Source organism: Sphaerodactylus townsendi, linkage group LG09 (assembly GCF_021028975.2).
Source record: "Sphaerodactylus townsendi isolate TG3544 linkage group LG09, MPM_Stown_v2.3, whole genome shotgun sequence".
NCBI classification, from domain to species: domain Eukaryota; kingdom Metazoa; phylum Chordata; class Lepidosauria; order Squamata; family Sphaerodactylidae; genus Sphaerodactylus; species Sphaerodactylus townsendi.
In genome coordinates this window covers 50,362,678-50,484,573 of record NC_059433.1, presented here as the reverse complement: position 1 = coordinate 50,484,573, position 121,896 = coordinate 50,362,678, and the positions used below count along the sequence as shown (strand labels likewise).

Below are 121,896 nucleotides of genomic sequence, written 5' to 3'. Positions count from 1 at the left end.
ATCCTACAAACACTTGTGTTAATCCAGATAGAGCAGTTTAGCTAGCAAGATTGGACAAGCTTGGAAATCTTGCTATGCAGCAGAAGAGTTGCAGTTCCAAACCTTTTGTGGAGTAATGGGTCTTCATGGTGGTCAAAATAATTCTAGCATGATGAATTGCTAGGGTTGCCAACCTCCAGGTAGGCCTGGAGACCTCCTGGAATTACAAGTAATCTCTGAACAGAGATAAGTTCTTCTGGAGAAAATGGCTGCTTTGGAGGGTGGACTGTTTGCTGAAGTCCCTCCCTTGGCCCACCCCACCTCTCCCAGACGCCACCCTTTAATCTCTAGAAATTTTCCCAACACAGAGTTATGAGGTGGAGAGCTGTGCTTCCTCCCAACCATGCTCCATGCAACAACTTTATTCCAAAATTCTATTTTGCATTCAGTAACAATGTCTGTTCTATGTATTGGCGAAGGCTTTCACGGCCGGATTTAACTGGTTCTGGTGGGTTTTCTGGGCTGTGTGGCCGTGGTCTGGTGGATCTTGTTCCTAACGTTTCACCTGCATCTGTAGCTGGCATCTTCAGAGATGTATCACAGACTTCCATCAGAACCAAATGTCTATTCTCACTAACATTTTAGCAGCATCTAACACAGTGAATATGTAACCCCATACTTGCCTTTTGCCAAAGGCTTCAGAATCACTAAGGTTACCTCCAGAGTCATGCATTAATCAACTTCAACAGATGTTTAAATTTATTACAAACAGTGTGTGTGGGGGGGAGGGCTGGCGCTCATAAATAAGGTCACACAGACTTCTATAAATTCCCCCCATGAGACTTGAGAGAGCCCCCTCCCACGGAGCATGGAAACTTAAGGAGTCTCTCTCTCTGGCTGAATTTTAGCAAGTCAGTGCTTAGTGGGAAGTGAATTCTTCCTCTGGAAATAATTCACCGCTTTCCAGAGCCTACTCCTCTGACTTTAAGAGAAAAAATTTAAGTTTATTCCAGGTCCTATGTGAAAATCTTGCTTTTCCCAGCCAAAAAATGCACAATATTCTTGTTAAAAGGTTTGTAATCTAACTAAATGTGAACCAAAGATACACAAACCATACTGGCATAAGTAAAAGCTATCAAAAATAAATAAGTACATAAGATGTTCCTGTTATATCTAAGATATATATAAAGATGAAACCAGATTCTAAGTCTCTTATCCAAGTGTGTGCAAAAAGAGTGTACCCTCAGTGAATTCAGATCTGAGAAGTTTATATGTCACAAGGCACTGGGAGCTCACATAGTACATGTAGTTGAACTGTCTTATTCATGATGTTCCTCTAGGTATACAAATGATACTGAAGGATTAATGTAGATGCTAAAGATAAATTGCCAATTACAGTGTCAATATTCTGTTCCCTTGGATTTATGTTGGCAAACCAATGAGTATTTAGAAAAAGTTACTTCATAACTGTTTGGAGTTAGCAGAAAAGAGTTCTCAGGGACTCTAACTGTTCATGAAAATGAAAAATCCCTGTTTGGATTTATTACAGGAAGTGTAAGCAGGTTCAGTGAGCCATTACTAATGCCGACTAACTTGCACTGACTGATGAAGCAAAACCTAAAAAATACATTCTACATACCATACATGATTTAAATTCCACAACACTGGGGATAAACAATCACATCTGTCAACACACAATACATTGCCTTTATGTAGTAACCAACTTTGATTTGGAAGTGACCTGCCCCACAAAACCTTTTGCAGTAAAAGAGCCCCATGACTTACTGAAGAACAATTTTCTGGATAGGGATAACTCTTATAAGTTTGATTCTGGGATCCAAGGACAGCACAGCAGAATCTGCTTGGGGTCTTAGGTTGAAAGGCAGGGGGAGTGCTGTGTTGGCTCCCATCCCTCTCTCTGGTGTGCAGCACTGTTTGCCTGTAAGCCAGCATACACAAGTAAATCATTTGCTCTGTAAGGCTACTGGAAGCTGCCTTGTTGCCCAGGGGGAAGGGTCAGAGGATTACAACATTTACCAGTGAGCTAGCAACATGGTGGGTGAAAACCACATAGCCCTAGTTATTGGCAAGATCTGTATGTAACTCTGATTGGTAAACATCCCTGTCAGTTCCAGCTATGCTCTCGCCCTTCCGGGAACTTTAAATGTGGATCTACACTTTACAAGCAATCACTTCACACTTAATTCCATTATAAGACTTTTTCTGTTTCAAATTCAGCTGCTGGGGCTGCTTTTTGGAGGGTGAGAACATCATGGAAGAGGTGTTTCTTTCCTCCCATGCTACTGAAAGTACCACCCTTGAGTTACTTCTTTTTACTCCAAAAAGCATTCCCCAGAAATTGCATCTGGAAAAGGGAAAAAAAGTATTTTAAATTTATCTTGGAACAAAATGTAAGTTATACATTTAGCTATAAACCAGGCAGGTTGGTGGTCATAACGATATTATCCAATAGAGTACTTCCAGTTGAAGTAATGGCCATTTATCCACTTGTGGTCTCCCTCACAGGGAGTGCCCATTATCTCTGAGTTGGATTTTCCGTTACGTACACATTTGCCCCGCTTCAAAATTCATTGCACCTCAAGTCAGACACTCGTCACGGTTTCTGAGACTGGTTAAACGGTGACTTTTTAGGGAAGAGCAGAGAATGATCGTGTGCTTGGAGTTACTTCAGATTTGCTCACTCCTCTCCGATTTCCACACCAACACAAAGGCAATTCCTCCCAGTCAGCCACAACTAGGAAGTGGCTGCTCAGTTGGGCTGTGGACACTTTGCAGGGGGATTTCTTGTTCAAACTAAAAACCACAGGAAAAACCCACTGTGAAGTACACAACCCTGAGATAAGCAGTGCATGCATAAAAGCCTTATGATTGAAACCCAGTACACATCCCTAAGTTTCAGAACCTTCAGAGCTATTTAGGCCTTCTCAATCCACTAAGTTTCGAACAACCTTAAAATAGAGGCTTGAAGTATCCCATGAAAGAAGAATAAATACAGAGGAAAGGCAATGTAATTCTAAGTGAATTCCAAAATTACCTGTTTCCAACACACTAGATTGTTTGAAGTGGTCTCTGAAGATAAAGCATCTTAAATAACATATTTATTTATTTACATTTTTATGCTTCCTCGTGACACCTTGAATCCAAACCTATTTTAAATCTAATACTTAAACAGTGTTGATTTATTATGACTACAGTCATGACATCAGAATAATCCTTGTCTCCAAAACAAGTAGTATTTCTGCAGTTCCAGATATGTACTGCAAGTAATAACTTCTAATTATTATAAAGTCTATCTAGTCTTCCAAAACGATAATAATTTTTTATTCACCTAAAGCATTAATATGGACAACACAGGAATTAGGTAATGGAGTAGAATAAAAGCAATTACACATACACCAGGAAGTCAAAATTACTTTCCCCCCATACTCGCCCAATGCAATTATACAAAGACTGTATAAAGTAGACACTTTCTTCTCATTTTCTGAATTCCAATTTCAGCTCTCATTCCAATGTAATTAAAAATATTTCCTAGAGTATATCATATCAAAGCTTTTAAAAAACAAAAAAGAAACAACTCCAAACAGCTCAATTATCAAAGGCAGTAAGGTTCTCCCCACAAAATATTCACACTATTTCTGCCATTACTGTAAGAGAAAATATTCCGTGCTCAAATATAACATTACAATGCCTATAGTGAGTTTGTTTAAATTAAAAAAAGCATTCTTCAAATGAACTGAAGTTAAAAGAAAATAATAACCATAGTTCAATGGGATCCAAGCTCCCTTTTATTAACATTGTGAGATCACTAAAGCAGCTCCCCTCCAGCAGACAGCAGTGTTGTGAAACTTCAAACTGGAAACTTCAAAGGTTCACTTGACTAGATTCTTCAACAGTATTTTGGAACCGAGTTTCCTCATCCAGCTGAAGATTCTAAGCACAACAAAATATTTAGTTAGAAATAACACTTACAAAATTAAAATGGTATCACTGAGCTTGATGTGTTTATTGCATTGTTAAATAAATGGACTCCAGTGAAATAATTTACATTAACTGTCTTGGCACATGGATAAGCTTCTGTAAGTCATTTTTGCATGCCTAGCAAAACTCTCTTCTATGTCAATTTCTTTTGAGATCTTCTCTTTGGTCCCCAGTCTTTGGTCGTTTGGGAAAAAAACCATTTGGCAACTAGTAACTTCACAACAGAAGTTGAAAGAAAGTGGGAGGTGGGGAAGGTTGGAGAGTAGGTGGGAGAGGTTTGGTATGCCATGGAAAAACCAGAGAATACTGGTGTACTGCCCAGGCAGACACAGGGAGTCAAATGTCCCCAGGCGGTGGCCATTTAGTGACATGGAGGGGCAGAAAATCATTCCTACACTCCTCCTCCTTCCCTGATGTCTGGAGCTGGGAGCAGCCATCCCACACTGGCCCTCACCCAGGGCCCCTACAAGGCCGCACAGGACTTACCCAAGGCCAAGGGGCCTGCCGCCGGAGGAGGAGAGGAGCCAGAGACATCTGCTCCCATGAGAAGCGACCCAGCCCGCCCTGGAGAGAACAGAGGGCCCAGGAAAGAGGAGGGAAAGGCGCCAGAGAAGCATACGAACTCAAGACAGCAGTGCCACAAGGCCGGGAGGGGCAAGAGCTCCTTACCCAGGAAGCCCTCGAGCGCGCTAAGCCAAGAAAAGAGATTGAGGCCAGCAATGGCGTATTATGGGCAAAGAGGGAACGGAGAGGTGGTGGAGCAATGACTGGAGGGCGGGCCTGATCTCTGGAAGCCAAGTAGTGGAGGTAAGGTGGCTTGGGGATAAAGGAGGACAGTTAGGAAGCATGCTGGTGAATTATGGATAGAAGTGGAAGGGAAAGAAGAAGAAGGAGAGATGGTGGAAAGAAAGAGCCAAGTAGAGAGAAAAGAGAAGAGAGAGGAGGAAGACAGCAAAGTAGGAACCAGCAACACAGGGAGAGATTTGGGAGGTGGGGAAGACATTGAGGAAGAGGTGAAAAGGGCGAGGGGATAGGGACAGCTAGCTTATCACACCAAGCTGTGGGTCAAGAAGATTCTCCCCTCTGAAAGCTCCCCCAAAACTGGGAACAGAAACAGGTCGAACAACACCCAGGAAAAGAGCAGAGGGGTGGAACCGGACCTTCCCAAGGAGGCCAAGGAGGCTGATGGTCACAAAGGATGACCTGGTGCAAAAAAAGTTGTTTGGTTGTGGGGGGGAGGATGGCTGTCCATGTAGAAGGGGTAGAGCGGCAATTAAGCCTAGATTTTTGCATTTGGGCTACATTTTTTTCCCTATGGATACATCGCCTCTACAGGGTGTGTGTGAGTATGTGGGCTCTGTCTTGATGCTGCTCCTCTTGTAGCTAAAGCTCTTGCCCACTTTCTTGCAGTGCCCCATTGCCCTCTATCTGCTGTGGGAGATATACTGAAAAGGAAAAAAATCTGTCTGGCTCTAGTGCAATGTTAAAAACTCTATTTTTAGTGTAAATAATTACAACATTCATATAACAAACCAACTCTTAATCAACTACAAAGTATACATATTATGGATACCACCACAAAAACAATAAACAATTCACACACAGGGGATCCCAAAGACAATACTGGATATCAAGTCTCGGTAATCAAGGTATCACTTTCAAAGAGATCCACGAATGGTGTAGATGTGAAGGATACCAAGTATCTGATGTCAGTAAGTACTCAACTACAGTGGATGAGCTTCATATACTCATAGGTGGAAGCACAAAACATCAGGATGATGATGATAAAATTCTTGGTTGGTCAATAAAAGGTATTGACTTTTGACTGTTAAGTCTTCCTCAGCCACTTTAGTCACAGTCATTAAATATAAAGAACCATAGTAATCCCACTCACACAAAAAAGGCATCCTCCTCCTCCTGATATTTTGTGCTTCCACCTATGAGTATAGGAAGCTCAAGAACAGAATGTTTCTTACCATAAAACCTCCATAGTCAACTTGATGTCTTTGATTTAAGTGATTAGCAAAATCTCTCGTGACCTGAGTAGGATCTCCCCATGGAAGAGAAACACAAATAGGACAGATCTAAAAATAAAAGGGAAAATCAAATTCCAACATATGGAAGCTACGTGAAATCCTGATTTCACTATTTGACTCACTGCTATCAAGTAACAGAGATGATTTCTCAGATAAGTTACAAAATAATTCAATGATGTGTTAATGTTACAATGTCCCAGAAAATAAACCTGAGCAGAAATGCAGTTCAACTGAAGAAGGGCTGATGGAAGACAAGGCGTTTACAAAGCAATTAGATATTAATTAAATTCAGCTTTCTCTATATAAGCTTGAATTCTTGCTGATGTTTTTGTAGGCACAAGTATATGATTCTCCTGCCTCCCTTCTTCCAGAGTGGCCCCAAATACCCCCCCCCCCCCCATTGCTGTCCTCTTTTTCCTAGGAACAGAATATCAGGGGCACTTTTGGCTACAACAAACAGCAGCAAATTGGGAAATTGCACTCTGCTGATGCCAGGGTTTTTACCTGTGGAAATGCTAGTGTGGATCCAGCTATGTTTTACAGAACTTCATATTTATTATTTCAGTTTCCAAACAAACTATTACTGCCCACTTTAAGCAGTCTTTTAGGCAATAAAGTAAAAACAAAATGAAAGGGATTTCTCCCTTTAAATATATTTTAGAAAATTGGGATGTTGCTGTAAAAAAAAAGGTCATAGACAATGACTGCAGAACTGTTGAATGACAGGTGTTTGATTCATGGCTTAATGCCTGGAGGCCACTGATTCTTTTTGCTGATATAATGGCAACCAAAAACACAGTCTTCATGGTGAATAGGCAGAGGAAACACGTATCCGTGAGTTCAAATTGTTTGCCCACTAACAAGAGAGAATAAGGGACAGACTCCATGATGGAAATCGAGAACTATTGTTGAAATGGAAAATTGGAAAATGGAAAATAATGGAAAATTGTGGATAGGAAAGTCCAGTTTAGCTGCCATTTGTGGGACAATAGTGGATTGTGACTGAGGAAGTCTGTTGTGAATACTGGCTATGTTGTAAATACTGGCTATGTGTAGGCCTGGATTTTGACATTATTATTGATGACGAACTCCCCTATCAGTGCAGTGAGGTGGCAGAGTATTAGTAAAAATGTGCTACCCTGTTTAGGTAAAAACATGGCTGTAGGATTGTTTGTGGCTATTTGGATACTCTTGCCCAACACATGGGACCAAAGAGCCACAAGGCCATTCCCTGTGGTTCTGAGTTCCAGCACACTGATGTGATAGCATTTTTCTAAGTTTGACCATATCCCACTGGCTGATATTTGGCAGGTACAGACACCCCAGCCTAGCAAACAAACAGTGATTCTAATTTCCAGTAGGAAGGAATGAAAGGGGACCCCTGATGTTTTGAGTCCACCATAGAAGGGACAACAGAATTTGCCTTGGTTAACATCTTTGATTAGTGATGGTACAGGGGATTGAAAATCCTAACAAACAATAATTGCAAGGATGCACACAGAGGCTTTCCTGCAACACCACCAATGTGATGGAGGCCATTAGCCCCAGCAACCTCTGAATTATTATGGATGGTTGCAAGCACATTCTTTGACAGTATATGTGTGCATGCTGATCGCCAGAATCTTTCCTGCTGGTGCACCAGGTTGGAATCCATTATGGCCCCTATGAAGGATCCCATCTGTGAGTATTCTAGCTTGGATTTCTTTGCACTGATCTGAACATTCAATGCCCTGAGCATTTGCAACGTTTCGGTTTGGTGTCTGCTGTGATCAGCCAGTTGTTGTGGTACAGAACAATCTCAACCCCCCCAGCCTACCACTACCACTGCTACCACTTTGGTCAATATTCTGGACACTGTATCTAACCCTAATGGAAATAATTTGTATTGGAAATGGTGGGAACTGCACTGAAAGTAATTTCTAGTAGTCCAGTCTTATCTGAATGTAGAAATATTAATCCAGCAAATCTGCTGTTATGAACCATGCACCTGAGTGCAAGAATGGAAAGACATCAGGAACCCATTGCATTCTGAACCTTTTTATTAACAGGAACTATTTTAGGCCTCTCAGGTCTAGTATGGGCCTCACCCCCCCTTTTTTGGGGGGGCCCCAGAAAATATCTGGAGTAGAACTTATAGCATCTTTTGCCAACAGTTCTACAATTGCTTTCTTTTTAAGGAGTTCTGAAGATAGGGCAGGGGGAATTGAATGATGGGGAAAGTATGTTGGAAGAGAAGAAAATCTATTGCATGACCTTTTGTCATGATCTTATTGGTCTTGAGAGATGTCTTGTCAGGTGAGCCAGCTGTGTGTCATGTTCTCTGTAGGATGCTACACCGAAAACCAGCTATGATTGTGAAAAATCTTGTCATAAAGTTTGGTTAGGTTTCGGTGATTGAAGTCTTGCTTTGCTTCTGGAGGTGAGAAATCTTTTTCTCTGCTGAGCAAGTGGTTGAACTGCAGGCATCTGTATAGGCCTCTGAAAATGGCTGGGAGTGTGTGAAGGAAGTCCTCTCCCTCAGGATGAGTAGTATGGTCTGTTTAGTCTTGGGTAGGGAAATGTAGAAGGTTAGCAGTGAGTTTATCTTTCCTCATATTGTCGAGCATTTCATCTGTACTGGTGCTGAAAAGGTCTCTGCTGTTGAATGATAGGTCTTTGATTCTGGCATGCAATTCATGAGGGAGTTCAGTGGCTCTTAACTAGGAGTGGTGAGATAGCGCAATGATGAGGTTGTGAGCTGTCTCAACAACTATTGCACTGTGCCCACTGGTATATATCCAAAACAATTAAGTAAACAATACAGGTGATTTTTATGTAGAAAAGTGCAAAGTACAGCACTAACATAGCAGAACAACACAGAGAACAGAACAAAACAAGCACTTGAGACACAATACCCTAATCCCTAATCCCCAGAGCCCCTCGGGGATGGGGTGGTATAAAAATCGAATAAATAAATAAATAAATAAATAATCTTACGAATAATACCTAATATTAATTAATTCCTATATAGTTGTATATTGTCCATTTGAAGTTCCTGTACCTCTATAATTTGCTGTCCAGTATCGTGGAAGTGGTGAAATGTCAGAGGAGAGAGCTATATTAGAAGCAACCTCCTTTGATTTTTTTTTTTTAAAGTATCACCAATTTTAGAAATTTTTAATATCTTTCTATGTATATTATTTTATTATGATTTATGGTTTGTATAATTAGACCTTCCTAAATTGAGCCAGGGGCACATATATATTGTTGGCTGATGAAGAATCTGCAAAATGTGTATATAAGCTGCAGAACACGCCCTGTTGATCCAGTTACTGATTAGATGAGAGTTTTGAATGGGAGAGATCCTAAGTCATTTATCTTATCATTGGACAGTTGGAAGTCATCATATAGACCAGTGGTTCTCAACCTTCCTAATGCTGCAGCCCTTTAATACAGTTCTTCATGTTGTGGTGACCCCCAACCCTAACATTTATCCATTTTACAGAGGGAGAACACTGATGCAGAGAGTCTTAGGCGACCCCTGTGAAAGGGTCATTCGACCCCCAAAGGGGTCCCGACCCCCAGGTTGAGAACCACTGATATAGACACTGACTGCCAAGAAAAGAGACTGCTTTGAGGAAGGTATGAACTTGGACTGTGAGCTTACCTCATTTATTCTCTATCTTGATGTTTGAAACGTCAAATGGACAATATACAACTATATTGGAATTAAGTAATATTAGGTATTGTTCATAGGAATAGAGAATTGTCTCTCTAGTGCTTGTGTTTTATTCTCTTCTGTGTTGTTCTATGTTGGCGTTTCTCTTTGCACTTTTCTACATTAAAATCATCTGTATTGTTTACTTCCCAGTTTCTGCGAGCAAAAACTTCTCACCAATCCTCAACCTGTCATTTTTCCTATGACAGGAAGTTGAAAGGGGGCTGTTTCAGAAGGCCACAGTACAGGGGTAAGTTGATGAGGAGTCTACACATCACAAAGTCTTCATGTTTGTTGGGGAACAACCCCAGGATTGGATCACATGTGCAATGGGAGGGTTTTTTTTTTGTCAAATCCTCCAAGCCCTTAGGAGTGGATCCAATCTTTCCAGCTGCTCCTTCAACAGTCCCAGTCATTTCTTTTCCTGACTCATGTGTTAAGGAGGGAAACATGTGTCAAGGAGGGATGGAGTGAGCCCTGGAATCTATTTTGAGGAAATATTATTCATTACTCAAGTATTTGCTTCAAGGTCTGAACATTTCAAAAGTTGGTACTGCCTTCAGCTGAGGGTAGTTGCCTTCAACTCTAAAACTGTTCCTCCTATAAATTCAGATATGTCTGATGAGAATAATTGAGCTGAAACTACCATTCACCAGAGGTTTGAAACTTCAATATTTTGACCTGACTGTTCAAATACTGTATTCACAGGATACTGGAGTTAATGATACCATCCATGTAGAGGTCTGTTGAACCAGGACTACACCAAACCCTTGGGACAGCACCTTTTATTTATTTTTATTTATTTTATTGGATTTTTATACCGCCCCATCCCCGGAGGGCTCTGGCCCTATTTGTTTCTTTCAAGCTTTGGAAAAGAGTCCCTGCTGCTCCTTTGTCCCAGGGCTTAAGGGAGCATGATGTCATAGCTTCTATGAATCTACCTATGCCTGAGGGTATTCTGATCCATTCAGTGAGGAGAACAGCAGCATCCCCTGCAAATGTCCTCTTGCTCAAAGAGGAAAAATGAAGATTACATGATGAATTCATTTTTGGTAGGAGGACATCTGAACCACCTATTGATCAGATGCTATTTTTCATATTTACATCCAGAGGCATGGCTTTTTGCTGTCCATCTTTTAGTAAAGTTAAAATTCACTATCATGTGTCTGATGTGGAAACTGCAAGCCACTATTGTTGTCTGCAGTAACTTTGTTTCAGAGTTTGGTCTCTTGGTATGGAAAATTGGTTGGAAAGTCCTGCCTTCCAGGACAAGGCTTTTAGACCTGCCTTCCCAATCCCAGAAAAGGCCCCTAACCCAATTAAGAACATCCACTTGCTTATGAAAACAACAGAAGTCATCAGGGAAGAGCCTTTCTCCCCCTCAGCATAATTGAATTAAGGCAGTTTTGAACAGCAAGCTCCTACAATAGAGAATTGCTATAGTAAAACATTTACAAACACTAAAGTTGTATACACATATACTCACTACAGCATCTATTTGGTAAAGATGGCTGTTGTTGCAATGATCCAATAAGCACTGTCTTGTAAAATTGCTTTCTTGACACAAAGGGCATTTAAATGTGGGCTGTCCACTGGGGGGAAAACCAGCAAAAAAGAGTCAAATAGATGAAAAAACAAGGGATTGGATTTATGCTCTTTTTAAAATAAAATTGCAAAAGAGTTAAGTAGTTTACAAATTTACTGAGAGAAATTGTAAAATAAGATTATCACCTTCCATAGTCCATGAACAGTACAAACCTAGGCTTGGATCTGGCAATCAGCAAATGGAAAAAAAAAACAGATCTCATGCACCATCTACTTTATCCATCCCTATATATTATAGCAGAAATTTGTTGAAGATCTTGCTGTAGCGGAAATGCATGAAGGGACACAATAAGTCTGACTTAGCACAAATGACTAATCATAGTCTTTTTCTTTCAAACAGAAATTTTGCACTGAATCCAACCCTTTGCCTCTGACACACTGTGCTCATCAGAATCATAGACTTGGTACAGTTAGACTTTATTAGACGTTCCTCCCACACCCCAATTTACTCTTCATCTATTCTAGACATTCTATGTTTTGACCTGCTACATTTTCATCCAGTATTTTGACAGCTTTCTTAAGTATTGTATCCTTTGTTATGGATGAGGACAGGGGAAACATTTTCATCTTAGAATGGGCTGAAATTTACAGATATGAACCAGTGTTGACAGAAACACCAAGGCAGGAAAATCCCATCACTCGAAGTCAAGATGTTTTTACATCTTGTGGGGAAAAGAATTCCTCTGGTAAGAGTAACACCTTGACTGCCATTTTCTGGCAGGCTCCAGAAGTGAGGATTTCAGAACATACATTGGTCAGAACCTTCAATGCACTGGGCGGGGCTTGGGAGAAGAACTGCAAAGACACCAATCTCCCTTTGTTTCTGTGTATGTGTGCATCCATGTGAGATGGCTGGACAGCATCTTTTATGCACAGCCCCATTTGCTACAGTGGGATGGGGGGAGCGAATGAAAAAGAAGAGGTGGGGGGCTGGTAAAATGCTTTATTTTTCATGAAAAAAGAAAAACAATAAAAACAGTACAAACAGTACAAAAGAAGATGGATGTTTTCTTGAGTATAATTCTATGCACTAAGAGAGGATAAGAATTGGTTTTAATATCCTGCTTTTCTCTACCTTAAGGAGTCTACAAGCAGCTTACAAATCACAATCCATCTTTCCACAACAGGTACTTGTGAAGCAGATGGGACTGAGAGAGTTCTAGAAGAACTGTAACTGGCCCAAGGTCATCCAGCATAAATAAGTGGGAAATCAAACCACAGATTAGAGTCCATCATTCCTAACTATTACACTATGCTGGTTCTCTAGGTAATTGTATGTTAGAAATCTGTTTTTATTTCCTTTTTAGACCCTGCACCCTCTTTTCTGCATACCTTCTAGAAATGTTGATAGTGGAATAAAGTTTTTATTGATTAAGAGACTGCCTTGATTCCTGTGTGGGTGCTGTGCCCACATTACTAAACAGCCCTTCTGGCATCAAACTGAAGGGAGTGAGTTTTCAGGGGACAGTGGTGGCTGCCAGTGGGAAGGCGCCCCAAAATGCTTCAGGGAGTTTGGAAGCAGTGGGAGACCTCCACAAGAAAGGCTGGGTTTCTTCAGACAAAACAAATTTGCGTGCACACACCTCCCTTCTGGGCAGGGTTGCACATACCTCTTCTGCTTGGCTGGCTGGTTGCACAAGTCAGAAGTGTTACCTGACAGACACTGGGGTGGAAAACATTAAGCTCTTGAGATTTTTCCATTCAGAATAAGGTCAGCCAATAGCCCACCTTTAAAATGTACGCAAGAAAACAACTGCTCAAATGTGTTACAGATTTGAGGTTAGAGGAATGGATAACATTGCTCCGTTAGAGTCCCTGAAAAAAAACTTCTTAAGAAGGCATATATCACTATCTACTGGAACTGTGAGCTATTTTGAGAACAGAGACAGGTCTCCTCTACTGAGCCTAGAGTAAATATAAGGATGATTTAGCGCTGGTACAGTGTAAATTGTAACTTGGATTCTAGATTACCAAAGAAATGCTGGGTTGAGCAATTGTGGGGCGGGGGCTGGACCCAATCCAGATTTGCAAAGATAAAATGAGTCTTTAGTCAGTATCCCCACAAGAGGCAATTACTTATTGGTTTCAATACAGTTTTCATACACACAGCAATACATTTCTTTTTTATTCTTCGAGAGAGAGAGGTAATAAATAATAACTAGTATTCTTATTAGTATTCATGTAAGGAAAAGGTTATTATTTTTCTAGTCATTTACAGAATACCTCTTTTACAATCTTATGGAAATCATTTACATAACTCAGACTTCACCAGATGTCTACACAATATCTGGAGGGCAGCTATTTGTGTATCTATATTAAAGATGGACTGTATATGTCAAATTAGTTGCACTGAAGATTAAGTCCACTACCCACTGGATGATTCCCTAGGAGGGACATTTTTGTTTTTGTATCTTTCTCAGTATATTGGTTGGTCATCAAAGGATATAACTATTTATCTGCTGTCCAATAAAGTTAAAAGTATATCTTATAAGGTTGAATGAGTTGAAATGGAATTTTAAAAGTTCAAGGAAGATATAGGGGAAAGAGGTTTAAAAAGCAGTTTTTATTTTAACATACCTTTGACTAATGCCTATGTATATATGTGACAAATGTCTCCTGGATTCTGCTAATGAATTTAACTTGTTTGAGTGTGAAGTGTGATATTGTTCTACCTGCAAAGGTCAGAACTGGAGTTACAAAAGTGAGGCAAAAGGTAGCAGAGAACCAAAGCTGTAGTTAGACTGCATTCTTTACTGTTCTGCTGGTCTTAACTACAATTTCCTTGCTTTTTGGAGGGTGACTGAATTTGTTTCTTGGAAAGTTATGGAATTGCATCAGTGCTCTGGAATGAGGAAATGGGATTTTTTAAAAACTCTTTTTCTTGTCTTTTCACTAAAACACAACAGCACTTCCTATGAAACACAAAACCCCCACACTCCCTGAAAAATGTTTTCTGACTATGTTATGTGATGCTTTCAAGTTAGGCTGAGATACTTTCAAATAGGCTGAGAACAATTATTTTACAAATATTTTGGACACTGAAATACATCTTTCCTGTTCCTGAAATACACAGTAATGTGAGAAAGATTTGCAGAGAGATGAAGCCAGTCACTGAAGCTAGGACAAGCGTAAGGGTGGGAAAGGATGAAAGAAAGGCCTTTATTCACAAGAGATTTCCTACCTATAAGAAACTCCCCTTCTTGCTGAGGTAAATCAAGAATTATCTGCCCATGTACAGCTGTGTGTGTACATATCAGAGGAATTGCACACCTATCAGAGCCAAGAGACCATTTATGTTCTCAACACTAAACATTTCCCTTTCCCATTAATCTTCTCTCCAAACACAGAACTAATATCTCAATCCGCATAATTAGGGGCTACAAAGATCACCCTACCTTGTATCTTCTTCAGAAACTTGTAGGTTAGAATTTTCTCCAATTTCCGAAATAGAAGACTCACTTCTAAAACTTCACACAAAAGTTGCAAGTTTATTAATACAGAAATGGCTACAATCCTACAAAGTGTTATAAACAGAATCCTGTGGGACTCAATTTTTAAAAAGCACAGTTGGGATCAGGTCGCAGGTGGGAGTTATGTGAATGATAACCAAAAGCCCTGTATAAAAAAATTTCAATAATACCTACAGATTGTTGGTACTTCCTGTGTTACAGGGAACTGGGAAATCAATTGATTTTGTGAGATGGTTTCCAAGACATCCTGAGCTTGTGACCACATAAACAAATAGGGCTGTAAACAGGGCTGGATACAGCTGGGAACAACTGCTGCAATCCCAGCAGCATTTTTCCAGATGCGATAACCTTAGGAATCTATGCCTGGTACCAACCATTCACATTTTCATTTCTCTGTGTATTTGTACGTGCAATCATAGATTGGGGCTATTTGATTGCATAGGAAAGTATTTGTGCAAAGCCACAAAAAATCTGGAATAACAAACACCAGATGTGGAAACAAAAAAACATTTTTAATAACTTGTATAATGGGCGTGGGAGAAGAACCAGCATCCAAGTTGCAGAAACCTAAACGATTTCACTTTCTCCAACACTTAATGTTTAATGTAAGCTAGAGGCATTTGAATGAATACTAATTTAATTATTTAAGTTATCATTTCTATGCTACTTTAGTGTGTTTAGCCTCAAGAAAAGGAAGCATTAAATTGGATCAGCCAGTTTTTCACTCAATTTCACATAATCCTCCTTTACCCCATAGTTCCCAGGCTTTTGTACAGGTAGGTCCTATGACTCTCAGAATAGCCTTTTTGAGTGGTCCAACAGGATGCCTGTTTTCTTTTTCGCCAGCAAAAAGGTTGGTTAGATACAACCCATTCTCATTTGTTTCATGAAGAAGAAGAAGAAGAAGAAGAAGAAGAAGAGTTGGATTTATATCCCCCCTTTTTCTTCGTAAGGAGATTCAAAGGTGCTGACAATTTTCTTTCACAACAAACACCCTGTGCGGTAGGTGGGGCTGAGAATGCTCAGAAGAACTGTGACTAGCCCAAGGTCACCCAACTGGCGTGTGTTGGAGTGTACAGGTTAATCTGAATTCCTCAGATAAGCCTCCACAGATCAAGTGGCAAAGCGTGGAATCAAACTTGGTTCCTCCAGATTAGAATATACCTGCTCTTAACCACTATGCCATGCTGCTGCTACCCTCCTCAGAGCATTGAACATCCCTTTTTACACAGGGTCAAGATTTGAATAAAACTATTTCCTTTGAGATTTACCACAAAGGGAGAGGAAGAATGGAACCCCTCACAACTCTCATGGGTTGTCACTTGTGTACACAAGTTCAGGATTTTTTTTTATGACACAGATTTATAAAGATACTTGCAAACATGATTTACCTGTTTCCAGTTGAATCTTGTGATATTTCTAAGTTTGGAATCGATGAAGGAACTCCATATTCATCTTGATATTTCTTACATGACTTATAATGCTGTCTCATACGAGATAATCTAACCTGTAAACAAAGTTCTCAATGAAATCTTAAAAGTCAAATGGGAGGGGCCACAGTTCAGAATTCACAATTTTAAAAAGCTCAGGTACACATTTCTCTGCTTAAGACCTGGAAGAGCTGCTGCCGGTATAAACATTGATATTTTTTTCCTGCTAATTCTAACAGTTTGGTGCTTTAAATGAATACACTATTGACATAGGTAAACCAATGATCTGACTTGATGTAAAATAAATGTATATGTTAATCTGGAAAAAAATCCCAATTAACAGAAAAAAACAGACAAGAAAATAAAAAAATATAGTATCATGTCATTTCATTTATGTAAGTTTCTACAAAATGTTCTGTGTTACATCACAAAATGATATCCTAGCTAGCCTGTAGCTCACAAATGCTCTTGTTATTCTTAACTGTATTCTTGCTGAGCTCATTGCATAGACTGGATGAAAAACTACAGTATGTTATGGCTTGACCTTTGCATAACACAAGGAAGATAGATAAAATTAAAGTATGTAAGATCAGGTTTCTGTTTGTATAGTAGTGCATGGTCACTTCAGCTGTAGTCAAGTCATTCAAAATATATAACGGAAAAATAGATCTGGATATGAAAAAAATGGCTGCTAGACTATTTCAACCCCAGAAGTCATTCAAAAGACACCGTAAGGAGGTCTTCATACATCTACACAGTACAGCAGTTGTTACATAGAGTCAGAGTCTGCAGTTTCTTCAAGTAAGGCAAAAAAAGCATGATTACATACAATGATACAACACCACTTGTCTGCCCAGAAAAATTATTTTATGTACTTAAAACTATTTAACCACTCTACCTGTTTGTCACAGCACCTACAGCTCCCCAACAATTTCTTCATGTCGTTTTCAACTTCTAAGGCTCTGCTGGGACGTCCTTTTTCTTTTCTGGTTACAATTCCCCGGCATAATGGGCAGTGTGTTCCACCTTCCTTCATAGCCATTAGGAAACATTTCCTGCAAAACCTGACCCCAAATATAAATTGGCATACAAAAAAATGTAGTTCTTTACCAACAAATAGCTATTCTAGTCCTAAAATTATAGTGTGTTTCAATTATGCCATCCTGTCACAATTCATATAACCACATACATCTAAAATCACTCAGGTTCCAATAAGCAACAGTCAAAGTTTAGGCCAATTTCTTCGTGAGCAGTTTTCACTTTTTTACACTAACTTTCTAATAAAATTAGATATAGTAAACCTGCCATAACTTAATGTTGCACAACATAAATATGGCAAATTATACTGTTTAGAAAGTGGCCAGAATTCATTACACTATTTTACTATAACCAGAGGCTTTAAAAATAATTATACATATTTTCTGTGCATGTATATAAGTGTACAGGTGAATTTGGGATCATGGGACCTGAATGGACAAGAGACTGTAATGAGGAGAGGAATTGGATGAGATTCCCAAATAGCTGATGAATTGAACCCAAAATGTATTTACCATATTGCATCAGGATATTTTGAGGTATGACATAAAAATAAATATGCATTAAGTTCTTGCCATTGCTTCTTTGTATGTGAACTTAACTTTACACCAGTGATACTCACTGTGGTTCATGAGTGGCTCTTCAACATACTGTCTGTGGATCATCTGAGCAGTGTGGGCCTACCCCATATTTCAAGGAAAGCGGGCAAAGGACTTCTAGGTGGCAGATGGTTCCCACCTTGAAACAGGCACAGCCAGAGGAATGGCTAAGCTGTGAGCCCAGGCCAAAGCTGAAAACAAATGTACCTGTTCTGATTGATGGTAATTGGGAATGTGAGCTGACCACTGTTTTATGCCATTCAGTGGCAGTAGATGAATTCATTTCTTGACCAGTTGCCTTCTATGTTGATTCCAATATTCAATTAAATGGAGCTTTTGAAAACAATAATAAATTTTTGAATAACTGAGGAAAGGTTCATCCAGGACTGGACGTTAGTTTTTTGTTTGACTGAGGACAACCAAGACCACTCCTGTATTTATTTGTATATTACACTGTCCTAGCTTTAATGAGTTTTAAGAAACCAAATAGTTTAGGATTCGGATTCAGGGTAGCAGTAATTAGAAAATATTATTATCAATATGAAGGGTGAAAAATAAGTCTGTCATACATTTTTGATCTGGCTGCCAGAGTTAAAGGAGATTCAGCCTTCTACTCTGGATCTCAGCAAAGCCAAGCATAACATTTATCAAACATTTTCAACAGTTAATAATAGCCCAAGAAAAATCAATATGATATTAAAACATTCATACCTCACTACAGAAGATATCTGAACTTATATATTAAGATATTTGAAAAAGGCAGGAAACATATTTTCACCAATAAGTAAAACCCCATTAAAAGCATCTGTAGTGATTATTCGAGAACTATTTTGTATCAGTATAGCTCACATACAGAAATACACAAGCACCTCATAAGTTTACAAATGTTTTTATGAACAGTTACATTTAGCAAACTTCACATCATTTTCATTATCACTGAACAAAAAAGCGTTCTTGCAAATAATGTTTAAAGATGGGGGAGGAGAGAGTAAAACTATAATCCTCAAAAGAAAGGGAAATCATGAGAAGGGGTGACAGGGTAGATACCTACACATGCTGACAAATAGAAATTCTCACTGGTGTTTTGAACACATCTTGACAGACAGGGCAGTAATAATCATCTTCATTGAAACAGATGGTGGCAGTTTCCTCTTTCATGGCGGCAAACAGTGTTTCTGAAAGAACAATGGGAGAAAAATACATAATCATGCTAAGTGCTAAAGAAAAAGGTGCATGTGTGTATTAATTCAATTTGTAATTGTTTAATGTTTCATTTTGTTGCCTTTCTTTTTTATTATAACTTAGACCGCAAGAGTCCTAAGAAAGAGTTGTACATTACTATGACAGAAAAGCTTTTAAAAGAATTTTGGTCCCATTGGTCCTATTCTTTGAAAAACTGCAGTTTCGCTTAAGATTTTACATATTGAGTGTGATGATCCTAAGAATAAAATTAAAAGAATTGCTGGAAGTGGCCGGGGTATGTTTAATTATCACATCATTTAAAAACTGGATGCTGATAATCTTTCCCCATTTGCCCCAACATCTCTCCCTTGATAAAAATCTGCCAATGAAATTGCTCTGGATTCTGCACATTTTCAACAATGATTATTTTCTATAAAGTGCAGGCAGGCCTTTTTCTATTTAGAACTGTAACTGTGGAATAAAAAATAAAACTGTAGCGCCAAGACACATTACAGACTATCAATAGTTCATTCTAGCATGTTTGTCAGACACACCAAGGCTATGAAGATAATAACTTGTTAACAGGCCTACCTTTCCACAATTACCTATATCTCAGTGTTTCTCATAAAGATATTTTAAAATGTTTGTCAGGCCTTTGTAGGCAATGCATTTCACACACGAATTTCCTGTTACTTGCAAACAGGTTTCTCATTTCGTGTATTTCTATGTTTAGTTTTCATATCTTTTCAGAGATTTTCATAGTTAACATTGCTTTCTTTTCTAAACTGAAAGGCCGTACATCAGCAAACTGACAACGTAATTCCATTATGAAACTGGCAAGGCAGCAGTACCAGAACCTGTGCAAAACCTACCATGAAGGAAAAAGCGTGGGAAGGGCAGAGAAACCGCTCTCAGAGAAACAGTGCTATCCAAAGCAGAGTTACACCTTCTAACCCGTTGAAGTCAATGGCCCGGTGTTAAACACGCTTTAGAACAGCATTGTTATCGTTTCTGTCATGAATAACTCGCCTGGTGCCTTTATGTGCGGGCGCCCCAGGCAAGCTGAGATATTCCCGCTTTCCACTGTAGAGGGCGCTAAGAGGCATGGCTACCTGTTGAAAGAAAGGGGGCGTTTCCCGCAAGAGGGGCGGGATCTTCAGGGGGGCTCGACACGCCCCCTCCATTTTCCATGCGGCTCCCAGGTCGCCGCCGCCGCCGCCGCCGCCGCCACGGCGGCCTTCCTCCTGCAGGCGGCGGCAGGTTGCCATAGTAACAGCGCCACCTCGCCTCGGCGGGAATTGTTGAACAAGAGTGACGCCCCCTGCCCAAATCCGCTTCTCACCCTGCCTCTCACAGCCTCGTCCATATATAGTGGCGTGGGTTAGGGCTCCCAGTTATCCAGTATTTGCTTCATAGGCGGGGCTACTTAGTTCTTATGGGACCCTACGGCGATTTCATGGCTCTGTGGAAACTTTCACACACATGCAACCATTTTGTTTATGGGATTCTTCTCACTGATCTCTGCCCTAAAGCCAGTTGTCCTCTAGAGTGAAGGAGGAGGATCTATATAAAATAATCCCGATGCTGGGCAAACCAGAATTAATCGCGAAGGGGACAGTTTCTCAGAGCCGTTTGGCTATTTTCTGTGAACCTCGTTTTATCGGGTGGGCCCTGTAGCCAGTGAAGGCGTCTGTCGTCTACGCGCTGAAAGCAATAGACGGGTTTATTTTTAAGTTTGTTTACTGAAAGCGGTCCTACAGTATTGGGGTTTTGACAAAGCGACGCCCAGACCCTTGGGGGAAAAAAACCATTCGTCTCGTTATCCTTTGGATCCCTTCACCCCAATGATTCTTCACATTAACCAGTCGCTTCCCCCCATCTTTACCTCGGGGATTTGTTCTTGAGCAGCTCTACATCAGTGTCAAAGGAGAGGTCGTGCTGAGGAGAAGCGAAACTGATGTGAAAAATCCGGTTCGCTGCTCGGCAACACAAGCTGTGGGGGGTGGGCTGTCAGTAGCCCCCCCCCCCCCCCAGTAATTTCTGAACGTGGCGGGTAGCATTGTGACTGCCCTCTAGTGGCTGCTTGCACGACACAACAAAATGTTAATTTGCAAAACTACTGTATATGAGCTGTATAAAACTTGGAGGAGGCTGGGAGGTTGTTAAACTGAAGAATTCTTGGCCGTACTTTGAGTGCTGAAACGAGCCTCAAAGAATACACACTGCCTTCACTGATAAAGACATTTGCGACCTACACGGCCAGTAACATCTGGAGAAAGGTGATATGTAGATTTAATTCTGAGTTTTATCATTAGCTTCGAGTTTGGAAAAGACAAGCTGTCTCTTAGTTAGATATGGGATACCCGCAGGGTCAGATTAAGACCTTTAGAGGCCCTAAACACTGAAAAGATTATGGTGTCCCCATATACTGTACATGTAATTCAAAATAAAAATAATAGTAAACTGTATATTCTAATGAATAATATAATTATATATATTAAATTAAACATCTATTATTCCATTGCTTCCTTCACTTGAAGAAACATAGCATTTTAACTTACACAAATCAAAGATGCAAAATGTTTATTGTTGCTTACTTAGAACGTTATTTATGGTACAAAGTTTTTTGCTGCATTTTAATTGCAAAGTCTTTGCTCATTTCTTCAAAATTAATCTGATGTAAAAAATCTGTTTCAATACTTAGCAGAAATAAAGATGAAAAAACTCTATGGGGCTGTCCTTACTTGAGGCCCTAAACATGTACTTATTTTACTTAATAGTTAATCCAGGGCTGGATATCTGCATTCCCTTCTGGACTGCTTACCTAATGTTCCTATAAGTGTACATTGTACAACATGAGTAACGTACTGCTGCTGAGGACCTGTAGTAAGTCCAATTAGCAAGTGGGAATCTACTATATCCATTTCAACAAGAATGAAGTAACTTCACACCGCCATGTGCTGGACCAGCTTTGTTTTAGAATGCTCTGCTTGTGTCGGGATCCTGCCTTTGTACTGATGTAACCAGTGTGGGATTCAGCAGGTTCGCACCACTTCAGCAGAACTGGTTGTTAAAATGGTGCTTGTAATCAACCAGTTGTTAAATTATTTGAATCCCACCACTGGATGTAACCAATGCTGTTTGATCTGTATTCTGCTTGTTACTATCCTGACTTGGGCTAATGGCTGCTTTTTCAGCTTCTAGATAACTAGGCCTCCCCTGGCTGGAGTCTGGCATGCCAGTATCCTGAGAAACTACAGTTGTTATCTGGTCTCTGGACTGGCAGCCAGGTGGCTAATTGTAACTATCAGCACAGATAGAGGAACCTTGGCACTGAGCATAACCAAAAGTAACTTTTGCCAGATGTTCTGCTCTAGAAAAGCGGGAGTGGGGATTTGACTGTAATAAATGTGTGTTCCATGGCCAGTCCCCCAGAACTGGCTTTTCACATGTATACTCAATCTGTGTATCCAAAATAAAGACTGCTGAGCAGTATGCCAGAGTCTGGTTATTGGAACAAGATTCAGAGATCTAACAGCTTGGGTCCTAGTGCCTGCCAAACTAATAGAACTAGGTAGCCACTAGGACCCAAGAGGAGCATTAAGTGGAGCATTCTAAAACAATGATGGCCTAGCACATAGCAGATGAAGTTACAGTTCTACTTAGTTCTTTTTCCTGAAAAAGGTAAAAGTCCGATTAGAGGGAAATGTATTATCTATTTTACACAAAGTTACCTGTGTGATAGAACAGGACTACTCAGATTATGGGAAGGAGACTCAGAATGAATTATAACGAAATCATACTTTTCCCAATAGCCTTTTTCTTCTTTTTGCCATCAAGTGATGGCTGCCTTATGGCAACCCTATAGGGTTTTCAAGGCAAGAGACGTTCAGAGGTGGTTTGCCACTGCCTTCCTCTGCATCACGACCTTAATAGTCCTTGGAGGTTGTCCATCCAAATTCTAACCAGGGCCAACCCTGCTTGGCTTCTCCAGAGGAACTTATTGTTGTGGTCTGGAGATCAGTTGTAATTATGGAGAATAGCAAGCTCCACCCAGACATTGGAAATCCAATCACAACCCTTTGTGGCAAAGTAGCCACAATGGAATGGACAGTGCAAAATTACTATCTACCTACTTATTCACCTGCACATACTAGTAAATGAAACTTTTAATTCTGCAAGTCACTCATGTTTCCGACTGCTGCTGGATGTTTCCCTTCCTCAAATCCAACTATGATGAGATAATAAAACGACCATATCTAACATCCCATCTCTTATGCAGTTGGCTCATTTTGTGCAGAAACGTTATTCTGTAAAGTAAGCTTCAAGACCCTAATATTGAATATTAGGTACAAAAACTTCCAGTGTTCAGACTTTTCTAAATGATCTAACCACATAGGTCTTTTCCATTAAATCAGTACTATCCCTTGACGCTCTGTCAGTGGTCAAGAACCAAGTGATTGACCCTGCCCCTGTAGTTTGGTTGTTCAAAGATTTTCTTAGCTATGCAGAAACAACTTATGAAAAAAATCCCATCTTTGCTTACCTGTGACAGTTGGCCTTTTCTTCATTATGTTTCCAGGATGACAATAAAACATTTCCTCTATGGACTTCCGCACTGTTTTACCCATTTGGTTGTGGTTTCCAGCCACCTTTTTCTCCATTGTTTATGAAAGCACTTTACAGTGCTGTTTCCAAAACATTTGCAAGCCTCACAGTACAATCAGTGGTGGGATCCAAAAAGTTTAGTAACAGGTTCCCATGGTGGTGGGATTCAAACTGTGGCGTAGCGCCAATGGGGAACGACGGGGGCATGGCTGGGCATTCCAGGGGCGAGGCATTCCGGGGGGGGGGCGGGCTGTGGCAAGGACCACTGCACCGGTCCTTGGGCGGGAAATGAATGCATGCAGGTGCAGGCTGCCACGCACGCCGGTGCACCTCCTGCTAGACTGCTTCAAGTTCTGTGCGCTACTGCTGAGAGGAGGGGCATAACTAAGGCAAAAATCACGTGGCAAAATCACCAATTAGTAACCCCCTCTCGGCACTACTCTCGGGAACCTGTGAGAACCTGCTGGATCCCACCTCTGAGTACAATCATACTGAGGGTTCTTTCTTTCCTGCCAAAACGGTGGGCCATTTTTCACATTCTCTGTGCAGTTACCACACCTCCCCTTCAGCATTTGCTGTCATTTTTTGACCCTCAACCTCAGTCTGATTTTTCCCCATGTTTGTGTATTTGCCCCTTTTATGGACCATTTAATCAGCAAACCTATGTAGCATCACTGCAGTGAAAAAAAACTGCATGGGAAAAGAGGGGGAAAAATTGCTGGCCAGAGAACACTTTGAGGTGGGGAGTGCAGACAAACATCAAGATAAACAATGGGATCAAAAACACTTTCGAAATGGGGTAAGTGCTATGTGTGGAAAAGGCTGTATTTTGAATGATCATCTCACACTGATAGATTTTCCTGAACTATAGGATTTTGCTATGAACTGGCTCATAAGTACCATCACAGAGACTCAGGGCTTTTTCACCATAGAAATGATTGTTTCGTTGGATTTCACTACAGGAGTCTACCCCTGAAACTATGCAAAGCAGTTTCCTGGGCCCATCAATTTTCCTTTGTCAACATTATAAACTTGATCTCTGACCTAGACCTGGTACATCATTAGAGCTATATAGCAAGGCTTAAACTATGCCCTCCCAGAGACATAAAGACTGTGCATGCCTGCAGGGGGAAGGGACTTATCCCTTCCAACTAAGTTGCTCTAAAAAATGTAGAATACACTGCAACTTAAAAGCATCCTGTTGCACAGAAAGTAGCTGGGTCATGTGAATACACAAATGATCATGGGAACCTCTCCCCACCCGCACAGTTAAAAGTAATTTGTATTTACTTGTAAACAACTTGTCTTTACTTCTTGGGCTCTGTGCATCACACTGATGGATAACTATTAGCAAGCTAAGAAGTGGGAAGCTTGTTATTGTTGTTGAAGAGATAGTAAAGAACAGTAAGTCCAGAAATAAATACCTAGACTGAAATAGTCACACTGAATAGTTCTGGAAACTGAATTCTGCTACTACTGCCCTTTGGACTGAGCCCAGAGCCTCCATAGAGACTACTCATAACAGTGTATTTGATTTAGAGCTGTGTTTAATATAGAGTCCACAAAAAAGTAGAAGTGGCTTCCATACCACTAGGCTAATATTTAAAGGAGATTAACCACATGAAACAGATTTCATGTGTCTATGTTATTTGCAAGTACCCAAACCATTTTGTTCCCCCACATGTGAATGAGTCAGCCAGACAGACTCAAGCATCTTATAAAATATATTTTCACCATTTCAAACATTTGTATACAAATGTGCACTTTCTTACGAAATATATTTACAGTCACTGGTATTTTGAAAAACAGTGTAAAATAACATGTCACATTAGCCAACTGCCCTACAATTATGTAGGATTGTGATTACTGATAGACCTGGATCTGACAGACCTAGATTCAAACCTCAACGCATCCATGAAGCTCTTTGGGTGACCTTAGGCCAGTTATTCTCTCTCAGCCTCATCTACCAAACAGGGTTGTAAGGACCAGATGTGGAAAGGAGAACAACGTATGCTCCTGCCCTTTTTCAAGAAAAAGGATGGAAGAAATGTTCTAAGTGACATTTTACAGCCTAGAACAAGGTAAATCTCATGCTAGCTCTGGGTGATCTGGGTATTATTTTAACTGCTTTAATCATAGTTTTTCCTTACTGACAATGTAGACCAGGTCTTCCAAATACCACCAACATAAAATATGAAACCATACATTATTTTACTGAATTCACCAGGACTATACAAATATTCAGTTGTGTCCTCTCCCCATTCTGGTCAGTGACATGTGTTGCGTGGTCTGACTTTGGTATTGCAACATTTTCATGATTATGAAGACTCTTCCTTGTTCTTGAAAAATGTGGTCACAGAATGCTTTGAGCTTTGGTCATGGTTGTAAATTTAAATGTAGAGCGTTGCTACAAAATAAACCTGCTAGACTCATTTTTCTGAATGGCTTCAGGGAATTTCTCTCAAAATAACATTTATCAATGCAAGGCAAAATTACTTCCAATTTTGATTGTTACCTTGAACATTCTTTGAGGGCACATCTTTTTGATGGGTAAAGTTCCAGCTACTTGAAAAATAATCTAAACCTTCTTCACTGTGGAAAAACTGGGAATGGGTTAGTTTCATAATTACAGCAGAGGATATTTGTAAACTATAATTTGCATCATAAATCACCAGAACAGCATCAAATGTCAAAATATACATATTAAATGTGTAACTAAACTGTAGCAGCAACAGAACTCTATAAATACATACTATACAACATTATTAACTGACTTTTTATGGAATTGATGGATCATTATTGTCATTAGTGACTGTGGTAACCAATCTTCACAGACAGCTTGTTCATTTTAGCCTTTGCTTAGACATCACGTGAGAATACTGACATCCCAGCTAAGATACTCTAAAGAGTGTTAATGACAAATGTTATCCACAAGTGAAATGAATGAATTCATGGCTGGATGCACCTGGGTAGTTTTCATGCAGTGATATTTCAATAGTTGATGTGGAGAAGTTGTGTCATTTGTTTTCACTCTGGAAGTATGCTAAAGCTACTTCTTAGCAGTTCATCACTGTGAGAAGGACCTTCCGCCTGTCAAGATCCTAACAATATAATCTCTACCTTGTTTATGAATAAAAAAACCAAAAACAATTATGCCATGTCTAAATCTAATTTGTTAATTCGGAAACTGAAGGATATTTCTAAAGGACAGTAGTATTGAACAACCAGGATTCTAATTCACAGTGTAATCCATTTGGCATGTCTTCCCATCGTTTCATTCAGATGATGCAGTATTTGGATTATTCACATGTACATACTCTGAAAAGGTCTGGTTTAGAACTCTACCAATGAGGGCTTCTTCCACTATATTTATATCCTGAAAGAAGAAAAAAATAAATCATACATAATGGAAAACAAATTATTAAAATCCTGCCAAAGCTGTAAAAGTAGTCCTATTAGTAGGTGGTAATAACTGCCCCTATTACCCAGCAGCACTTGTCCACCACAAACATCAGATATTCCCCACTCAACTCTCTTAAATCTTTTAAACATTTCTAATCCCTGAAGTATGACATCCTCATGTAAAAGCTCTCATGTAAGTTTCAGGAGATATGGAGATGGAAAAGAGACTTAGCAGCAGCACAGGAAAAGCAATGATACAATTTACTCACAATATAGTCTTCATAATAAAATGTGTGTCTGAGCTCAAGGTGCCTTATAAAATTACTGCTGTAATAACTTTGGTCACCATCTGGTAGTAAACGACAAACTGGGCAGTACTGTAAACCAAAAAAAAGTAAATATGCCAAGTAAGCATTCAATATTAAGATGGAAAAATAATTATTAATGTAACAGAAAGAGAAATGTGAGATATTTGGGCCCCCTCCTCTTCTTGCCCCATGAAAGTAGCCAGCTTCTCCCACTGCTTGCCTGGCCACACTGGGCCAGTAGAAGAGTGGCTGGTGGCATTGGCCCACATGCACTCAGGTACCCTTGGTGGGCTTGGCCAGGCAGCTGCTCTACCAGGGCTCAGGTGGGCTTGTTCACAGCATGGAGGCCAACCCATGAGGGGGCATCTCCTGTGGCAGCCTAGGCACAGGTGAAGCAGGTGGGAGCTGTTGAGGCAGCACCCATAGCCGTGCTGCTGGTGTGGTTGTGCGGCTGCCTCAGCCCCTTTTCAGCCTGTTCTGTGTCTTTATCTTCCTCACCACCACCTTCCTGGCCCGCAAGGGGGGCGGGGAGCAGGAGAACCCATGTGACATGCACAAGTGGCACCTGGGGCCCATGACTTCTAGATCCGTGTCTGCTTAGAAGCTAAGCAGTGTTGACTCTGGCTAGTACTTGGATAGGAGACCTCCAAGGAATACCAGAATTGTAACACAGAGGCAGGCAATGGCAAATACCTCTGAACATCTGCTGCAGTTTGTGCAGTCCAATTATTTTTACTTTCTCCTCAAATAATTGGACTGCACAAACTGATGAATTAAGGGCTTAACATTCCCCAATTTCTACATCTTTAATGGTTTTTCATATGTTCAATTGTATGTGTAATTGTATGTGAATATGTTATAAGAGTTGGGTGTATGGTAATAAGGATTTGTTATGTGTTGAAATTAGGCATTAGAATAAATAGTGGTAATCCGTTAGGTATAGTTAAAAGTGGATGTTTGAAAATCACACTAATAAACGCACTGTGAACTTTATATTGAGGCTTGTGTATTAGCGGGACATATCTTTGTGTTTTGATGCTAGTGTGCCCTCCCTGACATAAAAGTTGGGAATTACTTCTTTTAAATCCTGAAAAGAAGGAAAAATACTAACTAGACCAGGGGTAGGGAACCTGCGGCTCTCCAGATGTTCAGGAACTACAATTCCCATCAGCCCCTACCAGCATGGCCAATTGGCCATGCTGGTAGGGGCTGATGGGAATTGTAGTTCCTGAACATCTGGAGAGCCGCAGGTTCCCTACCCCTGAACTAGACAGTTGGAAACTGAATGTGAGATGCTTTTTGGACACAACTAAATGGAAATCATTCAGAAGGTATCTATGTTGGTATGATGTGGAACAGATATACTCAAGTCCAGTAGCACCTTAGACACCAACAAGATTTTAGGGGTACAAGATTTCAAGAGTCAAAGCTCCCCCTCATATACCATTTTACATGGATTCATGGCACTCTACTTAGTCTGCAAAACAAAATGCTCACTATGAGTGATCTGAACAATAAAATAAGGAGTCCAGCAGCACAGTGTGATAAGCTGAAATACTGCAGTTGGAAATTCGATCCTGAAGGAAATTGGTTTCAGGTAGCCAGCTCAAGGCTGATTCAGCCTTCCATCCTTTCAAGTTTATTAAAATGAGCACCTTGTTTGCTGGGAGCAAAGTGCAGACAAACAGAGAAGGCAATAGCAAATGACCCCATAAACATAGTCTGCATCATAACCAATGAGATGTGACATCACCCCATGGGTCAGTAATGATGCAGTGCTTGTACAGGGAACTACGTTTATCTTCAAACAATAACATGTATGCATGCATAGATGTAAGTATAAGACAATTACCACTGCTCTACTTTCAGATCTGTGATAAGTGAGATAATGGTCCAGGAGATCATTTTCATCCAGTTCGTTCTCGCAGAAAGGACACGGATATCTGAAAACAAGGGATATTATTTAATGAATACTAATTACATTTTTCATTATTTGATCTTCACTACTTACTTTGGCTGACAGTTAAAGTGGATGGTGAGTCAGTAAAACTACTGATAATGGCTTTCTGCACCCAGCCTCACTATAGTAGAGTATGGAGATGGAAGCATGAGTGTAGAGGCATATAAAAAAGGATATACTAGGGAGGGATTCTGTTGTGCTCACTGTGTTCCCCTTACCCATACTAGTCTAACAGATGCTATATAATTTCTTTTGGTTTCATGATCAAGAGTTCCAATGGGTTCTTCAAAACTGATATGCCTAATACTGAAAGAGAAATACAACAGCAATGAATTTTCTACCTGTATTTCAATGGACATCCTTAAATCCTTCCCCACAACTCCAAATCACCACCTCTAGGCTACGTAACTATCATATTCTATACACTCAGCTAACTTTGATGAATATTCAGAGGGTTCAGCTGGTGGACTGGCTCTATTTCTAACAAGGAGGGGACAGCAGCACATTATAGCAGGATTTCTGCCGTCAGATTGATCCTCTGTTTGTGGGCACAATTCAAGGTAATTTTTTGCCCTTAAAATCTGAGCCCAACAGAGGATATTTTTTACAAACTATCTTCCTCTATCCTTAGCACTTCCTTGCCCTTGAGACTTGCCTACAGACTAATGTCTGAGCATCTTGCCAAACTGTTATATAACTTTTCTATTTGAGTACTGTTCTGTGTCTGGGATTAAAATATATTTGCATGACACTGCTTGGTTTCTTTTAAAAAACAATTTTATTTCAGTTCGAATGTATATCTTCTCGCCAAAAAAAGGGAAAAATAAAAAAAATACATTTTCAAAGTTCTGAAATTTTCAGCAGAATACCATTAACTACAATTAACCATTCAGACTGTATTTCATCAAACTACTAATTTCTTTGAAAAGCTGTGAATTTTATCATTAAATAGACCTCCTTATTTTATCTAGCCACTTGCTAAGCTGTCAGTGCTTTCTTTGGGATTTCCTGAAAGTGATGATAATGTATTCTATGAAGTATTTTTGCCACTCTTTCCAAACAAGACAATACTGCTATTATTTTTCAATATAGAACCACTCTTGGGCAGAAGCATCATAAGTGGATCAAATCAGCTGATTCTGAATTAAAAAACAGCATTGACTTGAACAAGAATTGTAAATGTTTGGAATCTGGTTCAGAGTTAAATAAAACTGATGTATCATTTTACATAAGTTATTTCTAAAATTCAAACAAACAGTAAACACTGATCCTGTCAGTAATGTAAACTCCCTTACTTGTGTTGAAATTTCATGCCCTAATGCTAAATTCCCTTCATACTAGTATTTTGGTGCCAATGTTAATTCCTGATTAATTATCTATCTACATAGTTCAGAAAACAAATGCTTTGGATGCCAAGTTACATTTTAAAAAAATTATTGCCTTAAATTAAAGCCATTATTTAATTTGTCAAATAACTCTCCATTTGAAGATAACTGAACTATAAGAGCTGACCATTACATAGTAACAATTTCATAGTAACAACTCCAGGGGGCCGGAGTGTGTGCATTTCACCGAGCATGCACTGGGGGGTGGGGGGGATCATACACACCCGCAGAGCCCCCCCCCCCCACTTACCTTCGTGAAACAGTGCAGGCTGGAAAAGCGGCCTGTTTCCTTCAGGCTGAAAACAGCCTGGTGGGAACTACACTTTCCAAAAGACCTTGCGAGCCCTAGGGACTGACTCATGGGAAGTATAGCTCCCACCAGGCCGTTTCAGCATGAAGGGAACAGGCCGCTTCTCCAGCCTGCACTAAGGTGGGGGGGGCAAGGCGAGGGATGGGAAGGATGGGCAGCTGGAAAACAGAGAGTGTGTACCGGGCGCACTCTGTCCCACCTATGCCTCTGTATATGTAATAATATTGCCAGAGACCACTGTGTTAATTTACAAAATTCCCATTTAGTCAACAATGTTAGCCTGAAATTTTGAAGCAAATCAAAATCTCTAGCTGCAGGTGCTAATAGTGATATCACCACAGGCCCGTTCCGCACATGCAGAACAATGTACTTTCAATCCACTTTTTGCAAGTGGATTTTGCTATTCCACACAGCTTCAAAGTGCACTGGAAGTGCATTATTCTTCATGTGCGGAAAGGGCCAGAGAGAGTTTCTTCCTATATTTATCCTAAATTATCAATACGTTGTTTATTATTGGCCTCCTACCTTTACAAACTCTTCTTCTAATTTCTGGAGCAGCCTATAAGAAGGTTCTATGTGGTATTGTACTTCAATTTGCTTGATTACTTGGATTGTTGTTCTCCACATTCATCCAACTTGATAATCAAGTTAGCGTAGCTGCAGCATGGTAAGCTTTAAGATATGGAATACCAAGACCACTAACAGACCAGTTGGATCAATCTATTTGCCAATTAATCTTAAGCCTTAGACCTTTCCAAATGAACTCATTAGAGATACTTTGCCACTCCTTCACTTTTTTCTCAGCAATTATTAGCAAAATCTTCAGTAAGAAATAGTTTAGGAGTTATCATTTTAATAGTACTGAACCATCTTCAGATAGAAAGATTAGAATTTTCCATAGTGAGTTTATTCATTTGCTATCAAGTCACAGCTGACTTATAGTGACCCCATTAGATTTTCAAGGCAAGAGACATTCAGAGGTGGTTTGCCATTGCCTACCTCCATGTCACAACCCTGGTATTTTTTTGAGATCTCTCATCCAAATACTAGCCAAGGCCAACTCTGCTTAGATTCATAAGTATGACAAGTTCAGGCTAGCCTGAGGCTATTCTGGTCAGGGCTGTAAGTTTATATCTTGATTTTAAGCTCTATCTTTATATACCCCAAGCCAAGAGGACAGAGCAAAATAAATAATGTACATACACTCATCAGGCTGAGAGTAGATTTTACTGAGGCATACTTTACCTTGTTATGGGGTGTTGAACTTCTTGTAAAGGTCCATATTTCTCTATATAGTGGACACAGGTCCTGAGGTGGGCTCTCATTTCACTGAGACACACCTAGATAATGTTAAGAATTGTTAGGCTTTTATTTAGAGTACACGTTTGCTGTAAAAAAAATCATTCAAGCTGTGAATGACTTCACAACAAAGTATGAAGGACTGCCTCTTCCCATACTGTTCAGTCCACCAGATCCTCTTCAGAGACAGAGACACCAGATCCTCTTCAGATCCTCTTCAGTATTGGTGCCTCAGTGACCAGAGACAATGCTTTTTCAGTATTGGTACCTCACCCACAAAATGCACTCCCTCATGAGGCTTGCCTAGCACATACTTTACTTTGTTTTAGGTGCCAGACTAACATATTCCTTTTTACCCAGGCTTTTAACTAATGTGTTTTAACCATTTTATGATTGCTTCTGGCCTCAGAATCATTTTATCTGCATTATTTTAGGTTGCTCAGAGTGTATTTTTCTGTTATGCCTTGGCTTATTTTAACGGCATCAGGTTTTTTTAGTTGACCTTAGTCACATTTACTAACATCCCAGTTCTGAATGTGAAGAATGAAACTTTCCTGTAAGTGTGTCTAGTATTTTACCTTAAATTATATTCCATGGGAAATCTAACGCTTAGTGATTAAGGAAAATTATAGTTGCTAGTTTTCATAAAAGTAACTCATACAAATGCAATATAGGAACAGTTCCCATATCTTAGTGTGCACTGACTTCAGTTACAGCTGCTCCTGTGCATACGTACTCAAAAGTAATGTCAACTCAGTTCAATGGGACTTGCTCCCAGGAAAGTATGGATATTGGTATCTTTAAAATTCCTTAAATTTCAGACTGCATAAATTTATAGAAGACAGTAAAGAATATCTGTGGTCACTTACCTCTGTATCACATTCTGTACAGTTTTGATATATATTTGCCATCATCTTAGTAACATCCGTTGCTGGAATTCCTTCAGAATGAAGATGGGCTCGGCAATAAGGACATGTCCATGTATTATTCCTTAAACTTGTGGCAATACAGGAATGGCAAAATCTGATAGAAAAATAAAAATAATTCACATGATGTTCCCATAAAATTCCACTTCAAAGAAAATGATTTAAAATTGGCACAGTTCTAGTCACTGGTGGATATGACCTTATTTATTTATTTATTTCATTAGATTTATAAGAGGCCCTCCCCCAGTGAACTCGGGGTGTTGTACAACATTCCATAAGATCACAATAAAATACATAAAATACATATAGGATGATAGTTCTCTTTTGTTTGCTTGGACATCCAATCTATGGGATCACAGATAAAGTGAGGTTACAGAAGATATACTGCGTTTTTTTGATGGGGCTATATGTGCATTAGCAAAAGTTACTCATTAGCATCCAGGTACCTTTTGGCAGAAAGTGCCAAGATTACAGCTGAACATCAAGAAGACAAAATTAATGACTACTGAGGAATTACACAATGTTAAAGTTGAAGAGAAATTGGAAATTGTGAAAGAAATTGTAAAAGAAATATTCCTTGGCTCGAACATCAACCAAAACTGAGACTACAACCAAGAAATCAGAAGGAGATGGAGGCTAGGAAAGGCAACTGTGAAGCAGCTAGAAAAGATTCTTAAGTGTAAGGGTTGCTACTGGTGACCAAGATCAAGATAACTCATACTGTAGTATTCATCATTATTATTTAGGGGTGTGAAAGTTGGGTAGTGAAGAAAGAGGACAGAAAGCAAGTGTGACTTTGAGCCAGTCGTTCTTTCAGCCTAATCGATCTCAGAGTTGTTGCAAAGATAAAATGGAGGATGAGAACAATAGATGTTACCCTACACACCATGAAAGAAAGTCAACATTAAAATATGATAGAGATAGCATACTTACATATTCATGTATAAGTACATAAAAACAAACACTTAGAACCCCATCGAGGGAGGGGTGAATCCGCCTGTGGGAGTGGCACATGGCCATTCTGGCAGATTTGGCCTCCCTGGGAACTCACTCTGGTGGAGGAGCAATTCCTGTGCTAGTGGCCACCGTGGCCCTCCCTGGCACTGGAATGCAGTGCCAGTGTCCCAGCACTCCCACCACTGGTGTATCAAGAGGCAGGCAGAGGAGCATGGCCTGGGGAGGAGCCAACCTTAGTTGGCGCCCTCCTGGCCTTTGCAGACGTTACACTGGCAGGCCACAGATCGGACATAAGCCACCCCTTTGGATGATATATGACAATTGCAGTTCATAGAGGCTTCTCGGCAGCGGGGAGATGTTCGCACTTTGCAAGCCTTCCCATGCCAATGGGAAGCCTCTGTGGGAGTGGCAGGGCGGTGCCACATTGGTACCACAGCCTGCCACCTCCCATTTGGATGGAACTGCCCATCTTCAAGTTTGAAAATCAGTAGCAGCCTCTTGGACATACAGTTTGTACTATCTTAAAAATTGTATACAAGAAGGGATAGGTGAATCATATCCAATCTTTACTCCTTTAAGGAAATAAGAGAAATACAGGGGGGAAATGGCTGCACACACAATGAAAACAACCATTCTTGCTATTTTATTCTCTTAAATGTCTTCCTAAGGGGGGGGGGCATTTTTCATACAGTCCTCAGGGTTAGCACTTACAACATATGTGAGAGCCTGTGTCTTTAAATGTCACAAAGTATGAGCCAAGAGAGCCCTTTGTCCCTTTAATTGTCAACAAAGGAAGTGTACAGTGTAAAGAAGGATCTAACACAATGGAAATAAACATAGGTGAGACACAATTCAGAGAAATTTAATAAGGCTTAAGTCCCTCTTTGTATTTTGTGCACACACATGTGGACACACAATTGTAGCCTCGTTGACTTCAATAGCTCTTAAGTGTACTAAGCCATGTCTAGTTTCTACTCATAAAAATGCATAGTATGCCTATCATAATAGCCTATTACTGGTCAGTAGTCTACATAATTGGTTTAGACATATTTCAGGACAGATCAGGCTTAAAATTATTTGCAGTCTTCCTTTAAATTAATTCCTTTATGTCTATTCACACAGCTCTATGAAATACAAGAGAAGGCTCATTCCGCACATGCAGAATAATGCACTTTCAAACTGCTTTCAATGCTCTTTGAAGCTGTGCGGAATGGCAAAATCCACTTGCAAACAGTTGTGAAAGTGGTTTGAAAACGCATTATTTTGCGTGTGCGGAAGGGGCCGAAGAGAAAAGTTCAATTTTTTTTTGGATAATCCAGGCTGAATTCTGGCAATCTGACTGGTCTTCATTGGGGTAGAAAGACGAGCTACAGATGTTGTAAACAAATTAAGACTTATTTCAAATATTTACTTTATATGATGTCCTAAAGCTGCAGACCTGTGCATACTTACTCATGAGTGAACTTTGTGAAATGTAACAAGTCAATTGCTAAGTAGACATAAACAAGGTCAAACTATGATATTCAAAAGCACAGGAAATTAAATATGACCACAAGTGACAGTCCATGGCTGCAATCCTACACACATGATAACAGATGAAATCCACTGCCAGAACAAACCAGTGGTCCATCTAGTCCTGCATCTTGTTTCACCAGTGGCATACCAGTTTGCCTGAAGATTGAACAAACAGTGCCTAGAGGCCAAGGTCTTCCCCTGATGCTGCTTTGTACTGCTGGTATTCAGAGATTTACTGCCTCTGAATACTGGGGCTCCATTTAGTCACTGTTAGGTCTCGAACCTTAAGCCAATAAATAGACTCTGTGTTGTTGATCAGTAGCATTTATTGATAAGATCAGAGCACCAAGCTTGGCAAAGCCAGATTGGTCTTCTGTGTCCATGGCCCCAGTCTCCAGATTTAATTTTCCACAGATAGGGCCACATTGTGAATTAAATATATTGATGTTGCTAACCACACACAAGCCATGAATCATACCTCCCTAAGTAGCAGTAAGGAAGAATTGTTGTAACATATTAAGGGTGCAGTAATGACAGAACTTTCCTGGGATAACATTGGATTTACATCTAGGCAGACCTTCTTAGGATTGCTCCCTTAACCACATTACATTTTTTTCTTCTTAACATATTAATCTAAATAATTTAACTGAATCTTATTTGCATTCTTGTCTCTATCTAAACTGAACTGCAAGTGCAGATTTAAACCATTATCAAGAAGTTAAAAAAAGACTGCTAATGGTAAAAAACACTGTGCCTTTCCTATGGCATGTATATCTATATGAACAAACAGCTGCTCTACTCTTATATATTGTTATATTTAACTGCCAACCATGATTCAGTAAATCAAGAAAGATGTCCTATCCATATTTTGCACACAGGTAACAAATGGGGTAAGAATATTTGCATTTTTCATTCTGAATGGGATAATTCCTCCCCAGCAGACAAACCACACATTTGTATTTAATGTCTGTACTGTAAAGGGAATGGCATGAACATCAGTGAATACCAATGAAGGGGTGTGTGTCCCAAAAAGAGGAAATGGCTGCCCCAGAGATTGAAATTCTACTGCAAATGGTTTTTGTAGGAAATCTGCAGCGGAGGTTTCCAAACCTACAATAAGATGCTTCCAGAACTGCGAAAACTTTCTCTACAAAATCCTAAGTATTTATTTCCAAGTAACAATGCCAAAATTATTAGCATACAATACAAGAACATATTCACTTCAACTTAATATCAGTATCCCCGAGACAATTTGCAGTGAGTATTGGGGCACAAATGCACCAATAGTCACCCCCCCCCCCACACCCCCACATCCACTTCCTTTAAAGACTGGTTTTTCAAAAACGTTGCAGAGAGTAAAAAGCAACAGAAATTAAACTGAACTGAAAACTTCTTCAGCAATTGCCCAGCTCTAACTGACCACCGTATTCCCGGGCTCTTAGTGGATTCCGCACAGCATATTTATAACGACTGCAACTCGTTATAAATATGTTGTGAGGAATCTCTCTCTGCTTCTGAGTTAACCCGGATCCATCGCTCACCCGCTCTTAAACCGCAAGTTAAAATTGTTTATACTGCGTTCCTACTTCTACATCTCTTGTTTATATCCTCGGCACGGCTAAGACACAGGAATTTTGTTTCTCGGATCCAACTGATTACTTTAGAAAACAGTTTGCCTGTTGCAAAAACTAGCATTAATAGCAGCAGAAGAAATTTGATTGGAAATGTTTTAATAACCTGAATAAGAAACACAACCTTTAGATGTATTGTCGAAAGCTTTCACGGGCGGATTCAACTGGTTGTGGTGGGCTTTCCGGGCTGTGTGGCCGTGATCTGGTGGTCTACGAGACCACGGCCACACAGCCCGAGAAACCCACCACAAGCAACAACCCTTGTTTTAACAGCACCGTTTTAGAAGCGATAAAGACGTTGACTGTACACAGTTTATGCACACCCATCCCGAAACTCTTCTTGTAAGTCCCATGCAACTGTAGTCCAGAATTCACTTTTTTCCACCAGCTGGAGTCAAGACGTGAGTGTGTATCTGTGTGTGTGTGTGGGGGGGGGAGGGGTACTTACACGTGGCCGCATCGTGTCCTAACAGGCTGGTGCAGCACCTCCAAACAAATGGAGCAATCGAAAGAAGGGATCTGCTTCTGTGCCTCCTCCTCCCTAGCTCTCCCCAAAGGTCGAGAGAACTGGGTCCCCTCTTGATGTCCACGGGCATTTGGATTGCTCACCACCTCCCGGCCTTCACTGCTCCAAACGGCCCCCATTGCTGCAAGGAAACAGCTAGTCTTGCGGAGCCGGCTGGTGTTGCGGTTGCTTCGCTTCTAGCCCCGATCGCCGCGTTTCGGTTTGTTTGCAGCTTTGCAGATTCCACCAATGGCGAGGGCGCCCCGCTCCCCCATCGCTCCTCCCCTTGTGGGCGAACTCTGGGAAACCACGCTGGGATTACTAAACTGGTGTTGTCCGGTCGGGGGAAGGACGGTGGGTTGCCCCAGGGCCTGGCAAAGCTAGCCTGATGAAACCGGATATCTTCAGAGAGATAGTTTCGGAGGGTGGGCGTATTGCTCTGGGGTCAAAGAGCTAGATGCCAGTAGCACCTTAGGCCCTTTCCACACATGCTGAATAATGTACTTTCAATGCACTTTGAAACTGGATTTTACTGTGCGGAACAGCAAAACCCACTTTCAAACAGTTGTGAAAGGGAATTGAACGTGCGTTATTCTGTATGTTCGGAAAGGGCCTTAGAGTCCAACAAGATTTTCAAGGTGTAAGCTGTCCAAAACTCCTTTCCTCTGATGGAATTTATAACCCAAAAATCTGTAAGGTACTGTCCAACTCAAATCCAGATCATATCTTCAGCTGCATACAAGAGGGGCCTGACCTGCTTTGCTGGCTGATGCAGTTCTTTCTTTTTCTTTTTGCTGCCTGTGAAGTCTGATACTTCCACAAGCATCAACAAGAAGAGGGAATTGTAAAATAAATAAAATCTGGGGGAGCTACAGATAATTGTTTGGGTATGCAAGCAGTTCAAAAAACATGCATGTGTGAAGGGAATTTCTGTGTAGATATCTGCGTAGATAGGGTAGATACTTCTTATATCTGCAAAATCCCTGTACCACTGCATGGGTCATACACTCCCACTGGCATGTTCCTATGAAACTGAATAGTGAAACAGGAGGTGGTAGCAGTTCCAAGCATCTTAGAGAAAAGATAGCATTATCCAGTTGTCTACTTTTTTGTCTTTCTTTAACAGAGGAAGGAAATATAGCCACACCTCTCCATCTCAGGGGAATCCAAACTGCCAAATAAAGCATGTAAAAGTAATGCTTTTATAATATGCACAGTGTTATTGTGCTTTAGCAGTTTATAATTTGTTAATCAAGTGCTTATATAAATATTATAAACAAACAAATATGGAGGCAAGAGATAGGAAATAGGAACTCAACTGTTTTTAAAATATGTGAAGTGGCATGATATATCCTTATTAAATTTACAGCCTGACCATCTTTGTATCCTTACCAAGATTATAGATCTCCTGAATGTTTAGCTACATTCCTGCTCTTTTGTTTTGAAATATTACTGGTCTGGCAAAGCCATGCCTTCCTAATTTCTTTTACTTTAAACATCTTTTGGAGGGACAGCTCTTTAGAAGATAACTGGCTTAAAAGCTTGTTTCTGATATTTTAATTGCTAGTTGGCCCGAATAAAAGTGTCAACTCACTTGTTGCATTTTTGTAATCGGATTAGAATTTAACAGAGACCCTGTGAGGTATTGTGGGAGAAGGAAACAACGGCAAATATACCACACAACATTTCCCCATCGTTCTCAGGAACTCTCTGCCTCCCTTATTTTCCTTTAACAGGATTGCCACAGATGCAGGCGAAACGTTAGGAGCAAGATTTACCAGACCATGGCCACACAGCCCAGAAAACCCACAACAACCAGTTGAATCCGGCTGTGGAAGCCTTCGACAATACATTTAAGGCTTTGTTTCTTTGTTTTGGTTAATGTACAAAGTCTTTTTAGAAAGTAGCTATGTTGGTCATTAGTGGAATAGCTAGTAGAACCTTATAGACAAACAGGTTTTCAGAGTATGAGCTTTCAAGAGCAAAAGCTCCCTTTGTCATATACTGGATACAGGTATCTGACAAGGGGAACTTTGGCTCTCAAGAGTTCATCCTCTGAAAATCTTGTTGGTTTCTTAGGTGCTTCTGGACTGGTATCTAGCTCTTTTATTCTGCTTTCCTGAAGACCCCCCCCCCCCCAGGAGATAGGTTTCTTCTTTGTCTGACAAAGATCCAGTATTGCTGATTTTGTGATGGACATAAGGATCAGTGGCTCTGTGATTAGATCTAGTGATATAGCCTTGTTATGTTAATTTATGAAAATGAAGTATTGTTTACCTGATTACTCTGAACACTGCCCTTTTATTATGGATAGTGCATCAGTTTGATGAGTGCGATCAGCCTCATATGAAGGTGGAGCTGAATTTCAAAGCAACCAAATGTCATCAGGAAGCAGCTTCAACTAAAAGATGTTCTGAAGATTAGGCTCATTCCGCACACGCAAAATAATGCACTTTCAAGCTGCTTTCACAACTGTTTTTGCCATTCCGCACAGCTTCAAAGAGCCCTGAAAGCAGCTTGAAAGTGCATTATTCTGCGTGTGCGGAATGAGCCTTAGACACAAGGTCAGCAGGAAATCTGCTGCAGCTATTCCTTTCCTTGTCTTTCTTTCTATACTGCTAGATTTTAATAAAAAGAATGTGAATTGCTCTTATATCCCTCTATTCTCAACTACAAAAACAATACTCTTAATATCTACATTTTAGAAAGCACTCTTGCCCTTCGTGTGTATAAGCTAGAGGGTACCATTCTGATGTGATAGCTGATCTGGTACTACAGCTTGAATGGAGTTCTTTGGACAGAAGCCCTTTGAAAGTTGAATTTGAGTATTGTTTTCAGGATGACAGCTCTTCCACAACTGGATTACACACTTGGATCAGTCATGCTTTCCCAGAAGTATTCTGCTTCTTTAAAAAGAACAGTGAAATGTATATGATCCAGTTCTAGTAGTCCAGAAAACTGTTCCTAGGCAGGTATTTTGCCTTAGAAAAAGGATAAATGGAACACTCAATATACTGTAAAGCATTACAATGTTTCTGTGACTGATTCCAGTTACAGAATACTTTAATGCTATACTTTAAAGAGATGGTTTGATCTTGTTTAAAAGTAGGTGTCTGTGTTTTACCCTTAGAAAAACCCAAAAACAAAAGAAATGTCATTCTTTTTTTACTTGCTGAAATAACCCAACATAGTATGAAAGCTTTCAAGTACTCCAGAACTCTTCATTATCTTCACCCATCAATATTCCAATGAATTGCTAGACAAGGGCTGGCAATCCTATCTGAACTAGATGTGACTTTCAACACGAATTTGTTCTAGAGTCGCCCAACCCAACTCTTATAGGATTATAGCCACATGTTACTGATTTTAAATTAAGTTTCCATGTGTGCCAGTGCCTCATTTGGATCATGATTGTGGCACTGAGGAAGAGAGGCTTAATCCCTCTTCTCTACAGTGTTTACCTATGCCAGATGGCCCCAAGCATGCTAAATGCCCCATGTAGCCCCATAAAGGGGCAAACAGTGCATCCTCTGGGGTGTTTTAGCTTGAGAAAATGGTACGGGGGGGGGGGGGCATTCAGAAGCCTCCTGTCCTCCACTGCCCTGGTTCTGATCTGAATTAGGCTCCAGAGCACTTGCAAACTTTGTTTAAGATCATAATATTTAGCTATTACCCCATATAAGTTGGGTTGAGGGACACACAGCCCAAACACATGCCCAACATCATGTCAAGTTTGGCCCTGAAGCTTTTCATGGAGGTAAATAACATCACCTGGTAAATAACATCCCATCAACCCTCTATTAAAAGGCATTTTTTTCCACACAGATGACAAGGATAGGCTGAACCAAAGACAAAATGTCTGATATTTGGTGTGTTGGGGGGGGGGGGTCTACTTTGGAAAGCAGATGCTGTTTGGTTCCTGTTAAGAAAAGGCACAGTTTGCTTCCTGTACTACCTCAGGGAGAGGTTGCCAAGCCTAGAGACATAAGAAAGGTTATGTCTGTGGCTAAGCTAAGAGCTCACAGAATGCTATGATGTGCCAGCCCAGGATAAGCTCAGTGCTTTTCTGGTAAGAAGCCACTTGAAGCACTCACTTTTCTTCTTTGTCCTTTCAAGATTCTTTAGGCCCCTTCCGCACATGCAAAATAATGCATTTTCAAACCACTTTCACAACTGTTTGCAAGTGGATTTTGCCATTCCGCACAGCTTCAAAGAGCACTGAAAGCAGTTTGAAAGTGCATTATTCTGCATGTGCGGAATGAGCATCTGATTTTACCCTGAAGAAGCAAGCAGTGCTAAGAAATGTATTAGCCACACCACAGCGCCTATAGGCATTGGACATTTACTAGTGTGGCTAATGTTAGATTCCCACTTGGCATGCTAGGAACAAGAAGCAAAAAATGGAAGCCATCCCCCTTTAAGCACAACAACCAATACTTGCTAATATGTCTCTCTCATATCAAATGAAACACACACACCCTAGAGCAATAGAAGAACATAGTAGCCCCAAACACTGCTGATTAATGCCCTAAAGGGTATATGTATGCCAAATTGTGGTCGTATTATAAAGTAAAACTTTCCAGGTTCTTTTTCATCTACTTGGAGAAGTTTCAAAGGTGTATTTTGATTCTCCTTTTTAGTTTTTGAAGTTCTAAACTTGTAACTTATGCAAAATCTTGTACTAATAAAATAAATCTGTATATATATATAAAAGCTATATTAAAACAATCTGTGTAAAAACAGTATAAACGAAAATATGTTTTTGGTGACTTAACATGAGTTGTTGTACAGTTCTATCCTACATAAAGAGACACCCTTCTAAGTGTATTGAAGTCAATGGACTTAGAAAGCTTTAACTGTATTTAGGATGGCACTTCCAGTAATTGAAGCTGAACAGATAAGACTCGAGTCCAGTAGCAACTTAGCGACCAACAAGATTTTCACGGTATAAGTCTTTGAGAATCAAGACTCCTTTTGTCTGAAGAGCATGGAAGATCCCATTTGAAGAGCATGGAAGTCCTGGGGGCTGAGGATCTGAAGTGGAAGATGAACATAGGATGCATAGGATAGAGAAGAAAATCAGGGCAGAGACCAAGGCCAGGTCAAGATCTGGTTTTGCCTGTGGTAAGGCACAAGGTCAGAAAGTAGATGGTCCAAAAGCACCCAAGGGCTTGGGATAGGCCTGCATTGCCATTCAGTGCAGAAGGGGTGGGCCAGCTGGAGGTGAGTCATGGCTCTGAGGAGCTTCAAGGAACACCTGGCCCCCAGCAGGTGATAGGGACACAGGAGCTGTGCTCGCAAGAGAGAAGGTCCATGATATATCCCTGGCAAAACTGTGACCACATGAGGCTCACTGCAACAATGTACTCTCATGGGCACCAAATACTAGAGAGATGGAACACCTGGGGCCCTTGACGTCCAAAACCTCCATAGGTTCAGTCCTGAGGTGAGAAAGGACAGATGGTTGGGAGTGGGAATGCACTGATGAAGGGGCACTTGGGAAATTCTTACCAAGGGTCCCTATGGATTGCCCCACAGTTTTGGCATGAATTTGCACCAGCAAGGCATTTCCAGGCTGAAAGGGCTCATGGAGCTGACTAATGTCAGTCCCAATGCCTGGCATGCCCCCTTTGGTGCCACCTCAGGCCTCTGTTTGGGCCAAAACTGCCACCAAAGCTGCCCAGGTGCCTTTTGTTGCACTCCCATGACATTCCCTGGCATGGTGTAAGTGCACTGGCACCAGTATAAATGCAAGTGGTATTTGCATCACCATCGGGGTTGTTCCATTTTCAGGCTTTCCCTTGTGGAGTGTCCTGAAATTGTCCTGAAATAATATATGTTTAATGTACCACACAATTAACTGGGTGACATGTACTACCCAATGAAGTAAAATATAGAAAGGATACTCCAGCAATTTGTCTCTCTAGATGGTTTGTAGATGGTTGTAACTCACAATCAATGTATGTTGCCACAGAGATAGTTCCTTTTGAATTTCCTGGTATGCCGGTGTAATCTTCAACTTTTATGTTGTTTACTGTAAAGAATCAGGGTCCTGGGACTCCAGACTTTGTAGGATCTGTTTCATGGACAATTAGTTAAAGAAAAGCCACACAACAATCTTTCTATTAGGGTGGGAAACAATTTCAGATAGTGCTAGTCACAAATCATAATAAATATTTAAAATTTATCCTAGGAATTAAATCTGACTGTTTATTTACTGACCGCATCAACAGGGATTCTTATTTGTTTTCCTCTCAGACTGTGTTTTCTTTAAATTATATCCCAATGTCTATTAAATATATGTATGTGCTTACATTCAAATGAATCCAAGTATGCAAATCATCAATGTACAATGTATTTCCTCTTGAAGAGGTAGTTGCTCTAATTACTTTCTATTTCATCTGAGAATAAGTGACCAAACATGACTCAGAACATATTATTTTTCATTGTGAAAAGACATAGTTTTGTTAGCTAACTATATGAACCCTGTTTTTATTTCAGTTTAACTTGAATATTTGTTAATTAATAATAATGCTGTGAAGTTTGCAAAAACTTATGCCACAATGAAGGTCTTAAGGGAGCACAGGCTCATTATTTTGAATAACCTGTAGCGTTTTAAAAAAAATAAGAACAGTTTCAAGGGCTGTCTTGTGATGGACAGTGTGACTTTGCCAGTGGATCATTGGGATCAGGTATATTCTACAAGTTTTATAATGCTAATTGAACGCTGCTAGAACAGCACTGTTTTGCCTATCCTGATTAACAGAGTTCGTCATACTTTTCATGTTGTATCAGTGTAAACACACACATACACACTGATACCGTTTTTTACCTTACATTGGCATATGAAACTGCCTTCTACTGAGATAGTAGTATCATCTTGGTAAAGGCATGCTTAACACACATTGGATGTGGGTTCATATCTCAGCAAGCTGAGACTGGCTGCTGAGAGCGCATACATAGCTCTGAAAGAGAAAATATTGGACAGCATTGCTCCACTTGGAATTTTGGAAACAATAGCAATTTTTCTTTTTTATTTCTTATTCTTTGTTTATTTTTCAGAAACTTCAATAAATCTGTGTTGGAAGTGAAGGACTGAGCTATCTCTTAATTTTAGAGGGGAACTTGACTAGAGAGTCAAAGAGAAAGAACGGTCAAGGCACTGGACCTTCTGTACTACTTTGACACAATCCCTTTGATGTATAGATTGCTACTCCCAGGGAAACAGCTTCTTCCTTCCTCCTTCTCATACTTCCACTAACTACACACCTCTTCTCCACCTTGGAACCATTAGGGCAGAATGCAGGTCCTTTATCTCCCTCCATTCTAGTTAGACTAGATTGGGAAACTATATTTACTCTGTCCTATGCAGAAATGGAGTTCCTACAATAATTAAAATATATTAGTCTGAATAGATAAAAAGCCTGAGTTCTTTTTGTTCCTGGAACACACAGAGATTAGATGGAGCTTTACTATGCACACTTTGTACATTTTGCTAAATTACCAGTTCATAGTCTAACAGGCTGAGGGGGCCAGATTCTGAATGTACCAAACAATCTGAAGGCTGAAAAGCAGGACTTTGTGCCTTTAACCCCCGTCCCCCCGCGTGGATGTGGTAAATGTTTGCGTGGATGTGCTGCTTCCAAATAGTTCCCATAAAATCCTGAATTTACCGGGTTCACTTTCTATCCTTTGGGCAGGATGGTGTTAAAACGGGTTGCTAGCTCCAGCAGGGAATATCCCTTGGCGTTTTGGGGGCGAAACGTGGGGAAAGTGGTGTGTAAGGCAGAGAGGGAGATCAGGGGGGCATGATGCCATATACTCTGCCCTAGGAAGCTGCCATTTCCTTAAGGAAAACTGAACGCTGTAATCTGGAGATCACCTGTAATGCAGGGAGAACTCCAGGCTCCACCTGCAGGTTGGTAACAATTCCTGGAGGGCTTTTGACGGAGGTGCCTGGGAAAGGGAGGGAGTTCAGTGAAGATGCGATGCCATAAAACCCATCCTTGGAAGTTGCCCTCTCTTCCAAAGGACCTGATCTCTGTAGTTTACACACACGATGTATTTCCAGATGTATACCTGAAGGGTGAGAAACCTAGCTAAAGAGCAAGCTGGAAGTCCCTTCCGCCGGCGAAGGAAGTGTCGCTCTAGCACCTCTTAATCGTCTATGATTCCCGGAAACCTATCCCTTCCTGGCAACCCCTGCATTGATGTCATGTGACAAACCGCAAGGCCTGCCGGGATCGGGTTTACCGGGTTCTCTGGGTTCTCCAGGTTGGATAGGGTAGTTCGTGGGGGGGGGACGGTCGCTGAGAGGCCGGCGGCGTGGCTGTTGACGGAGCGGGTGGCGGCGCCGAGGGTCCGAGCCGGCGCTCCTAGGCTGGAATTTGGCTCCAGCTCTGAGGGAGGCGGAGAGAGGAGCGGGCCGGGCCGGGCGGCCCCTGGCTTGAGCAGGGCGGGCTGGGCCGCTCTGTGGGCCGGCGCGATGGCCCAGCGAGTGCAGTCGGTGCAGGAGTTTCTTCAGGACTCGTTCTATCCTCTGGTGGCCGCGCTGTGCAGCGAGGAAGCGGAGAGGATCGCGCGGAAGAACAACCTGGGCTTCTGCGAGTTGGTGAAGCCCTTCTGCCGCCTCACCTCGGAAGGTCGGTGGCAGGAACTGGGTTGTTTGCATGACATTGGGAAGGAAGGGCGGGAGGAGTATAAGCTAATAAACACCATCCCCCCCCGACCCAGTTGGTGGTGGAGACGTTGCTCGTCCTCAGTGAGCTGGGGGGTGGGGGGAATGAGGACACCCGTGTTTACCCTTGGCCGAAGCTGTGATGACAGAGACCGGCAGATGTTGTCTGCCAAGTTCTACCTTCTGGGAAAGTCGAGTGACCAGCTCACGTGAGCAGGGAGAACTTGTTTACCGTGGGAGAGTCTTGGATCTTACTTTGTCACTTCAAATTATTTTTTATGGATGTGCATTATATTAGAGCGATGATATTTGAAGCATCTTCTGCAGTTCAGTGGGTCTTCAAAGTGCTACTGGTAGTAAAATAGACCAAGGAGGATACATTTGATAACATTGGTTTTCCCCCCTTTTCTGGGCAATATGACTGGCCACATTTCAGCTGAGCACAAAATACAGCCTGGTTTTGGACTGTGAAGTGTATGGACGTGTTCGTTCTTTTCTGACTTCTGCACTTGCAAGATGTAAGATGACAGAATGCTCAGCAAGCCATAGTCCAATTTAAAGTATATTCATGTGAGCATTGTGGCTGATCTTATGAATGATGCATGTAAATAGTAACCTTAGAAATACCAGTCAGGGACCTTTGGCATATGCAGATGAGCACACCATGTGACTTTAACTGCTTTGCAGAGGAATTGTAATATTTTGGGATGATAGGCATGTATAATTCTCACAGACCATTTATCTAGGCTGGCATGTATATAATCCCAGAGAAATGTCTTGTGCATAGGTAATATTTGAAGAAACCGTAAATGACTGGATTCTGTCTGATACAGCCTTGGAAGATATATTTAGATCCCTCTTACCAATTGGAAATGAATTACAAATTTCATTTAAATGTTAACTTATTTGTGGTTTGCAGTCGTAAGACGTTTGGTTATCTGAATCTATAGGGCAATCCTCAGTAGATCATAAAAATATTGTAATTTTGTTATCTAGATTTACAGTGCAATCTTAAACAGACTTCCATCTCTCTAATAGATTTCCAGCTCAATCCAAAGTGTGTGTGTGGGGGTCTACCTATGGAGGTGGGGTGGGGCTGTACTAATGTTTGCCCTCCCCGGTGTAGTTGATCAGGCAGAGGAATAAATCAGCTGGTGGGTGGCTGCCATGGTGCAGAGCACCACACTAATGCTTCTGCACCCTTGTCATCCTCGTGGCCTCACCAGCGTAGCGAGTGTGTTCTGGAGGCATTGCTGGGGGTAGAGCTGACATTAGTTAGTTTCCACTTGGCCTTTGCCTGCTGGAATGCTGGTTCTTGCAGCTTGGACTTGTGCCACCTGGCAGTGGGGAGGCACTTTTTATTTTGCCTCCCTGTGCCACTGAGAAGCCCTCTTGGAGGTGCTGGGGCAGTGCTGTAGTAGGGCTGCGTCATGCTGCCAGGGCTGTGGATTGGTCTGCCCAAGAAGTGAAATTTTGTTTAGGATTGCAGTGTTAGTCTGTTGAAGTATATTATTTTTGTTGAACATACCTTAATTTTGGTATCATAAAATATAGTCTTTTCCCAGATGTTGCTGAATATCATTGATATGTACTGTATAAAAACCCCACAATTTCATAGTTGCTTAAGTTCCTCCAAGTAAATGTATTTGGATTAGTATTTTACCCCTGAGTGGGCCAGGGTATGCATATATGTGTATTACTCCACACACTAACCAGTCTCAAAAATAATTCAGACAGTTCCCGGGTCACTCCATGAGAATGTCAGTTCTCCTTTTAGTTCATTAATATTTCACAACAAGATGTAATGATTCGTGTTGGCGTTCACCTGTAAAAATGCCTCTGTCAACACAGGACATATAATGTAAAATAACACATACAGTCATTATAACTTTTTCTATCCATGAGGACCCAGCGTAAGCAAGAATTAAGATGTTAGCAAAAGATTTATTAAATTTAAAATAATATTTATACAGTATAATTGTTAGTGATTTAGTCTTCTCGTTTTATCGCTTAATTTCTTACTGTTTTCTTCTGAGAGAAATATCCTTTTGTTGGTAGAAGAGGGGGTGGATTTCTGCTGCCCCCACTGTACGTACTGCAGGCTCCACTTTGTTACCCCTCCTGTTTGAAGGTCTCCTGACTCCTCAGAGCTAAGTGTGTTGCTGTTATGGTCAGCAGGCTGCAGTCAAAAGCAAAAGGAGAAAAGTCCCACCCTATGAACTTCACACCACCCACGGTTTGTTAGATACAAGCAGTCATGTGCAGAAGGTCCTACAGATTTTTTCCTCTAAAGGTGATGCATTCTTCCAGTGTAAGGAGCCTTCCCTTGACATGAGAGACTCTTCCACCAGCAGGAAAGTACTCTTCGTAAGGAGATTGGATTAGTGGGATCCAGCCCATATTCCTTCCACTGTGATAACAGATAAAGAAATATTGGATGGAGCTAAGCAAATACAGATCTTGTCAGAGTCTGTAGGGGAATAACTGGAAAACCATTATTGTAAATTGTCGAGTTGTGATTAAAGGAGGACAGAATGTATAATGAAGAATCTTGGCCAAGGGGATGATCAAGTAAGACGTATTAGGTAGGTCAGTGTGAGAGAGGACAGTGGTTAAGTCTGTTAATAGAAAAAAAGAAGGTGGAATAGTAGTGGAAGAGGGAGGCCTTTTAATGCTGAATATATGTTTAGGCCTTTTAATGCTGAATATATGTTTATGACCAGGCACTTATGTCAAACTTGTGGAAGAAATATTAACATTTTTAATGCATGTAAAGTGAGTTTAGCAAAAGAGATATCTATGTAAAACAGGCACTTAAAATTGTTATCATGTGGGAAACCTGAAATGTTTGTATTGAAGCGGGTTCAGATGTTGCTTTTAATCAGATTTATAAGTTTAACAATGTGTCAAATGATAGTTGTTATATTATGTTATATGCTAATTACAAAAATTAAGAGTCCCATTGTTAATGCCCTTGAAAGATGTTTTTTGTCTTTCTGACATGAAGTAATGCTTACAATCCTGTAGGCACAGAGTATTGGGCAGTCTCTATAGAAGTCTTGCATAACTCTTCCTGCATCTGCCAGGCTCCGCTTTCTGCCATTAAACTAGGCGTGCCTGATGTGACCAGGAATTGCATTTCTGCTGATTTTCTGCTGCTTATTGGGGCTTCTACCAGTACTGGCACATGTATCTACTTCTCAGAAGATTGAATAAATTGGAGACCTGGAAATAATGGCTTGTTAATACATTTAAGAAGATATCTGTTTGATTAGAATTGTTAAGCTTCATTGGGGCCCACCTGGGACAGTGGGGCAGATCTCGTATGGTGGTGGTTTGGCTGGTGAAGTTAAGTTCTACCAGGCTTCTGTGGTAGCTGATCTGTTCTCTGTGTGTGCTGCGTTGCAGCCAGTGCTTTCACTAAGGAAAGGGTAAATCTGTTGCCTAAGGTGCTTATAAAGTCCCGGAGACGATGCTTATTCTTTCCGGAAAACTTGTTTCCTGGCCCAATACTCTATTTGGTTGTAGTTTAAGTGATCCTAGAATATTGTTTAATTTTGATTGAGCAAAAAAACAAAATAGCCTCTTTTCAACTTTTGTGAGTAGAACCCCAGAAAAGATTGTGTGTATGGTAGACAACTAAATGAGGCACAAAATTTTCGTTTTTCTGCAACAGCGATTCCAACTTTTTTCACTTGTATACCCCCTGGCAACTCATTTCCCTGAAATTATATCCCCATATTAGCAAAATGCTTGCAATTAATGCAATTGCTGTTGTTTCAAATTTATATGTTGTAACTACAAATAAATGGCCAGTAATGGGTTTAAAAGCAATGGAGTAATAAGATAAACAGACTTTTTTTTCCTCATTATAGTGCACACAAGTGATCCTGACAACCAATTTTACAACTTACATTCAAAAGATAAAGTGAACTTGAGTTAATCTAAGTTAACATAAATACTACATTGCATATCCATTAATTTTTTTACATTTAATTTATTAACACTTGAAATCTCCAAAAGGATAGGAGGAAAGATGGGAAGGGGATTCGGTCCAATAAATGACTGAGCCCTGTGCTTGGATAGAAGGTGCTTCTGCCCTGGGTCCAGGTTCAGAGGTATATCTACAGAAAATGGTGCCTGGGGCAAGCTCTTAAACTGTTCCACCCTCAAGCTCTAATGATCTGAATGTTATGTTCCTGTTGATACACTCCAAGGTCACATTAGCCTTTTTTGTCACTGCATTACACTGGATGCTCATATTTAACTTACTTTTCATGTATATCTTGTTCATAAATGCTGACATTCAGTAGTCTATCCCCCATCCAGAGAGAAAGGTAGAGAAAGAGAGGGGAGGACAGAAAGAGAAAGGAAGTAGAAAGAGAGAGAAAGGGAGGAAGGGAGGAAGAGGGAGCTGCAGGGGGAAAATGTCCCCCCCCCGCCACTCCCACCACTTCTGCCACCCCCCTTCCCGGTTTAAAATTAAGCTTAACTTACTTCTATGTGAGCATTAAAGCAGCCAGAAGGAGACAGGTGGGGACAAACCCAGGAGGGCAGTCTTTCCCTGACCTTGTCCACATCCACAATCTCCCTGCCATCACTTGCATAGAAGTAAACTGATCTTAATTTTAAAGCAACCACAGGCTTTTCCCACAGGTGGGGGTGGGGGAACACAAGAACCACTTTCCCCAAGTACCTTCAGGTTGGGAACCAATGTTCTTCAGCAATTTCCAGTACTTAAAGGCTATGCCACTGCTTTGCTTTCGAAGTGTATTGACTCTTTAGCAGTGGGATATCATTGGTGGAAACAGCGAGTGAAGTTATGTTTGTGCAATTTTCTTCTGTGTTTGAATGTCCTGTGTTTCATTCCAGGTCCAAAGCATCTAGCGCTCTCCAGTAACTGACACCATTTAATTATTATTTTGAATGTTTAGTTGGTGGTGGGTTTTTCCCCACTATTTTAAAAAAAATATATAGTCTACTGAAAGATATTTCATCTGAAAAATGGTAAAAAGGTGCTTCAGAATATATTAGTCTAATGTTCTTTTTTTCTTGTTCTAGTGCACATGAGGGATCCCAACAATCAACTTCACATAATCAAAAACTTGAAAATTGCTGTCAACAACATTATTACTCAGCCGCCTCAACCTGGAGCCATTCGGAAGCTTCTCAATGATGTTGTGACTATTAGTCAGCCTGCTGAAGGATTAGTAGCTAATGTGATTACTGCAGGAGATTATGATCTCAACATTAGTGGTATGTACCCAGACTTACTGAAAAGGGCGAAAGCCTTCAAAGTTAATTTTAAATGGATGTTAAAACATATGATTCAGTTTCACTTTTAGGTGATAAAGCTGACTGAAGACTGATCTTAAAAGTTGAATGTTGCATGCTGTTGGTACGTATAACAAACAACCAAGTATGCAACAACATTTTTACATGCTGCTTTTTCTGTAACAATCCGTACTATGTTATAAGCATAGTTGTACATTTTGATCAATTTTTTGTTTTTCCCACAACCAATTGCTGCTTATTTACAGTGTTGTAATTAAGAGCAGAGCTACATATTAAGGGAGACACAGGAGTTGCTGTTACAAATAGCAGCCTGTCCTGAACATCGTCCCATCTTGCAATCACCTATAAGACGTTTAAAAAAACCATTTGTATTGTATCGTCAGGGATGCAGTGGCTTGAGCTGCCCCCTACTGCTTCTCCTTCTTGCCAGAGGGAGACTTCAGATGTGCTTGTGGCAAAGGGGAGGAGATTCTCTGTGATCACTTGTTTCAAAACCTGTCCCTAATGTTGGATGTAGGAATTGGACTCTCTCTAGGCCTACTCCTCATTTTCCACAGAGTGGATGAGTTTGTCCTTGAGTGGGCTGTTGCTGCTTCTCCTCTGCTGCTGTTTCACTATTGCTGAGGAAAAGTAGCAGAAGTACTCTGTCTTCCTTTTGTCCCTGTTCTATGAAGGACATTGGCAAAAGGTCTTTAGATTTGTATTTCAGTGGGAAAATAATTCAGAAATCCTTTTATATGCTAATTTGCAGATGACTTTTTACACTGTTTGCAGTCTGGATTATAAGAGGCAGCATCGACACTGTTTATATGTGTAAACATCTGTAGAAATGTAATTTTCTGTATTGACTTGTTTTGTAACATGTAAATGGAAGTATGCTACATGTGAATACTATAGAAGCGAAATCTAAACATATTACATTAGGTTAACTTGTAGTACAGTAGCTGTGTTTGTCAGTTGATTGATATTCCTCACATTGCTTTTATTCTTCAGCGCTAAGGTGAAATACAGTTTACTCAAGTGGCGTTAGTTTGGGCATAGAATAAAGCTATATACTCAGGTATACGTGATGAGTTTTTATTTGTTGGATAGTGAGTGCTTTAGTAATTAAAAATCACAGAAAAGGGAGGCATACCCAAGGCTATTCCTAGATATGCCTAAAATTTTGTAGTCCCATTGAAATTGTTTCTGCCCTATCTTAAACAGGTTCGCTTGAAAGTAAATGCTGTTGATCTCAATGGGATTAACTTTTTCACTTGCCCTAGTCAGGGCTGGAATGACATTTTCACATATTATGAAGCCCAAATTTGCCTTTGAGCTTTCTAGATCTTCCTCTTCTAATTTAGTATTTCCCTCCTTCCTTGTGATACACTTCCTAAGGCATAACAACATCTTGATTCACAGTTTGAGAATCATTACAAAGTACCTGCAGTGTCAGATTCATAAAAAGTATGTATACTCTATGCCAGTAAAGGAAATGTCAATATACAAATAAAAGTTTGCTGTTAGTCTTCAAAATCTCTTAAGCATTGCAATTTATTTTAAACCAGCTGCTCACCTCTGCAACTTGGTCTATTGTTGCTCAAAGTATTACATTCAAAGATTTTTTTTACAGGTTGTCCATAATTCTAAGTAGACTTGGAGTTTGTCATAAACTATTAGACTGAAATAGTCCAACCAGTTTTGGGTCTAAGCTAAAGAGCTTTGCACTGAGCTTTGTTCTCACTGTGATTTTTTAAAATCCTCTCCTTGTGACATCTTTAATTCTTGTACCACCCAAACCATTGCCCCTGAAATTACAAGTGACATTAAAATGATGTCGGATCAAGTTAGGCATTTTTACATTCCACTGTGTTCAAAGGAAACTTACTTTTCCCCCCTCTTAACTTTGACTGGGTTGTGTCCGTTCTTATTTTGATGACAACTATTGGGGGAGAAAAGCATAGAATGAGAGACTATAGTGAGTTCATAAACTGCAGTTTTAAAGAAACTCTGGACTGCAGCCTATAAAATTCATATTTTTTTTGCATCTTACCCTTCTGAATTGAAGTGGTGTCCATGGGATTAGTTTAACAGCTTTTTAGACTGAGAAATACTAACTTGCCCCAAGCCACTCATTTAACTATGCTGCTCAAGGACTATACAACTTGACCACTATACCACTGTATCATAAATCAACATTGAATGCAGTTGATTTGAATGTAAGGCTTGTATTAAAAGTGTGTTAGTGACCACTAACGTTCTGTTTTTGAAGTACTGATTTTTTTTAGATTGAAAAGCCCCTTCTAAGCACAGTTTTTATTCTTTATTTTTGGCTAGATCTTTTTGATTCTGTTTGGTAATTAGTAGATACAGGAGAAGTAAACTTTTGAGGTGCATTTGTTTTTGCTTACTAATACAGATCTAGTAGCTTTTTGCACCTATTGGGGCCTTGTTGGAATTCATTGTGATGATGTACAGCTCCCTGTTAGCTCATTTATATTGTTTTCAACTGAGAACTGCTTTTGGATTTAAAAAAGACATCTGAGAGAATTTGAAATGTTAGAAGTACTTTTGGAAAAAGCAAACAAATGGAATATTAGCGTATCTTCTGAAGTAAATAGTTTTAGGTTGTAGTTAAATTGCATCTAGATAACAGAATCAAACATAAACATTATGTGGTTTAAGACTTTGTATTTTGGAGAAGTTGCAGTGAAATATCTACTGCCTTCAATAAATGCTTAAAAATAGGTGTTACTGAATACATTCATTAGGTGTACCAGCTATTTGAGGAGTTTTAAGGCCAATGGAACTATTGTTTGGATGAGAATGGTCAAAATGCAGTGTGAATTTGTTCCAAATGGAGTTACTTTGTGTTTGTTCATATTTGGTTCTGAAAGTATCTAATTTCCAGAGAGGCCACAGAGTTTGAGCAGGAATCTTAAAATTCTAATCTAAAGTATATCTCATGAACATGAGGCTTCCAAAAATTCTGGGAGAAAGATGAAATATATGTAGATTACCTGCTTAGTTTAATAATGCCGTGTTTTCTCTGTCAGATCGCTCAGTTAAGGCTAGTGTTCCTTGGTACAGTAGTTGGAAAGACACACTGATGGGACTGAACACATCCACGTTTTATTCAGGTATTCTTTGTTGTGTGACTGGTGTGGATTTCCTAAACTGCCCTCTACTATTCCTTTTTTTAAAATGTAACCCATCCATCTTTCCTTATGATCCTACTACAAAGTAGTGCTTTCCTTGAAATAGATATTTTTTTCTGGAAACAAATATTGGTGGTGGCTATATGATTTGTCTTTTGTTCACAAATCTCTATTCTTGATCTTAATTTAATCCATATTGTGAGCATTTCTTATATTAAACCCAAAGAATACAGTTGCCTCTTTACTTACAAGGTGATTTACTTGGTGAGGGTGTTGAATTTTATGCTTTCTTCATTTTCCAGAAATACTTCCTTCCCTTTCCTTGTTTTAAGGAATTCTTACATGACAAATAGTGTTAGAACATTGTGGTGTTGGGGTGATGTAAAAATTCCTTAATGTTGTTATTGTTGCTATGCTAGCTAGAAGATCTCAAGTTGTTTCATTTAACGCTATTTGCTTTTTTGGAATCTTTCAGATTATGTAATACACTGTTATTACTTATTTGTTGCATGGAATTCAGACAACTTCAGTTGAGGAAGTGTGTATTCTGTTTTTTGGTGTATTTTATTCTCCTTGCAAAAGCTGCCATATTATTTCTGGGGAAAGGCTTATGTTATGAATAAAACCACTGCACTGTTTTTTCTTGAATGTATCACTGGCTAGATAATGCTAGTGACATCACAGGTGATGGATGATGTATTTATCCTTTCTCACCCTTCCTCTCCATTTCCTCTGCCTGCAAAAGTAGATTTTCATATAGGGCCCAACTTCTGTTGGCTCTGTAAATGTGGGTAAATTCTGTGGAAGTGTCTTTCGCATAGGGCACCAGCCCAAGTTTGAAGGCCAGGTTTGGGGACTGCATGCCAGGAGTGAAACTAACAGTAGGACTTCTTAACCGTTTGAGTTGGTTTCAATGTCAATGCAACATTTTTAAAGGTTTTTTTTCTTTAAGTGTGTGTCTGTAGATATTTCCTTGAGAATTCAACCAAACTTCATGATTAAACACATATGTATGATTCTTGAACAACAGTAAATGTTTTGGGGCAGGAAAACTACTGAAACTAGTTTTTGGTTGTAGGAATAACAGTCAGGTAATGGAGAAGTCCTGCAATGTCCTGTGCTGCAGTGGAGCAATGATATTGGACAATTTTAATTTCCACTAAAATATTTCATTAGTGGCTGCCATCTGGAACAGGGGTAGGGAACCTGCGGCTCTCCAGATGTTCAGGAACTACAATTCCCATCAGCCTCTGTCAGCATGGCCAATTGGCCATGCTGGTAGGGGCTGATGGGAATTGTAGTTCCTGAACATCTGGAGAGCCGCAGGTTCCCTACCCCTGATCTGGAAGATACAGTGGCTTCCTCTCCCACCAAACTAGGGATTCTTATGCACTTTTGCTTTTCTCCGCTCAAGATTTTATAAATTGAAATGTGGAATACTTTCAACCTCTAATTTCTCATTGTTTCCTCTGAGTTGTGTATGCGCATACATTTGTATTAATTGTTTAATGCCAGTTTCTAATACTTCCTGTGCAGAGCATTGCAATATGTCCTAATTTACCTTGCTATCAAACTTAGGCTGATCCCGCATGTGCCAAAAACAGCAGTGTGAAAACGGTGTGAAAACAGTATAAACCCTTTTACACCGTTTTAAACCCTTTTACACCGTTTTCACACTGCTGTTTTTAGCCCGTGCGGAATCAGCCTTTGTTACTTTTTCCTGATCATGAACTTTAAATCTTTATTTCAGTTTCTCCCACTGTTCCATCTGTATGTTTCTACCAACATTTCTAGCCCTTTTAATCATTACAGACTTAACCACCTCATCTTTTGTATCCCATTTCAGTAACATCGCATACATTTTAATAATCAGTTTATCATCATTTGTACATAAGTTACACTCAAAGTCTGTAATTTGTTTGGTAAAACCCATATTTTTGTAATCAGCTTTAAACATTTTTAGAAGTTGATAATTATGGAACCAGTTTTTAACTGTGTCTTTTGTCAGTCATGTTTCTTGCATATTTACTTCTTTTCTAGTACCAGCTTCAATTGGAGATAATCATAAAAAAAGTTACACTTGCTATCAACCCTTTATATTTTGACCATATCCAAAGAAGACTCCTTCTAACATAGGGATTAGAAAAATCTTTATGCATTTTCCCCTTATCATACCACAAGTATCCATGCCATCCAGATCTCTTATCACGGCCCCCCAGGTCCAAAATCCTACTGTTCTTCAACATCACCCATTCCCTTATCCATACCAATACGGCAGTTTCAAAATACAGCTTTAAACTGGGCAACGTGAAACCCCCTCTTTTCTTTGCATCCTGAATATTTTCCCATTAACTGTGGCCCCTTCCGCACATGCAAAATAATGCGTTTTCAAACCACTTTCACAACTGTTTGCAAGTGGATTTTGCCATTCCGCACAGCTTCAAAGAGCATTGAAAGCAGTTTGAAAGTGCATTATTCTGCATGTGCGGAATGAGCCTGTTATTCATATTGACTGGTATCACAATATTTGGCTTATTCAACAAGTATGAGAAGCACTTCCTTTGATCCTGAGCTGGTATCTGGAAAAGGCAAAAAGAAAAGTGTACTGCAGAATCATTTGTTCATTTCCATGATTGTGTCTCCTTTTTCCATTCTCCTGGTTGCTGTCTCATTCCATTCAACTAGAAATATCCAATAAGAATGTAATGCTGATCTATCTTTTAAAATAGATATTATTAGTTTTACAGACATCTTTTGCAAATATTTTCATAAGCAGAAGAAATTAATTTACTGATTTAAAGATGTGTCCACAGGTGCAATTCACTGTTACCTAAACTTGTGATTTGCCATATAATGGGAATATAGGCTAGTATTATGAAAATACGACTAGCTTAGATTCTGTAGTAACCATACATTTGTTCTGATAGCAACTGGTCTTTGATGGTAGCAGAAGTCATTGGGAGATTGAGGGCCTAGCCCTAGCTACTTAGTCCATGCATATGCATACCAGAAGAACTCATTGACTGCTGGTCTTAAGAAAAAGTGCCTCTGGGAGCAGAGAATTCCCCACCTTTCTGTTTTTCTGGCTTACAATGTGTTTATGTCTGTTTGCAGGGATAGGCTACTTGCAACCAACACAAGGAAGAGTTTAGTTGAGAATCGGCTTCTGATCTTCTTTTAGGGAAATTCTACTATGTAGCAAGGACAGGGTTGTTTTTTGCAGGGGTTGGGAATGAGCTGGGAGATTCCTCTGATATCCGATTTTGGAAATATTGCAGCATGCCAGACTTGGTGAGATGCAGCATCACAGATTTGGTGAAATCGAATGAGGGGGTAATCAGAGTCCCACCAGATTTCCCACGTTCTGATCCTAATTCGTCAGGGTAGGCTAAAAAAAATGCAATAGCAAATATTTTCCTCGGTTCTAGCTCTCAGTTTGGGGATGTGGAAAACAGACCTCTTCTTTTCATCCCCAAGGCTCCAGACAAAATGGAAGAAATGATATCTTTCTCTTGTTCCTTTTGCAGTGGAGAGCTCAGAAGCATTACTTCTGCCTTGCCTCCAGCTGGGGAAGGAAAGAGAAACAGTTTGCTTCTCTTCTTCTTGCAATTGTGCAACAATTTTGTGGCAGGTTTACCACTGTCAGCTGAGTTCCCCCATCCCCCAAAGAACTTTTCTGTGCCCCAGCAGAACAAGGCTAGGATGCAAGAAGTCTTGGGGGATTGGAATCCAAGTTACAGGCTTGTTCAGCTGCTTTTTGAGCTGCTCAGTTCAACCTGAATGTATCCTTGATTGACATGACCAGACCATAAGCCAAAACAGATATATCAGGCTGACAAATAGCTTCAATGAGAAAATTGATTGAACCTAATTTTTATTAAAGTTAATGACTAACATAAACAGTTGAGTTCATGAAAAGGTTGATAATGCATATGACCCTTAGATAGTTGAACAATAAGAAACTTGTGACTTAACATTGCTGTTGTGCTGGATGGACCCTTCCAGTTATGCATTAGATATGCTTATTCACTGTAGTAGTCACTCAGGCAGTTTCTGCACGGCGACGATGGGGGTTGGGTCGGCGTATTCCACGCCGACCCAACCCCCCTGGGACTGTTCGCACGGGGGCTCCGGCATCGCAGGGCAAGGGGGCGTGTCCCCAGGCCTCGGCGACGCACCGGACGGCCACGGACATGGTAGGTAGAGGGCGGAAGGGGGGCGCACCTTGGAGCCGCCGTTTCCCATAAACCTCGCTTCCCAAGCGAGGTTGAGAAACGGCGGCTTTGCGCCACTCGGGCAGGGTGAGGGCGGCGCGGCTGCGAAGCAGCTGCGCCCCCTGTGCGAATGGTTCCCTGGGGACGGCGTTTTTGCCATCCCCAGGGCTCCATAATCCGCCCGTGCGGAAAGGGCCTCAGTTTGCATAAACACAAACACTTGCACATATCTGAAAAGGACATGATATGTCTTTGTCCTACATTGGTTTGTAATCAGTAAGTCTGATTGCAGCTGGTGTGACCTAGCAACTGAGAGCTGGGATACTGGGTCGGATTAAGATCCTGGCACACCCAGATTTGAATCCCCATTTCTATCAGTTAAGCTTGCTGGATGATTTTGGGCCTTCACATGCATCATAGGGTGGGGTTGTGAGAAAATTGAGGAAGAAAGAGCAATGGTCTAAGTTGCTTTGAATTCTGAATGGGGAGAAAAGTAAACAAAGGCTAATGTATATGACTGTCTTTATAAGTGAAGCCGAATGTTTATGACTGGCTGTGTAATCAGTGTTTATAAATACAAAGAGTAATGGAGACATTCTATCATTTTTCTTAATGACAACTTCCTTACAGTTATAAATCTGTAACTAAAGTTTGGTTAACTATACTTAGTGCCCTGCCTTCACACACACTATTTCCTTTGAACTTATAGAATACAGCTCCTCATGCTTTTAGATCTTTTGTGTTTTATCATAATTATTTGGATCTTCTGGTTTACACTGAGTAGTGAAAATGCTTGTTTACCCAACATCATCCATCCATCCATCCATCCATCCATCCATCCATCCATCCATCCATCCATCCATCCATCCATCCATCCATCCATCCATCCATCCATCCATCCATCCATCCATCCATCCATCCATTACCCCTATTAGGTATAGGATAAAACAACAATCAGACTAATAATAGCAACAATAAAAGGTTATTAGGTGATCAACAGGAGTGCACAATTGTTGATGAAGCTGTTGCCAAAAACTTTGCTACGTCTGCAGTTCTTTTAGTGCAGCAGTCATTCAAAAGCATATGTAGCTTGTCTTGGTCAGAAGTGGCAAGAGACGAATTAATATGAGGTTCAATGTAGAGACTCCTGAGTTCTGTGTGGTGAGAACAATACATCATCATCATCATCATCATCATCATCATCATCATCATCATCATCATCATCATCATCATCATCATCATCATTATTATTATTATTATTATTATTATTATTATTATTATTATTATTATTAATTAGGTTTATAAACCGCCCTCCCCCGGAGGGCTCAGAAGCATATGAACAGTTGTTTCCACTTGGTTGGCCAAGCATTGGCAAGTCCTTGCTTGTAACAGGACCTGAAGGAATTTGCCACGGAGCACTGCAATGGGGAAGACATTTAGACAAGCTTGCATAAAGAAGCATCTCAGTAAAGGGGATAAGAGATTTTTGAAGTAGGCTGGAAGGAATTCATCAGGTGGAAGAAGTTCATAGCTCAACGATGAGCAAGGCCTGTTAGTTTCAGATACAGTTTTTGTCTTTCCAGATCAAGTACTCTTTGTTTTAAGGTGCGAAAGGTACTGATCTCATCCGAGTTGGAAAAAAATTCCATAGAGAAACCTAAGGTTGTGATATAATTTGTAATTTGTTGGTTCTATTTGGAGCAGTGTAAATCAGCGAGCATGTGCCATGTTAACTTGCCTGGCCTTGCATTGTGATGGAGGTGCATCCAAAATTTCAAGGCTGGTATCCAGACTCTCGTAGTCATTAGATTTAAACCCATTTCTAGGCGTAGGCTGACATTTGCAACACAGTTGTTTTACCCATCATCATCATCACCATCACCATCACCATCATCATCATCATCATCATCATCATCATCATCATCATCATCATCATCATCATCATCATCATCATCATCATCATCATCATCAATTAAATTTCTTAGACCACCCATCCCCGAAGGGCTCTGTGATTATAATGTGATTATAATATGGAATTATAATATGGAATTCACGATCGTTGGAGGTAGTAATGGGTATGGACACCAGTATCTTTAACAGGGGTTTAGACAAATTCATGGACAAGTCCACCAGTGGCTACTAGCCAGGGTGACTAAAAGGAAGAACCATACTCAGATGCAGCAGACCTCTGAATACCAGTGCTGGGAGGCAGCCTCAGGTGAAGATCTTGGCCTTTATGCTCTGCTGTTGGCCCTCCATGTAAACTGGTTGGTCACTGAATGAGACAAGATATTAGTGTATTGTCGAAGGCTTTCAAGGCCGGATTCAACTGGTTGTTGTGGGTTTTCCGGGCTATGTGGGCATGGTCTGGTAGATCTTGTTCCTCACGTTTCGTCTGCATCTGTGGCTGGCATCTTCAGAGGTGTATCACAGAGAGAAGTCTGTTACACAGAAGTCTGGCCACAGTATGTAACAAACTGGTCTCTGTGATACACCTCTGAAGATGCCAGCCACAGATGCAGGCGAAACACTAAGAACAAGATCTACCAGACCATGGCCACACAGCCCAGAAAACCCACAACAGCAGGATATTAGATTTAGTGGACTGTTTGATTGATTTGTTGATTTGGCCCCTGTTGAAGGTTTAAATATCTGTTTAAATTTAATGACTTAGAAAACAGGGATTTAAATGCCTGAGTATTCAGAACTTTAGTGGTTAGAACAATATTTTTGATATGCTTGTGAGAGTCTAATTGAATTTGTTCTGAATATATGAAACTATTGTATTAAAATAGAGTTCATGGTGAGTCAATTAAATGGCGTTAGTATGAGATGCATTAAGAGCTTGGTCGCTCTTCTTGTAAGAATTCCAAAACTAATTGCTCAGTCATGTGAAATAAGTTCATTGTCTGAATAGTGTTACGTTATAGATAAAAACTAATTTGCTGAATCATTGCAGTGAAGATAAAATCATATTTAACTGAAATAGGACTTATAACTTTCTAATGTTGCAGTACACAGTCATGGAATATGGTGGGAATCATCGAGATAAAATTTGTAGTAAATGTATTGTCATGTTGCATAGAACCTCCTATGAGAAATGTTCTAATGCTGTAGTATACTAGATTTCTAGCGCTATGATAAAAAATCCTCTCTCCTTTTATTTTTTGATATATATGTTTATCTACAGCTATATTCCTGTTTTGGAATTGCAAAGATATTCACTTTAAATTATTAAATTTAAATTACAGTGGATAATGCACAAAAATTATTGCAGAGTAACTGATATTGTTGGGTGTAATTGTTTTTCGGAACTTTTCAGGCAGTTTGCCAATAATGTTATCTGTTTTCTTAATCTTAAAAGTTTCTATAATTATTGAACTTATTTCAGCTACAACTCCATGGTTTGAGGCTTATCGAGAGAGCTTTCTTCAGTCCATGCCAGCATCAGACCATGAATTTATAAACCACTATGTAGCCTGTATCCTTTGAAATTGAAAAAGTTGTGGATTTTAATATAAGGTGTAAGATGAATTTGCCGTTCTTTCTGTCCAGGTTTTGATAGATAGCTTGTGAAAATCCCAGGAGATTGCAAGAAAACTCTTCGTCAAAATTCTCATTTGAGATATAAATCAGGAATACTCTACAGCTATAGAATTCTTCAGGTTCTTCTGTAATCTCTGATTACTTGCTGCATACTCTGATCATTTGGGTTTTAATAGTTACTCTGTTAGAGAATGTAATTCCAATTTTAAAGTTATTCCTAGGTATTGTAGATTAAACTTCTGATTTGAAGGGACAGGTCCCTTTTGTGAGAACTGTAGAGTAAGTACCTCACAGGCGGTTAACACAGAAAGCTAACATATCAATGTGAGCTCATACCATTTTCACAACATTATGTTTTTGTCATTCGCCCTGGGTTAGCTGCCATCTACTCTTAAGCTGTGTGCCAGAGATAGAGTGCAGTGACTCTGAATCAGATTATTTACTTCATGAACAACTGTTGATTATTAGAGGTAATTTTACCAGTGTTCCAAAACAAACGATATAGGGTTTTTTGGTAACATCACGTAAAGGACAAGATGCATATATGTAATTAACTTGTACATTTGTGGCACATCCTTAATGTCAATTCAGGTATGCTTGTTGTGTCATCTAGTGAACCTGACCCTGTGGAACAGTTTTTAAAATTATCACAAGAACAGCATCGAATTCAACATAGCAATGAATATTCATACCCCAAATGGTTTATTCCAAACACACTCAAATATTATGTGTTGTTGCATGATGTGAGTGCAGGGGAGGAACAAAGGTAAGTAGGATTTACTGAAATTTTGCAAGTTTTCTGAAATGATTCAGAATTTGATGATACAGAGGTTGAATCCAAACGTACTTTCCAGCCAGTAGAAGGGGAGGGGGAGCTGAATTTCACAGAATAATTTCCCACTGCAGAATTTCAGTTTGCTCCGTACACTGTTCGCAGACGTTCTCTGCTTTTCGCTTAAAGCAGCATTTTGAGAAACTCAGTGGGCTGCAGCAGGAGGGAGAATTTGATGAAAATCTCCACCTTCACTTGTGGAAAGTGTTGGAAATAAGTTATGCCAGTGGAAGAACTTTGGATTTGACCCACTGTTGGTGTATGTATTTAACGTGATTCTGCGATATCTGTTAGAACAGCAGTATAGATGAAGTTCCTTTTTGCCTTGTATGATTTTGTCATGACAGAAGTAATTAATGTAGCAATAGCGTAAATAATCTGTAAGAGAAGACAGATGGGTTTTTTAGTCACTTAAGTTTCAATGGGACAGCATGGGCTTGGAAAGAATGAAAAGCATGGTGTCTACAGCTCATATTTAGAACTTATGGAGAGTGGTGAATAGCCCTGTTTCCCCCAAAGTATTCCAAATCAATCTATGGGCTCCCTCATTTTAATAATCAGGATATTAAATTGTTTTATAATACAAAGTTTGCATCCAGACATCCCAAGCAAACTTCTGTTTATGACAAGAAAACTTGTTGCTGTTCTCAAGCATCCATTGGACCCAATGAAAATACAACACATGACTGAACGGTTGAATTGTAAACTGTTTTTTGTTGTCATTTCATCAGTATCTCTCTACTTGTTCTCTTCTCATATGCAATTGTGGTTTTCTTTGTTGATGGTTTGTGTTAATGTGTTTTCACACTCAAATGTCTTTCACCTCTGCCTCCTATATCTTGCTTATTGAGTTCTTTTTCTTTTAGATGTTGGTTGGAACTTCTCTCTCTATACTTAAGTGTTCAGTTAATTTTTTCCATGTTTTCTTGATTATTTTTTTCTGGTTCAGTTTGTCATTTTCAATCTTTCTCTTTTATCTCACCCTGTACTCTTCCACTCTTTTAAAGCATTTGACAACATTTTTATTTCTTGCAAGTGAACTTTGCCATGTGTGGCTCTGCAGCATACTTCCTAATTACCTAACTTTGGGTGTCATCTAATTCAGTGCAATTGGAGTAATTGGTGCTGCTCTCCCTTTTGTATCAGTAGTTTCATTATTTATTATCCTGAGCACTCACCTTGCCTTCAGCCACTTTTCTGTTCATTCCATGTTTTATTATTTAATCTTATTGTAATATAAGCCAGGAATGAACAGAAGACAAACAAATAATAAATGTGCATTGGCTATTTTCTGATGAACCATCTAGTGCCCATTCATTGTTATGTTTCCATGAAAAAATACTGGTTGAATGTTGATTTGATTCAGCAATTCACCCTTGTGTTATACAAGAGGTCATATTCCGCATCATGGTATGTGAGTAATTTCTTAACATTTGAGAGACCCTGAATATGTATTGTTGCTTTGAAATTAAAAAGCATGTGCATACCTCGGATGTTCCAGGTTTTTTTTTTTTAAGTAAAGGGTAGGTCATAATCAAGACTGAAATAAGCCCGTCCTGATAATAGGACTTGCTGCTAATTCTGTGTATTACAGGCTACTGTTCAGTCTATTTTCTGTAATACTTTTGAGAAGGGGATTTTCCTTAAAACTTCCATATGTAGTATATATCTATTAAGATTTTTCAAGAGAACATGTGCACCATATTTCTCTTTTAGGGCTGATTCAATTTATGAAGAAATGAAGCAAAGATATGGGACTCAGGGATGCTACTTACTTAAGATAAATTCTCGGGGATCTAATAGAGGAGCAGATGAACAGATTCCTGATCCTTGGAGTCAGTACCTTCAGAAAAGCAGTATCCAAGTCCAGGTATATTTGATTTAGTTATTTAAAATATACACTGCAAACAATTTTTCCCTGGTCTCATATTAAAGGTTCTTTTTTCCATCTGTTCCCATATGTTTTTTATAACATGATTAATGGCAGCTGAAAATATCTCAAAGTAGATCTGCTAAAATTCTTTTTCGCTCTGCTAAGCCTTTTCTGGATTCCACCAACCCAAAGCTTTTCTTACCTGAACATAAGTAAAGTCTGCTGGATTAGACCAGTGATCGATTTAGTCTAGCATACTGTTTCACAGTGCAGCCAACCAATTGCCCTAGAGGGCAAAACAAATGGAGCATGGATGCCAAGGCTGTCTTCTGTGGCTGCCTCCCAACACTAGTATTGAAATGTTTGCTCCTTCTGTAGATGGAAGCTACCTTTATTTCCTGTGGCTAAGTAGCCATTGATGGACCTTTTCTCCATGAATCTGTCAACTTTCCTCCCCTTTAAACGAAGCTCTGTCCATGAAAGACTCATTTATAAGCCCCATTTGCTAAATGGAGGTTTTTCAGGGCCAGTGAGCTACTGAACACCAGATGCTGATACAAACAAGGCGTCTGAGGACTCCAAGGCTTGAAATGACAAGGCTCTGGTTTCTGGACAGGCTTGCAGCATAATAGGAAAAGTTTGTGGGAGGTAGAAAATTCTGATCCAGAGCTTGGGAAGACTGAACATTTTAATTATCTTGAAGGTCAAAGGCCAGCATATACAAGACTCTGAATTATCCCAAGTTTGAACAGAAAGTAAACTGCAAGGTGAAGTGCTGCTAAGAATGTACTGTTAAATGTAATGTCCAAAGGAACTTATGTTCTTAAGATCACTGTGGCAACTTCTCTGACCACAGTTCTTAACCTGTGTTGAGATGTGTGATACCCATCTCAGGTATTCGGTGTCTTCTGCAGTCCTTGCACAAGTGTGATGGAACTGTAAAGTAATTTCTCCTGACTTTTCAGGCACAGTGCCATTTTCCAGGCTAGCTAAAAGCTATTTTCTTTTCTTTTTACTATTCAGAACTAAACAGATATACCTGGTGTGACAGTTACCAACATTTAGCCTTATTTTCTGCAAGTGAAATGCAGCCCACAAGGAGTTAAATTGGGACTACTTGTGACTGGCTGGCTGCGAAAGGCAGAAATCTAAAGGCTGTGTGAACAGATCTTGAGAGGGGTTCTAATCAGAGTGCCAGAGTAAATGGGTGTGTGTGTGTGCATCTCAGTTCTCTGGTGGTTGAGAGTTGGTTCCAGAGTGAGCTTGTGAACGGGTGTGTGCTGATTGGGCTAAGTTGGTTAAGCTACTCTGTCTGAGACTGGAGGATCAGATTAAAAGGAGAATCTGTACTATGTCCCTGGTGGAAACTGAAATTCTGTTTGTTTTTGTGTTTTATCCTGACAGGAATCTTGTGAGGATGGCCTTCACACAGTAATTTCGAACAAGAATACAGATCACTTTATACCACTGGATGGGTTAGGAAATGATTCCAAAGGTATGTTGCTTTTTATAACAATTGAGTGGGTTTGTTTGAAGTCAGATAATCATTTGAATGCTACACCTCTCACCTTTATCTTGCTAGAACTTGCTCCTGGCATAGTATGTCATTAAAAGCTTGAACTATGAACTGGAAGCCACTGGTTACGAATCTCAGCTCAGCTCAGCTACGATCTCATTGGATGTTTCTGTCTACCATGTCCCTGAGGTGTTATGTATGAAGTTCTTTGAGCTTTTGGAAAAGTAGTAGTTTTTAATTATTATACTGGTGGATCCTCAAGAAGTAGCTGAAGATCTTATGGTCCAGCAGAACTAATTATTCAGGGAACGCTTTGCTTCTACCTGAAGCTGATTTTTGTGGTTAAGATTTGTATTATCACAGTGATCAGCTGATGTGACTGGCCAGGTTACGTGTTCTGATGTGCTTTTGGCCTTCTATCATGATTGTCCTCTGTCAAATAAGATGCAAAATGAGGATGTGAGCTTCATAAAAATAGAAATAAGTTGAGCATAAATTGTGGAAGCACAGTTCTTAGAAGAAACTTTGATACTTTCCAAATTTGACATGACTATAGGAAGACGTTACTGCCTTTCTCGTAAGCTGTGCTTGGTGGATCAAAACATATGGGCACCATTATTGATCTGGCAAGTTGCTAAATGTACAGGTATTGTTGTGTTGCTAGACATAAAGCCAAAATGCCAAAGAGTAAGGGTTTTATCGTAATAGTGGGGTATAATATTCCTTTTGTTGAAATAGACACGTAGGTACTGTGATCTTAAACTGCAAATGTGTTTAACTGTCAATCTAAATAACAGATAACAACCCAAGTTCTCCTACTTACTACTACTTACTGTACTTCTCATAAATTATGGCATCATCTTCGTTGTATTATTCTGCTGATTTTCTCATGAACACCTCTTTACTGTGAGTCCTTTTGAGTTTGACAGTTGAAACACTCTGTCTGATTAACTTGACCAGTTCCAACATGGACTGGTAGTATACAGGTTTGTTTTAAATGCGCAAACAGAATTTCAGTACACTGAAGCTGTAGTGACATAATGGTGATCAAGTGAGCTTGTAAGCTTGGGAAGCTGGGAACCTGACAAGCAGCAGCTGCTGGCACAGTTCTTTTGTATCCATTTTACAGTGGTTCTTGGTTCTTTTTTATCCATTTGGCAGGGTCAGTGGCTATAAGTTGACAGTAGTTTTGTTAGCAATTCTAGATGTTTAATATTTATCTCAGCTGCTAAAATTCCCCTAAATGATGCCTTCCTGGAGAAATCTAAAATGTGCTATATATAAGAAAACATCTTATTTTCCAGTTTTGTACTTTTGATGGTATCATTTAGAAGTCAATGATAGGAGTATAGAGTCAGGATATGAAAGATCTATAATGTAATAACCTGGAACTGGACCCAAAGAACCATATGATAGAGTTCTGCTGGCAGAACATGCCCTTTCTGCTGCCTCCTATCATCTTACACTGTAAAAACAAGCAAATTGGTCTTGAAGGGGCCCCTGGGAAGAGTATGGGCTGTAATGTGGTGAACTGAACCCGAGCACACAACCCATGAAAATAGTAACAGTCCTTTTGTTAGTGGAAAGACATCTTTGGATCCAATCTAAGTTTTTGTATTGATGGTAGTTTCTATTATGAGTGTTTGCTCGATATGTAATTAATTACAGAATTTGTTTTTTGGTAGATGGTTTGTCAAATAACTTTAAGACTCACCCACTCCAATTGGATCACACTAGTGACAGTGGTTGCTTTGATGGCACTGATTATCTAAAATCAAATGCATCACTACATGAATCAAAGAAGACAAATACCGGGACACCACACGGCATGTGTTTGACACTTACAGATCATGATCGAATTCGACAGTTCATACAGGAATTCACTTTCAGGGGACTTCTGCCACATATAGAGAAAACGATCAGACAACTTAATGACCAGGTAAGTCTTTCTCCCTCTAAAATTAAGTTACCTTTTGTCATTAATAAATTCAAAAGAGATTCAGGTGCAAATCTTGATATCATGAATATTCTTGCAGACTGTCCTTATTTGTGTTGAAGTAAGGCTTACTACATTGAAGGCTTTCTGTTAAGTAAGTGCAAGAGGTCTTGACCTGGGTAGCCCAGGCCAGCATAATCTTGCTAGATCATGGAAGCTAAGCAGGGTCATCCTTAAGAACATAAGGACATAAGAACTAGCCTGCTGAATCAGACCAGAGTCCATCTAGTCCAGCATTCTGCTACTCGCAGTGGCCCACCAGGTGCCTTTGGGAGCTCACATGTAAGATGTGAAAGCAATGGCCTTCTGCTGCTGCTGCTGCTCCTGAGCACCTGGTCTGCTAAGGCATTTGCAATCTCAGATCAAGGAGGATCAAGATTGGTAGCCATAGATTGACTTTTCCTCCATAAATCTGTCCAAGCCCTTTTTAAAGCTATCCAGGTTAGTGGCCATCACCACCTCCTGTGGCAGCATATTCCAAACACCAATCACACGTTGCGTGAAGAAGAGTTTCCTTTTATTAGTCCTAATTCTTCCCCCCAGCATTTTCAATGAATGCCCCCTGATTCTAGTATTGTGAGAAAGAGAGAAAAATTTCTCTCTGTCAACATTTTCTACCCCATGCATAATTTTATAGACTTCAATCATATTCCCCCACAGACGTCTCCTCTCCAAACTAAAGAGTCCCAAACGCTGCAGCCTCTCCTCTTAAGGAAGGTTCTCCAATCCTTCAATCATCCTCATTGCCCTTCTCTGCACTTTTTCTATCTCTTTGATGTTCTTTTTGAGATGTGGCGACCAGAACTGAACACATCACTACATGAGTGATCAGTATTTGGAAGGGGGAGCACCCAGTATTTGGAAGGGGGAGCACCAAGGAATACCAAGGTCATGACTCAGAGGTCGTCCGTGGCAAACCACTTCTGAGTATCTCTTGCCTTGAAAACTGTACAGGGTTGCCTTAAGTCAGCTGTGACCTGTTGGCAAAAAAGTATAGTACTCAAGGCCATAATAGTGATATTGGCCTTTTTGGTTGGGATCCAAATGGCAGTACGTGTTTGCAATGGGGCTTTCTGAGGGTATGTAGGTTACCAGCTGTTGCTTATGCCTGGTGGATTAAAATCATGCTATTCCTCTGCACAAAAACATCATAAAACAATATTTAATTTTTATGATAAAGTTTTATGTGCATGTACAGTTCTCTGGTATTTCAATCTGAACCGAAATTATGTTATTTAATTACAAGGTCAATTTATAGCGGGCTTAAAATCTTGCTATGTGCCAAGTGTGCATCATCAGTGTTAATAAAGCATGCTTGCTATTGCTAGAGAAACCTCAAAAATATTTGTCCCTAAGAATAGGCACTGATATCAGTAACTGTGTAAAGATCAGTACATTATTCAGCATCTTGTTTGCTAATTAACTTTTGTGTGGTGGAAAATCAAACTTTGTGATGAAAAGTAAAACAAGTTTCACTGTAACATCTTAAGATGTTCACTTTAGCTTGGTATAAATGACTGACAGCTTTCTGGTAGAATTATTTGCAGTTATGTTAGTTCTGGCAGTTCTTTTTATTTTATTATATTATATAGAGATATTTTCAGCTCAGAATTTAACTAATGAGCTCACTGCCCTTTTCCAATCCTATCTATTTTCTATCAAATTTAACGTATTGAACATAGAACACTATTATAATTATAAAAATAATGAAGGGCAATAATCAGTCCTTCCGTACTTCCTGATAAATATGATGGAGGAATTGGGGTGGTGGTGGTGGGGCACTGATATCTGTGATAAATAGAAAATTCCTGGAATTGAGATTGCTGCTTTAAGATTAGCAATTAGGATTTATAAATGTACCGTGTGCATTATGATAGGCTCATTCCGCACATGCAGAATAATGCACTTTCAAACTGCTTTCAGTGCTCTTTGAAGCTGTGCGGAATAGCAAAATCCACTTGCAAACAGTTGTGAAAGTAGTTTGAAAATGCATTATTTTGCGTGTGCAGAAGGGGCCATAGACTTGTTCCACCATTTCCTATTCCGGATGCTGCTACTTGGTAGTTTCTTTTACTTCACCTGAGGTACAGGATAAACAATAATAACAAAACCAGTTACAAACTATCTGAATCAGTTTGTTCTCATATCATTCAGTACTTTAGATTCCAGTAGTACTACTGCATATATCAATAGTTATTGAGATATTTGTTTTCACTTTGGATAGGGCAAACAAAAATGAGAAATTGTGTCCGTATTTGCTGACATCCTTGGCCACAGAGTTGAAATGAAATTCTAAACAAGCATTTAATGGTTATTTTTTTGTTGGTGTCATTGATGACCTCAATTCAGATAGCAGGAATGCATCCATTGCTATGCCTCTCAATCCCCCCCCACCCTTTCATGGAAAGCCTGAAGTCCATGGGATCCTTTCATTTGCTCTGGATCTTTTAAATGTGGCTAGAAATTCAAAGTATTATCTGCATCGCACCTTCGTGTTGGACTGTGTATGACAAATTAAATGTGGTATTTTACAGGTTATATTTGAAAGAATAAATTCTTCATTTTGAAAAAGCTAGCCAGGTTTACATAAATGGGCCTGAACATCTCTGAAATCAGATCTTTTTTGCTCTTAACATAAACTAGTTGTGTTATAGTTTGGCAATACTGTAACATTACTATTTTATTTTTCAGCTAATATCCAGGAAAGGTCTGAGTCGGTCATTGTTTTCAGCAACCAAAAAATGGTTCAGTGGCAGTAAAGTTCCAGAGAAAAGTATAAACGAACTGAAAAGTACTTCTGGCTTGTTGTAAGTACATCTAAAATATGCAAAGTAGTTGAGTTAGATTTTGTTTTGCTAATGTGTGTTTACTAATTAGAGGATCAGTTAATTGCTTTTCTGTACTTGCTTTTTAAAAGAAAGTCTGTTGACTCCCTACTAATTTCAATCATATTTTGTTGTTATTCTGCCCCTTTTTGATGAAGCACAGAGGCATTCGTATTTATCCATCCTACATTTTATCCTCCCTATAGTGCTGTGTGGTAAGTTACACTAAAAGAGAGTGAAGGACCCACATTTACAGTGAATGTTATGACTGAGGAAGACTTGAACCTGAGTTACCTCAGTCCTAATCTGGCACATTACCAGCTACACTATATTTTTCTGTATCTTATGGTGGTTATGCAGTATCCAGGCAAGTTTCCTTCTGCTTCCTTTGCCATATGCCTTTGAATAAATTACTGCCGTGTTGCATATTTCTGTATTTTAATCTGAGCAAGTGTTTCAACCACATAGCCTGAGCTTTGCCAACTTGATGTAGCTGATTAAGAGACAGCAGCAATTTACAAGCTGCAAAATCAGTGTAACCGTACTGGATCTATTCTGCTAAAAAAGCATATAGTTATTTTGCGGGAAGAAACATTCCACAGAAGCAAAAAGAGTAAAATTTGTTCCAGGGGCACCTTCTGCTAGAGTGTCACATTAGTGGAATGGGTCTACAGAATCCAGCCTGTTGTACATTGGAATTTTTTTAAAAAAAACCTCCCTTCTGTAGGATGTGGTAGGAATGGGTAGTGGTGATCACATTTTTTCAATTGCTACTGGAAATTTGACTTGTAGGCTGGGCTCACAGAACTATGAGTGGAAACAAAATAGCTACTGAAATTGTTCTCTTACCTGTTTAACCAACATGTACAGATGTTGCTATAATAGGCAGGTGTTAGCAGTTTTTATGCTGCTTCTTGTGCAAGAGTGCAACATTTTACTTCTAAAATGTGTATCTTTGAATTTTCATTCACTTTTTAAAATGCAACATTCTAGTGCAAAGTTTTGAGTACAAGATACCTTACATGTAGAGAAAGCCACCTTTGGATCAGATGTTGTTTGTTAAGAAAATGGTCTTGAACCAAATGAAGGATAGATCTGTTATTGGGTGTCAGCTGAGGTTATAGACATTCTGTCTGTACAAGCAGTCCAATGATTAATAGAGAGTGGAGAAAAACAAGAGGATGGCTATGTGTGATGGTGGAGAGTGGAATCCTTATGGTTACAGTTCTGCTCCAGTGGCAGGATGAAATACCTTGATTTTATAAAGCTTTGCCCTCAATCTAACAGGAAGCTCTCAAGACCCTGCAAAAGTGGCCCAGCAAGTGATGTCTAGAAATGGTCACAAATGGTTACCCAGGCAGGTGTCAGTTCCTTTTCCTGGGTTATTTTGACTTCATCTATTAACACCTGCTAGGAGTGCACCATCAAAGTAAATTATTTTGTTGGCTGATATGAAATTTGCAGGTAATGGCTAAGCCACCCCCTCTGCCTGTATTTCACAAAAAATGTCTTCTAGCAGTTGGCCTTTTCAAAAGAGCTAGTTTATCTATTTAGCAAAATTTTTATTCTATCTCTTTAGAGAACTTGCATGAAGTACAAAATGAAACATAATTTGTTTTGGTAACATTTTGTTTTTAGTAATTAAAACCCTGCATTAAGATCAAATCCACAGCATAAAAAATATAGACTACTGAGCAGTTCAAAGTAACTGGCTTTGTTTTTGCTGGCGATACTAATAAAAGAAAGTTGTCAGAATTCATGGTGCCATACTAGTCTGAGCTAGTATGTTGAAATGCACATCTGCTTGCCATGAAACTCATTGGGAGACCTTGGGCCAGTCATTCTCCCATCCTAATTTATCCAGATTTTTCTGTGCATAAAATGGAGGAAGACAAAAGGTTCTTGGATGAAGGGTAGGATAAGAATATATTTAAAATACACCATCCAATACATCCTCCAAAGAGTGCTACGTTCAGCAAGTAAAAACTTACTGGTGGTTCCTGGCATGAAAATTAGCTGGCTGTCCTCAACCAGAGTCTTTTTGCCTCTGCCCTGGCATGGTTGAATGCTCTTCAAATGAGACCAAGGCCCTTTCCGCACATGGGCAGAAACACCCCTCCACCGGCATGAATCATGCCGGTGGAGGCTCGGGGACCGTTCGCACGCTAGCATGCGAGCGGCCCTGACTTTCCCCTCAGCCAGAGAGGCGGCTCCATACAGAGCCCCCCTCCAGTCACCCCCCTCCAGTCACCCCTCCAGGCACCCCCCTCCACTCACCGTCCCATCTAGCATCGCTCTGGAGGGCTGCAGGGACCCGCCCACACTGCCTTCCAACCTCCATGGGTTGGAGGGCAGCGTGGGCGGGGCTCTGCAGCCCTCCAGAGCGACATGGGACGATGAGGGGAGGGGAAAAGCAGCGTCTTCCCGCTGGTGCTGTTTGCAGCGTGCCGATGAGAAGATGGTGCTTTGGAAAAACCTCGCTTATTTAGCGAGGTTAACAGGGGCAGCTTCACGCCGCTCCCGAGCAGCCAGGACTGTGCTGCTGCATTGCAGCAGCGCCTCCTGTGCGAACAGCAGCCCAGGGATGCCGTTTTTGCCATCCCTGGGTCGCTGTATTACGCCCATGCGGAAAGGGCCCAAGGCACTGTGGGATGTACTTCACTTCCACAGGGCTATAAGATGGAGATGTTCTGCCAGACCTATGGCTGAGGGCAGCAGCGATGGTCATCATTGCTAGCCTCTCTCCTCTGACTTGAATTGACAAGTTCCACCGTTCCTCCTCCAACTTACCATTGTGGAATATTTTTGATTTTGGAGGAACAGATGTATGGTGGGGCTGGGAAAACCTAGAACCCAAAGGGCTACTCTTAAGACTTAGCCTTCTTCAACCTTTCTGGAAGGGTGCCTTTGCTTTTGAGGGGAACTGAAACCAGATATAGATGGTTAATGGTCAAGTAAGAAGCCCTGTTGTAGGGTAGAGAAGTATGAGGAGGAAACTCCTCACTAAAAGGGAGACATTTGACATTTTGTCATCATTTGCCCCTACTTTGGTGTTTGTCATCATTTGCCCCTACTTTGGTGTATGGGAGTCTTCAGCCTTTTTGAGCCCTTGGAACTCTTTGGAGTTCTGACCTGGGGGACGGTGCAACTACGAAATGGCTGCCACAGGAGTCAGGGTCATGACATAAGCACACAGTGGTGAAAAGGGGTAATTTAAAAATACACTGGAGAGGAGGAATGAGAAATAAAAACAATGCTGGAGTGGTAGCTGCCACTGAAGCCCTGTTAATTTAATCTGCATAGATGTTGGTACTCACCTTGGTGCTAGTGGGCACCACATTGGAGACCCCTACAATAGTGGCTGTTGGAAGCAGATCGTTATAAAGTTGCTGGGCCAAAGTCTGGTACTTTTGAATATGATATTTGATATTCCCACTCAAATTTAAAGGATTTTCGTATCTGTGTTTGTATATGATATATTAACAGGTATCCTCCAGAAGCACCAGAACTTCAGATCAGGAAAATGGCAGATTTATGTTTTCTGGTGCAACACTATGAACTGGCATACAGTTGCTATCATACAGCAAAGAAAGATTTTCTGAATGATCAAGCGATGCTATATGCAGCTGGAGCACTGGTTGGTACATTAGCATTATTTTTCAAAATGAATGCAATTGCTGGGGCTTAAGTTAATGATTGCTGTAGATTTTTGGAATTTACTGGCACAAAATTTGGTGGCCACTGACATAACATCAAGCTGTATGTTAGTTCTGTGATTCATTTTGCCTACTTTTAGACATCCCTTCTGGGTCTGTGATTTAAAGAAGAAAACTGGAATGAGGGATTTCTTAATCCTTTCCCTACAAAACAGCTGCTTATTAAAAATTGCTTCATACAGTATTCCTGAAAACACAAACTTTCCTCACAACACTAGTTGACATAGTAGTAATATGTATATATGTAGCCCATGTAGCAAAGATAATGATGGTTTTAACTATTTTATTTCACAGGAAATGGCCGCAGTATCGGCTTTTCTGCAGCCAGGAGCACCTAGGCCTTACCCTGCTCATTACATGGATACTGCTATTCAAACCTATAGGGATATTTGCAAGTAGGTGGTTCAGTTCTTCCTGAGGTTTTGTTTTAACTTTTCATTGCATTGCTGGAAATATGATTATGCTGCGTAATATCAGCAACATATAATTTAAACCATTATTCTTGCTACTTAGGCAAACATTAGTATCAGAGCTGCTTTTTGGCCTCTTAACAGCCAAGAGCAAATGCATATATTCTAAATTACCATGATTCTTTTTCACAGTAAATTCTCCGTTGTACCTCTCCCCTACCAATGAAGAAACTTACCCTTGATTATCCAGACTGCTCAGTTAATTGTCATCATCCAAAGGGCAATCTTTCCCCCCTAATCCTCCACACCCCTGCACATTTCTATGTGTGCATGCAGTCTACTTCCTCTTCTTGAGCTGGCTAACTGGATGCCTCCAGCCATTGCTGCCAATTGACTTCATGCTCAGGTGCTTCCTTTCCCATCTGCCTGCCTTGAACTAATAGGAGCTAGCTCTGCTGGAAGGTTCCTGGGTAGCTGAATTCCTTTTTTGCCTGCTCTGGGATGGCTCCATGGCTTGGGTAGAAGGGTCCTGTCAGTTGGGGAGCAGTTGCCATGACATGCCCAATGAGGTCAAGCTTGGTTTCTCTGAGTGGAGAAACCAAGAGATGGAGGTGAAACTGGGAGGTGTGGAGAAGCTAAGAGATGGAGCAGAGTACTATATGTTTTGGAGCATTTGATTGATCAGCAATCCCCATTCCCAATGAGCACTGGATAACAAAGCTTTTTCCATAAATTGTATGCATGTATTACATTTGTGTAGTTCCATACAATAAGACAGCAGCTCAGCTTGTGTTACAGTGTTTTTTAGCTCTCTTTTTTCATCCATGTCCTCAAATCATGGGACTACTGTACAGAAAGTGCTATAACAATACCATTATTTAATTAAATATGACAAATTTACATACTGATCTTTGAAACATGCTGATGTACGTAACTGGTCATAAATTTCATGCCTTCTAGGAACATGATGCTGGCTGAGAGGTGTGTGCTGCTTAGTGCTGAAATATTAAAAAGCCAAAGCAAATACTCAGAGGCAGCTGCTCTCCTGATACGCTTAACCACTGAGGTACATAATACATTATCAACTGTTCTCTGCGTTGAAAAAAATAGTATTTAATTTTTTTAAAAATCCTTAAAACAAGTTTCTAGGTAGAAAATTGGAATGCTGCCTGGAAGAAAGGTTTATTGTATGCTTGTTAGTATAGCTCAGGATTTTTGTATCTTTCTGCTGAAAACTGTGTATGTTCATGTACTTTCTCACTAGCCACATTTTAAATATCCCACTTATATCCCCTGAAGGAAATGTGTCTGCCTAAAGTATATCTTTTCAGTAAGATTCATTTATGCATTTCTTGTTTGGGAGGGAGAAAATACGCATACACTTTGAAGGCAAGATAGTTAATGTACTAGACTAACCAGATAATACCTTATTCTGAAGATTTGTTGTATTCACTGCTTCTCTTTTATTTTAAAATCGCCCCTCATGTCTCAAGTAGTAGCAGTGCATTCCAAAATTTTACTTGTGTGATAGTATGCTATGTAGACCACAGAATCAGAAGTATCTTGGCCTTATATCAGAAGTATTTGAACCACTTGCAAAAAGTACTATAATTTAGTGAGGTTGTGTGATTTATTAGAAAGATGTAGTTCAGATTTTCTCAGCATATTCAGAATTACAGCTCAGTATTAGATTATGATGCCTAGTCCCTCATATTCTTCCTTCCCTTTTTTATTTTTGTTCTTTAACTGAAATTTCTTGAAGCTTACGCTCTTGTTTTTTTAATTTTTCTGTGGAAAAAATGGCAGCAGAGCGCTTGGATGGGAATGGTGAGTGATAGAAATGGCAGCTTGAATAGCTAGAAGCCTAGGTAGTGCTGAAACTTGTCAGTATTCTGTACCTCAACCTTTTTGATACTTTGGTACTGAATACAAATAACCATTTTAGGTAGAATGCATACTTTGGATTTGTGTGATACTTCATATTAGGCATCAAAACATGTATGCACTGGAGAATAAACTTCCTTTACAGAAAGACTGGTAAATGAAGCTCAGAAAAGAACATTATTGACCTTTGCAATGTCTAATTGCAGGTGGAAGAGAAATCTCTTTGGAAGGCTGTGTTTTGTCATTTTTGGCTTTGAACCAGTTTTACACTGATTCTACACATATTTTTCATAAACAACAAATATACTTCCTTTGTAGCGCACATTATAACTTGAAGTTCAAAACAGTTCAGAGTGATTTCAACATTTTTTGCACCCTTGTCAATTTTTTTGAGGTGATCACTGAAACAGAGGCAGGCAGTGGCAAACCAGCTCTGAACATCTCTTGCCTTGAAAACTATACTGGGTCACCAGAAGTCAACTGTGGTTGATTTGGGGTTGGGGCTGGGGGGTGGGGTGGGGGGGAATCACTGAAATATTTACTGTAGTTTTGATTTGGAACCAATACATAGATTATATATTAGGTTTGACTGTGGTGGTAAGTCCAGTGTAAATTTTTATAGTAGTTGGATGTTCTAGCTGATGAAGACTTCTAGAGAAACGGTATTTTCACGACATCAGTGATCGGAATCCTGTCATAGTTCTGATTTTCAGAATATTCTCTTATGACATTTTTGGGATGGTGGGTATTGCTATGCTTCATGGCTGGTTTATTGGGTCTTTTATCGTTTATTGCTTTTACTAGGATTCAGATCTTCGAAGTGCATTGTTATTGGAGCAAGCTGCATACTGTTTCATAAACATGAAAAGTCCTATGGTTAGAAAATTTGCATTTCATATGATACTGGCTGGCCACCGGTATAGTAAAGCAGGACAGGTATGTTTTTACTGGGGTGGGGGTTTTTTGTGGGGTGGGAAGACAGATTCTGTCATTTTCTATTTGGCTTGGTTGTCTGTCTGCCTGCCTGAGGTGGGAGAGCAATTGTAGCACTGACAGCTCATTCACATATGTTCATTGGAGATGATTTGGGTCTAAATCTTTGCTTCATGTTCAATTCTATCCATTTTGTATTTTTATTGCCCTATCATCTTATCCTTTTAGAAAATAATTTTTTTAAATGTAAACGTTAAATGTTTGATGTGTTTGACATTCAGCAGGTACATTTATTTTACTCAGATTTTTCAGTACTTGAATGCCACTCTTGTTGGGGGAATTCTATGCTTCACGCAGTTTAAAAGGCAAAGCTTAGAATGCTCATCTGAATTACTTAGGAAAGGGGGAAAAATACACTTAAAATAACTTGACAGTTTGACCCCATTTAATGAAGTGGATCCAGGACTAAGGTGTGTGGCTGCCTCAAGGGACAAATGAAATTGCATTTAGTGCTTTATAGCAAGTCCAGCCAAACTCTAGTGTAGGTTAAATCCACATCCCAGTCTTAGGGGGATCTGGAGTATAAATTAGTGCAGTGTTATATCCAAAGTTTAAATTTCACTTTGGATAAAAATTGTTAACCATTACAGAAGTATAAGAAAGACTTAGGTCATGGAGACTTAACAGGTTCACTATAATGCTTTTGGTGTGATTGAGTCTATGGCCCTTTCTGCACGGGCACTGAGTGAGGGTGTATTGGCATCGGCTGCGCCTTCCCCGACCAGCTTACCTTCTCCTGCTGGCTCCCATCATGATGTGGAGGCCAGGGGACTCGCCCCCTTGGTCAGAGCGACGGCTCTGGAGATGAAAGCCAGGGGGCGTGTCCCCTGGCCTCCACATCAGCCACTGGAAGGCGCCCCTTTTGAAAAACCTCACTTGTGGAGCGAGGTTCAAAAGGGGCGCTTCCATACTGCCTGGGCGTCGCAAGCACGGCGCTGCTGCATTGCTACAGCACCTGCTGTGCCAATGCCTCCCCAGGGACAGCGTTTTTTGCTGTCCCTGGGCCGCTCTATTCCCCCTGTGTGGAAAGGGCCTATGTTAGATACTCTATCAAATGTGTCAGCCCACTAAACTTATGCTTCAGTGAATCTGTTAGTGCCTGCCACAGTACTCTTTACTTTGCTCTTATGCTACAACAAACTAAGAGCTCTTACTGTAATGATATAAATTTAGAAGCTGGCCACCTGCAGGGAATACAGGCAGGAAGCAGCGGCATGGAAACCCTGTTCTCAGATCCTTCAAGATTCTCTAGCCCTCAGAAGTTGTTAGCTGATTCCTTTCCCCTACCTGCCACATTTTTCCAGTTGCTCATAACATTCTACCCCTTCTGTAACCCTCATATAATTTGGTTAGCTTTACAGTATTATATTATGCATGTTTGGAAATCCCTTGATTTTTGGATTAGACAGAAGTTTCTAGATTGCATTTGGGTGACTCCATTGTGGCTTAGTTATCTGCTCGGCCAGTCCCTTTGCTACCAAACAGTAGTAACACAGAAAATATTTCTGTACTTTGCATTAGAACATTAATCTGAACCTGCAACAATAGTGGCATGTGGAATGGTTTGTGATAATGTATTTGAATTTATTTTACAGAAGAAGCATGCTTTGCGGTGTTACTGCCAAGCCATGCAAGTTTATAAAGGAAAGGGATGGTCGCTTGCAGAGGATCATATAAACTTCACTATTGGTCGCCAGTCTTTTACGCTTCGACAACTTGAGAATGCTGTGTCTGCTTTCAGGCATATTTTGATCAATGATAGCAAGCAAACTGCTGCTCAGCAAGGGGCATTCCTCCGAGAATATCTTTATGTTTATAAGGTAAGATGCCTGTTTATCCTCTCTAGACTTTTAGCCAGTGAACTAACTCTTTATTAGGCATTCTATGTAGAAGCCTTGCCTACATAGCATTAATGATAAATTACCCTAACTTTATGAGTAAAATTAAAATTCTACAGTATTGATTGCAGCATTTGTTAAGAATGCTTATTCAGGTACAGCTCAAAGTACAGTGTCTGAAGTGGGAAATCCAAATGGCACTTCATTTCCACAAATTAACATGAAGCACAATCTGACAGGAAGTTCTATTTTGTTGTTCTTTAACTTGAAATGTCTTGAAGCTGTGGAAAAATTCTGTAAACACCATCCACCTCAGTAAAATGTGCACAGGATAACCTCCAGTTGAATTGTGCTTGATGGGTAAAATCTGTTGACCATGCATATGGTACTGAAAATCTGTTTCTGCAAGTGGCCAACTCTTTTTGGCTGCAGCAAGAAGAATCACAGAATTTATTTACTGCACCTGACTCCTCCCTGCTTGGCTTTCAAAGGCTAGAACATTCACTTAGCATTGAGGACTAATATGTTGGGAAGAAAGGAGGGCAGATATAGATTTTTTACAAAAAGTATTGTAAGCCACTCTGAGGCCTTTATAGTAAAAAAGCCAGAATGTAAATGAAACAGTGGCTCTCCTTTTACCCCTCCCACAGCATAAGTTTCCTTCAGCTCATGCTCAGGGGGAGTATTGACTAAAAGTCTTTTTCTTTGAGTTTCAGGAAGGCTACAAATATAATAAAACTCCAGTTTTGCCCGTCCATTCCAAACGTTGTAAGCTCATAAGTGAATACACAGAAATCTGTGGATAAAAAAATTACACTGATATAATGAATAGGCTCATCAATGCTGTCAGCAAATCTCTTTGTATGTTGCCTTAAAATGCTTATAGTATATACTTCTTTGTGCATTTCTTCTTAAAATAGTCTCAATAGCTCCTCTAAGTTCCTATATTTCTGCTCCCTGTACTGCATGATAAGTGTTTCAGTCATTCAGTTCTATTTCCAGTTCTGATTTGCCAAATATTTATTTTTAAGCGGTCTTTTCTGTTCTTCCCTCCAGAATGTAAGTCAGCTGTCACCTGATGGACCATTACCACAGCTTCCTTTACCCTGCATTAATAGCTCTGCAACGCGAGTTTTCTTTGGACATGACAGACGGCCAGCAGAAGGTTAATATGTATTTGGATTATTTTTTAAAAAAAGATAATCACTTAATTAGACTCGTACATCATAAACATAGTTATGTGTTGATCAAACTAAATAGAACTGAACTGTATGATTCCAAGCTTTTCCTTTTCACCCAAGTAAACTTTTGCAGATCTAAAGCCTTGCTTATGGTCCTGGCTTAAGGAAAGCAGAGTGTTGTTGGGAACTCCTTGATTGCTGTGGTCAACATGGTTTTTAATGTGAGTTCCTTTAATGATGGTAGCACTGGCAGGAATTGAATGGAAAATTTCAAGGAAATGACATCTGTTTTTTTTCTTGCTCTGGTACTGTATTTTTTGTACCTTTTTCATTTTCTGCATAGTATTGTGCAGGGAAAAGTGGGGAGCCCCACTAACGCTCCCCATGCCATACAGCACCTAGGAAGGGCCCTCCCCAAGCACTCCTGGCTGTACAACTGAATGACTACCTTAGACAAACTGCCTTCATTAATAGATACCTCAAAAGAGCTCACCATTTTGGCCGTCTCATCCTCCCCCCCCCAAAAAAAAACCCCAATTCTATTTATTTGAAAACTTTTTGTAAAACTGAATAACTTCTTTTGCCCACTTCATACTGTAACAGGGAGCTGAAGCTTATCGAAGTAGACCTTCTTAATATATAGAGACTGATAAGCTCATAACTGGGCATGCTGCATCAGCACTCCTCTGTGGCACTCCTGAACTGCTGCCCAGTGCCGGCATATGTTCCTCTGTTCCAGCATTAATCCAGCCTTTGCACTAGCACCATGCTGCTTCCATTGCACTTCCCCTTCCCCCCCGTAGATTACTCCGTTAGTTCATGATTCATGATGCGGTTAAGCCTAAATCATGCCATAACCTCTCTTGAAATCAGCATATGCAAAATGTATGATATCTGAAAAAAATGCATCAAGTTCTAATTTAAATTCTTATTATCAATTTTAATTTAGATGTGAAATAAGCAAGGATGTAGGAATTGAACCTGTTTCTATTTGGCATTCTGTGCAGTACTTAAGTGATTTTGTCTTTTTTATATACTCACAACTAGGTGAAAAACAGGCTGCAACACACATAAGTCTTGATCAAGAATATGACTCTGAATTTTCACAACAGTGGAAAGATCTTGAGGAGCAAGTTGTGGCTGCGTCTAACAAAAGTGCTGTGTCAAATTTCCAGCCAACACAGTATTGTCTGAACCGATACTCAGATAATTCTAGGTTTCCGCTTGGCGTGGTTGAAGGTAAAATTTGAATAAACATTTGGAAAAGCAGTACATAGTATAAACTTGACGTTGCTGAAATAAAATTGCTATGGAATATAACAGCAGTTCTAAAGTTCAGTTAAGAATGACTTGACTTTTTCTCACATCTTGTGAAAATTGCTTGCCTATGAGTGTATAACGATGTTTCTTTATTGTAGAACCAATAACTGTGGAAGTAGCTTTTAGAAATCCACTGAAGGTTCCACTTTTGTTAACTGACTTGTCACTACTTTGGAAATTCAAACCAAAGGATTTCAGTTCAAACAATAATGGAGAATCAAAGGAACTAGTAAGTAATTAAAATATTATGTAGCAATATTTTGTACAGTGTCAGTGATAATTATTACTTTGTTCTTCCTGCTGAACAGTCAATCAGTATAGAGCTTCATAATTTGATTTCCTTAAATATTAGAGTGCACATGCCTTCCAGCTATATCCAGGTTTCTTTTTGCAGGGATGACTAATGTAAAAGTAAAGAGCAGTGTTCTCAGTGTTACTACTAGCAACAGTTTAGCATTGACAAACAGTGATGTATTTAATGGAAATGTTTTTCAGGTTATTTTTTCTTTTTAGATGACATGTGGAAAAGATATGATTGGAGCTGAAGTAATATCAGAATTTTTGATTAACAGTGAAGAAACAAAAATGGTAAGTACCATGAAAGATATGTAAGATATAGCCCTATCTTTAATATTGTTAGTCCTTGTTGTTTAGACAAACTATTTAGACCAGGGGTAGGCAACCTTTACCACCCAAGGAGCTATTTGGACCCGTTTTCCACGGCCCCGAAAATCTACTGAGCTGGAGAGGTGGCTCCGCACAGAGCCGCCTCTGGTTCGGTCCCTCCACTCACCTTTCCTTCCAGCACTGGGAGGCGGACGCGCCAAACAGGGAAACCCCTTCTGCCTGACAGAGCAGACAGATGCCTGCTCCGTGGGTAAGAGGGGGATGGCGTCTGTGGCCTGCCCGGTGCCACCGCCTCTTGCACTGCAGGAGGCAGTGGTGCTCGGCAGGGAAACCCCCTCTGCCCGACGGAGCAGGCAACTGCTGCTCTGTGGGGCAGAGGAGGTATGACAGCTGTGAGGATGGCAGAGGGGGGATGGCGGCTGCTCTGGAGGGACATGCCCACGCTACCCTCTGACCGCCAGGGGTTGGAGAGCAGCGTGGGCATGTCCAACCCTCCAGAGCTGCGCTGGAAGGAGAGGTGAGCGGAGGGGATGCGAAAAGCGGCGCCCTCATGCATGGAGCCGCCTCTGGTTTGGCCCCTCCACTCACCTTTCCTTCCAGCGCTTCTCTGAAGGGCTAGAGGGACACGCCCATGCTACCCTCTGACCTCCAGGCCACGTGGAGCCACAGTATAAGGCTGATAGAGCCGCATGCGGCTCCGGACCTGTAGGTTGTAGACCCCTGATTTAGACAAACCTAACTCAGCACCATATGCAGGCTGTATCTCACGCCAGTGCTTTTCAAGCTTTGCAGAGCTTGAAAAACATTGGCAGGGGAAGGATTAGCAGATGCAGCATGCAGTGCTAACTTAGTTCAATGCTTCATGTAGGATCTATCCTCCGCTAAACCTTGTGCTTGAAAAGCATCAGTGGAGAAAGGGGTAGCCATATCAGGCAAGTGTTGCTGACCTCATTTAATGCCGCACGCAGGATCTCTCTCCTGCAGAATCTATCTCATCGGCAGGAAAAGGTTGAATAAATCCTGCATGTGGTGCAGAGCTAGCTCAGCGCCGCATGAAGAAGAGTTTGGATTTATGCCCCCTTTCTCTCCTGTAAGGAGTCTCAAAGGGGCTTATAAACTCCTCCCTTCCTCTCCCCACAGCAGACACCTTGTTAGGTAGGTGAGGCTGGGAGAGTTCTGAGGAACTGTAACTAGCCCAGGGTCACCCAGCAAGAATGTGTAGGAGTGGGGAACCAGATCTGGTTCACCAGATAAGAGTCCACCATTCACATGGAAGAGTGGGGAATCAAACCCTGTTCTCCTGATTAGAGTCTACCTGCTCTTAACCACCACTCCAGGATCTATCCGCTGACAGCCAGAAGCCAGATCGCATGACTTGGAGATCTATCACCCAATGGGGCTTGGAAAGCTCAGTTGAAGATAAGGACAGTTAGATCTTCAAGCCACTCTGAGCTCAGACATCTGTCTCTTGACTATGCTTTTCAAACCCCTGAGGGGTTTGATAAGCATCAGTGGGAGAAGAGTCAGCCAGATCCTGTATGCGATTTCTGAGCCAGATCAGCTCAGCATGCAAGATCTATCCCCTGCAGATGCTTTGCAAACCCTATAGGGGCAGGGGAAGGGTCCTGCATGTAGTTTACAAGCTAGTCCAGTGCTGCATATAGGATCTATCCTTTGCCAATACAGGGCTTGAAAATGCTCAGCGGGGTGAGGGCTGGCTAAATCCTGCATGTGTTGCTGATGCAGGTTCTATCCCCCAACAGCCAGACCTCCAAGGCAGTTCAACTCGGAGATCTGTCCCCCAACTGTGCTTTCTAAACCCCTTAATGCTTTGAGAAACACCAGCAGGTATAGTTCCCCCCCCCCATGCCATTTACCAAGCCTCCAAAGGCTTGAGAAGTTGTGGGGGGGAGGGGAGAACTGAAATTTTTCAGGTTTTTAAATGCAAATATTCTTGGATATCTGTTTTACTTAGCTTTACCGAAAATTTCTGGGTTAAAAAACATGAACCCAAAATTTACCAAAATTTTTTATTGGTGCTCATGTTTAGTCTGAACCAACCCTGCATGCTAAATATTGCCCCTAATTAAGCACCCCTATAGAAATCATACAACTATCAAAATAGATGTAGTTTTAAGGATAAGCTTTTAATAACAGTAAAGGTAGCCATTTGCTATTGTATGACTAAAATGGTGCATAAATGTAAACTAAGTAATCTGCATACTAGCAACAACAACAATTTAACATATCTCCACAGGCAAGACTAAAGCTCTTTCCCCATCAAACAGGGGAGCTACACATTCTGGGAGTCGTTTACAATCTTGGCACTATTCAGGGTACTACAGTGCTAGATGGAATAGACTCTTCGGTTGGATTTCAAACTGGTAAGGCTGTGGTAGTTTTACTGCAATATAAACTGCAAATGCTGATAACTAAACTGTTGAATTTATTTTGCTTGTTTTTATTTTATTTAAGAAATTATATTCTGTCTTCTTGATTCAAGACAAAATACAGTAATTAAAACGTCCACGACTAAAAACAAAGATAAAATAACCCCTTAAAAGATGCCTGCTGTTCAAACCAGTCCAAATGTCTTTCAGTTTCTTCAGAAGATCTCTAAGGAGGGGGGCCCTTTTCACGGAGCCCATTCCACAGAGTTGGAGCCACCATAGAAAGGGTCTGGGCTTTGGTTAGTGTCAGACAGGCTACCATAGGTGGTGGGAAGATTAACAGTTGGCTGGCGGTTGACTGCACATGGGGACACATGGGAGCTGATCCACCTTTAAAATGTGGGTCCTAGGTTGTGAAGGGCTTTAAATGTCATTACCAGTATTAAACTCAAAAATAAACAGGCAGCCAGTGAAAAGGGGAAATATGTTCTTGGTGGCTATCCCCTGACAGCATTTGAACTGCTGTATTCTGGACCATTGTATTTTTCAAGTTATCTTCAAAGGCAGCCCCACATAGAGCATGTTGGCGAACTGGTTGTTGTGGGTTTTTCAGGCTGTGTGGCCGTGGTCTGGTAGATCTTGTTCCTAGCGTTTCGCCTGCATCTGTGGCTGGCATCTTCAGAGGTGTATCACAGAGAGAAATCTGTTACACAGTGTTACACAATGAGAAGGGAAAGTTTTAATGGGGTATATATTGTCCATATCCCAGGGTGGGGAACCAATCAGTAAATTTTTGGGTGGTACTTGCTATGCAAAGGTGTGGTTAACTGTATTGTACTGTGGGTGGGGTTTTTCAGACCAGGGAGTGATTCACATTAGCATTCTCTGCAGCAGCAATAGTCATAGTTGGTTCTGGTGGGTTTTCTGGGCTGTGTGGCCGCGGTTTGGTGTGTAACAGACTTCCCTCTGTGATACACCTCTGAAGATGCCATCCACAGATGCAGGCGAAACGTTAGGAACAAAATCCACCAGGCCACGGCCATACAGCCCGGAAAACCCACCAGAACCAGTTGAATCCGGCCGTGAAAGCCTTCGACAATAGTCATAGTGATTGCAAACCCTGTGTCTGGGTGGAGTCCATGTGAATCACTCCCTTGACTGAAAACCCCACCCACAATACAATACATACTTCTCTCTGTGATACACCTCTGAAGATGCCAGCCACAGATGCAGGTGAAACGTTAGGAACAAGATCTACCAGACCACGGCCACACAATCCGGAAAACCCACCACAACCAGTGTTTTCCGTTTTAGTTTTATGAAGGTAATTGATTATAGCACAGTTTTTGTATTTATGTCACTATTTTAGTGATGAGTGATGTTATAAGGTTTAGTTTTATCCAGTTTGTAACCTGTCTTGAATCCTTTAGGAAAAAGCAGAATGTAAATCAATAAAAGCATTTCCAGATCACATAAAACTATATCACATGGGGATGTGAGGTCCAGTCTCAGTTTCTGTATTACATATTGCAGGCTAAGAGAAAAGAAATTGGAACTTCGATCTATGGCTACAAATCTTGATCCTCCTTGGTCTCAGATTGCAAATGCCTTAGCAGACCAGGTGCTCAGGAGCAGGAGCAGCAGAAGGCCATTGCTTTCACATTATGCATGTGAGCTCCCAAAGGCACCTGGTGGGCCACTGCGAGTAGCAGAGTGCTGGACTAGTTGGACTCTGGTCTGATCCAGCAGGCTAGTTCTTATGAAACTTGTTTTGTACATTTGGATAATTCTCTTCATTCTTCAGTTGCATCCTACCCAGTATAATCTTAATAGCATCGTTAAGAAATTAGTCAAGAAAAGATACTTTTTACACGTACTTCATCCTATGTATTTGTTTTCAGGAAAATATATTCCTAATGGAACATCAGTTCGAGGCCGCCAAGATTTGGAAATCCAAGGCCCTCGCCTAAATAATACAAAGGAAGAAAAAACATCCACTAAATATGGACCAGATCGACGTCTAGATCCCATTATTGCAGAGGAAATGCCTTTGCTAGAGGTACAACTGATTATTGACAATGATGTTAAAAATGGAACATATATTAGTGTTTTTTCCACTTTTTTATGGCATCTTGACTGCCTCGGTCTAAATCTAAAGTTGCTAGATTCTACCTGATCAAAGAATAGTCAGTTCAATCCCTGCATTAATGAAATAGATCTCAGGTGTAAACTAGCATAAGACACACCTTTTCCCCTCAATGACCTTATAAAATATACTACTGAAATGTAATTTTTGCTAAGATTAGCTGGGAAAAACCCCAAAAACTAAGGAAACATCTTCTGTCATCTTAATTTCCTGTAATTATCTGGACACCTGCTTTTCACTATTAGTATCTACTTTAAGCTATTAGAAAAGCAAAGTAAAACAAAAAATGTAGAAGTCTGTATTCATCTGAACCTTAAGTTGAGGATTTTTATTGCTAAGTATGGACACATTAAGCATGACTGTACTGCCTTTGTCAACTTGCACAGATAGTTATAACAGTGCAGATATTCTTCTACTTCAGGTATTCTTTATTAATTTTCCAACTGGCCTCCTTTGTGGAGAAATCCGAAAGACTTACGTGGAATTTATGAATGTAAGCAAGTGTCCTCTCACTGGACTGAAAGTTGCCTCCAAACGGCCAGAATGTTTTACTTTTGGCGGCAGCAGTACCATTTTAACACCACTGAGTCCATCAACATCTGAACACAGCAGTGCTTACAAGACTGTATTGAAACATTCTACCTCAGTATGTTCACTGATGTCTTCAGCTTCTTCTGTGGACTTTGGGGCTGGAACAGGAAGTGAGACTGAAGTGATAGATGTTCCACTTCCTGACTCTGTTCTCCTCCCTGGAGCTTCAGTACAGTTACCCATGTGGATACGTGGGCCAGACGAAGAAGGCGTTCATGAAATACATTTTTTATTTTACTATGAAAGTATTAAAAAACATTCAAAAATGAGGTAAGATTTTTAAAGCTTTTTTAAAAATTATTTTTGTTTTGAGTTAATTGGGTTAATTCCTGCAGCTCTGTAAGCAGAAAGAACATGTGCAAGAGGAAACCTTTGTGAAGAAAGGGGCGTGTACCACTGGGGGGATTCAGTGAAGAGCGGGAATTGGGCTTGTTCTTGTACAAATTATGGAACTGAGCCCGTGGTTGGATGATGGTTTCTTTTGAATGCTTTACTTCGTACTTTTAATGTTCAGATAGCCAGTAGAAATCATTGTGTAGAATCATGTGCTGATGCATAGTTGTGAGGGGGAAGGACTGCACATTATTAAGTTTATATTTATAGGAGTTTATGTGCTGGTAACTACACAATGCATCAAACATATAAAGCCAGTGGCACAAGCTGTGAGTGATCCTGAATCCCTACATCACACTGTATTTACTCAGGTATGTGTCTTGTTTGAATAGACTTTAAGTTGATGAACAGGCATATATTAATAGTCTGAAATGCTTTTTATTTCTTGTGCTAGTCCAGAAATGGATCTGTATTTTTAAAAATGCATTCTGTATAAGCATCTTTGACAAAAGCTATAGCTTTGTGTACTTTGTTTTTATAATTTATTATTTGTTTCCTGTCTTTGGGGAGTATGATAAGGCCTAATGAATAAATGAGTTTACAGCGCCCTTCATTTTAACCTTGGTATTCTTAATTGTTATTGACCATTTATTTTTGTTTTTACAAGTGGGACCACTTGTATACTACTGCTGTGTCCACCGAAAGATCTTGGGGGATTTATGAATTGATCTGCCATTTCCTGGACCGTGTATGTTTTAGAGCACACCACTCGAGTCCTAGTGCTTACCTAGTGCTGTCCCCAAGGCACTAGGACCCAAGTGGAGTATTCTAGAACAAAGATGGTCCAGGCAATGGCAGATCCATTCACAAATCACCTAAGATCTTTTGGTGGGACAGAGAATAGCTGCTGAATTGTACATGAAGGAAATCTGGTGCATAAAGTAAAATTGTTTTCTCTTTATAGTCACAGAGTATTGAGACACACAGCAGTTATTTGTACCAGCCGATCACTGACTGTTCGAGCTACTGCATATCGAAGTAATGCTCTTGAGGATGAAAAAGGTGAAGGTGACAATATGCTAGTGTTTGTGGATGTGGAAAATATCAATACTGTAAGTCCGCTCAGGGTAACATGACGTGCAAATTTTTTATTGTTTTTTCCCATTACAATCGATGTATGCATGATTTTTAGAATTAGTATGCAGCCAAATTTAAAGTTACTTGAGCTAAATTTGTATACAAGGCAAATTTAATTTGATTTGAATAGACCTCAGTGTGAACTAGTTCCAGTATAATTCTTGGCCCTAGTCTTCTCAACTTTTACTTGTGCTGTAATGATGTATGAAATAAAATAACTTAGTCTTCATGCTTGAGTTCATACAGTATAGAAATGTGTTTAATCAGCTGATCCTTAAAAGCCAGATACATAAAATGCATTGTTATCTAGCATTCATGGGGAATGGCGGTTACTGGTGAACCAGGTGGGTTGAATAATCAGACTTGTTGCTCTGTTCAGCCTTGACCCAGAGGAATTTACAGTGACTGAACTGTACCCTGTTAAGAATGCTGTTGTTACTCCTGTACCAGATAGGACCCTGTCACTTTTCATTGAGCTATTTGGAGCCATCCTACTTAGCATGCAGACAATCAGGTCGGCTGCCTGGGAGTCCACCAGCAGAACTGGCTCAAAGCAGGCTGGGGCAGGGGCAGCACCTGAGAGAGATGTTGGTTGGCAGTGCCAACTGGCAAAAGTCCAGCCACAGCCAGAGGCATCAAGCTGGCCAGCTGTAGAGGCATGTGTGAGATGGACAAGTGCCTGAAGACACAAGGGGTATAGTGGTTGATGAGGAAAGGTGTCTGCTGGGCAATCCTGGTTAATTGAAAACATTATAGATAGGGGAGTGCTGGATAATAAAGCGGTTACTGTAATTAAAATCCAGAGATTAAAATATTTGAAATGGGCAGTGACTACTTTTGTTACATGACAAGTGAATACTGAGATCTGGAAGACAGCTCCAGTTCCTGAAAAGCTCAGGACTGTTATGTCAAAAATTACTGATACTAAGAAGACATTTACATTTTGAGCAAATGCAGCTTAAATAGAACTGGACCATCAGACCCTTTAAGAAAGGTATTACCTTCTTGCATGTGATTTGGCTGTTTTGGGCTGCTTTAACCTTCTTAAAAAGGACAAAAATGGGGCTATCAGGTATTTTATCTTAGGTAGAATTGTCTAACATGTATTATAAAAACTTGGCTCTTGAAACCAGTTACCTGCATCTTTTTTTCTTCTTGGGGCTTACTTAGAGTGAAGCTGGTGTAAAAGAATTTCATATAGTACAAGTGTCCAGTAACAGCAAAAACTGGAAGCTGCAGGAATCCATAAATCTTTCTGAAGACAAAGGTTTGTGAATTTTCTTACCAGATACTACTATTCAAATTATACACTTGTGTTAATTTTTCCCTTTAGTTTCTTAAACTAAAACTGTCCTTTTTAATAATAAATGACAGCCAGTACTTTTTCAACATAGATTTGTGTATGTGTTCACGAAAGATAACTTCCTTTTTCAATTTTGTTTTAGTTTAATGTCAATAAATTCTTCTAACCCAGGGTGTCCCTTGGCACTATAGTGCTGCCAGTACCTTTCCTAGCACCCATCAAATGTTTTTAGAAAGAGGAGGAGGAGGAGGAGGAGTTTGGATTTATATCCCCCCTTTCTCTTCTGTAGGAGACTCAAAGGGGCTTACAGTCTCCTTGCCCTTCCCCCCTCACAGCAAACACCCTGTGAGGTGGGTGGGGCTGAGAGAGCTCTGAAGAACTGTAACTAGCCCAAGGTCACCCAGCTGGCGTGTGTGGGAGTGCACAAGCTAATCTGAATTCCCCAGATAAGCCTCCACAGCTCAAGTGGCAGAGCTGGGAATCAAACCTGGTTCCTCCAGATAAGAGTGCACCTGCTCTTAGCCACTACGCTACTGCTGCTCCTGGTTAGTTTTCCCAGAGGACTGAGGAGAAACAGCCCACCACAGGAAAAATATTTCTACCATAGATCAAAGGAATCACAGATCAAATAGGGAAACTGATGAAAAAACATAGCCTGCAAACCATCTTCAAACCTACCAGGAAAATACAGCAGATGCTACGCTCAGCAAAGGACAAGAGAGACCCCCTCACTTCTGCAGGAATCTATCGCATACCCTGCAGCTGTGGAAAGGTCTACATAGGAACCACAAAATGCAGCATTCAGACTCATATTAAGGAGCATGAAAGACACTATTGGCTTAACCATCCTGAAAAATCTGTAGTAGCAGAACATGTCCTAAACAAAACTGTACATAACATGTGTTTGAAAAGAAATTGCATGTAAAATATAAATAATCCTAGGTATAATATTCATTTTGAGTGTATTTACTTTGCCCCATAAAGACAAGTTTAAACTTTCCCATCTATCCAAATCCAAAGGTATATCAGCAATTTGTTAAAATTTATCATAATCATATGCATAATATCTCTAGGAATCAATATTCTAAGATAAGTAATGACATCTGGGCTCCACTGAAAATGTCCATAAGCAAATACACTTGGTGATATATTGTCTGTCAGTGGTGTCAACTTAGATTGTGCCCCACTGATTGACTAGCCAGAGAAGTCTCCAAAGGTATGAATGATATTCATTCATGCAAGAATGGAACAGGAATGGATGACTAAGGTTCCAAAATCAACCTGAAAAGATCATCTGCATAAAAAATAAGTTTGCATTCCAAAGAATTATGTACAGAGCTATTAATATAATTATTCTTGTGTAATAGCACAAGCCAGAGGTTGTAGACAAAGATAAAAAATAAGAGGAGAAAGAGGGCAACTTTGTCTGGCACCCCTCTCCAGAGGGAGTTTCATCTGAATAGAAAATTCTAATCCATTACTTAAATTTATGAGGAAAACTGAATTTTGTCAATGTTACAAAGATAAATTTCCAGAATATTATGTCAAAAGCTTTTGCAGTATCAAGTGCGAGAACATCAACTTGATCAGATCTCTTACTATTCAAAGCGATCAAATCAGTGCCCTCAGGTTTTGAAACGGCACCTGAAATCTAAGGTTATATTTTTTGGCTGCCTTTTTAGAAAGTAATGGGTTGGTGGTAGAAAGCATATGTGTATCTATGACATATATTTGATAATTTTTTTTCAATCAGATATTAAGCTGGCTAACAGAGAGAAAGGAAAGCTGTGCTTGAAATCAGTAAGGTGCAAACATTTATTAGGTAAGTGTTTTACTTTTTCGAATATTTTTCTACAACAAAATGTTGACCTCTTTTTGTAGAACTGACCCTTTTTTCTCTTCTTCTCTTAGACGATTATACGTTTGCAGATATTATTTTTGGAAATGAACAGGTACGTTTTGTCATTTTCTTTATAATAAGCTTGGTGCTATAAAAGAACTTTTGTTCCTCAATACAAGCTTTTGTAGAAAAAACCACTGCTAAATCCGTGTAGTGCAAGTACAAGTAATTTTTTTAAAATCCAGTAATAGAATGTGTCTATTTGTTCACTAACTGCATGTTTGGGAATTTTTAAAACACTTTATTAGTACACCGTGGTCTCCCTTCTGGACTGTAGCATACTAAATACAACAATACTCTGACTTCATTCATGATGAAAATGAGCCTCCAAAGTCCTTATGATCCCCCCCCCTCCCTTTATATATGGGGTGCAGTTTGTAGACTTCCTGGTTTGTTGTAAACTACAGTTTCTTGTGATTTCTCAATTAGGCAAAATGACAAACTGTAGTATATTTCTTGGTTACAAACTGGATTGCTTAATATGGTTTAGTTCTTCAAATCTATGTTTGTGGCCAAGAAATTCTAAGCTATTTGCCATTTTTCTGGTCTGGTTATCCCAACATTTGGTGAGTTGTATCAAACTATACCCTTTTCAACAGAAAGAACTCCGTAGAATTGTAGCTTCATCTGCCACATGCTGGACCATCTTTATTTTAGAATCCTCCAAAGCAGAGCATTCTAAAACAAAGATGATCCAGCATGGGGTGGATGAAGTTACAATTCTACTGAGTTCCTTATATTGAAAAGTGTATAGGACAGTGGTGGCGAACCTATGGCACGGGTGCCAGAGGTGGCACTCAGAGCCCTCTCTGTGGGCATGCACAAACAGAGTCCCCCCCACACACATCTAGGCTGGCTTGGGCCACTGGGCTCAAGTATTAGCATTAAACCTAAGACCTAATTTTGGGGAAGCAGTGTGGGTAACCCTGTTAAGCGCTGTTAAACCCCACTGATTTTCATGCGAAGAACTAAAGCGCGATCCTTTACCTGGGAGTAAGCTCGGTTGCTGGCAATGGGGCATGCTTCTGAGTAAACCCTCCTAGGGTCGTGAATCACCCGTTGGAAGAGTTGCACAGTTGCTTCAAAGCAAAGCCACCCACTACCACCAAACTTATTCCCGAGTAACGCACACCTCGGAGCCAACCGTTTTTTCTAAACTAAAACCTCAGTATTCAGGTTGAATTGCCGTGTTGGCACTTTGCGATAAATAAGTGGGTTTTGGGTTGCAATTTGGGCACTCGGTCTCGAAAAGGTTCGCCATCACAGGTATAGGAACTCCTCAGTCTGCACACCATGCATGGCAGAAGGAAGGAGTAGCAGGAAGGTTGCTCATTCCTAATAGAACTATGTTTGTGATGTCTGATATGCAACCTTCGTATACATAGCTGAAGTGCACTTTGTATCTGTACTTTCTCCCAAAATTAAACTGTTGTGAAGTTGTGTTTTTAAAGGAAGTCTGGAAAAATGGCAAGTACACGCTGGCATGATTTCCCTCCTTTAAAGTTCCTGTACTAAATCCCAAACTGGTTTTTGAACTTACTTTTTGAAGAAGGTTTTGAGGTAGCACAATATGAAAGGCAAGAATTGAACACATGAAATTATCTGAATTCATTTTTATTTCATGTTCGACAACTATTTTACTAAGTTTTCTAACAAGCAAAGTGTAATTCACTGCTTTTTATAGATTATCAGTTCCACCAGTCCATGTGCAGATTTCTTTTTCCGAAGCTTACCGTCTGAGTTTAGAAGGACTCAAACACAACAGAGTATGAATACTTCACAAGGAACTGTGAAACAGTCTCTTGACAATGCTGTTAGACTGATACAGAAATGTAGTGAAGTGGACTTGAATATCATTGTACTTTGGAAGGTATGTATGAGAATGTTATATTTGAAGTTTGTAAAGAGTATGAGACAAGTTATATGAATGTTAAATAAGGAGTGTAGATATCTAAGAGTGTATAGCACACGCTCACATTAAAAAATTGATTGTTCTACTAGTGGTGGACTGTTCCTCCAGTGGAAGAGGTGTCTTCTGCTAGAGGAAAACTCCAGTGTTACTGGAACGGACTCAGTCCTTTAGGTTGTATTCAAAAAATAAGAGGGAAAATATTTTAGTAACTTTATCTTCTGACATCTATAGATTCTATTTAAAGGTAGTATTATGGGTGTAAGGTAGAGGCTAAAAAGAACATATAATTTATTTATTTTTATTTATTTTATTAAACTTCTATACCGCCCTTCCCCAAAGGGCTCAGTAGGCATGCAGTAGGCATGCCAAAACTGGGAATAAATTTTTTTCTGAACACCTGTGAGTGAGGTCCATTCCACCCCACCTCAGTCCCCCACCACTGTAGCTAATTACCTGGGCTTGAGGAGGGCCATACACACTGGCAGAGCTTCTTGGGGTAAGGTGCAGCTGAGCGGCCCTGTGGCAGCGGAGGACACAGGGTCACAGGAATGGTATGTATGGCTATTGGCTCCAGTGTTGGTTCCTTTAAGGTGGCAGTGGGGGGAGCCATGTCCTCCACTACCACAGGCCAACTAAACCTCTAGCTTGGTAAGCCCGGAGGGGAGTTCCACTCAGCCAATGGCTCTAGTGCAGTGGTGGCGAACCTTTGGCACTCCAGATGTTATGGACTACAATTCCCATCAGCCCCTTCCAGCATGGCCAATTGGCCATGCTGGAAGGGGCTGATGGGAATTGTAGTCCATAACATCTGGAGTGCCAAAGGTTCGCCACCACGGCTCTAGTGCCACCCCTGTGAGGGAGGTGGCAGGAGTTGCTGTACCCTGCAACATTGTGGATCTGCTGATCAGCCAGCTGTTGGGCCCTGGGAAAGAACTCTGTCCATCTCCCTTTTCTTGTTTAAAATACTGAGGTGGCTTACAAACAAAACACAATCAGAATAAATCTGAATGTTCTTACTGATATGAGTTTTTTAAAGGTTGTCTCCATTAACTCTTTGCTAATAATATGTAGTTGAAATAAAACTTTATGACTGCTTCTCCAAAACAGTTAATCTTTAAAAAAAAATGAAATTCAGTCATCTCAAACATTTTCATAACTGGATCCAAGGGATTTCTGCCAAACGAGGCATCATATTCTTTGTAGTAGGTCCAGCCTGTTGTCTTTGAACTACTGGGATGGCAGTAATGGAGTAAAACTATAAAACTAGGCTGTTAAAGGCTACTCTTGCCTACTAGCTAGTTTCTGAATCTAAAAATTAACCATGTCTATTGCCTTCAAGGAGGCTAAGGTGGCATTCATTTTTCCCTCTTCAACTATTTTGCAACCCTATGAGTAGGTTAGGCTGTGAAAGTATTATCTAATGGTGAAATGAATCTGGGTCTTCCTGATACTCTAACCGCCCCTGGCTCTTATGCCTCGAAAGACTTCCATTATATTCACACTTTCAGTTTTTGTCCTCTACAGGCATATGTTATTGAAGATAACAAGCAATTGATATTGGAAGGCCAGCATCATGTTGTGCTTCATACAGTAGGAAAGGAGGCTTTTTCTTCCGCACAAAAGCAGGTATTATGGAATAATTCTTTCTTTTTAGTTTTTATTCAACCTTGTTTGCTTTTCAAAATAATATTGGTGACATTTGGTTGTAACATTTTCAACTGTTTTAAAATAATCAAGTGTTTTAAAATAAACATTTTCAAGTGTTTTAAAATAATCTGTAGCCCAACAGATAAAATATTCTAGCTTTATATGGGTATAACACAGCCAAAGGTTGAAATAAAATTAACTACATGAATTTACTTCCTAAATATGATTAGTTAGGTGTGTTTGTGAAAAACATATTTGTAGATCAATAAGCCAACATGAATTAATGAAAAAATCTGTCTGTCATGGATAAAATAAACATACAGAAATAATTATTTTGAGCATAGTATTGATGATGGGTGAATGGGCTTTCAGTGGGCTCATTCAGTGATTTGTATGTTTTTAATATAAAGATTGTTTCATCCGGGACATCTGTGCATAGTGAGATTGCATGCTACCATATATACTTGTGTATAAGTTGAGTTTTTCAGCACATTTTTTGTGCTGAAAAAGCCCCCCTCGACTTATACACGAGTCAGCTGTATTTTAAAAATATATTTTAGGGTTTTAATTTTATTAGGCCGACCCAGAGGCACAGCTTTACTGCCTTCAAAGCGGCACCAAAATTTCAGGATATCATCAGGTGACACTCCTGATGATACCAGCCAAGTTTGATAAAGTTTGGTTCAAGGGGTCTAAAGTTATGGACCCCCAAAGAGGGTGCCCCATCCCCCATTGTTTCCAATGGGAGCTAATAGTAGATGGGGCTACATTTTGAGGGTCCATAACTTTAGACCCCTTGAACCAAAATTCACCAAACCTGGGTAGTATCATCAGGATAATCTCTTGCTGATACCAGCCAGGTTTGGTGATGTTTGGTTTAGGGGGTCCAAACTTCACCAAACCAAACTTCACCAAACCTGGGTGGTATCATTAGGAGGGCCTCCTAAAGATACTCTGTAATGTTGGTACTGCTAACATAAACATTCCTCCCCTGACCAAAAAAATCCAGTTTTGAAGGATTTTAACTCTTGTATTTTACCTTGGTTGCTGGTTGAGCTAAGGTTTTTGTACTTTTAAAGTTATTGTTGAGACCATATTGTTTTTGTTGACCCTCTTTTCCACTTACAGAGCTAGTTTACTGTTTTTCTTTGAAATAAATATTCAAAAACATTTAACCTACTGATGCCTCAATTAATGTAATGTTATTAGTATCTATTTTTATTTTTGAAATTTACCAGTAGCTGCTGCATTTCTCACCCTTGACTTATATGCAAGTCAATAAGTTTTCCCAGTTTTTTTGTGGTAAAATTAGGTGCCTTGACTTATATACCGGTCAACTTATACACGAGTATATACGGTACTTACTAGAACAGTGCAAATTTCTCACCTTACAGTCCAAGCGATGTTAATTGTGATTTGGGGGATTGCTGTATTCAAATTAATGAGGACATACTTGTTCTGGGAGTGAATATTTGAACACTAATTGTTGTTAGCCCCCAGCTTTGTCACTTAAATATTGTGCTGCTGGTTGTCTTTTGATCAGAAGCATGGGGCCACCCATGTCCCTGGGCGCATGCCACCAAGACCCACCCCCCGTCCTCTGTGCAGGCCAGCACGGAGGATGGGGGTGGGGCTCAGTCAGCATGGAGGCTGGGGGGGCAAGGCTTGGCGGCAAGCGGCCCTGCCCCTGAGTTTCACCTCATCAGCCTCCGTGCAGGTCGGCTTTTGGCCAGGGATGTCTCTGGGTACCATTTTCCCCAATACGCCTCTGCTTCTTATTTCTATCCTAGTATCTGATGTTCTAGCTAGACAGTAGTATAATGCACATTCCCACCATAGCCAACTGTATTGCCCTATGCATTAAAAAAAACACATTATGTTCTCAGTCTATTATTTGGGATGATGTTTGAGTATGGCCCTTTACCCCACCTCCACCCCAGCAGCAGCCTGGGCCCTCCAAATTTACCTGATGCAATAGAGGAAGAGCCTTTGGTGGGAGCTAGAGACAGAGTCACATCAAAGCTGTGCCCTACTGATGGATTGGGAGATGGCCTTTGCAACAGATAGTTCCTGCAACAAGTTCTAGTCGCCTGACAATGACATCACCTGCCAATGATAAAGAACTAGCATCCTATTCACACCATGACAGGGAATCTCTAGCAGCAGGCCAGAGCTAATAACAGACACCTGGACAAAGGGAAAAGAGAAGAGACTCACCCTGGCTGAGCCCAACTAAAGGTCAGGGAAAGATGGAGCAGAATTGGCCCAGGTTCAGGAGGAAGGTGGAGTACAGGCCAGGAAGAGAGTATACAGGAGGCAGTGACGTAGGTATAGATTTTTTTATGGGGTGGGTTTGGGGGCGGGGCTCAGGGGGCGGGCCATGCCTCCACCCACCTCTGGGGGCCACTCAAGCAAGTCCCAGGGAACCTTCCAGGTAGAGCACAATAGTGGAGGGTGGCAGAGGCAAACCAGTTGCAAGGAGTGCTTACAGATGACATAGCGTTCTAGCATGGTATTTTGAATCAATCACTATGTAACTTATTAGTTGTGTAGTGTTAACATTTTGTGCATAGAAGCCTTGGCTGGAGTGTTTGGCTAAGGAAATGACCAATATCCTAAATCAACATGTGTATAGAGATACTGAAAGAGTTTCCTGTGTTGTTATTTTTTTTAGTTTGACAAATTAATGAAAATAATAAACCACAAATAACTTTCTTTAGTGGTTCATGTCAGTCTTTTTATTGCTTGTTCTAAAAGGGCCTCTCTCATCTTACAGGTTATTTCAAAACTTTAAGTCAGGGTTGATCCCTGGGTGGCTTTCAGAGCATTTTTTCATAGCTCTTTTTAGCCTCAGATGTGAACTGTTGACATACTGCTAGTTCATGTAGATGCTCTTCCTTTCATCCCATCCCTACATGCCCAGTAAATACATTTTGTCCGGCATACCCACCATAGGTTTTTGGCCCTCCTGCTTGTCTTGTTTGCTTAGGTGTGTTTAATTGAATGTTTAATATTTTAACTGTATTTTAATTGATTTAACATTTTTCGTTTGCCACCTTGTGGACCCTGATTGGGTGGAAAGGTGGCATAACAATGTTCTGAATAAATAACATTGACTTATTTAGCCTTTATCTTTAGTCACAGCTATTGTATTAAACTAAAATTCTGTCAACAGTACCTGGAATGGTCTAAATATACTTTTTTGATATTATTCCAAATCCATATGGCTTCTGACCTCAACAGGCATGTTCTACAGTTTGGTGTTATCTGGAGGCAGAATGCTTGACCTAATAGAATCCAGTTACCAGTGTGTTTAACAGTCCCACAGCAAGTTGTAGTAAAATGATATTATTATTATTATTATTTATTTGATTTGATAGACCGCTCTATCCCCAAAGGGGATAGGTGATGGAATGTAATTGCAGATATAATAGAGCAAACCATGTGCCTACCTAGCCCAGTATCCTAAGACTGGGCCACTGTACATGAAGTCTTCTTCTATAATCCTGCCTTCCACCCCTATACACAACTATTTTTAAGAAATGTGTGGTTTGAGAACATGGATAATTTTTAAAAGTTTCATGGTAATAGTTGTTGATTGACCTGCCCTCAACGCATTTTGGTTTCATTGCAATAGCACACTCAGTCAGTGTTTTCATTGACCCCAAGATCTTTCTTTGATGGTCACTTGCCTTAAAACTTTTTTTTACAGGGTTTTAAAAAAATACTCGGGAATTCTGACTGGGAAGACTTGGAGCAGGTAATGGAATCTAGGGAAAAGGTCTACTTCTGAAGTATTATATCCTATTCAGTTTGAGTGAAGTAATCTTTTAAAGAAAATTAAGTCAATACAACAACTATGGGGAAAAGTCAGGTTTAGCCACTGATGCTTAAACTAGGCAAAAGGGCTTGCCCCGACTGCTGCTGTAGTATGGACATCATAGTGAATTGAAAAGGTAAGCCTCCACCAGAACTATGGCATTCATGGCTTTATGGAACATTTGACTGTATAAGTAAGTGTATTTTAAAAAAAATAATCTACCTTTACCTTCACAATTAATAGTAATTGAGCAAAATTAGAATGCCACTTAGAATGCCACTTAGAACCTTTTTATGGACCATTCTATCTGTTTGGAAGAGAATATACAAAAAGGGAAATCTACAGCCCAATTTAGAGCCCCCCCCCCCCTCTGAATCAGCATTGGAATACTCTTCATCAGCACAAATACCCTTCCCAGGGCACTTAACCCAGTGGAAAGGTAAATCCACTGGCAGGCGACTGCCTCAGCCCACTGAAATGCCTGTGCAGAGTGCCACGTCAGCACCCCTGTATCACAGGTGGCCTTGCTGGTATAGTGAGGGTGCTCTAGAGGCGTGGCTGGGGTGGAGCTGATCTTTGTTGGCTTCTACTCTGACTTTTCCTCCAGACGTGGTCGCCAAGGGCATGGACTCTTTTGGGTGGCATAAGCCCAGTAGAGGGCTTTTTGGTGGTGGGGAGGGTTTTTTAAATATTTTGCCTCCCTGCACCACCACAAAGCCCTCCGGAGGCAGTGGGGCTGCACCACAGCAGCACTGTCCCTGGCTGCTCCAGGGCTCTGGATTGGGCTGCTCATTGCACATTATCTGATGGTGATTTGTAATACATTTTTGTAATGCATCCTAATCTCTGACACAGAAACAAGTGATGGGGTCCCAAGGAAAATCTTCCTGTATTTAAGCCAGGGGTAGGGAACCTGCGGCTCTCCAGATGTTCAGGAACTACCATTCCCATCAGCCTCTGTCAGCATGGCCAATTGGCCATGCTGGTAGGGGCTGATGGGAATGGTAGTTCCTGAACATCTGGAGAGCCGCAGGTTCCCTACCCCTGATTTAAGCTATCTTGCCAAATGAGAAAAATATAAATTAGATGATTGTTATGCTTTGATAGTCTCTGGTTTTATTATCAAGTGTGAAGAGAGAAAGTAATAGTCTAATTACTTGGTTTGAATATCTTAAAATGAAGAGTTTTCTCACCAATGTAATCACAATGGATTTTTTGTTAGGCAAAAAATGAATTTAAAGAATGTTGACTGAGCAGTCAAAACATTTGCTTTCCAAACTTTATGGATTGATTATATCACAAAAATCAACAATGATACCAACTTTTGTTTACAAATGGAACCAGACTTTAGGATATAAGATCACAAGAGAAGTCTGGGAATTTGCATGGTTTTTGGAGTCAACATTCTCCATTTAAACTCTATAGAGAGAATTCATACAAAATGATCCATCAGTTATATATGACTTCAAAGCTGATTGCTGAGATTTATCATTCTTGTGCTGGTGGCTGTATCTATACATGGGGTCTGTACCTGAGAGCTGTGGCAATATTGTAGCCAATGAGGTATTGGAGAAAAGTTGCTATTCTGTTGAATTTTGGTCCAGGTAGTGAGGTAGTGATTAAGCTGGAAATTAGGCTACTAAACTACGTTTCAACTATTTGAAAGAAATTATAAAATATAACTTAGAATTTAACAACAGCTATGTGATTGGTATTTTCCCAGGATTGGAAATCAAAAGATATTCCTGATGTAAACTAGTGGTTAGAAAAAGTACTAGAGGTCTATTGATGACTGAACTAACATCCTTTCAAAGGAATGAAAATCTTGAATTGAAGTCTGAGTGGTTAAGGATAATTAATTGTGTATGTTTGTAAAGTCCTGTGAAGTCACAGCTGACTTACGGCAACCCTCTAGGATTTTCAGGGCAAGAGATGTTCATAGGTGATTTGACATTGCCTACCTCCATGTAGGCTGAGAGAGGTCTGAGAGAACTGTGACTGGCCCAAAGTTACCAAGCAGACTTTATACGGAGGAGTGGGGAATTGAACCTGATTCTCCAGATTAGAGTCCACCGCTCTTAGCCACTTCAGCACGCTTGTTCTCACATTGATTGTATTCAGATCAAAATGCTTGTGTTCCAGTGAATGGTATGATAATCATGTGGATATGTTTGTAGGTTTATGAGTGATCAATTATAAAAGAAAAAAAACTAAGATCAACACAGTCAGTTGAACAGATGAATATTGCTAATTGAATGATTTAAAACATTCTGATTTAAGCAAGATCGTGTGGGATAATATCAGATGGGGTCAGGGAACTAAGGCTCATTCCGCACATGCAGAATAATGCACTTTGAAACTGCTTTCAGTGCTCTTTGAAGCTGTGCGGAATAGCAAAATCCACTTGCAACAGTTGTGAAAGTGGTTTGAAAACGCATTATTTTGCGTGTGCGGAAGGGGCCAATGCTTGTCTGCATCTTTGTACTTCTGTCTTAGGTGGCAAACCTGTGCCTTGGCTCTTCTGTTATATCCTAGTTGAAGTTGACTGGACAGAATTCACCTGTGCATAGAAGACTTGCCTATCAGAGAGAAGACTGGCAATTAGCTAATCTGTACACAGGAAATTCCTTTTTGTATGGGGAAGTTTTCATTCATGTGAACTTCCCCACACACACCTGCAGCCTACATTTGAACAGCCTGGACAGATAGGCTCAGTCTTAAATAAGTATTTTGTTTCTTGTGCATTTAGTACAAAAAGAAACCAGTAAATATACTCTTGTATTTTTATATTTATGTGGATAAAGGCATTTTCTCCAGTGCTTAAAGGGTGAGGTGGGCAGTCTTTCAAGTGGGGTAGAATCTCTGCTTGGTTGCTGTTAACATCATCTTACAGAACATCTTACAGAACATCCTCTTATCTTCCAAACCAAGGTCTATCTGGCTTCCAGAGCCTGGGGTTTTCACTCCACTGCTAACAAAATCCAAACTTGGCAAAAAATCCAAACTTCACATACACGCTACAGGGGTCAGTGCTATCAGTCACAGACCAGGAAAGGGATTTGGGCGTCTTAGTTGACAGTTCCATGGGAATGCCAACTCAATGCATGGCAGCTGTGAAAAAGGCAAACTCCATGCTGGGGATCATTAGGAAAGGAATTGATAATAAAACTGCAAAGATTGTCATGCCCTTATATAAAGCAGCTGTGCAACCGCACTTGGAGTACTGTGTTCAGTTCTGGTCGCCACATCTCAAAAAAGATATCGAAGAGATAGAAAAAGTGCAGAGAAGGGCAACGAGGGTGATTGAGGGGTTGGAGCACCTTGAGGGGTTGGAGCAGCATTTGGGACTCTTTAGTTTGGAGAGGAGACATCTGAGGGGGGGATATGATTGAACTCTGCGTTCGGCAGAGGTAAATCTACTGGAAGTCCCTGGCCCCTCGATGATGTGACTGGCCGCCACTTGGGCCAGGGCTTTTACGGCTCTGGCCCTGGCCTGGTGGAACACTCTCCCTCTAGCTGTCCGGGCCCTGCGGGATCTCGGTGATTTCCGCAGGGCCTGTAAGACTGAGTTGTTCCACCCGGCCTTTGGAGAGACCAGTCGCTGAATTGTGCCCCCCTCTGTTCTCCTGTGAGGGTCCCTTTACATCTTTGGGACTCACCATGCCCCCCCCCCCTTTCCCTCTTCCCTCGTTAGGAGGATTTTTAAGTAAGGGTTTTGCAGGACGCCAATTTCATGTAGCAATCACTGTTTTAAATTAAATTAATATTTTAGAGTTTATGGGGCTGAGTTCTTAATGTTAGGTATTTATTGGTTGTTATTTACTCGCCCCTCTTGTTATTGTATTTTAAGTTGATGTTGTACACTGCCCAGAGCCCTCCAGGGATGGGGCGATATACCAAATTGAATAAATAAATAATAATAATAATAATAATTTTAAAAATATATGCATGGGGTAGAAAATGTTGACAGAGACACATTTTTTCTCTCTTTCTCACAATACTAGAACCAGGGGACATACATTGAAAATGCTGGGGGGAAGAATTAGGACTAATAAAAGGAAACATTTCTTCCCGCAACGTGTGATTGGTATTTGGAATATGCTGCCATTGGAGGTGGTGATAGCCACTAACCTGGATAGCTTTAAAAAGGGCTTGGACAGATTTATGGAGTAGAAGTCGATCTATGGCTTCCAATCTTGATCCTCCATGCTCTGAGATTGCAAATGCCTTAGCAGACCAGGTGCTCAGGAGCAACAGCAGCAGAAGGCCATTGCTTTCACATCCTGCATGTGAGCTCCCAAAGGCACCTGATGGGCCACAGCGAGTACCAGAGAGCTGGACTAGATGGACTCTGGTCTGATCCAGCTGGCATGTTCTTATGTTTTTAACAGAACAAGAATTCTTCTCCCTTCTATGTATTTATTTATATACTTCATTTATCATTTGCCTTTCTTGCTGAAACTAGGGTGAGTGGAGAAGAGCCTCCTATAGCTTATGCCTCCCTGTCAACATATATAATGCTTTGTCCAAGATGTCTATATTGATTGACAGATACTTCAAATGGGCCAATGATGTAGCCTTTGCTACGTTTGGTCTGGGAGCTACAGGAAACTCCTCCCCTGTTGCTGTTCTAAGGTGTCACCCTGTCTGCCACTGAATCGGAGGCACCTTCCTATCTGAAAGACTGCAGAACTGTTCAAGATGAAATCATGATAGGAGTGCTGTGTGTTTTCCGGGCTGTACAGCCGTGTTCTAGCAGCATTCTCTCCTGACGTTTTGCCTGCATCTGTGGCTGGCATCTTCAGAGGATCTGAAGATTCCCCTGAAGATTCAGATCCTCTGAAGATGCCAGCCACAGATGCAGGCAAAACGTCAGGAGAGAATGCTGCTAGAACACGGCCGTACAGCTCTGAAAACACACAGCACTCCAGTGATTCCAGCCGTGAAAGCCTTCGACGATACATTGAAATCATGATAAATTGTAATTTTTATTTTTTACATGAATGATTGTTAATCCTTATTTTAAAGAAATTGTTGGAATATTTTTGTTTCAGGAATCTCCAGAGATGGTTCTCTTCAATTTTTTTCGACCAGAATCCACATCTGTACCTGCAAGGCCATCTCCAGATCACCTGTCTAGCCTAATTAAGACTAGCCTTCATTATCCAGAAACCTTTAATCACTCATTTCATCAGAAAAGGTTTGAATGTTTTTGGGTTTTAATTTCATTTATTTATAAAATTCCTATGCCACCTTTTCAGAAAACCTGCTTGCGGTGGATTACAAAGTAAAACACAATAAAGATATAAAATGTAAGAAAATCAAAATTCATAATTAAAATGCATCAAGAATATTAAAACAGCATAATGTATTGAGCAGTTTCAAATGAGTTCCATGGAACAGTTTTCTGATTAGAAACAGGCTATAAAAATGTTTGATTTGGTTTATTAGATTTATATACTGCCCCCCCCCCCCCCCGAAGATCTCAGGATTAACCCCTTAATTTAAATCCTATGTAAAGATGCCCCCTTCAGTGAGCAGAAGTACCGTATATACTCGCGTATAAGCCGAGTTTTTCAGCCCTGTTTTAAGGCTGAAAAATGCCCCCTTGGCTTATACACGAGTCCTGTTTACCAGCCGGCTCTTCAGGCCTCTGCCGAGGCTGGGGGCGTGGCCGGGACGACCTCCCTACGGCTGCACAAGCTGCTTGTTGCTGCCCTCCTCGGAGGGTGAAGGGGAACCCTGGCTGGCTGTGCTTCCTCAAACCCAGCCAGGAGGTGGAGGGAGCTCCTTATTTGGGCAGTGACTCCCCCTGATGTCATTGCCCAAATAAGGAGCTCCCTCCACCTCCTGGTTGCCTGGGCTTCCTCAAACCCAGCCAGGAGGTGGAGGGAGCTCCTTATTTGGGCAATGACATCAGGGGAGTCACTGCCCAAATAAAGAGCTCCCTCTGCCTCCCGGCTTCCCACCTTCGGCTTATAGGCGAGTCAATACGTTTCCCCAGGTTTTGGTAGTAAAATTAGGTGCCTCGGCTTATACACGAGTGTATACGGTACATTCTACTTTTGCAGTGGAAACTTTGGGTCCAGTTCTTCGGGGTGTTTTTTTCTTTCCTTTTATGTGTTGCCATATTATAATAAAGTACATTAAAAGTCACTGTTCCAAGGAGCTTTGCAGTATTGACTTTGAACATGGGGAGAAGGAAAGGAGAGGCAAAACTATCAAAAGGATGAACTGGAAGGAGAAGGCCAACAAAAGGTGTGCTTTGCAATTGGGCTAGTTTAAATATTCTAGTGTAACTAACCATATTTTTGTTTTGCAGCCTTTGTGTAGTCCCAGTTACTCTTCTACTTTCAAATTGTTCTCAGGCTGATGTTGATGTGATCATAGATCTGCGACATAAAACAACAAGGTGAAAACATTTTCTTTTCACAAAGGACTCTTGAAAGCTTATGACTTGAAACTCTTGTTGGCTCAGGTGCTACTGGACTCCAATCCTGAAGCAGAATCTCTCCCTGTATGTTATCAAGTATCCAGGAATTTGCTTGTCAGCTTGCCAGTGCCAGTTGCTTCTTTTGGTGTTGCAAAAGCACAGTGAAGGGTGGAGGGGAGACAGGACTCTACTCATAAATACTGACTTTCAAGCAGTTGAAGCTGAGTGCCTTGGGAGCCACATGTGACTCTGACATGTCCCCTGTAGCTCTTCTGAGTACCGTTCCCCAATGCAGCACTTGGCCCACATTTCAGAAAATTGTATTGCCTGTTGGGGATTGTTGTTGGCAGGTGGTTCCTGCTTAGCACAAAGAGGTTGTGATCACCCCATCTTTTGCAGTGCTAGAGTTCAACTTGGCTACTGCTGCCTAGATCTGGCAGACATATTTGGAGGGAACTCCAGAGTGGAGTAATAAGAGAGAACTGGGTATGAAACAATGCTAAAACAATTCTAAAACTCTTGATAGATTATCACAAGTGAATTGGATGTTAGTCCACTTTGATTATGGTTGAATGATTCCTATTATTTTGATGGTGCATCCCTTTGAAGTAGGGTATGCATTTACATTCAGCATGCCATGGAGCTGGACGACAGATGTACCTAAAATCCTGCCTCTGTAATAGAATGTGCTTTGGTCATAGCAGACCAGGGTGTGCTTTCCAAGACTCATCCTTGGGATCTCTAACTCATTTAAACTTTTAAGAGGGTGCCCTGCCAAATAACTAAGAGTGGACTGAAGATCAGATTGAGATGTCTCATCAAGAGGAGAGGACAGGCACCTTACTGGTTAACAGTCAGGTTTCTAGTTTTTAAATAAATGCTGAATGACAAATTCAACTCACAGAGTACTTCTAAAACAGTGGTTCTCAACCTTCCTAATGCCGCGACCCTTTAATACAGTTCCTCATGTTGTGGTGACCCCCAACCCTAACATTTATCCATTTTACAGATGGAGAACACTGATGCAGAGAGTCTTAGGCGACCCCTGTGAAAGGGTCGTTTGACTCCCAAAGGGGTCCCGACCCACAGGTTGAGAACCACTGTTCTAAAACAAAGTTGTTTCTTAGAGCTTAAGGGAATTGTCTGGTGCTGTCATAAGAAGAAGACATAAGAACATGTCCAGTAAGCTATCTCTTATTTTACTTAAGAAATATTGGTTAGAGCAGGGGTCTGCAACCTGCGGCTTTCCAATTGGCCATTCTGGCAGGGGCTGATGGGATTTGTAGTCCATGAACATCTGGAGAGCCGCAAGTTGCAGACCCCTGGGTTAGAGTGTTCAACTTAAGTCTGGGATGACCTACCAGCTTGATGTAAAATTCACTAGGTGAACTTGAACCATTAATTCTCTCTCAGCCTAACCCCTCTCACAGCTGATAATACAGATGGGGAGAGAACCATGTATGCCACCATCATCTCAGAGTGTAGTGGTCGTCTGTTGGGGAAGATGGTGCCTAAATGCATTCATCCAAGAAATACCTCGGAAGCATCACCACTACCCCACTTCACTATTGGTGCTCTATGGTTTCCTCATACCCCCCTTTTTGTAACATTTGCAGTTCCAGGTCAAAAAGTTGCCTGTACAAGGAAATATGTTCAGCTCACCACACTTGCTGTATCAGGATAGTTGAGTAGTTAACAATCATTATTTTTGTATAAGCATCAGTTCACAATTTGTGCAAAAGGAGGAAATAATGTGGTCAAAAATAATGGGTTTATAGTAATACCAGTTGAATTCCATAAGCAAATGGCTATGAAAAAACTGCAGTAAAATAGTTAAATTAAAATGCCTTGGAGAAAATGCATTTGCTGTGTACATTTCCCCCCGTCCCAATATGGATGGGTCAAGTTCTTAGAGCCCCAGTCAGTTTGGCTGGGTCACTGATTTGTACAAATGCTCTCAGGCATGAGCAAGTGAAATGTGACTTTTTTTTCTCTTCTGTTTTTCAGTCCAGAAATGCTTGAAATTCATGGCTCGTTTACCTGGCTTGGACAAACCCAGTACAAAGTTCAACTGAAAAGCATGGAAGTATCTAGGCTGCAGTTAAAAGCATGTTTTGTTCATACAGGAGTTTATAACCTTGGAACCCCACGAGTATTTGCCAAGCTTTCAGACCAAGTTACTTTGTTTGAAACAAGTCAACAGAACTCAATGCCAGCACTGATTATCATTAACAGCATTTGACATGCTGCAGAATTATCTCAGAAACCAAAAAAGGAAGACATTTCTGTTATTTCCTGCATTTTTTTTAACTTGACAACCTTGACATCTGATTTGTGCAAAAGATGTAGATAAAATACCACTGTTCTAAGACTGTCCACTCTTGTTTCATAATGCCGGGCACATTGGATTTAAAGTCGATATCTTTTTTCCAGTATTTCTTATGTTGAACAGAAATACTCCTAATACAACTTTGACTCCTCATAACAGAATTGGGAAATCCTTGTATACCATGAACTCTGACAAAATTCATCTTTACTGCTGTTGAAACATTACAGCCTGTGTTAACATTCGCAGTTGTATTAGGCAACGTAGAACAAAGACCTTTGTTGGCACTTCTTGCTCAAAGCCATCTTGATTGTTTCTGTGAAGTCCATGAGAATATAAAATATGAAGCCTCTCAGTTGTTTATTTTTAATTTTTCATGTTCTGATAGCTGGTTCTCCTTCTAACTTGCATATAACTTCAATTCAATATTTTCCAATAATTTTGAAACCAGTGAATATCTTCATCTCAGTACAAAATGCACTATTTCATTACCATGAAATGTTTGTCATTTAAACTTATTCACTTTATTATGTAACTATAACAATTCAGTTGATTTGTTAGTACCCATTAATTAAGCTTTTCAAAAATGTATTATATTTATAACACATACTGTAAATAGAATAAAATGTGCGCCATATTTATTGTACTGGTTTCATTCATGATGATTTAAAAGTGGCAAGAAATTAAGGTAGATGCTTGTTTATAGGTTTTGATAGTTCTGACGTATCACTGCTGTCATAGAACTGTATTCATTGTTCTAATCAGAACACACTTCTAATCTTGGAATTTAATCCCAAATAACATTTGCTATTGTTCTGCCATTAGCACTGTGGCAAGTTACTGTAACTTAGTAGCCTGAGAATGAGGTGGAAAGCCCCTGCTCAGTCTCACCTCAACGACTGACTTGCTAAATAAATGGGCTTGGCAAGTCACTCTCTCAGCCCCCATCTGCAATATAGGGATAATACTGATCTACTTTTCAAGGTGGTAGAGTAAGAAGGAGAAGAGTAAGAGAAAGGGTGTCAGGATGGAAAAAGGATCAGTAGAGACAAGGAGAATGGAAGAAAAAAGTGGGGGTAATGTCTCTTTCCCATTAGTTTCTTTCAGGTCCCCACTTGTAGTATAGAATAGACATTGAACAGTGCCTAATATTACGGATATTGCTGACTACTGCAGGCATACCATCACCCAAAGTGGGTGCCATGATAGACAAAGTTCAGGCATGGGCAGCTTTTGATGTTACCTGTTTGCAAAGTGACATTTTTAAAAGGCAAGCAAAGTGGAGCATATTGGGAAAGATGGGGCACTTTTGCACATGCAGAATAATTCACTTTCAATCCACTTTCATAATTGTTTGCAAATGGATTTTGCTATTTCACACAGTAAAATCCAGTTGCGAAGTGCATTGAAAGAGGATTGAAAGTGAATTATTCTGCATGTGCAAAAGTGCCCCTAGTCCTGCAGATGTATGAGGGACTTAAACACAAAGGGCTTTGTAGGTGCCAACTAATACCTTAAATTGAACCCATAACCAATGTCATGAATACACAATAGATATAATATGCATTCTAGATCCTGATAGTGCTTTTGCTGTAGTGTCCTAAAACAACTGGAGTTTCCTAGGTCTTCCCTTAAGAGACAACTATGTGGAGCATGTTAAAATTGCCTTGAAGGTACCCTCGCACTACCTGAAATTGACCATGTAAGGTAGGAAGTCATCCTCTGGGTTTAATTAAGATTGAAGAAAGCAGTTTTTGTCACTGAATGAACTTGTTTCTCAACAATAATGCTGGGTCTAGTGTAACTCTTAACCAAGCCTGCAAGGGGACAGCTAAACCACATCAGATATGGAAGGCACAAATGCCGCCCAAATACCTCAGCCTTCACAATCAGTTCACCTTTGTCTTGTCAGTATTCAGTTTCAGCTTGTTCACTCTTGATTGTTTAACCACTGCCTTAGGAGTTCTATGACAGTGCCAAGCAATTTGTACAGAGAAAGATAGAGCTGTCTATCATCAGCATATTGAGACACCCAACTCTCCCAATGACTGTACTGAATGATGAAATAATATATGGGTTTGGGGTTCCACAAGATGGCCTGAGCTGATGACAAAGTAATCAACACAAGCCTCTGAATCTAACTCCTAAGGAATGATTTAACCACATCCTTAATAAATACTTATACCTGCAGACATTTCAGCAAGGTGGTATGGTCCACCATATCAAAGGTGGCTGATAAATCCAGTACAGCAATAGAGAGGCACAGCCCTTGACCACATTCAGCCAGATTATCTACTAAGGCCACCAGTGCCATTTCTGTCCTGTAGCCTGAAAGGAATCAAAGGAATCTATGCTTGATGTCTCATCCTAGAAGACTTTAGCTACTACTTTCTCAATTTCTTTGCCTAGAAGCATCAGCTTAGAGTCTGAACGGTAGTTAGCCACATCGTTCCTCTCTCCTCAATGTTTGTAAAGTAATGAATGGATATAAATTATTATGTAAGGCTAAATATTATCTGTACCATGGTCAGGAGGGTGAGATGAGGGAATACCAGTGGATCCCTAAAATCCAATTGATACATTTGAGCTTATTAAGCATTGCCCTTCCATGAGGGTGCAGCCTGGCACGGATGTAGCCCTCCCTGCTTGCTCTGGTCAATTTTCTTTTCTTGCCAGCTTCCTGGGGCCCTCTTTTCACGCTCAGTGTCACATATTTTTCCAGCAAGGACAACAATCACCATGTTGCTCCTATGGCTTATGTTTCTTCATAGAAGAAGAAATGGTTTTTATATCTTAGGCAGTCTTAAAGCAACTGACAATCATAATCCTCCCCCCCCCATTAGCACCTTGTGAGGTAGATGGGGCTTAGAGAGTTCTGAGAGAACTGTGACTTGCCCAACTAGACAGGCTTCATGTGGAAGAGTGGAAAAACAACCCCCTTCTCTAGATTAGAGTCCACCATTCTTAACCACTATATTGAGTCTCAGGATCAGACCAGGGGCTCTCAAAGAAGACTGATGGATCCTACAAGACTGCTTAGTGTCCCATCATTAACCTGTCTTCTGGATTACCATTTTTACAAAAAAAAACCCCTATCATTAGTATATCCATTTAGTTAACCAAAAGCTAAGCCTGTGTTTGGCACCAGCGATTTCCACATTCAGTCATTCACATCTGTCCCACTATCCCATCTTGCCAAGACGATACCACATGTCTAGAGCCATCAAGGTTCAGGTGCTGAGTCTAAAACATTCTCCATAACTCCATGTGGCTCCCATCTCTTGAACTCACTGATAGTCCTACAACTGGAAAAAATTTTCTCCCTAAAATTCATTTTTGCCTGCTTCTATCTGACACAAGATGCTGGTTTATTTTTGTTGCATCACACTAACTCAGCTGCCCCTGTGGAATTATCCGGGAATCAGTAGTTCTCTTTCTCCTGTCTTCTCCCCCTTCCCCTCCCTGATACTCTTATATCTGATAACCCTATAAAAAGTAAAGCAAGTAGTCCAGGTTAGACACTCAGACCCACATTTCTCCTTTCCTTGCCAAAGTCACTTCTTTGAGACTGTTTCTAGTTACATTTTTAAAATATGTCTTTCATTCTCCCACCCCCACCCCTGATTTAATTCAATGAAAGTAAAGGAGAGCCAGAATTATATTTTTAGAAAATTGTCAGCAGAAAATTGAGTTGCAGTACTTCAGAGTATGAAATTTTATAAAGTTAGCTATAGTTTGAGGTTCAGAGAACAGAAATAGAAAAGTAAAATAAAACGAAATGAAACTAAGTGGAACTGACTTGAAAAGATGCAAAACAAAACATCTGCTGAATATTTTATGAAATAATCTAAAATTAAAAAGCCAAACACCAAAACAGTTCCTTTTGGCACTTTATCTTTAAGATCACATTAATTGAAATACAAAACATATAGTTAAGACGAGCTTGCAACAAAAGGAATGTTTTTTCCATATTATTTGCAACATGAGGAATGTTTTTTCTTCTATGCTCTTACATTACATGCTCTTACATTAGTATGAGATCGATCACCTCTCCTAAAACCGCACATGAGCATGGAAATTCAAATCCAATTTATTAGCTCTACAAGGATTTCATTTTTGCATGTTCTCTCATATTTAATAATTTAGGGAAAAAATACCCCGTCAAAATTGAACCCAATATGAGAATCAGAATGCCCGTCAGCATACCTGCAGGGTGTATCTGAGATTCTGGAAGAGCTCCAAGCACATAGACACTGATAATAGTTGATAGTTCACAGTAACTATAAATTGTATCTACAACAGTGACTTTGAAAATATATATGCCATTGTACTGTGAAAATATTATCCTATTCTCTTCATTAAGGTTCAGAACTTGGTATTTTAAATTAGATGATACCAAAGGATCTTCATCATTGGGCACTTTACAGTTTTTATAGTTAACTCTGGTCCACGAAGTATGCGGGTCCGGGAAAGGTTGCATTTGAAAAGTTTTGCTCCAGTTCTGAGGCTCTGAGATACATTTAGCTTCTGATGCAGTCAGGAGATAATCATAATTATGCATTCCATTCATTTCAAACAGTACAAAGTCAGCAGCAACATATTCCACAAATTTATCATCTTCCCATAGTTCAAGTATTGGTAGCCATGGGTTATCATAATACCAGAGAATTGGACATCCAAAAAGTTTATAAGAATAGGAAATATTAAGGTCTTCCTGATCTAGGTCGTGTCTACCAAGAAATGCTGGATCATATACATCCCGATGAATTAGATAATAGAAATTATCCTGCAGTTTGGACTCAAGCATGTGTCCTTTGCTGCACACTGTCACATTTTTAAAGGGTCTTATATGTTTAGTAGGCGGGCAGTCCAGTGTAATAAGAGCTGTCAATGGATGCATGTCAATACAAAATATGCCTTTATTGTAGATATCCACAGTGAGGGTAGCCATCCTTTGGTAGTAATAGTCATCATGGTAGCCATATTCAGCCATGCCTGAAAACTGCTGTTGTACTGCTGTTATTTGTAGGTGGTATTTAGTGTTTCCATCATAGGTGTAGCCATCCTCCGAAAGTCTGCCACGGAATCCTAACAAGTGCGGATTGCTCACAGTGACATAAGGAAAGGCCCCAGTGCCTGGTTTAGGCACAAAAGTGATGTTAAAATGAAGTTCCTTTTTCATGTCTATATAGTACATTTTGTTATGGAAATCACCACTGAGGGTCTCAACAGGGCAGGGCTGCAGGTGTGGCCGCACATTCATGAGCCTGTTCTGTAAATTGATGGTACATTTGTGAAAATTGTACAATCCAGATTTGTTGCTGGGGACAGGATTGAAGATGGTAAGCATTCCAGTGGCATCGAACATCAAAGTCTCACAATGTGTCATTTGCTCAGTACTGTTCCTCTCTCCAATGAGCACCATTTTTGTGGAGAGTATATCCAGGGTTCCATAGAAAAGTTTATGATTCTTAGTAAGGGCTGCAACCTCATTAGAAGTGACCGCCACGTTACAAATACCCTTTTCATGTTTAGGGAGGGAGTGGTTAACATATTTCTCTGTGGGAAGTACAGAGATGGGTTCTAAAGTCAGGCCATGGTTGAAGGAGAATACTAAATCATTTTTCGTCCAAACCATGATAAAACCTCTCAGACCAGGAGGTGTTATGGTCAAAATGTTTTCATTTTTGTAGGCTCTCAGGGAGAAGAAAACACCCGTGCGGTTGTTCATATAGCTTGTACCAGTGTATGTGAAATAAGCAGACCCATTAGTAATACCCTCAGATTGATTGTAGAGTGTTCCAATTTGTGCTATTGAAACAAAGTTATAGACAGCAATAAGGAAATCTTCAGGATGTGTGCTAATGTATAATGTACTAAATGTGTAACCTCCATCATTTGAGTAAAAGATGTTGCTCTTGTTAGCAGAATCCCCCGTGTTATAAGCCAGCACAAAAGTATCAATTTGATTACAAATAGGGTCACTTATGGAATAACAGCAATCCGAGTTTGTAATCTTAGTAACGGGTTTATCAATCCCCTCTGTCTCTAACCAGCTTTTCCATATATAGAAATAAATATAGACTTTTCCATTTATTACCAAGAGCACTCGAGAATTTCGCACAAATGTAGCATCACTGACCAAAGCAGGTGGAGTCACAAGTGTTTGTGAAATGGTCAGTGGCAAAAGACTACTTTCGAATCTGTCTAAACTGATGAATACCTTTTCCCCAAGGTATAGGGCTGGAGGAATGCCTCCAGAGAAGTATTTTCCACAGGGGTGCTGTATTAGAATGGGGTCAGATAGATTGTAAGAGAGATAACTACCGGCTAATATCGTCGAGTGGACAAAGTCCCTTGAATGAACCAGTCGCTCTTCACTGCATTGCCATGAACTACCATTCACCCTAGATGTCCACAGCAAGAACACTAATAGGACAACATGGGTGTCTGATTTCCACTGTGCTGTTTTTTTAATCATTCTTTGTAGTCAGTGATAACATAATATCCTTGTTAGTTGTCCTGCTATCAGTTCTGCTCAGACCCAGCTTCCAACTGTTGTTTCTAACAGCAAGTTCTAAGAGACAGTTGGCTGAATTAGATGGGGGAGGGGATGTGAAGGGGTTATCAATGATGTTCTAGGTGGCTTCTTTGCTGTCTCTCTCTCTATATGTTGTGACATACTAGTTTATCCTAGCAGAAATGCAACATTTCTGCCCTCTTCTCCACAAGCCTATATCACTATATTCTGTGACATAATCCAGACCAGCTACCCCCATTACTTCCCTACTCACAGTCTTTAGTGTGAATCAGAGCCTCTGATTGATCTAGAAAGATAAAATGCAAGGAAATGTCTACTAATCTACACCTTCAAGAATTCTAGGTTTTGGCCTCATTCATTTGTTTTGTAAAGAAGGAAAGGCTTTAAAAGCCTGGTTGCGATTTTTAAAAAATATGTCCATTAATTAAAGAAAAAACAACAGAAGTTAAAAACTACAGGCTAGAAAAAGCGGCCTGTTCACTTGAGGCTGAAAATGGCCTGGTGGGAACTACACTTCCCAGGAGACCGTGGGGCTTGCAAAGTCTCCTGGGAAGTGTAGTTCCCACCAGGCCATTTTTAGCCTCAAGTGAACAGGCTGCTTTTCCAGCCTCCTCTTTCAGGCTGAACTAAGATAAGTGTGTGTGTGTGGGGGGGGGGAGCTGCAGGGGTGCCAGGGGTGGGCGGGCGATTTTTTTTCATTCCCAGGCATGCACCTGGTGCAATGCACATCCCCGGCCCCTGGTAGCTCTGCCTCTGTCATCTATTCACTATTAAATTGATTGATTTTCTCTTAGCCTAGTTGTGATTTTGAAGCAGAAGTTGTCTTATTAATACCAGGGATTTTAAATATTGGTATAACAAGCTATTTATTGAATTTCCATAACACAAAACGAAAAGAGCAACATGATCCTCTGAAGATGCTAGCCACAGATGCAGACGAAACGTCAAGAGAAAATGCTACTAGAACACGGCCATACAGCCCAGAAACCACACAACACCCCAAAAGAGCAACAGTTCCTTTTCAAGCTGTGCTCATGCAGCCACACCCTAGCTCTCCCATTCTCTTTACTAGCTTCCTGTTTCCTGTTGCTTCTCAACCCTGAATTCCCCAGATAAGCCTCCACAGCTCAAGCGGCAGAGCGGAGAATCAAACCCGGTTCCTCCAGATTAGAGTTCACCTGCTCTTAACCACTTAACTCCTTGCCACGCTAAGGCGGCTCAGTGCAGTACGGACAATCTGTCCCTCATGGATGCTTTTCAAGCTTTCCAGGTCTTGGAAAAAGCAGGCAAGGGTAGGGCCAGCCAAATCTCTGAGCCATGCTGAGCCAACGTAGCACAGTGATGCTTTCAAGCTTTTAGGGACTTGGAAAGCACTAGCAGGGGCAGTTCTCTCTCCCTACCATTCCCAAGTCCCCAAGGGCATGGGAAACAGTGGAAGGTGGGGGGAAGAACTGAAGGACTTCAGATCTTTTAAACCCAAATAAAGTCTATGGATATCAGCAGAGGCATATTGGGGGGAAATGGCACCTGGGGACACAGCTGCTCCAGGTGCTTCCTGCCTCCTGCACTCCCCCACACCCCACTTACCATAGCCAGTGGTGGGCCCAGGCTAAGGGACACCTGATGGGCCCACGGCAGGCTGCTCCTTAGCTAACTGAAGGAGCAGCCTAGTGGGGCCGGACCAAGGGGCACCTAGAAGGCCCACCATGGCAGGTTCCCAGTCCAGCTGCTCCTCCAGGAGCAGCCAGGCCAGGAGCCTGCCACCTGCTGAAGGAGCAGCCTGGCAAGGGCAGGCTGAGGGGCAGCCCGCAGCAGGCTCCCAGAGTCTGCTGTGGCCCCACCGGGCACCCCCACATGACCTACATCTGCTTTTGAATGACTGCTGCACTAAAAGAACTGCAGATGTACTGGTAGCAGTTTTTGGCAACGGTTTTATCAACAACTGCGCACTCCTGTTGATCACCTAATAACCTTTTCTGTTGTTGTTATTGTTAGTCTGACTCTTGTTTTATCCTATGCCTAATAAAGGTGATGATGATGATATTCACATGTCAGGTGTCTCCAGCTTGGGGGCCAGGGATGGGAAATCAGACTTCAGAATCACTGTGGAGATTCAATATCCAGAATGGAGACAACTACTTAAAGGTCTTTGCAGCATTTATTCACGGCAGTAGGCAGACACACAGAGAAGCAAAGCCTTGATGATGAACTGAAAACAATAAGTCAAATCATTGATCAGAAGGACAACAGCTCAGCAGAATGACACACAAATAAGTCACACATAGGGAGTTAGAATCAATTTCAAATCAGAAGCATAGAACAACATGTATGTTTAATATCTACTGATTATAAAGCATGCATCTCTGAAATCATAATTGCAATGAAATATAATTGTATAGTATCTTATACACCTCCAAGTGCATATTAAGGAAAAGTGTAAAAGGAAACTGATTTCCCCAGTCAGAGGCCTATTATTGAACTGCAGAGACTTCTCAGTCCCTTGGAGAGGATTCCATTGTCTAACACTTTGTTCAAGAGGGTACCACTGAAGCTAGGGTGGCCAGTTCTGGATTGGGAAGTACTTGGATATTTGGCGGAGGGTTGGAGCCTAAGAAGTGTTTGGGGGAGGGGAGGGACTTCAGTGAGATATATATTGCCATGCAGTTGACCTTGTACAGCTGCCATTTTCTCTAGGTGAATTTATGTCTTTGGACTGTAATAATGGAAGGTCTCCAACCACCACATGGAAGTTCACAACCCTAACTCAAGCTGGTAGACTCAGTAAAAAGCTTGGGGATACTCCTGGACTCAAGTTTACCTATGAACAAGCAGGTTGCCCTCTGTAACGACCCAAAGGACCCCCAGAATATTATTTATATATATTTCTGCTTTAAAATCATATTGGCAAAAGCCAGTTGCCAAAAGCACTCCTATGGGTGTAGGTAGCAGCATGTCAAAAGGTCAAAACTACTTTAACAAAAGCTAAGATAATGAGTTACTCCAGCATAACTTGGAAGCCTCATTTGAGTCACTAGACTGCTTGATTACCACACCTTGCTATAGAAACTGTTAAAGGCAACTTGCTATCAGATACTGTCATTTCCCTATCTCTTCTGGGAACCCAGGTCAACAACAAATAGTTACTTCTCTGCATTTCCTTCCCTTTGTGATGACTCTCCTAAAACTACTTATCCCATCCTGAATCAATCAGCCTCATTCAAATCTGAATGCTGAAGGCAGAGACTGTAAGAGTTACTTTGCATAAAGCCATTAAGAGCAAATGGCCCCATTGTCACGGGTTTAGCAGTAGATGAGATGACTAATGACCTCAGCACCCCCAAAGTCCAGCATGGGAAATTCCAGAGGATTTAGAAAAATAAAACTTAAAACTCACTTATTCCCGCCCCTTCCTGGGCAAAAGGGTATAAAAGTTCAGTTCACCCCAACACATGTGCTCAATTCTGGCCTGTGCCTCTCTTGGACTGGTTGGGTTGAGACACGATATCGTCCTTCGCCTGGATTCAGATGCTGGTCATTTGAAATCCTTGCCTTCTACAAGATCTTCTTCAGCTGTAACGTATTACCCTGAAAATCCCCCTCCATTTCTATCATCCAATCTATCTTTCAAACCTGTTTATATCCTAGGAAACTTGAATGTATGTGCCTTTGTGTCTTACTGAGTGTGTGTATTTTTAAACAAATTTATATAAAACATTTAAATTCAATTTGGACTCTTGCTTCTCTGTGGAATATTCATTGCCAGAATTCCTTCCCCGTATCATAAAGTCTAAAAGATCTCCTCTTGGCCCCTCTCCTGATCTGCCAATGTGAGTTCATTCCCCCTTGCTACTTTTAAAAACTATATGTGTGCTGTTACACTTTTTAGCAGCTGGTGGAGAATCCTATCCCAAATCCCCTTCCCCTGTTAAGGCCATAACACCTCCCAGAAGTGCTTTCTGTCACATAGCTGGCCAAAAAATGGGGCCCAGATGCCACTATTCCATATTGTTCTTCCCATAGACCTACCACTACTCATGGTGAAATGCAAGAGTAATGAGGCACTCCTCTCAAACAGTTGCCATGTTCATTGTTCCTCTAGTACCCTATTTGGATGTTCTGATTACCCCTCCCCCCTATTCTGCATGTTACAAATTGTGATGACCAAACAGACCATTATGAGATTTACTTCTAATGTCCAATCTCCAAGAAACCTGGGAAGATGGCAGTATGGAGTGGGCCAAATAACCTTTGCTCGTAGCCAACGAACCTCTCACTAGAAGGCAAAAAATTCCCTTGTGGCCTGTGCCAACACTTCCACCTTTAGGGCTGGCACCCAAAGGGAGGGATGGGTCGATAAGCTTTGTCCACAAGTAAAAAGGGAACATAGAGGTGTGTTCCCAGGGGTTGAATGCCCTCTGGTGCCATCACCACTCTAACTATAATCCTGGTGTAGAACTGCCTGTCCCTTTTTTGGGAGCAAGGGAAGCCCCTTCTCCTGGGCCCCTTCTGCACATGCAGAATAATGCACTTTCAATCCACTTTCAATGCACTTTGCAGCTGGATTTTACTCTGCGGAATAGCAAAATCCACTTGCAAACAGTTGTGAAAGTGGATTGCAAGTGTATTATTCTGCATGTGCGGAAGGGGCCTTGGTTAATGAGCAAAGAGGTCAGTTTTCCTTGTTGTTATGGCTGTTGTTTCCCTCTTTCTATAATCAAGAGAAGACCAAAAGTTCTGTTTGCAGGGTTATCAACTTCACCATCTCTCCCTGGCTGGAAGAGATCCCTCAGGCTTTAGAATATGCATGTTAGACAAATCATCAGCAAGGATACTGAAGCAACGAGTGGGAGCAGTGCTTATCTTTCTACAGTGCTGGTAGAAGTACACCCTAATAATCCATTTGATGATAGCAGCATGTGTGCCTCACCCATCTAAGAGCACAGGCTGCAGCAAGGAGTCACCAGTGTCAAACTTTTGTAGCTTGGAACCATGTAGGCAGCAAGAGGTGCAGCAACTAATCAAGAGGAAAGTTTGCCCCACTTCAGTGTGACTTTAGGCCAGTCATCCTGCTTTCTGCCAGAGGAAGTCTCATTGCACAGCTTCAAGAAGCCTTCAGTGCAGAAGTTGTTCTTTCATCCAAGCTCAGCCAGTGAAACAACCTTTTCTCTTCAACACAGCAACACTATTGAGTTTCAGACACACTGAAATGGATGAAGATTCTTACTGGCAGAATAAAAATTTGCTTATGCTGTACATATAATGAGAAATCATTCAAATCTGAGGACAGAGTGAGTGAACTCATAGCCATAATAAGTGAGTATATGAAGTATTGGTTCATGGAATCCCTTTATTCAGTAATATTGTGGTTTGTTTGCTGAGAAACTATTGTTATTCTGATAAATTCTGATGAAAGCAAAATGGGAAGACTGTCTGCAGCTTCATTTTGTGTTAGATTTCTGTGCCCTGAAGCTTGTATTATTGTGGATGCCCATGCATGCAATAATTTGGGAAGTGGTCATATATCAATAAGGGCCTATAGCATCTATTTTCACAAGTTGGTGTCAAGGGCAAGTAATTGACTCTGAACATTTTGTTGCTGTGTTTGGGATTAAAGCATTTTTAGGGACATAAAAAGATCAAAACATAGGACATTTTGAAGAGCCAGTGTCTATGGATTTCTGAGGAATTGAAATGTT

At 40.5% G+C, this 121,896-nt stretch overlaps 4 protein-coding genes across 10 annotated transcripts; 1 reads left to right on the top strand and 3 right to left on the bottom strand.

Moving 5' to 3' along the window:
- Nucleotides 1–3,129: 3,129 nt before the first annotated feature.
- Nucleotides 3,130–20,040, bottom strand: RNF138 (ring finger protein 138). Its single transcript, XM_048508195.1, has 8 exons — nt 19,905–20,040; nt 18,902–19,025; nt 17,115–17,280; nt 16,178–16,293; nt 14,712–14,783; nt 11,198–11,303; nt 5,955–6,062; nt 3,130–3,930 (listed from the first exon to the last, which is right to left on the bottom strand). The coding sequence occupies exons 2-8, from the start codon at nt 19,006–19,008 to the stop codon at nt 3,862–3,864; spliced, it is 744 nt and encodes a 247-aa protein (XP_048364152.1). The 5' UTR covers nt 19,009–19,025; nt 19,905–20,040; the 3' UTR covers nt 3,130–3,861.
- A 5,310-nt stretch (nt 20,041–25,350) lies between these two features.
- RNF125 (ring finger protein 125) lies at nt 25,351–38,172 on the bottom strand. The gene is made up of 6 exons (XM_048507315.1): nt 37,782–38,172; nt 33,174–33,327; nt 32,251–32,345; nt 29,203–29,293; nt 27,312–27,419; nt 25,351–27,016 (listed from the first exon to the last, which is right to left on the bottom strand). The coding sequence occupies exons 1-6, from the start codon at nt 37,976–37,978 to the stop codon at nt 26,915–26,917; spliced, it is 747 nt and encodes a 248-aa protein (XP_048363272.1). The 5' UTR covers nt 37,979–38,172; the 3' UTR covers nt 25,351–26,914.
- A 7,909-nt stretch (nt 38,173–46,081) lies between these two features.
- TRAPPC8 (trafficking protein particle complex subunit 8) lies at nt 46,082–110,305 on the top strand. 7 transcript variants are annotated; one of them, XM_048507723.1, is made up of 32 exons: nt 46,082–46,480; nt 51,577–51,771; nt 54,849–54,932; nt 62,556–62,645; nt 63,302–63,476; nt 65,259–65,412; nt 66,820–66,910; nt 68,617–68,870; nt 71,619–71,734; nt 75,239–75,389; nt 75,763–75,863; nt 76,839–76,944; nt 77,685–77,705; nt 78,567–78,698; nt 80,351–80,575; nt 81,650–81,758; nt 82,822–83,013; nt 83,193–83,323; nt 83,608–83,682; nt 85,979–86,105; nt 88,013–88,170; nt 88,679–89,118; nt 90,146–90,293; nt 91,489–91,585; nt 93,375–93,443; nt 93,533–93,573; nt 95,206–95,391; nt 96,958–97,059; nt 100,793–100,840; nt 105,955–106,100; nt 107,223–107,312; nt 109,341–110,305. In XM_048507723.1, the coding sequence occupies exons 1-32, from the start codon at nt 46,324–46,326 to the stop codon at nt 109,573–109,575; spliced, it is 4,446 nt and encodes a 1,481-aa protein (XP_048363680.1). In that variant the 5' UTR covers nt 46,082–46,323; the 3' UTR covers nt 109,576–110,305. The 7 variants fall into 7 exon arrangements, with proteins under 7 accessions (XP_048363680.1, XP_048363683.1, XP_048363681.1 ...); XM_048507726.1 differs by lacking the exon at nt 54,849–54,932; XM_048507724.1 differs by lacking the exon at nt 77,685–77,705.
- Nucleotides 110,306–113,758: 3,453 nt separating this feature from the next.
- Nucleotides 113,759–116,140, bottom strand: LOC125439437 (cation channel sperm-associated auxiliary subunit delta-like). The gene has a single exon (XM_048508542.1). It carries the CDS (start codon nt 116,138–116,140, stop codon nt 113,759–113,761), a length of 2,382 nt encoding a protein of 793 aa, XP_048364499.1.
- Between the last annotated feature and the right edge of the window lie 5,756 nt (nt 116,141–121,896).

What these genes read in the sequence shown, in the direction of transcription:
- RNF138 (XM_048508195.1), bottom strand. Translation starts at nt 19,008, where the DNA reads ATGAAAGAGGAAACTGCCACCATCTGTTTCAATGAAGATGATTATTAC. An exon ending in ATTTCTATTTGTCAGCATGT is followed by an intron (nt 17,281 to 18,901) that starts GTAGGTATCTAC and finishes ATTTGGGGTCAG; the next exon opens with GTTTTGCAGGAAATGTTTCC. An exon ending in CAAGATTCAACTGGAAACAG is followed by an intron (nt 14,784 to 16,177) that starts GTAAATCATGTT and finishes TTTTGTGTGAAG; the next exon opens with TTTTAGAAGTGAGTCTTCTA.
- RNF125 (XM_048507315.1), bottom strand. Translation starts at nt 37,978, where the DNA reads ATGGGGGCCGTTTGGAGCAGTGAAGGCCGGGAGGTGGTGAGCAATCCA. An exon ending in AGGACACGATGCGGCCACGT is followed by an intron (nt 33,328 to 37,781) that starts GTAAGTACCCCT and finishes TTTTTCTATCAG; the next exon opens with ATTTTGCCATTCCTGTATTG. An exon ending in GATCTGAAAGTAGAGCAGTG is followed by an intron (nt 27,420 to 29,202) that starts GTAATTGTCTTA and finishes TTTGGTTTACAG; the next exon opens with TACTGCCCAGTTTGTCGTTT.
- TRAPPC8 (XM_048507723.1), top strand. Translation starts at nt 46,324, where the DNA reads ATGGCCCAGCGAGTGCAGTCGGTGCAGGAGTTTCTTCAGGACTCGTTC. An exon ending in AAAAGTACTTCTGGCTTGTT is followed by an intron (nt 71,735 to 75,238) that starts GTAAGTACATCT and finishes ATATATTAACAG; the next exon opens with GTATCCTCCAGAAGCACCAG. An exon ending in AGGAAATGCCTTTGCTAGAG is followed by an intron (nt 88,171 to 88,678) that starts GTACAACTGATT and finishes CTTCTACTTCAG; the next exon opens with GTATTCTTTATTAATTTTCC.
- LOC125439437 (XM_048508542.1), bottom strand. Translation starts at nt 116,140, where the DNA reads ATGATTAAAAAAACAGCACAGTGGAAATCAGACACCCATGTTGTCCTA.